Source organism: Nilaparvata lugens, chromosome 5 (assembly GCF_014356525.2).
Source record: "Nilaparvata lugens isolate BPH chromosome 5, ASM1435652v1, whole genome shotgun sequence".
Lineage (NCBI taxonomy): Eukaryota > Metazoa > Arthropoda > Insecta > Hemiptera > Delphacidae > Nilaparvata > Nilaparvata lugens.
This window is the reverse complement of record NC_052508.1, coordinates 5,199,218-5,315,401: the sequence shown is the minus strand read 5'-3', so window position 1 is coordinate 5,315,401 and position 116,184 is coordinate 5,199,218. Positions and strand designations below refer to the sequence as shown.

Below are 116,184 nucleotides of genomic sequence, written 5' to 3'. Positions count from 1 at the left end.
AGAGAATAATCCACATAAAGTATTGGATAATTACTCATTTATTCATTTAAACAATAAGTACATTATCAAAATGATAGGAAGAGGAAAAATAAGGTAACCTTGTGCTATTCCTCTCCCAAATTTAGATAAGACATAGCCCGAAATAGGTCAAGTCTTTTGTAGTTATTCAATTCACAAAATTTTCAGTCTCCAAGTATTTTCACAAAGTAGATTTTCAAATATGGACTTTAAATAATTTTTAATGTTTATTTTTTAAATTTGTTAAGTGGTAGTGGTATAATTATTGGTTCTACATTGTTTGACATACATTATCAGTACGGTACATAAAATCACATCATCACTTGTATGGGCTGCTAATTTATTAAAATTATTTAAAACCATTTTTGAAATAAAAATTCGACTGCGTCATTGTCTGTGAAGAATTTGACAACATATGTGTGTTTCTATTTAATTTAATAATGTTTGAAATGTTTTAAATAAAAGCGTACTTTGTTTTTGTATTGCTTCTAATAATTATCAGTACCATACCTATAACATTGTTAATGTTATATATTTTTCAAGATAAGATTGTAAGTGGTTAGATAATCGTATGATAAATAGAATAAATAAATAAAAGATTGGTTCTATATAGTATAAAATCAACATGAAGACTACAATACTAGAACCGTGTGAAATTTAATTCGAGTAAAAATGTTGGGTATGAGATTGGTTTGGATTATTGCATTTTTCAGAGGGTCGGTTTTAATTATTTTATAATTTCAGTTCAGACCAATGTAACTAGAATACAGGTACCTTGGTTCAGACTATCAGACTATATATATATATATATATATATATATATATATATATATATATATTATATATATATATATATATATATATATTGAAAAGTTTGATTAATTATGCATGATTTTATGTAGCCTACCTTGAGAATATTCAATTGGAGGCAATATTTTTTTATATTTTAGTTAATCGATTACAGAACTTCCGAATTAAAATACGAATCATAAAATACCTATTTTCATATTTATTAATGCTATCCATCGAATTCCAGTGAAAACTGGATGAACCATTTTTCTCAATTTACAAAAATGTTAGATCTTTTAAAGTAGAATGAGTAAGAAATGTGAATGGTCGAGTATTATCAGAAAATTTCCATCCTGAATTCCACTGTCATTAGATATGTGCTGTAGCCTAGATGAAAACACTATTGATTGAGAATAATAATAATCAATGGGATAGAGGATGAAAATTATCATTCTCTATTGCAAAAATGTTGAGACATATTATTCTAAAAATTACTGGCATGAATAATATTCTTTATTCTTTATTGATTCATACAACAAGTACATCATCAAAATGATAGGGAGAGAAAATATAAGGTAACCTTGTGCTATTCCTCTCCCAAATTTAGATAAGATTACACATACTCCGAATATGGTTGATTTCTATAAGGAAAAAAGAACATGGTTTTTGAAAGGTATGTTGATAAAGCTTCCAATCAATTCAATTCTATAATAATATTCTACATTCAGGCTATACCATAATAAATTCTACAGAGTGTATATACTAAAACTCTTCATTATTCTATCAAAGAACAAGATTCAAGATAAAATTAAATCATGAATTGAAAATAAAAATGACTTTTTGTGTAGTTGAGAAGTTGATATTGTGGTAATTATTCATCTATATATATATAAAAGCGAAATGGCACTCACTGACTGACTGACTGACTGACTGACTCACTCACTCACTCGCAGAACTAAAGATCTACCGGACCAAAAACGTTCAAATTTGGTTGGTATCTTCAGTTGGCCCTTTAGAGGCGCACTAAGGAATCTTTTGGCAATATTTCAACTCTAAGGGTGGTTTTTTAAGGGTTTAAAGTTCGTCTTTTAGCATGTATATTCTTCTTATTCTCTTAATTATAATTGAAAAATGTCCATACCATATGTTAATATAGAACTATAATCTAGAGAGAGTACCTCTTCGAAACAGTTGTTAACTGGTAACTAAATGAATAATTTTGTCAGTTTGGCATTAAGTTGAGATGGCTTTGTTAGGTTGGCACCAAGTTTAAGATTGAAATGCATTTATCGCGGAAAAATTGATTGGGCACTGCTATACTTCAATCAGAGCTATCCCTGAGAATATTATATTACTAGCCGTCCGGCTCGCTTCACTCGCCATATCCGTTTAGCCAGACGTTTAGTCTGGACCCCCGACTGGATCGTCCTAACATGATAAAAATGCTCAAATGAAAAATGCAGGTGAGCGAAGTGAGCCTTCTGATCTCAATCTTAGACGATCCAGTCGGGGGTCCAGACTAAAAGTCTGGCTAAACGGATATAGCGAGCGAAGCGAGCCTGACGGCTAGTATTAAATAAAAAGACCAAGAAATTGTCAAAAACTACGGATTTTATTAATAAAAATGACAGTCTTATCTGAACTCCCCCTACACACAGACAAATAGTATTGTAGGGGTTTCCTAACACATCAATTTTAATTATTATTTAACGAAAATCCTAAATAAATGCTGTAAATCACCCCGAAGACTTCTGCAACTGCAGACATTGACAACAGGGTTAACAGCTAGATGGAAATTCAATGTCTGCAGTAGCAGAAGTCTTCGGGGTGATTTACAGCATTTATTTAGGATTTTCGTTAAATAATAATTATTATAGCCTATATTAATTAGCATTTGAATAAATGCATTCTCTATTCAATTACATCAAATTTATTGTGAATCATGTAATATTTTTGTAATTATTTTGGGAAATTAAAGTTTTTTTATTTGATTTTATCTGAAATCACACTTTCTTATTTATAAATACATTTTCTCTCTCGCAAAATTTCTCGCATTTTTTCGTTTCAACTTTTTTAGCTGTGATAGGCCTATTATTGTACAAGAGTGCTGGATGAAAAGACAAGAAATGCCTACCTTGGATTACATTTTGCGTTAAAGCAAATTTAACAGTTTTGTCGCTTGTTTTTCTGGGTTTAGAATCGGTACTATTTGTTGAACTTTTCTGAAAAAGAGAAAACTAATTAAATAATTTTTGAAGGCATAGAGTTTTCTTAAAAATAATTTGCTCATTATCTAAGGAAAATTTCACTGTACTACTTTAAAACACAAAAAAATCAATAAATAGTCACAAATATAATAGGCTAGAACACAGTAATAATAGCATGTTCTATCATCAGTGCTATATAATATAATCAAAGTAGGCAATTATTCAGCCTCTATATACGTTCCAGTCCTCGGTATATACGGTACATTCATCCTGAAATGTATGAATGAGGGCTACTTATTTTTATTTATAAGAAATATATAGTACCGCCCTTTTTTGAAATTAATAGAATGATATATTACTAGATTTATTTTTTCTTTAACCTGTGGATGGTGTTGGATCACTGAAACAATCTATATAGGTATAGGCCTATAAAAGCGAAATGGCACTCGCTCATTTACTGACTCACTCACTCACTCGCAGAACTAAAAATCTACCGGACCAAAAACGTTCAAATTTGGTAGGTATATGTTCAGTTGGCCCTTTAGAGGCGCACTAAGAACGGATTTGGTAAAATTTCCAAAGATACGGTACGCCCAAAATCTGTTTTTTACTTTCCTTGCCCTAATACCATAGGTAAGGAAAGTATTGCTTTCCAAAAAAATCTGGTGTGGTACACTCACACAACTTTCCTTGCTCATATTCGAAACCACGATCAGACTTTTGTATATGTGTATATATAATTGTTTTCAGAGTACTTTTTCCTTTGTGTAAATTGTGAAATTCAATGATTTTTTTAGTCGTCATTTTTTTGAAGTCGTCAAAACAGCTGTTCTACAGATGAAATATCTCGACTATGTGTTCTTTTTATGAACTGCTCTACCTACCTACCTACAAAGTCCATTTCTCAAGGATGGGGTGGACCCCCCATCAGTTTCCCAGAAAGGAGACTCATGCCAGTTAATAGAGCTGATAATAACTATACAGAGTATGAATTTGAAAAAAATCGGTCAAGTTATTTTGAAAAAATCGTGAAAAACATGGTTTTTTAGTAATTATTCGCCATTTTTCTCAAGAATATTACGGAGCTCCTGAAATTTTCCCAGAAATGAAACTTATGCCAGTTGATAGGGCTTAAAAATAGCTATCCATGGTATAAATTTGAAGAAAAATGTTGGAGCCGTTTTCGAGAAAACCGTGAAAAACATGGTTTTTTAGTCATTTTCCGCCATTTTTCTCAAGAATATTACAGAGCTCCTGAAATTTTCCCAGAAATGAAACTTATGCTAGTTGATAGGGCTTATAGATAGCTATCCATGATATAAATTTGAAGAAAATCGTTAGAGCCATTTTCGAGAAAAACGTGAAAAACATGGTTTTTTAGTAATTATCCGCCATTTTTTCCGCCATCTTGAATTAAATTTTATTGAATTTCTTATTGTCGGGTCCTCATGGTATAGGGACCTTAAGTTTGAAATTTCAAGTCGATCGGTTAATTAGGAATGGAGTTATCGTGTTCACAGACATACACACACACACACATACACACATACACACACAGACCAATACCCAAAAATCATGTTTTTGGACTCAGGGGACCTTGAAACGTATAGAAAACTTGAAATTGGGGTACCTTAATTTTTTTTGGAAAGCAATACTTTCCTTACCTATGGTAGTAGGGCAAGGAAAGTAAAAAATTAAGGTACCCCAATTTCAAATTTTCTATACGTTTCAAGGTCCCCTGAGTCCAAAAACATGATTTTTGGGTGTTGGTCTGTGTGTGTGTATGTGTGTATGTGTGTGTGTGTGTATGTCTGTGAACACGATAACTCCATTCCTAATTAACCGATCGACTTGAAATTTTAAACTTAAGGTCCCTATACCATGAGGACCCGACAATAAGAAATTCAATAAAATTCAATTCAAGATGGCGGAAAAAATGGCGGATAATTACTAAAAAACCATGTTTTTCACGTTTTTCTCGAAAATGGCTCTAACGATTTTCTTCAAATTTATATCATGGATAGCTATTTATAAGCCCTATCAACTGGCATAAGTCTCATTCCTGTGAAAATTTCAGGAGCTCCGTAATATTCTTGAGAAAAATGGCGGATAATGACTAAAAATCCATGTTTTTCACCGTTTTCTCGAAAACGGCTCCAACGATTTTCTTCAAATTTATACCATGGATAGCTATTTATAAGCCCTATCATCTGGCATAAGTCTCATTTCTGGAAAAATTTCAGGAGCTCCGTAATATTCTTGAGAAAAATGGCGGATAATGACTAAAAATCCATATTTTTCACCGTTTTCTCGAAAACGGCTCCAACGATTTTCTTCAAATTTATACCATGGATAGATATTTATAAGCACTATCAACTGGCATGAGTCTCATTTCTGGGAAAATTCCATGAGCTCTGTAATATTCTTGAGAAAAATGGCGGATAATGACCAAAAAACCAGGGTTTTCACGGTTTTCTCGAAAATGGCTTTAACGATTTTCTTCAAATTTAAACCATGTATAGCTATTCATAAGCCCTATCAAATGACATGAGTTCTTTCCTTGGAAAATTGCAGGAGCTCCGTGATATTCTTGAGAAAAATGGCGGATAATTACTGAAAAACCATGTTTTTCACGATTTCTCAAAAATAACTTGACCGATTTTTTTCAAAATCATACCCTGTATAGTTATTTATCAGCTCTATCAACTGGCATTAGTTTCCTTTCTGGGAAACCAATGGGGGGTCCACCCCATCCTTGGGAAATGGACTTAGTAACCTCCTTCTCGTGCATGAGGTAGGTAGGTAGCGCAGTTCATAAAAAGAACACATAGTCGAGATATTTCATCTGTAGAACAGCTGTTTTGACGACTTTAAAAAAATGACGACTAAAAAAATCATCGAATTTCACATTCACACAAAGAAAAAGTACTTTGAAAACAATTATATATACACCATATACAGAAGTCTGATCGTAGTTTCAAATATGAGCAAGGAAAGTTGTGTGAGTGTACCACACCAGATTTTTTCCAGCGTTTTCTCAGCTTTATCGAGAAAAAATGAACAAAAAATGTTCAAATTTAGTACAGAAGCTAAGCTAGGGTGTAATAATAATGTTGTGTTAGAAGGAATTTGAAATAACGCCAAATATACGCCCAAAATCTGCGTTTTTCCAGCGTTTTCTCAGCTTTATCGAGAAAAAATGAACAGAAAATGTTCAAATTTAGTACAGAAGCTAAGCTAGGGTGTAATAATAATGTTGTGTTAGAAGGAAATTTGAAATAACGCCAAAGATACGCCCAAAATTAGCGTTTTTTTGCGTTTTCTCAGTTCTTTCATCAAGTAATAGACAGAAAATGTTCAAATTTGGTACAGAGGTTTAGCTAGGGTCTAGAAATTTTGTGATGAGGTGACTTTGATATTTCATCAGAGTACTTTGACTTCTGATGGAATGAAGCATGCTCAAATGAAAAATGCAGGCGAGCGAAGCGAGCCCGCTGATCTCATTTTTGGACGATTCAGTCGGGGGTCCAGGGGGCGGAGCCCACTGGCTAGACGGATATGGCGAGCGAAGCGAGCCTGACGGCTAGTTTGTTATATGGTTTGAATTCTTAATTTATATTAATTTGAAAAAAGGATAGTATTTTATATACGGTACATTCAGTATCCTAAATGAGTGAATAATATAGCCTATGCATAATATTATCCTTTATATTTTATGTATGATAATATCCCTCATATTTTATGCATGAAACGATCTTATCATTCATGAACTCCCTGTTCGCTGAAGAAAAGGCCAAGCAGTGTCTTGGAACGCTTCAGGAATTCACAAAAAAACCTGAAAGATCTTGTAAAAGTAATAGACGAATTCTTGTATAAGAATTAGAAGAGATACAACACCGCCTATCTCAGCTATTTCTAATCCTGATTTGAAAAAAATAGTTACAAAGATGTATATTGTTTCAAAAGTATAATCCAGACAAGGGTAACACTATTTGACACGAAATACCAAGTATTTCTTTCACAAGAAATGAAAGTTATTTAGAGCATTTTCATCATTATAAAACTAGAGCACAGTCGTGGAAATATATAGAATTAGAACTGCAATATAGTTGGGAAAAACATTTAAAACCAAATAAGTAGCCTCGATATAGAACCAAATTAATCATATTAGTTGCGAAAAACTTTCAAAAGCACACAAACTGAAAATATATATTCTCGTCGATAGAATCAAATCACTTTACACTTTGTTCTGAACCCACAACTTGTGAATTTGTAACGGAGACAAATATTAATAAATTCATTCCAAATTGATGTAGTATTTTATTTTTATCTTATTCAAGAATGTAAACTTTAAAGAAATAAACTCTTCTCTTCCTCTAAAACTAAAGAAAACTCGAAACATAATTTCTAAGGGAGTTTGAAACCACGTTTTTGAAACCACACAATCTAACACAATTTTTCAGGCACCAAAAATAAACTGGAAGTTGAACAACGTTTTTGGAAAACACAAATCCAAAACCAAAAGATTAGACTGAAAAATTAAACCACGGTTTTTGAAACTCACAGATGGTTTGTAAACCATGGTTTGACAACCCGGCACGCCGTGGGTACTTTGTCACATCATGAAACCCGAAAAGTGAATGGCTGATAATCTCAATTTAGATGTCAGAATCTAGATGCTTGCCAAATATCACAAATTCTTTTGGCAGCAATTATCGATTGACAATTAACCTGCTCGCAGCCAGAATCTAATGTCAATGTTATTGTCATTCCCACTGTGTACTATAACCACTAAATATTATTAGCCTACAATTTATTACAAATATATTATTACTTCAAGCTATTCAATGAATTCCACACATATGGAGAATTATTAAAAAATATCTTGCATATAAATAGCTTAACGATACTCTTTGTCAATGAAATTTGTTCAATAAGAATTGATGTTGTTCAATTTTCCATAATCGAAAAAACACAGTTTTATTCTTGTCACATCTACATTCATTTTTCCTGTTTACGGTTCAATCTAATAAATATGTAGATTTGACAAAAATGAACTGTGAATTTTCACTTAAATGAAGTTGAAAATGAAAATTATAGGCTATAAAACTGTGTAGGATGTAGTCTATATCTGAATCAAAAAAGTTTGAACATTATAAACGACAATAATTCTTTATTGATTCATACAATAAGTATACATCATCAAAATGTATACCTAAAATTGTCATTATTAATAAGCTCTATCAACTGCCAAAAGTCCCTTATCTGTAAAATTTCAGGAGCTCCACCCCATCTATACAAAGTTTGATTTTAGATTCCTAATTATCAGGCTTCAGATACAATTCAAACAAAAAATTTCAAGTGAAAAAGATTGAGCATAATAATCTCTACAATTAATGTCCAGTAACATTTTCACCCAAAATTGAAAATAAGCTCGAAATTCGAGAAAATGTGATTATCCAATTGCAAACTGTTGGCAATTGTTGATTCTATTTAATGATTCACTATAAAGAGATAGCGGACCTCGTATGTCTCCAGCGTTATTGTCCTGTCACCAGCTGCCTCAGATCTTAGAATAGTAGACTTGAGATTCGCGTGAACACTAGCGTCAGTTGATCAATTTTCATAACGGCAAGAAAAGTTGTGTGAGTGCGCCAAACCAGATTTTTTCAATGGAGGAGCAATTTTTGGGATTTTTCCTTGTAATCTCATACTGTTGTAAAAATAAATAGATAGTGCAGTAGGATAAATATAGGAAGTGTCGAGAGGAGGAGAAAAAGAGGAGGAAACGAAGAAGAAAAGACAAGCGAAGAAGAAATGAAGAATAATTGATGATTGAGGAGCAGGAGACTAGCCGATAAATAAACAAATGAACGACTAGCAACAATAAAATGAATCAGCGGTGTTATTGATGTCACGTGACGTGTTTATTTCAGTCTGCTTCCCCTCCTCTTCTCAACCTACCCCTCTACTTTCCACCCTCTGACTATAGTCACTACCGTACATCAGTCAGTAGACTATATAGAGAACTGTTCACCAAATCAAGAAACATCAAATGCGTCGATTTCCTCTATAGCGAGGTCCACGTTATAATGGCAGTAGAGAAAGGTAGGAGAACAATGTTGCCGATCCTCTGTCTAGTCATGCCTTCTATGGAGGGAAACTGATACCGGAGAAAGACAGGAGAGGCCGATCCTCTGTCTTGTCAATGCTTTCTATAGACGGTAGCTGATACACATTTATCGATGTAATATTAATTGTTCATCCTCATTTAAAGTAATCAATTATATTTTATCAAGCAAGAAATTATATTTTTCAATGATTTCATAATGAATTTTCATAATCAAGATTATATATATTTAAATATTAATTATATTTCCACATTGTTAAACAACGATCTGGCAACAGAGCAAAGCGAGAAAGAGATAGCGCTATCCGCTTTGTTGAATGATAGACAAGGACTGCAATACAATTGCTAATCAAACACTGCAATTATAACGTGGACCTGACTATAGTCTCTTAGATCATTGATTTTCTCCATATATCTTCCTTCTTCTCTCACTGAACATGAACTCGAGTTCACCAAATCAAGATATAATTATTATGAAATGCGCCCGTTCCCTGTACAGTCTCTTACCTCATTATATAATGTCATATAATAAAAAAAGGATTACCGATGTGTAACCTTATCTAAATTTGGGAGAGGAATAGCACAAGGTTACCTTATTTTTCTCTCCCTATCATTTTGATGATGTACTAAGTGGATCAATCAATAAAGAATGAAGAATACTTTTCTCCCTCATAAGCCTTTTTCTTCCTCACACTCCGAACATGAATTTGGTAGAAAGCCAAAAAATTGAATTGATCGAGACAGTAACAGCTATTAATTGTCCAATCCTCTTCATATTAGAATACTTTTTAATATACATTAAGCTGGCAACAACTAACGCCCTGATATTGGATCAATCTAAATCATTTTAAGGACTGCCTTTGTAATTTTATCTATCAATATTTTCACATCAGTATTGTTACATAAATGAGGTAGATAAATTTATGTATTACTAAATACTTACAAAATTAAAAAAACAATATAAAGACTTTTAGCGTACTCTTTATTAAAAACTTTAAAATATTTTAATGACTAGTTTCGACTATATAGTTGATTTTTAAGATGAATATTTTAAAGTTTTTAATAAAGGGCACTATAAGTTTTTATATTGTTTTCATTAATTTGAACAAAAGTAGCCAATAATTGATTTTACAAATTTAAATTATGTACTGTACTATATATACCTATTACTATCTATTATATTTTTAATATAAGTACAGATTGTAAATTGTTAATTATTGTGTTAGTATATTGTAGGCTACAAAACAAAAATCAGTTGCATGTAGTTTGCACCAGTATGAAAATTGACGGCCCAATAATTTTTATTTTTTTTGATGGGGTGATGTCCACATATGAGCTCTAGGCTTGTGCGTGCGGATGATAATGGGAGATGAGTGTTTTTTCCTTGATCACTCGAGAATGATTTTTATTTCTTGTGTAGGCCTATACATAATTACAACACAAGAGATAAAAATAATTTTACAATAAAGAAACACAACAAGGAAAAATATAAACAAAGTACAATGTACATGGGAATAGAATTTATTGGTTGCCTCCCAGGTTACATAAAATAAGGCATGAACGTGATAGATCAAAATTCAAGAGAGCATATTTTATAGATTTGGCATGCTACAGTATAAACGAGTTTACTGTAAAAAAATGAATTTTTAAATGTCACTTTTTCTCTTTAGCTCTAAGTTAGTTTTAGTTTTGACTTTTTCATGTACATTTCCATGTATGTTTTGGAAAAAATAAATGATTGATTGAGTGTGGTAAGCGATTTTTCAACTCATGAATCATATTCCGAAAACTTGGCTTAAGTGGTCACCCTTCCAACGGGAGTTTTTTTATTATTATTTTACAAAGGCGACTTTCTAGAAGTATTTTAAGCCTAGGTTATGATGATGATGATGGGATGAATGATGATACAATGAAGGTAGAGTTATGAATGAATAAAAATTATAGGTTATGCTATCCACTTGAATTGATTTGAGTCCACTTTTCAGTCTAGAAATAAATGAACTACAATAAATACAGTAAGTACTGTATACAAAAAATACAGTTGCTACAGTAAGTAGCAAGCGCATGATCCTCAACTTATATGCAGGTATTATCGGATTTTCAAAACAATGGATAGGTACCTAGTTTATCGGGTCAAAAAGAAGTACCGTTGGTATTATAATAGAGAAAAGATAGCTTAAGAAGATACTCCATGGTATTTAGCGGATATTTAAGCGGGTATTAAAAAAATGTATTGTTTTCTTAGTGCTTGTACACTGTTAATGATTATTTTGAGTTTGAATGGAGTTAAGTGTTACACGGTACTGCGTACATCCTATCAATAAGTATATTTTACTAATAGTTTTTTTTAATTTATGAACCTTTTATTGTCTTATGATTGCCTGACATGTGGTCCATGTATTCTTGAAATATTTATGACCAATAACATATTTATTTATAGGTTTAGGCGTTTATGTCCCAAATTTCACTGTTAACTGAAGCCGATAGTGCTAGTAGTTGTTTTTCGTGAAGCTATGTGACGCTGTTATCTCCCATACTATGCCGTCCTTACACTCTCACCCCAACAACACAGTATAGGCTAATAATAGACTATAGTCGACAGTAATCGGCTTGAAATTTGGAACATTAACGACCTATATACCATGGAATATGATGGAATCATATGCTATCATTTCTCTATGTATCAAACTTGCACAATAATAACATTTCCACTCCATCCATAGAATATCTGGCGTGGTACACTCACACAACTTTCCTTGCCGTTTTGAAAATTGATAATCACCTGACGCTAGTGTTCACGCGCATCTCAAGTCTACTATTCAAAGATCTAAGCCAGCTGGTGACAGGACAATATAACGCTGGATACACACGAGGTCTGCTATCTCTTCATAGTGAGTGATTAAAATTTAATCTATTTAATAGAATCAACAGTTGCCAACAGTTTGCAATTGAATAATCACATTTTCTCGAATTTCAAGCTTATTTTCAATTTTAGGTAAAATGTTACTCAACATAAATCGTGGAGATTTTTATGCTCAATCTTTTCCACTTGAATGTTCTTGTTTGAATTGTATCTAAAGCCTGATAATTGAGAATCTAAAATCAAACTTTGCATAGATGGTGTGGAGCTCCTGAAATTTTCAAAGATATGGGACTTGTGGCAGTTGATAGAGCTTATCAATGACAATTTTAGATATTAATTTGATCAACATCGTTGGAGCCGTTTTCGAGAAAATCGCGAAAAACCCTGTTTTTGACAACATTTTCGCCATTTTAGCCGCCATCTTGAATTGCATTTGATCGAAATTCTTCGTGTCGGATCCTTATTTTGTAAGGACCTTATTCAAGTTCCAAATTTCAAGTCATTCTGTTAATTGGGAGATGACATATCGTGTACACAGACACACACACACACACTCATACACACATACAGACCAATATACCCAAAACCCACTTTTTTGGACTCAGGGGACCTTGAAACGTATCGAAATTTATAAATTGGGATACTTCAATTTTTTCGGAATACAATACTTTCCTTACCTATGGTAATAGGACAAGGAAAGTAAAAACAGACAGATTATCATAATGTTGAAATGGAATCTACTGATGGCTTGCACTTTGTTGAAAGGTGTAAGATTTATAATGGTTCAAATCGATGACAGATTAATGTTTCAAACAAGAAAGTGAAACCAGTAATACTAATAGCAAGTAAAATTTACACTAAACTGTCAGAATTGCACATGAATAACATCAATGCTAATCACTCAGCCATTTCTGACAGATTAGAGTGAATCCCTGATTTGTTGGCAATGTTTGGGTTGAGGTATTGAGTGGGTTCGCCAAACAAAAGGTTCTTGGCATTGATTTATCAAGTGTGCATGGCAGAATGACAGTGCAATCAGTTTTTCATAGGACAAGTGTTATTTTATTGATGAAGATATTGATCGTGAAAAATACATTGGTAAAACCACCAGTAGAAATCGTCGTGGAAATGAATTATTGTTTGTTATTTGAATAGGGCTACTTGAATTTTTTTATAATTCAAATCGAATCAATTTATTTTCCACATTGCATTACAAAAATATGTAAAATATTAATGTCTCGACATTGACGAACATAATCATTAATTAAAAAATAACTATAGGTCAGATAAAAATGATCCAGACACCAATAGAAAGGAGACATTCTCCCCGTTAATTTGATATAAAATTATCACGCATATTACGACGCTCCATGATTCTGAAAGAAGTGATATTCAAAAGAAAAACAAATCTTCGCGATGCTTCCAATTTTATTATAAAAGTTGAATTTTCTTTTAATTCTTTAACCCTGAAACATTTTTAGCACTACTATAGGATATCGGGAATGATATTCTACATCCAATTCTGACCTTGAATTGGAAATTTGAGAAAGTTGCAATTTTACACAAATTGGCAACCTTGTAATTTCTTCGGATGGAGGGCCAAGTCTCAACTTATTTTACACAGACTAGAGTACCATTTTTAAAAATATTCCACATAACACAACTATAGTGAGGTCCACGTTATGATGGCAGAGTGTTTGATTATAGCGATTGTGTTGCTATCCTTGTCTATCATTCAACAAAGCGGATAGCGCTATCTCTTTTGCAATAGAAGGCATATCAAGAGTCTATTGAAGGCATTGACAAGATAGAGGATCGGCAACGTTGTTCTCCATTATAACGTGGACCTCACTATAGTTTCGAGCACTCATTCAAAGTGGAAATATGTTTTGTTTTTGTCACATTTCGGTGATGTATACACGCGTTTTAAAGAGAACCATATTGTTCATCACCTCATAGTTCTTTGCTTTGTATAACTACAGAGAAATAGAAAAGTAATAGCTCAGAAAATTGTATTTCACTAAGATATAACTATTGTGTGTTTTATACAATTAATGCTCATAAACATTTATAAGTTATCCAATTCTTCAGATTGTGTTGTTGTGATATCTATCCATATTGAAAACAGTGGGATATTGTTAGAAATATCACAATTTTTTTGCAAATTTACATATATGCTTCAACACCAATAGTGTCATATTCAAACATCAAGTATTTTCAAACTATGAATGCAAAGTTTTGACTTCTCACACTGAAGATGAAACCGTAAAGCTGCGTTTACACCAAAGTTATTAACAAAATGTTGATAGCTTAATCCTTATAGATTCAAATCAAATAAAATTTCATTTATTCAAGTAGTTGCATATAAAAGACAAGCTTCGCAACATTGAATCGTCACAATCAATAATAAACACAGAAAATAAAATAGTGCAAGGAGACGTCAAAGAAAAAACATTGTCTCTAGAGCACCCCCTGGAAGAAATCGATTAATTTCAGTTGATTTAAAGGAAATTTTTATTTTGTAATAATTCTATGATATGTAATTTTCTTCCCTCAAGACATCCACACATTCATCCACTGTGTATGGCGCTCTTTTTAACAGAACTTTCCCTATCCTTCCGGTCATCTTTGAAAAGTTGGAAAAATCTTTAAAATGATGGGGAAGTCTATTTATAATTTTTATTGTGCAATAGTGTGGGCCTTTCTCCAGAAGGGTTAGTCTATGTGCCGGGTAACCGAGGATCGAGCCACCACTCCTCGTATTGTAGGAATGATCAAGTGCAACGGATGAGAATGCCCTCCAATTTTCACTACCGTAACGTACATGATGATCTCCAGAAAGTACATGGCTGGCAAAGTTGATATACTCTCTCTCTCTCTCTCACACACAAAATAAGGCCTACAGGATGTTCGGGCACTCAGGTTGAAGATTATTCTCAGAGCTCTTTTCTACATCCTGAGAATTACCCCAAGGTGTGTGTCATAGCCACCCCAGAATATCAAACTGTAACGAATGACAGACATGAGATAGCCATGATAGATCGCAAGCAGGGAATTATACCCTACTGCTCTCCTCACACACCTCAGCGAGAACAGAATAGCAGATATCCTATGCAAGAGACGCTCCACCTGATCACTCCATTTCAAGTCATCCTGCAGCTCGACCCCGAGAAACCTCGTCACTTTTGACTGATTGTATCTCAATTCTATTAGATTGAACGGAACTTGACAAACACATATGTTCATCATGTGTATGATAAGTTATGTTCAATCTAATAGAATCTCTATAAGGATTGAGCTATCAACATTTTGTTAATAACTTTGGTGTAAACGCAGCTTTAGTGTTGAAACATGTATGTAATTTTGCAATAAATTAGATATTTGTGACATTCCAGTGTTTTCATCACCATTCAATCCTATTTTTGAGACTTTTTCCAATAAGTTTCAATTTCAATATTCTTCTAATGAATACCGGTACATAGTATGTACTGTTTTCAGCTAATAGATTCGATTTTGAGTGATAGAGAGGACATAAAAGTCCTAACTCAGCATAATAAAGATTATTTTCGTTTCATAGTACGAAGAATATAATTATAGTTCCTTTACAATAACAGAATAGCATAAACAAAGTATTCTATTTTGAAAATATGTTTTGTTTTATTTATTCAAGTAAAACAAGAAACTGGTCTACCGTACTGATTATCATTTCATGTTATTTTTTATAGTATTGCATGTTTCCATGTTTCAAAAATTTAAGTTGGTATTTTATTTGTGTATTTCTTTAGTGATGTAATTTGAATATTCCATGTATCATGAATCTCACCAATGGAAATACAGGGTGACACAGAATAACGGGAACTTTTTAAAACGCCATAAAACATTAGTGGGAAGGGCAAAAATGATTTTATTCAGACTAATTTGAAGTTCAAGACTTGCCATTTGAGAATTATTAATAACATCTATCACTTTTCGACAATTACTTCTTCAAGATGGCTTCCTGCTGCACGAATACACTCTTGAAATCTGTGTGGAGATTCCTGAACGATTGCTGCAACATTTCAGCTGGGATATTGTTAATTTCATTTTGAATTGTCTGTTATGATTCAATCACAGTTATTGGTCAAGTTGTGAGAACGTTTGATTTGAGATAGCTCCACAAACAGAAAATCGCAGGTGGACAGATCATGGGACCAGGAAACGCAGATGTTGCAGCGATCAATGAGGAATCGTCAACACAGATTTCAAGAGTGTATTCGTTCAAAAGGAAGCCATCTTGAAGAAGTAATTGTCAAAAAAGTGTTAGATGTTATTAATAATTCTCAAATGGCAAGTCTTGAACTTTACATTATTTTGAATAAAATCATTTTTGCCCTTCCCACTAATGTTTTATGGCGTTTTTTAAAAGTTCCCGTTATTCTGTGTCACGCTGTAAATATATAATTTAAAATTAGACTCAATTGCTTACTATTTGCAAGTGAAATTGAATCCAATTTTAATTTATCCAGATTACATGACATCGAAGTTAATGTACTGGGGAAGATTTTGAGAGGGTTTGAAAGTTCCTAGGTATAAAAAAATGAAATTAATGTTTAAATAATATTTATTTAACAATGGTTTTTTAGAAACAATTATATTACTTCAACTAGCTTCAAGAAATATCAAGATTTTTAAACAAATTTACACGGTCGATCAGCATAAGCCACTTGACCGGTACGGATAGCCTTCTCTCTAGCATCCTGTAAAAAAGAAAATTCAAATAGAGAAAAACATTTTTGAAACATATCAATTCACACAATTCAAACTTTTAAATATGACCTGAAAAGTATTTTAAAAGGGCTACTTGCATGTTTAATTATAGGAGATCATTATAGTGAGGTCCACGTTATAATGGCAGTATTTGATTAACATTGGCATTGCTTCGCTCTGGAGTACAAAAGCATAAAACAATTATTACGAAAGAAGAAATTATAATAACATTCATACAGAAATGTTCTATCTAATCACAGTGAATTGAGATTAATTCCCAGAGGAATGCAAATATTTCCCTCACAAAGGCCCATTTGCACAAAAGCCGGTTAAATTTTAATCCTGATTAACTTCACGTGAACCAAATCAGAGAAGACCATTTCAAAAAGATGGATCCACTGGAACTAATCAGGATTGAAACTAACCCGGCTTTTTTGCAACCGGCACTAAGTACCTGATTGAATGATTACAAAAGTTTAACAGCTGAGTCATAATTTTGACACAGTCCCACCCACACACATGAACTCGCTCACTCACTTCCAATTATCATATGTTTTTCCAAGGATGAATAATAATTATCCTTTGAATGTCCTTCAGCGATTTTCCCCAGGGATGAGACCTAGTGCAATCGAATCTTTATTATTATGAAACTACTATGTTCTGAATTTCGTGAGAATCGTTAGAGCAGTTTCGAGATCCGGTGAAATACAAACATCTAAACATTTATAAACAGAAGTTGCTCGTTTAATAGTATGGGATAATTGACTATTTTAAACGAGAATGGACAGTTAATATTACATTAATAAACCTGTATCAGCTACCGTCTATAGAAGGCATTGACAAGACAGAGGATCGGCAACGTTTTTCTCCTATCTTTCTCCACTGCCATTATAACGTGGACCTCACTATAGGAGATCATTAGAGTGAGGTCCACGTTATAATGGTAGTATTTGATTAACATTGGTATCACTATCCTTGTCTATCATTTGACAAAGCAGATAGCGCTATTCTTTTCTAGCTCTGCAGCGCTGTCCTTTCTGTTTCTAACAATGTATAAATATAAATAATTAACAAAATATTTAATATTGATTATGTAAATGTATGACAGGGCTCTTTCCTGCGGCCTCAGCTATTTCTGATTTCAGTTAATGACTTAGCTCAGGTGGATGGCTGATGTGTTGCCTGTTAGGCCGGCCATACACGTTGCGGTATACCGGAGAGGTATTACCTGTACAGGTATACCGGAGCGTTGGGGGCCACTTCAGGCAAACCTACACAGGTACACCGACCCGCGCAGGTGACCGGAGAAGAATCGAATTTAATTTCTTTTTACCTGCACAGGTGTGCTCACCTGAGCCTGTGTGTGAGCCGGGACGGTATAAATGCACAGGTTTGAGCAATCATGTAATCTTGTTCGCTCGCCATCAACATCACCTTGAGGGTTAAGAGTAAGAGAGGGCCGACTGCGCCCTAACTTCGCCCTCCTAGGTAAAAAAGGCAGTCATTCTATTCATTCAAACATCACCCTCTGAACTAGCTCCGACAGTACTATATGTTGGAGAGCAGTGTGGTGAGTGCTTATTTTCTTATTTGATTTCTGCCTTGGAGTAGGCCTAGCTGTTTTCCTCACATATTCTTGACGTGTTCCAGTGGGCTTCACTTTAGTGATCCATTTTATGGACCTAGTTAATTAAATACTTTGAGCCAGTTGCACGTACGTCTGTTAAATATGGACATTAACGCTGATTAACAAATCATTGTTAGTTTTACGTATTCATTTCTGTTTCACAAAGATCGGTTAGTTTTTAATCCCGATTAAGTTTTTCGGTTAACTAACCAAGATTTTAACGGTTTCACAATCCGGCAACACTGTAGTTTAACCGACAGATGTTATTATTCTGAACAAATGGCACAAAATTGAGGTTATGTTATTTAAGCGGTGACCATTCATTAGGCATGCGCCATAAAAATGTTCTGTCTGTCGCCAGTGTCTAGTGCTATCTGCAGGCAAACCAGATCAAAAACTAACCTCAAAAATCAGAATTTAATTTTGAATGCTAATAATCCGCTAAACACACTTCTCTATTTTATTAACGGGTAGAATTCATCCATATATTTAGCTTATACTTTGAACTTTGTAGTTTTTTTACCAAAAATTAATTGGAAAAGAGCTATCAGTGGGTACCTAATTGGCGTTAGTTGGATTTAATTCCCCGTGAATGACCTGTTAAAAATCTTTTACGTCGAAAAGTCTAAGTCGAAAGAAATAAAAATCTTTTATTAGTTTAACCGGCGTTATTTTCCGATTATTATCTTAGTTCAAGCAAATGTTCTTCATTTCAACTAATCGCTGTTAAAATGGTTCCATCTAATCAGAATTAAAATTTTTTACGTTTGAAATGTCTGTTTTGTAAAACCAAATTGCATCGGCTGGCGCTAATCTCGATTAAAGTATAGAATTTAATCGTGATTGAACGTTGACCGACGTACGTGCAACTGTGGGTAAATCTATTCAACAAATTGAACCTACCCTTGATGTTTTGAAATACCACATGGTGCCAGCAAATGGAATCACCATTACACAGATGTACATCACGCCCGAGTAAAGTGTTGGTTTGAAGTATTGGTACCTGGTTGGTTGAACAGCAGTGTAACGTTGTAAACCAGGGTCCATCTGTAAACAAAAAATAAGGGTTTGAATATTAGTTCACTGAAAACATTGAAATAAGAAATTGTAGAAAGTAGAAATGAACTGTAGAAAATAGAAATTGTAGAAGTAGGAGAAAAAAATGTAGGCTATACAGTTTTTAAATTATGAGAATTTTGGTCAGTGAACCAATTTTCAGTTTTGTTGCAGTTTTAATTTGGAAAATAGGAAACAAATTCAGATTTCTAATATAAAAAAGAGCATTGTAACAAATTAGATTATATATTCACACTGTTGGTGTCAAAACACAGTGGATCAGTGGAAGTAGAGGGTGTGATGTAGCCGATAATTTGACATGAATTTTCACAATCCGAGAGCATCCATTGTTTAGAAATACATTGTTAAGTACCATACTTAAGCCCTTACTATGGGCAAAGGTAGGACAAAAGAAAGAAGCAAAGACATTTAGAAACTTGCATTATTCTGAGTGTAATAAGACACTCTTATTCTAAGTATCTATGGATTACTAACACAACTTTAGTGTTGTTAACCTGTCATATAAACTCCAATCCTGTAAAATATATATTACACAAGAAGTGTGTGAAAGGGTTAAAATATAGTGGAGCACCACTATATTATAGAACAACAAAATAGAAAGTTCAGAAGAAGCTAGCTGAGAGTGATGAACTTTAATGCATTTATTCAAATGTTTCAGAACATTTATGAGAGACATTCAGGCATATAGTGAGGTCCACGTTATAATGACAGTAGTTGTTCAACTTTGGAATTGCTATCCTTGTCTATCATTCTACAAAGCCGGTGGTACTATCCTTTTCTAGCTACCTTTTCATAAAACTATGCCAATTATGTTGTTGACAGTTTAGAAATATAATTAATTAATGCAGAGAATTGGCATCGCTATTCTCCTATATTTATCCACTGCTATTATAACGTGGACCTCACTATAGGTATGGTAGAATGTAGAAGGAAGCAAATACATTTATTTTTCTAAACACTGAGCTACCTTATTCTCTGATACCCTGATATCAAATAATAGGCTAGATATTTTAATTTTTAGTAAACTTAAACATTAATTCAGTGAAAAAATAAAGGATACGGTACCAAATAGGCTAGCTTACACAATTTTTGATTTTTTTAGGTCTTCTATGACCATAGACCTACATAAAAGTAGTTGATGATATGGGACGACGCATACAGGAACGCTACTGCTGACTTGTCTAGAATTAAGGCCTGGTTTGACCACAACTCTTTGACTGTCAATATCAGCAAGACCAAGTACATGCCTATAGTAACCCGTAATCAGCAAGATCCAGGACACAAAGACCTGAAACTTCACTCATGTGGGGACTCTACTTCAATTTCCTGCAAATGTCAAAACTTAGAAAGAGTTAATCAATATAAGTACCTTGGGATAACAATTGATAACACCTTAAGTTGGAGTCCGCACATCCAGTTGGTGAAGCAGCGACTTAGAAGGCTACTGTATGCTTTTTCCCAGTTGAGTCAAGTTTTGACTAAGAAGCAGTGTAAGACAGACAGTGTATTACGCATACGTCCAGTCTATTATACAGTATGGCATACTGGTTTGGGGAGGCCTTCCTGCTACCCTCCTTGAACCGCTTGCGGTGTCGCAGAGACAAATTATCAAAACTGTTTTAAATAAGGAATGCCGATATCCAACAGCACAACTTTTTACAGAATTTACAGTTTTAAATGTAAGGCAATTGTACATTAAATCTTTATTGATCTACCTAAAAACTAATAAACTTAAAATTTTATCAGATATTTTACATACCTATCCTACACGGTATAGAGCTAACTTCGGTTTTGCGACGCCGCAGGTGGTTCATGGAGTGGAGCTGAGGACACCTTTTTATTTGGCTCAAATGGTCTATCGTAATTTGCCCGATGAGATAAGAACTGATATGGATGAATGCAGTGGGGCTGCATTCAAGCGTAAGGTGGAGGGGTGGCTATACCACCTGGGCTGGGAGTCGTCAGAAAGCCTGCTTCAGTCTGTTTATTGGCACTAAGATCATCTCTATTAATTTGATAGCTTTTCTTATACATACATAGATTTTTTTTTTCATTTTTGAGATTATAAATTTTCATAACTTACCTTTCTTCTCTTTATATTTACCACACACTTTATTTAATCGTTTATAGATTTACATATCTTCATTACTATATTCTTTTTGATGGTTACTGGGGAATCGGCTGGTTTCTGTTCCTCGGTAATTTTTTTTTTATATGAGAAGCTACCATTATTTTTTACAATAAGTACCTATAGGCTATACAAAATATATTTCACTCGTGCAATCTCAAGAATTTATTCATATTTCAATTCTCGAATCTGTATATGTTACTCTTATCAATCTTTTTCTGTTTATGAAATTTCGTCAATGAACAATGTAATAGGTAATATTTAATTTCATAATTATAATACAAACTATCTTATATTCACCTTCTTGTTAACAAAGCCGGACATTCTATTGCCTATATAATATTATGAATAGACTATTGGCTACCCACTGTAACAAGAACCAACCCCCTACACTCAGACGAATAGTTTTGTAGGGGTATTCCAGTAAAACATGCTCTGTAATACAATGTAATCTGTATTTTGTATGGAATAAAGAATATTTAAATTTGAATTTGATGGTTATCATGTAAAAAAATCAAACTTAGTAAATACGTAAATATAATAATTATAATTCACTAATGAATTCATAGAAAAGCAAGTTGATTGTAAGATTTTTATAAAAGCTAACCTAAAATATATCTTACCAGATAAGCTCCAGGATGCCTATCAATTGGTTCAGTGATCTTTTTCCAATATTCCTGTCGAAGTGCATTTTTCAAATCTTGTTTTCTCTGCAGGAATGTCCTATCAGGGGTTTCAGACATTCTAAATTACCAAAAAGTTACTATTTTTTATTGAAAGATTAGGAAGGTTAAATTCGGTCAATTGCAGATTTGCAGAGTAGGCCTATTGAAGTTTTTCTGAAGTCGAATGGTCAAATATCGATTGTTGAACGATATACGCTTATCGATGTTTACAAATATATCGATGCTTTCCGCTGCGTATCCTAGCAACGAACCAATCAAAACAAAATAGGGTAGGCTACACGTTGGATGTATACTATGAAGTGATTTCTAGTAGTGAAGGGTTTTTTAATATTATTTATTATGTTTATTGATTTTCTCTTGATTTTTTGAGACTTGAGAATCTATATAAATTGTTTTTGCTGCAGAGGAGACTTGTGAGTACTATACAAAATCTACTACTTCTCAAAAAAGACAGGGATGACCACTTCCCCCCAAACCAATGAACGCAACACCCCTTAATTTAGAAAAATCAACTTTTACAAAAAAAAAATCCGTCAGTATCTTAGTTTTAAACACTGCTGTCCTTTTTTGGAACCCCCAGGATTTGATTTTGAGCTGCCCCTGGAAATACAAACCGGTTTCCCCTGTGGGCACCCCTGAAAAAGGTTTGACGTTTGAAGAAGTATGAATAGCCTTTTATTTCATTGTATACTTACATGTTCAGTACTTTGTGTATCATAAATAAATAGAAAGGTGTGTCCACATGAAGGAAAATTGTTTGTAAGCAGATTTCGTTCTTTTCTTGCGGAGGGAGGAAATAAGGGCTAAAAATCAGAGACACTCTATTTTCTATGGGATGTAGTGGTAGAGGCTGAATTCTTTTACAATTTAAGTGTGAACGTCCAGAATCTTGGGGCTAGTTACCCCTGAAATAGACATCATTATTTAAAATAAAACAAAATATGTTTTATCATAACTGCTTCTGAGGTCTTCAGAAGCATTACCTTTGTCACAAAAATATACAATAAATGTCATACATATACAATAATTAAAAAGATAATACCTATTCAAAAATAAGATCATAGAAGATTATAAAATTATATATTTACCTTATTTATTTTATCTCTTCAACATGCACAGTTTATAACTTTATTAGTATTATATTAACTTTATAATATACAGAATTATTGAAAAAATAATAGACCCCATTGATGAAGTTGAAAATAATGAGAAATATACCGTTATAACATTTTAAGATTGTGGGTATATATTTATTTATTAATTTATAAATTTATTATTGTTTACTTTACTCCAATTAATAAATAAAAATAAAATATAACGAATAATTTTGTAGGTATCAACTAAAAATCCAATGATTCCATCTCTTTCCACGATCTTTCAATCCATATATTTTTTGGTTAGATAAATTTAATATCGAACTGAAAACTACTGTCTCCAAACACAAAACGTCTTTCATTCCCTTGGGTATTTTTTCTACTATTGTGCATATATTTTGTCTTATTTATTAATTTTGAGACCTGTTTGCTCAGATCCAGTCTTAAGTTGGTCAAATCCTTCCAGTAGGGCTCTTTTATTTCTTGCTAGTAGGACCACATCATCTGCGTATGCCATGTATTGTAGAGTCCTATCCATGATGGTTCCATTTGGGTTAACTATAAAACTCCGCATAACCTTTTCCAAACTAATATTGAATAGCATGGCCGATAATACATCTCCTTGTCTAAGTCCATTACTTGCCAAGAAACTGTTGGACAGGCTTCCCTGGATCTTCACTCTGTACTTTGTACCTTTCAAAGTCATTCTCACTAATCTTGTAAGTTTGCCAGGTATACCGAATTCAATCATACTTGCTAACAGACTATTCCTTTTCACACCATCAAATTCTTGCTTATAATCTATGTATAATTGGTGCAAATCAATATTATACTCATAGCATTTTTCCAAAATTGTACGGATAGTGAATATATGGTCTGTGCATGATCGGTTTGGTCTAAATCCAGCTTGGTAGTCCCCTAAAATTTCTTCCACATAAGTCATCAATCTTCTACCTATTATCTTGGTTAGGACTTTATAAGCAATATTCAATAAGGAGATAGGTACCTCTATAGTTTGAGCAGTCAGTCTTGCTTCCTTTCTTATGGATAGGGCAGATTACCGCCATCCGCCAATCTTCAGGCATTTCTTCTTCTCTCCAAATTTGAACAATTAAACTATATGTAAAGCTTTGAGAAGGTGTGGACCACCAGCCTTTATCATTTCTGCAGTTATTGTATCTTCCCCTGAAGCCTTATTATTGTTCAGTGATTCAACGGCTTCCTCTACTTCACGTATCTGAGGGTCTTCAATGAATGGTTCTGGACCTATTTGATTGCATTCCAGTTGTAGATCCTCCTCAGCTATTCCTCCAAGCAATTCATTGAAATATTCTCTCCACCGCTCAATGACTTGTTCTTCCCCTCCTACAAGATTGCCATCACTATCTGTACAAAAATGTGTTTTTGGTTGGAATCCAGCCTTTCCTTCTCGTATTCTCATATACATTTTTCTCACATTCTTTGCCTCAGCAAACGCCATTATCTCTTCAACTTACTTCTTTCAAAATCTCTTTTCTTTTTTCGGCAGAGCTGTCTGGCATACGCTCTTTTCTCTTGGAATAGGTTTGTTGTTGCTCTTGTTTTTCTGTTCAGCATGTTCATTCTTGCTCGGTTTCTGTCTTCTAGGGCTTGCAAGCATTCCTCATCCATCCATGCGTTTCTGGTTTCTCTATTCTTATATCTAATGGTCTCCTGGGCGGTCTTCACAATATTTTCTCTAATGCCTCTCCAAATTTCTTCCACTGATGCGTTTTCTGTATTCAGAGGTTCCCTCAGTCGTTCTTCTAGATTTTGCTGATAACTTTTCTTTATATTCTGGTCTTTCATCAGCTTCTCACAGTCAAACCTCAGTTGTTTTTTACCCTTGGACAATCCAGCATTATTAATTCTTTGCCTATATCTTAATCTGATGATGAAGTTATCTGTGTCACAGTCAGCCCCACGAACACTTCTCACATCCAGGATATCAGAGCCATGACGCCTGTCTATCATAACATGATCTATCTGGTTCTTTGTTGTACCACCTGGTGATGCCCAAGTCATTTTGTGGATGTCTTTATGTTTAAAATATGTACTACTGATAGTCATGCTATTACCGCCTGCAAAGTCGATCATTCTTAGGCCATTTTCATTGCTCTCATCGTGTAGGCTGTAAGGACCAATAGTTGGTCTGTGGCAAGCTTCTTTCCCAAGTTTGGCATTGAAATCGCCCAGTATCAGTTTCACGTCATGCTCAGGAGTCTGTAGTTGAGAATAGTGAATTTTATTCGAGAAGAGTATCATTTCAATTTGAGAACATACGATTTGAAATCGAGAAGTTGTCAGTTGTAATTGGGAAATGATTAAAAAAAACAGTACTTCCAGTACTTATATTTTTCATAACTGTACTCATATAAAATAATTAGATAATATATTTAATATTGCAATAAAACGTTTAGTTTTTGAATAAAACATTATTTTCAAGCTCCAAAATCCATTGAAGAATTGTTTGATCAAGAGATTCAATTGATTGTTGATGAAGTTCAATTGCATCGTAAACAGAGAATTTGATCTTCATCAATAATTGTAATGTTTCACAAAATATTTGGAGACAAAAGTCGCGTTGCCAATACGCATACATAGAAATAATAATTATTCATCATTCGTAAACAGTAAAGGGGAAATACTTTCACCATTTCACATTAAAATATTAATTTCCACCCATGCAAAGCCTATATGATAGTAATAATTGGAATACTGTGTACCTACGTAGTACAGTATCCTTTCCTGCTCAAATCAAACCTGTACTGTAGGCTACGCAGTAGAGTCATGAAATGTCAATTGGAAAATGATCTCATTTTCAATTGATATCTTCTCATTTACATTTGACGATTTCTCAAATACAATTCACTATTCTGTATTCTCAATTACATGTGATGACTTCCCAAATACAATAGACTATTCTAATCTACATCTGACATCCTCTCAATTACAAGTGACTATTCTCAAATACAATATGATACTTTATCAAATAAAATTGGAAAAGGTGTAGTATTACAGTAAAACCTAGGTACTTTTAATTAGTGGAAAGTGTTTAGGCCTACTTAGAGAGTAGCCTATTTAGTTCTGAAAGTAAAATTTTCTCTTGTAGATTTTCGTGAGCAAATGCAACTGGATTCTCCTTCGACCAGCATGCTTCGTGAACAGATGTCTTCCAGGGGTAGTACGGTGGATGAGACGCCTGAGCAACTATTCCAATCCTCCTTTCAAGTGATGGAGGAACTCATCGATAAACTCAAGGTGCTCAACTATGACGAGGAATTTCTGAAGGAGCTGAAAATGCGGCCGATACACAAGTGAGTCAACAAATTGTTTTCATCAGAAAAGTTGCTACCATATTCATGTGGGAATGCATAATAGAGGCTATCAGAAGCAGGGTAAGAGGAGAAGAAGAAGAGGAAGAAGAAGAAGAAGAAGAAGAAGAAGAAGAAGAAGAAGAAGAAGAAGAGTAAGAAGAAAAAGGAGTGGAGGAAGAAGAAGGAAAAGAAGAAGAAGAGAAAGAAGAAGAAGAAAGAGAGGAAGATGAAGAATAAGAATAAGAAGAGTGAGAAGAAGAAGGATAGAAAGAAGGAGAAGGGGTGAAGGAGGAAAGAGAGAAGAAGAAGACGAAGAAGAAAAAGAGGAAGAAGTAGAAGAAGAAGAGAAGGGAGAAGAAGGAGAGGAAAAAGTAGAAGAAGAAGAGAAGAGTTTTTGATCAACAATATCTTCCGATTGTTATCATTTAGATGTATACTTCAAAATCCCTCTAGCGTATTTTTGTGCTCTACAATCTGAGATCAGGTAGAGCGCTCTATCTCATATAGATTTCCAGGTACACCTGACAACAATGCTCCTTGTATTGTGAAAAACACCTAATTTTCAGCTTCAACCATCATCACCAACTACATTGTCCTCACATTGATATTTCGCACAATGATATAAGTTCATGATATTATGCTCTGAGAATCACCCGTTGGATGCACTTCATTTCAGTATTTCCTAGTGGAGAGGCGCGCTTAAGGACACCTCAAGGATCAAAATTTCAAACAGTATAACTCAGAACTAGAATGTAAATTGCAAGCACACCCCCTTTTTATGTCTATATTGACTGGACTACATTAAAACAGACAAATAATAATAAATTATGTCTGTATACACCGTGTTTCTCGAATCAATTTATTTCCTAGAATGTTACATACAAAATGAGGCTACATTTACAACATTTTCTTGTTTTCAAAGAAGAAAACCGTGAGTTCTGTTGTAAAAGTGCAAGATCAATATTAATTATTTTAATTAATAATTATTCACACGATATTTACAAATAAGGTATATAAAGAAGCCCCCTACAAGTCTACAAGTCTGTGTGAAGGAGGTAACTTATAAAGCATTTTGTAGAAAATTTGATAGTCCACGGAAACGTGAAAGTGGAAAATTTAGTCATGAACAGGAAGTTGAGAATTTGGAAACAAAAATATTGATAATGGTAAATTGTAAAAATATGTGCAAAAAAGTTTTTCGAAAAATAATTTTGTTATTTAATAATATTTTACTGTTGTAAAATAGTCTAGTATATTATTGAAGTACTTAATCTACAGAATATAGCTCCTGTTATATATAAAGCTATTTCATAGTGGTTATTAAAGTGATGTCCACGTTATAATGGCAGTGGAGAAAGATAGGGAACAACGTTGCCGATCCTCACTGTCTTGTCAATGCCTTCTTGACAGTAGCTGATACAGGTTTATTTATGTAATATTAATTTTATCACCAACTTATTTAATAAAACTTTTAAGTGAAAAAACACTCACATTCTTTAATGTGGCAAATATTAATTATATTGTTCATTCTAGTTTAAAACAATCAATTATATTCCATTAAGCAAGGAGTTATATTTTTCAATAATTTCATGATGAATTTTCACAATTGAGATGGAATGTTCTGTTAATCGATTATTAATTCTACATTGTTAAAAGATGAACTGGCAACAGAGCAAAGCAAGAGAGAGATAGCGCTATATCCTCTTAGTTAAATGATAGACAAGGATAGCAATACGGTACCATTGCTAAAATCAAACACTGACATTTAATGTGGACCTCACTATAGACTGGAAGTAACGAATAAATATCAAACTAATATTAAACTCAGGTAATCTATTTTTAATAGAACTTAAAAAATTTCTATTTAAAATATTTCTAAAATTCCTATTTCTATTTTTAATAGAACTTCAAAATACGTTATGGGGATGAAAATTCGAATTTATTGTAAATTTTTCAGACACTACTTTGCACTGCAGACAAATGCTGGAGAGCAATTTTTTCTTTTCACCGTTTTGTCTGCCTGGCTGCTAAGAAAATTGGGTCTAAAATTTGAACAGCCTCAAGAGTATGATGATCCCAACTCGACTATTGCCAGCATATTGGATGCTACCAGGGAGCTTGTAAGTCTTTGCCAATCTAATAGAATTAGAAGTACCGTAGGCCTATCTGAAAGTATAGAAGTATTGGGTTATTCTGTTTTCAAAATGAAGATGAAATGTGTGGTGGAAAATCCATTCAGCAATAATTAAATTCCTATTTAATGGTTATGATATTAAATTAAATTTATTGATTGGATTCATCTAAAAAAGAATAGAATTTGGACTTTAACAATGATGAGACTTTAATAATCTTGTAGTTGAATTTTTATCGTGAGAAATTTATTTATATGTTGAAACATAATTTTCTCACATTAATATTTTGCTAACTTGCGTCCGGGAAGTCTTAAATTCTATGCCGTGTTGAAGTATTCTCACGGAACTGTATTTCCATTAGCGATTGAAAATACAAGAGTATTTGGGAATATTTCAAACTTGCATTTTCCTTTCCCACGGAATTGAGCTCTGTCTCCACGTGGACCGTCGTCTCTTTGGTGGAAGGGGAACATAATTTCGTGGAAAAGTTCAGCCTCAATCAAGCCGCGAATCGAAACAGATAAAATCTAGAGGTGGCCTCGGGCCTCGAGGACCCAAAATTAACGTGTTTGTTTCATGTGTAAATTTGTTAAAATGTATTATTTTTAACCGTGCATTATGTTGAAATGGTTTATTAATAATTAGGGAAGTTAATGTGTGAATGTTTTTTGAAAATTCTAGTGAATCGACAATAGTGTAGTGAAGATTCTAATAGATATATAATTCAAACGATGTTGAGTGACATTACGTTTTCTAGCTCATGTTTAAAACCCTAATTGACGGAGTCTCCAATTATTTATTGTAATAATAAAATGAATCAAGGTTCACGCTACCATTGTAAACAGTTAAAATTCCATACGAGCAGTTAGCAAATCTTACAGGCATTTTCAATAGAATTTGCAATGAAATGATATAGATTATTTGTTGTCCAAATTTAAATTAGATTGATCAATTTAATAAAATTTGGGAGTTTAATAGGAAGTAAAAGTTGTGAAATTCTGAATGATTAAATAAATAGAATAGAATAGATAAATAAATAAAAGTTTGTTGTTTAATAAAGTCCCATGACTCGCCCATTGGTATTTAGAGATTTCTCTTCTAACCCCATCTGGGGGCGGTTACACCTAAAATACTTATTGGACAAATAAATTATCTAACATTTTTTTATATTTTTTCTATCGGTAGACATTCAATAAAAATACGGTAACACATCAATTCACATTTTTATAAAATTTATTCATGGTCTATCTCCTCCGACTGGCTGAGCCAAAATCTAATCAATTTATTTTAAATATATTATCTTGCATTCATTAACGTTCTATTCATATATTTCTGGTTGAATAATAAATTGTTTTCTAACAGGGCATTGTTGTTGACTTTCCACCAAATAAACTGAAACAAGGATCTGGAAAATATGCCATCTACATACTAAATGCACTAGCCGATAAAGCTTTGAGCCACCTGAAGTTTGTATGGAAAAAGTAAGTACCGTAGTTTATCATTGTGACTTTTTGGGCATATTCATTGAATAATTCAAAATTCAATTAATGTGTAGTGTTTACTAAACCACAACGAATATATTTAATTCAAAACTGGCTAGATTTATATAGGTAGTAATATTTTTTATTAAATTAAGTTTGTAGCAATTTTGTATGTATAATATAACAATTATGTATATGTTTTGTCAATAGACTCCTCTGGTTGCAATTCATTGTAATCAGAGAAACTATTATTATTATTATGAGAAGATCATAATAATATTCAGAGTCTTATTTTATGAAGTCGATAAACAGTTTTTGGTTCATCACTTCTAATAACACTGTACTGTACCAGAATAATAAATATAGGCCTATAGACTACTGCGGTATATACTAGCTCGATACTGTGCAGCTATAGTGAGGTCCACGTTATAATGGAAGTGTTTGATTAGCGATTGTATTGCTATCCTTGTCTTTCATTCAACAAATCAGATAGAGCCGTCTCTTTCTCGCTTTGTTCCGTTCGCCAGATCGTCTTCCAACAATGTAGAATTAATAATTGATCAACAAAATATTTCATCTTAATTATGAAAATTCATTATGAAATTATTTAAAAATATAAATTTTCGCTTAATAAAATTAATTGATCATTTTAAACTAGAATGAACAGTTAATATTACACTAATAAACCTGTATCAGCTACCGTTTATAATCGTTGATATCCTATCTTTCTCCACTGACATTATAACGTGGACCTCACGATAAAATATGGATATATTTGGAAGAATATAAATATTTTGAGATGTAATAATTTGTTTCAGACCTCGACCTCCAGCTGAGGTAGAAGATGAGGACAGTAATGGTGAGGATGATTATGAACTTCTGCTGGAAAGAGTTGAGGAAGAGATGGCCGGTGAGGATTCTGAGGAAGATGAGGATAATCTGCTACACATTGATGATCTGCATAATATTGCCAGTGCTCACAAGGTACCGTATAGCCACGGAGCAAATAAATCAAATAATCTTCGTCTCTTTTTAGGGCTGCTTTTGATATAAATAAAAATATAAAACTCAGTACCCTTTTAAATTATTAAGTTATTTGTCACAAAATGTTTCGGACATTAATGTAATTTTCAAGTCTACCTGCTTACCTGCTACCTGGGTTGATGCCGGCTAGTTTTATCCTATACTATTAAACGAGCAATTTCTGTTTATATGTTTAGATGTTTGGATGTTTAGATGTTTTTATCTTTGTATACCTATGTATATCTGTATGTGACCGGATCTCGAAAACGGCTCCAACGATTCTCACGAAATTTGGAACAAAGTAGGTTTATGATATGAAAATTCGATCGCACTAGGTCTCAACCCTGGGATAACTCGCTGAAGGACATTAAAAGGATAAATATGTCCTTGGAAAAACAGCTGGATATTTTGTTGTCTGTTGATACGGTAATGGAAGTGAGTGAACGAGTGCATGTGTGGGATCATTCAGCTGATCTCACGAGAAGAAAAATTCAGCAAGATAAACGGAACTTATTTTCGTTTATTTCTCTTTTTTTTAGAAAACATCTTTACTTCAGAAAGTCTAAAATATTAACTAAAATCGGCGCTGTTAGTGTAGAATAGTACATAGTATATTAACAAATATTGTAGCAAACATAGTATATCATTCTAAATAGAATTCATAGTATATCTGTTTGTAATTGATGATGTGTTTGTTTTTTGAAGTTTGAATGAATCATTATTTTGATGAGTGATAGTAGCTTAACCTAGATTTTGATTTGGACTGTGGTATAAATTTGAAAAGGGACAGTTTTGGGCATAAGCCTGTTGTGCCTCCTCATATAACTGTAAAAATAATAAATAGTACGACTGAGGAAATGAATAAATAAATATAAACTATAAATTCAATCTTTCGTTACAAATTTTCTATGCTTTTTCACTCCAGAGCAAAGGTCGGTCCCCCGATATTATAAATGAAACTAGTGTCGAACACTCATACCATTTTGTTGAAATTGTTGAAATATGTAGACAGTTATGGAAGTGTCATTAATGTCGGAAACATGTTGTGACAAAATAATTTAAAAGGGTGTACTGAGATTTATATTTTTATTCAAATAATCTTTTTTTACAAAATAAGTAAATACAGCAGCAGAGACAAAATATACATAGTGAATATTCCCCACAAAGACAACAAGTCTGGGTGTTGTGAGAAAATATAATATGCGTTGAATTTGAAAACACATTTGATGTGGAATAAGCCATTACATATTATAGCAGTGACGATAGTTTCTTTAGAACTTTGGAGAAACGATTTTATAATTACTGTAAATAAAAATATAAAACTCAGTACTATTTCAAATTATTTTATCACAACATTTTTAGGACATTCTAAAATAGTGAAAAAATAATTTTAAAGGGTACTGAGGTTTTTATTTTTATTCATATTGGAAGTAGCCCTGAAGAAAAACAAATTACTGTAGCCTACTATACTGTTTGTATGATTAGAAATGATAGTGGTTCAAATATGTACGGTAGAATATTAGAAATAATGCCACGTGTGAAACTCAAGAGGTTTACCTTCAAAAATAAACCTCAAAATAAGTTATTATAGAAGTTATTATCACTGGCCCCTTTTTTCACTTTTTCATAAGAACACAAAAATGGTGAGGTCCACGTTATAATGGCAGTGGAGAAAGATCGAACAACGTGGAACAACGTTGCCGATCCTCTCTGTCTTGTCAATGAATTTTATAGACTTTAGCTGATGCAGGTGTATTATATTGATGTATGTTAACTGTTCATTCTTGTTTAAAATAATCAATTATATTTTATCAGACAAGAAATTATATTTTTCAATAATTTCATAATCAAGATGAAATATTTTGTTAATTAATGATTAATTCCACATTGTTAAAAGACGATCTGGCAACAGAGCAAAGCGAGAAAGAGATAGCGCTATCCGCTTTGTCAAATGATAGACAATGATAGCAATACCATTGCTAATCAAACACTGCCCGTATAACGTGGACCTCACTATAGTTTCAAGCTTTGATGTCATTTTCATTAGTGTTAAAATTTTAACACTTGGTAAACAATTTTAACAAAATTATATGAGTATTTGATACTAGTTTTATTTATATATAAAAATGAGAAGAGACTACAAGTAATTTCTATAATGATAAAACAACTCAAGTATCCGGCCTAATCAATTTTATTTGTTTCATTCTATCTTTAGATTATGGACCTTCAAAAGCCTGAAGAGATTCTCGAATCGAATACCAATCTGGAAGAGTGGCACCTGGAATTAGAGCGTGTCTTGCCCCATCTCAAAGTCACAATTAAAAGTGGTGAGTTTACCATAATGAAACCAAAATTTGTATCAACTGTTGTATTGAAAAATATTTGACCGAACGTAGTGAGGTCTATATGTTTCAACTCGGATTTGCTTTTGTCTGTCTGTATGTAACGAAATTACGGCCAAACGCGTTGTTAGAATTCGATGAGATTTGGCAGGAATATTCCTCTTTCAACTGCGCGTCGATGTATACACAAGGTTTTTTGAATTTTTGCATTTTAAGGATAATAATATGGAAAGAAAAGAATTCCTTCACACTCTGATATCACTATATATCAACTACTTTGAAGATAGGATCAATCAGAGTATAGAATTATCCATAATCAAACAGCTGACAAGTGGATTATTCATTGCATGCAAATCAGGAATTTCATTAATATCACAAATAGATAGATATCTTTTTGATCCATTAGCATTTATAGATGCATAAGATCATACCGTATTTAGCACAAATATTTTCAACAGAAAATTTTCAAAATATTTCTGTATATTCTCTTTTGTTTTTAAGACTCCAGAGATTGGCGCTCGCATTTGGAACAGATGAAACAGCACAGAGCTGGAATGGAGGAGACTTTGGGCTCTGCCAAATTCCAGCTGGAGCGGCTGGAGAAGGAGATCACAGGCACGCTGGAGAAAGTTAAGAGCCGCGAGAAGTTCCTCAACTCTCAGCTGGAGAATCTGCTCAGTCAGTACCGGACGGCACAGGTTGGTGTATTTTATTTATTTATTTGTGGATACAATTATTACAAATCATACAAATATGATCGGAAACAAACAACAGGCTTGGATCATCATCATCATCATCGTCATTCAAGGATTAGGCTCTGTTGGCCTGTTCCGGCATCCATTTCTTCATCGGTCGTCCGACGCCTCTTCTCCCATCGGGTTTGTAGTGCCAAGCTTGAATTGGAAGTCTATTTGCTGGCATACGAAGTAGATGGCTGGACCAGTCTTCCCTACTTTTCTTCAATATTTGCAATAAAGACTCTACATTCAGTTCGGTTCTTATTACTTCGTTTCTTATGTAATCCAACTTAGTGTAACCTTTGACTGCTCGAAGGAACCTCATTTCGGCTGCTTGAATACGTGACTCAGTTCTTTTCATTGACACCCAAGCTTCGCTTCCATAAGTTATTATTGGTACAGCCATTAGTCTGTAGAACTTCATCTGAGTGGCTTGTCTTGTTTTCTTCACAAGATGATGTAAGTGAGAAATTGACAAAATTCAGTGCTGTGTGTGGTGCAATACGTAGAACAATAGGCTTGGATTAAAACTATATTCTATTCCCAAATTTAGATAATGAATAACATGCCCAAAAAATAGGTTATGCTTGGAAGTTCAAATTCAATTTTTGTTAACCTTCCGGCAGTCGCGCTGTTGTTAAAAGTACAACAGTGTCAGTTTTTTTGCTGCACAAAACTATTGAATGGGGTGGTGTCAGTGAATGAGTTACCTATGCATTTCAGAACTTTCTCCCCATCACTCCACTGAGTAGCAGTATCAACCGAGCAATGGTTCAGTCTTTAGGTGCCATTTAGTCGCGACAGTACATAAGATAGGGAAAGACTGTATACGGGGACTGTAAACGAACCAATAACACAGAATTGATGGCTTTGCTTGATATGTACCTTATTGGGCTATGAAATGGTAATCATCCAAATGTTCATAGGCGTAAAATAATCCAAGAAGATGAAAAAAATAATTATTAAAGTAATTAATATGTTTTGGCAGTAAACAGAGTACATAACACTTGGAAAATTTGATGTTGTGCAAATTACAACACGCGACTGCTCGTGTGATTGAGTAGGACGCGACTACCGGAAAGTCAAAAAAGTAAATATGAGCTAAAAATTTTGAGTTTAGTAAGATCAAAACACCAAATTATAGTCGAATATTACACTATAATTATCACCGCACATTAAATAAATTACGTAAGTTATTTCAGTAAATTTTGAGGCAAAAAATACACACAAATATAGTGTAGTAGTCTACTTATAGTGAGGTCCACGTTATAATGGCAGTAGTAGGTATTTGATTATCAATGGTATTGCTATCCTTGTCTATCATTTGACAAAGCAGATAGCGCTATCTCTTCCTCGCTCTGCTCTGTTGCCAAATCGTCTTTTAATAATGTAGAATTAATAATTAATTAAGGAGATATTTCATCGTAATTATAAAAATTCATTATTGAATTATTGAAAAATATAAGTTCTTGCTTGATAAATTATAATAGATTATTTTAAACTAGAATGAACCGTTGATATTACTTACATCAATCATAATCAACCTGTATCATCTACCGTCTATAGAAGGCATTGACAAGACAGAGAATCGCAATGGTTTTTTTCCATCTTTCTAGTAGGCCTACTTATAGTGAGGTCCACGTTATAATGGCAGTATTTGATTAGCATTGGTGTTGCTATCCTTGTTTATCACTTGACAAAGCAGATAGCGTTATCCTTTTCCAGCTCCGAAGATCATTTATTAGGTAACAATGCACAAAAACAGAATATTTTATCTCAATTATTATTAAAATCTATTATTTGATCATTGAAAAGTATATTTTTTGACGAATGGGATATAATTTATTACTCTAAACAAGAGTGAACAGTTAGTTAATAGTCACATCAAATATACACCGGTCTAATTATATTTTTTTGTATCAGCTATCTTCTAAAGAAGGCAGTTGAAAGGCAGAGAATCGGCAACGCTGTTCCATTATCTTCCTATTCTGCCATTATAACGTGGACCTCATGTAGAGCCAAGTTGACGGTCAAAACAGTGGAGGACTAGAGGCTACTTGGGTATAAATTATTCATAAGCAAAAGTCATAACCTGAAGTTTAAAGGTTTAATACGTTACTCACTATACTGAGGCCAACATTATAATGCCAATGGAGAAAGATAGGAGAAAAACGTTGCCGAACCTCTGTCTTGTCTAGTATGTCTTCTGTGGATGATAGCTGATACAGGTTTATTGATGTGATATTAACGGTTCATTCTAGTTTAAAATAATCAATTATAATTTATTAAGCAAAAATTTATTTTCCTACAGTTACGTTGAAAAGTGGCCATTGCTGCACTGATTACAGAACGCAAAGAATCACTTTTCCGCTCTAGTGCGGGAAAAATTTTTCTGCACTCCAGATTTGCAACATGGCAACGCAAAATACTTAGTAGGTTATATGGAGCAACAGTGCAGCAAAATCAAAATGAAGTTGGTAACAGTGACTGCTGTGGCTGCTATAGTGAGCAGAGGTGCAACGAAGCACAACGAGCAAATTATTAAGTAGATATTATAACCAAGGACAACGAGGACTTTAGGATTTTAGGATTAAGGTTTTTATCAATAATAAAATTACACAGAAAAACATTTGATGCATTTCAGGCAATTTTACCCATAATTACCCACTTTTCATATTCAATGGTAACTGTAGGAAAAAACTTAATGTGAAATACGTGCGCAAAGTTCCTCTGCTGCACTCAAGAAACCATTCTGCCCTCACCTACGGCTCGGGCGTAAACGTTTCTTTCGGTGCAGCAAACTGTCACTTTGCGCACTAGTTGCACAAATAACTAAATTCTTTAATAATTCAATAATGAATCGTTCGTGATTGTCAGGTGATAGATAATAATTAATTATTAAATCACTTAATTAGAATTAAAATCTACTTTTTTTAACAGCTTCGTCATTGAATAAAAGAGGTCTTGTCGAGTGCATGCTGATGCAAGACTGCATCGAAGAAGGTGATCATCTGACTGGATATCGCCACAGTCACAGAACGAGTCCTAAATCAAGGTTTGGTGAATGATAGACAAGGATAGCAATACCATTGCTAATCAAACACTGCCATTATAACGTGGACCTCACTATATAGTACCTAGTGTTCCAATAAAATAAAGGGTACTTGATAGTTTTTTATTGTATTGTAATAATCAGTAGCTCTAAACAGAAGAGTAAATATTTAGAAATGTGATTTTTGTTTAATTTTTCAGGACGAATTGGCCAGAGTGACAGAGCAATACAGAGAAGTGAGCGGTGGAGTGAACGATAGACAGAGACAGTTGACAAGGCTCACTGATGAGTTGGACCTTATCAAGCAGGAGATGGAAGAGCGCGGATCCACCATGACTGATGGATGTCAGTACAATCTCTAAATACTAGTAGTTCTGTGAACAGTAGACCTCGCGCAGTTATAAACCACAGCCTCCTCTTATACTGTCCATCAGAGTAAATCCTGTCTGTATGTCATGTCGGGACATATCGGTGTGAAAACGGCTAATGGCTGTTGGGGTTGGTGTATCAAAAATGCTAACATCAAAGGCTAATCTCCTTCAAGACATACTGGCAACAGGTTCAAAGCAGAGAAAGGTCGAGAGACAATTATTCTATGTTGTTTTAGTTATTGATTGCATGCAATCAATAATTCATTTATTAATGCATAAAAATTGCGTTCAATGTGGCATGCAATTAATAGTTCGCACAGCAGTTGATTTTTCACCAAGTTACATTGAGATATTAATCGCATGCGCTATTGGATGCAATTAATAATCCACTCGACAGCTGATTTATGATGAATAATTCTATAGTCTGATTAATCCTTTCTTCAGAGTAGATGATATATATAGTGATATCGGAGTATGGAGGGAATTCCTTTTCCTTTCATATTATCCTTAAAATGCAATATTTCAAAAAACCTTGTTTATAAATCGACGCGCGGTTAAAAAAGGAATATTCGTGCCAAATCTCATAGAATTCTATCAACGCGTTTGGCCGTAAATGCGTTACATACATACAGACAGACAGACGAAAGAAAATCCGAGTTAAAACATAGACCTCACTGAGTTCGGTCAATTATCTATAGTATAATAAAGCGAAGAACTGGATCATACACTATGGGATAGGAAATTCACAAATGTCGCTTCATCAGGCTTGAACTATTGGACTGATAAACTAGAATTTTTGCATATATATTCTTAATTTACCGAGGCTGGTTCTAGGATGCCTTTCCCAAAATTTTTCAGTTTATCAAGTTTTAAATTAGATCCATGCGAAGCACGGGTTACCTGCAAGTATTTGATGAAATTGTTCAAACTATAATCAGAATATTGAATATCTTATAATTTGTTAGAAAAGGTTTGAAAATAGAATATGGATGGGATTGATCAAATAATAATAAATTTTGAAAAGGGTTACAATATTTTCTCAAAATGTATGAATTCAGTGCTACGGTACTTTTTTATTTATAATATAGAATTATAGTTCCCTTTGAAATAATTAATAAAATAATAGATTAAGAATATAAATTATGATAACTAGTTTTAGTGTTCACACCATCGTCAGGTTTTAAAAATAATTTTCAAATATTATTACTAGCTGAATACTATTTTAGGGAGAAGATAGCATAAGGAGATATCCCATGGTATAGGGCGTTTATGTTCCAAATTTCACTATTAACTCAAGCCAATAGTCCTAGTAGTTGTTTTTGGTGAAGCTATAAAATGTGACGATGGTAGTCTCTCATTTATATTGTACCGTTCTCAGACTCATACACTCCCAACAAGACACTAATAATAGACAGTACCTAATTGGCTTGAGTTAACAAAAATAAATTGTATAAATTAGAATTGGAACCGTTTTGGGCGTGAGCCTGTGGCAATTTTCTGTAAGTTGTCTTGTAATTCTGAATGATTGAATAAATAAATAATAACTTGGAAAACTTATGCTATCTTTTCAACACTACCCTCTTCAAGAGCCATTTCCAAGTAGGCTAATATACCCACAACTCTTCATCAATTTGAATCACCCGCAAGGAACACGCAGAAGGAACATGGACTTGGCAATTCCCAGGATGACTACATCAGCTGCTTAGAGGTCAGCCACATATTTAGGACCAAACATTTTCAATAAACTGCCAATAGCTATTAAAGAAAAAGTTCCAATCAATTCATTCAAATCGAAAACAAAAAAGTGGCTCCTGTCCAATAGAATCAATCATGGAGAACAATTAGTTCTATGAAACATTTTCCATACTGTTTCATTCTTATTTTCTCCATTTTAATTATTTTTTCCCATTAGTATTATAAATGTTTTTTTATGTTAAATTTTTATAAAATTTCTACATCTTAGGTTATCAATTTTCTTTTTTAAATTTGTGTATATAAATGTAGTTTTCATGAACTTCTAATGACTCGCAAGATGTATCTTTATTAGAATTGTTTACTTTTGGCATAAAATCTTAAACAATAGCAAAATTAGTGGCAACTCGACACATATCCATATATAGTGGGGGCCACATTTTCTTAGATCAGCAAATAATCAACCAATTGTATTAATACTTTGTAAATAATTGTAGCTTATATGCTTTTTGTGATCATGTCTATAATTTGAATAAACTTCTCTGGTCGTGTTATAAAGAGTACCGGTACTTGATAGATAATATTAATCAGTTGCCCCGAAAAAAGAGTGAATAGCGAATGATAAAGGTATTCATACTATTTTTTCCTTTTACCTAAATTTAGTAACGATTAAAATAGTATATTTTGTGTTGCAGCACCCCTGATCAATATAAAGAAGGCAATTGCCAGAATAAAGGCAGACATTGTTGAAATGGATGTGAGGATTGGAGTTCTCGACCACGCTGTGTTGGAAGCCAAGCTCAGAGACAAGACTCTGCTCAATGCTCAGATTGCTGCTTAGAAATAAGTTTCAATATTTTGGCTTGATTGGTTTTTATTAATCCGTTCAACTGTTATCATAGGGAAAACAAAACATAATAAGATATTCCGTGCTATAAATAAATAAATTATCTATTCAACCAATTCAAATAAATCAATTATTGTCTTTCTTCTCGCCATTCAAATCCTGAGCAGTATTATTATCGAAACTGACTGGATGCCCGGCTTCCATGCCAAAACTCTTCGAACTGAGATTTGAAACAGACGAATAGGATATCTGTTGCATTATTTCTTGATTCACCTCCGGTATGTCCAGCAGATACTGTTCGGAAAACTTCCTGTGAATGATGTCATACTCATCTCTCTCGAAGTCTAGAAAATGGTTGATTTCCAAAACTGCGTTTCTAGCTCGTTCTATTTCTTCTCTGGAAAAGAAATTTAGGAAATTGTCAAAGTTGAAAGTACTAAAGGAATGACAACACTGGTGCAGTATACCTATACATTTCTAACTAAATCATTATTCAAAATTTGGAACATTCCGTATTATTATTCTCTATTCATTCATTGATACGTTATAATGGCAGTGAAGAAAGACAGAACAACGTCGCTGATCCTCTGTTTTGTCAATGCCTTGTATAGACGGTAGCTGATACAGGTTTATTGATGTTATATTAACTGTTCATTCTCGTTTAAAATGATCAATCATATTTTATCGAGCAATAAATTATATTTTTCAATAATTTCATAATTAAGATGAAATATTTTGTTAATAATTATTAATTCTACATTGTTAAAAGACGATATGGCAACAGAGCAAAGCGAGAAAGAGATAGCGCTATCAGCTTTGTTGAATGATAGACAAGGAAAGCAATACCATTTCTAATTAAAAGACTGCCATTATAACGTGGATCTCACTATAGTGGGTTATACTATATCTACAATAGTGTTCAGAAAATTTGATTCCAGATTGATTGTTGATAGATGATAATAATAACTCAATTTGTCTTGAATTCTTTGTAGTAATCGTTATCTTCATTGATTAATTGATTGATACAATAAGTACATCATCAAAATCATGGGAAGAGAAAAAATAAAGTAACCTTGTGCTATTCCTCTCCTAAATTTAGATAGGGTTAGACATAGTCCGAAATAGGTTGAGTCTTGTAGTTGTTCACTTCACAAAAATTTCAGTTCTCAAATATTTTCACTAAATAGATTTTCAAATTCATCTGGTAAGGTATTGTAAGTATTGTTGAATCACTTCACAGTTCAAATTTCTAGCTTTCAGCTCCTTGGATTATTCTGCAATTTTCCAATTACAGATTTATAAGAAACTGAGAGTGTATGTTCCAAAATAATTAGCCTCTCATAAACCTACTACCACCTATGTACAGTGAATATTCGTATACGGTGTACCAGGGGCCTGTTTCATAAAAGTTACAAGTCCTGTAATACAGGAGAATCACTATTCCAATTACATGCTCATTATAGCCGATACAATCAGCTGTTCCTGTATTACAGGACTTCTAAATTTTTATAAAACAGGCCCCAGAAATAGATAACTTTTGTGTAGTTGAGAAGTTGATTTTGTGGTAATATTCATATTAAATAGAAATACTAAGAAATTGTCAAGAACCACAGATTTTATTGACAGCTTGAAAGACCGGTTTCGGTTGTTACACCATCCATTGACAATTTCTGATACACCAGTATAAAATGAATAATTTTTTTATTGTGAGAACATCAAAATGCATTACAAGTCAAATGGTAACAACAAAAGTGAACACATAACAGATAAATACAACTATTAGGTACTATAACTCACAATTGTACATGGATGAGTACCGTAATTATAACTAATTCTACACCCATAAATTGCTCTCTGATCTCAATTTAATAATCATGTAATAAGGCTATTACACTTCAAGATTTATCTGGAAAAATTCATTGATTGTATAAATACAATTCTTTGACAAAATTACCTTCAATTTATTTTCAAATTTTGTAATTTTTTATCCAGGTTTCTGATAGGAGGAGGAGGTAGGAAATTGAATAATTTTATCGCTGTATAGATAAAAGTTTTTTGAGTCCTGGTGTAATTGAATCAGATCAGACCTATAAATCAGATAAGCCTCTGAGTTTATCAGAGATATTGACAATGGTGTAACAACCGAAACCGGTCTTTCAAACTTTTGATAAAATCTGTGGTTTTTGACAATTTCATATTTTATTTAGTTAGTATTTTCATTTAACACTTTAACCGAAACACCGGTCTGTGAGACCAGTAGCAGAATTGTGAACCAAAAATTGCTGCCCGCTCTAATACCTTCTCCCCCACTATTCCTCAACATTCTCCAACAATGACAAAACGTCAGTCCCCAAATCACGGTTATCAAGTAAACATCAATCTATTAAAAACGTACCGGTCTCAGCTACCGGATCTTTCGGATAACGTTTATTTTTTACCGGTCTGGAATACCGGATGTTTCGACTAACAGATATTTTGAGCATTCAATTTTTTTTTCCTAATGCTTTTGTCTTCATTATTTTGGTATTTTATAGACATGTTTTATTTGAAAAACAAATTTTTGTAATTCAGAAAACGTTTTGGTTTAGGAAATTGATGACAAAGGATGAGTTATCAACCATACAAGCCCCAGCCTTTGGAACTTGTATCAATACGATGCTTCACAATGAAGTGCCACAAAATAAACATTCACTTGACGAAATAGATGATTCCGACCACTATAGTTATTTATGAACTTTTCTTGCTAATAAAATAACTGGAGGCTGAAAACGTTTGCACAAACAAGTTTCTTGATAACAATGAAAAACATTATTATTTTCAATGATTACCTTTCAGTTTTGCTATAAATCCTATATTGATGAAATATTCCTCCATGAATATTGTTCTGAGTAGTAACTGATAGTATCTTACACGGATTTTTGTATTGTGTGTTTTCTTACATCCAACATCATACATTTATTACATTTTTGTATTGTGTGTTTTCTTACATCCAACATCATACATTTATTACTTATCAATGTTTCCAATTTTTTTTTCCATTCTTCCATCACTTAATTTTCAACTAAAATCTATATTATACTTTACTATTATTGGAATTTACCATTGTAGAATATTTAAATTCATATTTAGTAGAAAATATATCAAATATAACACTTTAAGCAAGACCCGGTCTGTGAGACCGGATGTTTCGGTTTAGGTCAGTTCGGACCATGTTTCGGTTAGAGTGTTTTAATAAGAAATAGATCACTTTAAAAGGCTGATAATTGTGAATCCATGGTTTCATTTTATACTGCTGTAACTGAACGCAGCAACCAGCGAGTGCAAGCGTTCAGTGTGAGTGTTCCTATTGATTTTCCCAGATTTTGTTTCTTATCTGCATGAGTTAAGTAAGCATAACCAAGCTTCCACTTGCATTCAATATCAAATCAAATCGAAGTTTATTCATCAAAACCAATTACAAGACAAATTTGAATACCTACTATAACATTTGAAACAATTGAACAAATAAGTTTTATGCTTTGAATAATTTCTAAATGGGCAAAGATAATTCAATAAATAAATATATACACCCCACTAAAAAATATAAGTGTTGGAGTAAAAATATGATCACACCCTTAATCTCCATCATTTCATTTCTTTCAGCCCTATAATAAGATCTCCCAATCAATTGACAAGTAGCTTATCTACCTATCTAAAACCTTAATAGAATGGAAATTACTGAGATATTGCAATTATTCAAAAGCTAATGAATTATTATTAAACGAAACCCCAAATTAAATGCTGTAAATCACCCCGAAGACTTCTGCTACTGCAAATATAGACAACAGGGTAAACAGCTAGATGGAAATTCGATGAGCGCTACGACTATTCAAAAATAGTTCCCGGGCTGACAAATACTTTTTGAATAGTAGCGCTCATCGAATTTTCATCTAGCTGTAAACCCTGTTGTCAATATTTGTAGTAGCAGAAATCTTCGGGGTGATTTACAGCATTTAATTTTATTTTTCGCCTAAAAGAATATCTGTTTCTCATGAAAAGATCAAAACAATTTTATTAGGAATTTAAAATGAGAAAAACTTGAATAAATATTCTTACTTCTCTATTTTGGAACAGAGATCGCTGTACCAGTCCCTTATTCGATTGATCAGCTGATCCTCTCTGGTATCGATCACCAAAAAGTGTAGATCGTGAGAAGTCTGCAGGGCTGATATAACTGATTCCTTGTCTGTCATTATCTGTCCACAAAATTGGAGAATAATTAGAGAAAAGCCCAAAAAATATATGAATGAAGACTTGAAAACAATTATAGGAAGTATATTAACTACTGTACTCAATTATTCAACAATACATTTTTATATTTTTGAGCTTGAATATTCTGTTGAATTATTGTATTCCTACTTTGTTGAAAAACGATATGGCAATATAGCAAAGCTAGAAAAGGATAGCTCAATCTGCTTTGTTGAATGATAGACAAGGATAGCAATACCATTGCTAATCAAACACTGCTATTATAAAGTAGACCTCACTATAGTGGAGTAATTTTTGATAAATAAATCAACATGATTGTGATAAACAAAATATTTCACAAAATATTTCAACATAAAATGAACGAAATAAAAACTGGCAATTGAATTGAAAATTATTATATAATTATTACCGCGAATGGATTTATAGTGAGGTCCACATTATAATGGCAGTGTTCGATTAGCAATGGTATTGCTATCCTTGTATATCATTTAACAAGTCGGACAACATCAGAATCCTGAAGGACAAACAGACCAGACTGCAGATCAAAGTCAGACACAGAATGGGAAGAGTGATTCCGGACGAGGAAAGGAAATTAATTTCTGAACGAATGAAGAAATACTGGGCTGAGAGAGGACGGAGTAAAGGTGGAAGATACTGACTACAGTGGTCCAATGAAGGCCATAAAATTATAATAATAATAATAATATCATTTAACAAAGCGGATAGCGCTATCTCTTTCTCGCTTTTCTCTGTTGCCAAATCGTCTTTTAACAATGTAGAATTGATAATTAATTAACAAAATATTTCATCCTCAATTATGAAATTATTGGAAAATAAAATTTTTCGCTCAATCAAATATAATTGATCATTTTAAACGAGAAAAGTTAATATTACATCAATATTCCTGTATCAGCTACCATCTATAGGAGGCATTGACAAGACAGAGGTTTTTGGCAACGTTGTTCTGCTATCTTCCTTCACTGCCATTATAACGTGGACCTCACTATAGGATTTGCTGAACTAGGTTATTAAGTCAATAATCACACTTAACATTTTGAGTAGATTATTTACTTTATTAACTCACTAATATGGAATACAAATACAGTGCGATCTACTACAGTGTACAAAACATCACACGACATTGCGACCGGTTACACACAGACATTCCAGTTTAGATGGCCAACGCCCTAAGGCCGGTTTCACATTGCAGTCAATGATACCACATTAACTATAAAATAAAGTTACAATTATTATACTCAACAGGATTAATTATCATAAATAATGACTTACAGTTTTCAATAAAGGTGGCAGAGTTGACAAATCCTCATTTCGAATTGTGAGATGAGTCTGGTAGCGTACGACATGATCTTTTATCAGCTCACTGTAGATGTTTTCCTGCTCACGAATCTGCGTGAAGTAGCCCTGCGCCGATTCAATAAAATTGTTCACCATATCACGCAGGTTTCTCTCAAATGTTGAATTCAGTTCCTGAAAGAAAAACATTAACTTGTTTACCTTATTAGCTTGTTCAAATTTAATGAGACAAATTAATCATCAACGGAGGTATCAGATGTGATAAGAAACTATATTTAAAGAGCAACTCTTTCGATCTACCGGTAAACCGGGGTGACTTTGTCCCAATTTTGCGGAGTTGAGATTTTAAACCTCTTGCAATCAATACTTGAGTTTCAACAAACCTCTTGCAATAGTTTTTATTGTATTCTGCAATGTTTGAAGAGTATTTTCCAGAAAAAGTTAATATTTCTCTCTACTTTAACAAAGATCTATTTTTGGAAATTGTGAGACAATGACAACCAGGGGTTGGGGTTACTTTGTCTCACTTTGAAAAATGTATGGAAAAAGGTTCATTTTCAAGAGATAGACAAAGTGACACCAACACTGTTAACCTTTGAAATGAATAATGAAATTGAAAACAAATGAAATTAATGACTGGATTGTCTTGTCAGTACAATGTTTTGGATTCAATTTGCAGCCCACCAAAGATTCTTAGCATACCGTTACTTCAAAAATTCACAAATCATTTTTTTGAAAAATATTTCAATTTCTGCTGCCTAGAGATCTATATTAGAGTGAAGCATGTTGGCTCCAGCTGCAGAATCAGCTAAAAATGAATATTATTAACATCGTATCAATCTCAAGAAAGGTGATTATTTTGTTTTATTGGGTAGAATACATTATCTTTATCAGATTTTGAATTGTATTTTCATAATATCACAATTTTTATAGGTCTATATAATATAAAGTTCAAAAACTGGAAGTTAGAAACGAACTTCAACAACCTCAGCTAATTTATGTATTAGAGCTGGCTCTATTTGTATTAAGAAACAGGGACCGTTTTATGGAGGGACAGGTCGCACATGGATATAACACAGGGGGATCAGCTATCCAGAGCATAGACTAACTCTATTGGAGAAAGACCCTTATTACATGGGCATACTAGTTTTCAACGCTCTACCACAGATTATCAAAGAGAGTGCTACTACTGGTATATATAAGAATAAATTGAAAGCTATTCTTGTAGGCATATCTGTATATAAATAAAAATCGAGCCTCAAATTTTGACATTCAATAACTTTTTATGTGTGCACCGAACCTTTGATGATTTTTTTAGTTGTATTCGTCATGTTCAGGACCAGGTTTATGGCCTATCAAATTTATAATCCGACTTCAGGACTCTTTCCTAAGGTCCTTCAAAGTTTACATGTAATCCTCATGGGAGAAGATTTGTGAGCTGGCCACACACAGAAATAAAAATCAGCTGTTATAATCATTGTGTCATCCAACAGCCGTCGGTAGTCTGTTTTTCTTTTTTCTTTCCACTGATTCACAAAATTCTAATTCTAATAATAATGCCGCGGTACGAACGACGACCAAACTTGGGTCGTAGAACTCGAAATGCTGTAAATTTAGAATATGTACGGGAAAATCAACAGAAAGGAAATATACCATTCAATTTCCCAGCAAACTGCATTCAACTATATCTAAAATACAAACTGCTGAACAACTAACTAAGCACATAGGACGTACATATCGAGATATAAAAAATGTAAACACTGATTGTTGGATAATTTTCATAAAAATATAGTGCATCAGTTTAAGCTAAGTTTAAGCACACCTGAAGAGGCGCAGCATGGTGATACAAATTGTTGATCTTACGGAGATTGCCTTATCACACAGTTCCACACCATGCCCGATTTAGTGTGTGTGAGTTCTTCCATCCAAACCAATAAGCAAGAAGCACCTGAATGCAAAATGCCGCATCGCGCCTCCTCAGGTGTGTATCAAGCTAAAGTTTGTCATGGGATGCATTAACTATTTGGCGGTACGAAGTTCGCCGGGCCAGCTAGTGTTCCTATAAAGTTGATGAGTTTTTCGAGGAAATTTCCTCCATAGCTTGCTTATATCAGTATGTTTACTGTTTATACTCTATTTATTTCATAGGGTATTTATCATTCATTACCGAACTCATGTTTTGTTAGCAAGGTATCATTGTTTTCATTTAGAAAAGTTGTGACATTTCATACATCACTGGAGCTCTGCTCCGCTATGAGGTTTTATGTGAAATTATTATGAAAAAGTATAATTGAATTAATCTCACCTCAAGCTGCTCGGAAAGTACCATTTCGTTTCTCATCAGATGAGTCCACAGATCCTGGCTGATGTCCTGGAATTTGAATTCGAGCATTTTCATGCTGGAAGCGTATTCGGAAAGCTGTTCTTCCCCCACCAAAGCCGGTGATTCGACAATGTCCAGCAGTGCTTTTGTGTCGGCCGAGATTGAATCTTTTTCCAGCAAAAAGTGTTCCACTTGTCTACAATAAAAACAAAGAAAGCATAATATTATATTGAGAGAGTAAAAGAAATATTGAGACAGTTATTAATTGAACATGAAATTGTTATCTATTAATTCATATTTCATTCAATCACTATTATATTTCTATAATAAATAATTATTTATTGATTAAGTGGAAACTGGATTTTTGAAATGAAAAGTGAAATCTTAACCTCATGACTTTTTCTGACCATTTATTATATGTTAACTAAATCCAAAAAAACGTGTAACCTATGTGTATATATTTGTACTCATGACGACTGTGATATACAGACATTTCTTGTTATTGTATTTATGCAGAAAATAAAGAATTTTGAATTCTTTTTGAAACTTATATTTGTAAAAATTTGGGAGAAGACAGTTTTGGGCTATGCCTGTTGTCTTCTCCCAATCATATTATTTATATTATAATTATGATTTGTTATTGTCAATGAATAATAAATAATAATAATAATAAATGTTTATTTCCCAAAAAACTAAAACTACAACATCAATTACAAAAATATTAGATAAATTACAATATTACATACAATAGTTAGTTACAAAAGATTCTTAATGTGTTCTCTACTTGTTTAGTTTTTCAGAATAAATAATATATTATATTATATTTAACAATTATTATATTTTTATAATCAATTTCATATTTCAAGTTATGTGTGCTATTTTTGAAGAATGTGAAATGGGACAAAATGTTTCTGAAAGATGAGAAACTTGAATTAGGTAATATCCCCAAAAATGAATGAATAAATTTGGAATGAAATAAAAAAATATGTGTACTATTTTTGAAGAATGGGAAATGGGACAGAATGTTTCTGAAAGATGAGAAACTTTTGAATAAGGTAATATCCCCAAAAATGAATGAATAAATTTGAAATGTGATCAGAAAATATGTGAGCTATTCTTGAAGAATGGAAAACGGGACAAAATGTTTCTAAAATATGAAAACTTGAATTATAGGTAAAAGTACATTCGTATGGGGTTTGTTGGTGGGGAGTCCCTTGCGGGAAGATTCCACTTAGCCTGAATATATCATTTAAGCCGTCAATGGGCCTTACGACTGTCATACTTCAGCCGGGACCGACAGTTTAACGTGGCCATCTGATAACACGGGAGTGATCTGGTTGAAAAACTTTTGGTAATGAGAGGGTTCGAGAACCCGGGATCTCTATGCTGCTACGCAGGCACTCTATACACTAGACCACGGATCACTACATTAGGTATTAATATCCCCAAAAATGAATGAAAAAATTTGGAATGAAATCAAAAAATATGTGTACTATTTTTGAAGAATTGAGAATGGGACAGAATGTTTCTGAAAGAGGAGAAACTTTTGAATAAGGTAATATCCCCAAAGATGAATGGATAAATTTTGAATGAATTTAAAAATGTGTGTGCTATTTTTGAAGGTTGGAATATGGGACAGAATGTTTTTGAAAGATGAGAAACTTTAATTAGGTAATATCCCCGAAAATGAATGGATAAATGTTGCATGAATTTAAAAATATGTGAGCTATTTTTGAAGAATGGAAAATGGGACAGAATGTTTCTGAAAGATGAGAAACTTTTGAATAAGGTAATATCCCCAAAAATGAATGAATAAATTTGAAATGTGATCAGAAAATATGTGAGCTATTCTTGAAGAATGGAAAACGGGACAAAATGTTTCTAAAATATGAAAACTTGAATTATAGGTAAAAGTACATTCGTATGGGGTTTGTTGGTGGGGAGTCCCTTGCGGGAAGATTCCACTTAGCCTGAATATATCATTTAAGCCGTCAATGGGCCTTACGACTGTCATACTTCAGCCGGGACCGACAGTTTAACGTGGCCATCTGATAACACGGGAGTGATCTGGTTGAAAAACTTTTGGTAATGAGAGGGTTCGAGAACCCGGGATCTCTATGCTGCTACGCAGGCACTCTATACACTAGACCACGGATCACTACATTAGGTATTAATATCCCCAAAAATGAATGAAAAAATTTGGAATGAAATCAAAAAATATGTGTACTATTTTTGAAGAATTGAGAATGGACAGAATGTTTCTGAAAGAGGAGAAACTTTTGAATAAGGTAATATCCCCAAAAATGAATGAAAAATTTGGAATGAAATCAAAAAATATGTGTGCTATTTTTGAAGAATGGAAAATGGGAAAGAATGTTTCTAAAAGATGAGAAACTTTAATTAGGTAATATCCCCGAAAATGAATGGATAAATGTTGCATGAATTTAAAAATATGTGAGCTATTTTTGAAGAATGGAAAACGGGACTGAATGTTTCTAAAAGATGGCAATACCTGTATTCCTAAAGATGAATGGTGAGAAATTTGTTATTATTAAATAAATTTTTATAATATTGAGATTAAATATTTTTGATTAATTATATTACTTGTATTATTTGCTTACAAGGATAGCAACAGATCAAATACTGCCATTCTAATGTGGACCTCTTCAATAAAGGTTTCCTCTCAAATACCGTACTATTCTAATTCTTTTCACAAGTGTTACAAAATTTGTGTTATCAATATTAAAGAATAATGAAACTGATGCAGTTTTCTATGACGAAATACTATATAATAATTTTTTTGTAGCTTGGACACTGTAAATTAATATAAACAATATAAAAACTTGTAGTACTTTATTATTAAAAACTTTAAAATAGTTTTTAATAAAGGGTAGTAAAGATTTTTATATTATTTTTATTAATTTGAACAAAAGTAGCCCATATAAAGTGAAGTGATTTTAGACACTGTGTGTATGTTTGTAAATATATTAAAAAACATTACTTTCTATGATGAGATGAGGTATGCATTTCATTACAAAGTGTTTTTATAAAGATACACATACAGTGTCTTAACTACAACAAAGTTAATAATGAAACCTTGTATACCATTCAAGAAGAATATATTTCTTCATTCTTTATTGATTCATAAAATAAGTACATAATCAAAATGATAGGGAGAGATAAAATAAGGTAACTTTTGTGTACGGTACCGGTAGTAGTTGAGAAGTTGATATTCATTCAAAATAAGGTAACCTTGTGCTATTCCTCTCCCACATTTAGATAACTTAACACATAGAATACAAAGTTGGTATTTTAAAACAGAATTTCCTTGAATTGAATTTGATCGAATCACTCACTTCCTCGATTCTTGGTAGCTATTTGCCTTGGTGATATTGACCGTGCTGGTGTACTGCCTAATCTCCTCGTCTCTCAACGCTAATTGTTCCTGGCCCAATTGAAACAGCCCCTGAGTGATTTCATGAGTCTGTACTTTAAATCTGAAACACAACGATCATTCCAATCAATAATATAATTCTTATCAATAATATTCAGCAATAAATGTAATGAGTAATGATTTTTATTTAACCTTCCGGCAGTCGCGCTGTTGTAAAAAGTACAACAGTGCCAGATTTTTGCTGCACAAAACTATTGAATGGGGTGGTGTCAGTGAATGAGTCACCTATGCATTCCAAAACATTCCCTCCTTCACTCCACTGAGTCGCAGTATCAACCGAGCAATGATTCAGTCTTTAGGTGCTATTTAGTCGCGACAGTGCATAAGTATGATAGGGAAAGACTGTATACGGGGACTGTAAACGAACCAATAACACAGAGTTGAAGGCTTTGCTTGATGTACCTTATGGGCTATGAAATGGTAATCATCCAAATGTTCATAGGCGTAAAATAATCCAAGAAGATAGAAAAAGTAATTATACAATCAATTAATATGTTTTGACAGTAAACAGAATACATGACACTTGGAAAATTGGATGTTGTACAAAATACAACAAGCGACTGCTCGTGTGACTGAGTGAATAGGGCGCGACTACCGGAAGGTTAAGACATTTCAATCATTTAGCACCAAAATTATATATATGATTTACTTCCTGCAAACTTTAAACAGATTAATCATTCTAGAAATTCAAAACAATAGTACACAATTGGTTGATGAGCAAAGGAAGACAGAACATAGAAAACATTATTTCAACAACTCATATATTTCCAACTAAACACCTAATGACTTAATAAACACTTACTAATTTCTAATCCGCAAAAAAAAACAAACAAACAAAACCTACTCCAGAATATGGTACGAGATATAGTGGAGTGGGTCAATTTCCACACAGAATACACTAAACATGTAGAAGACACATTATAAGAAATTTCTGAAACTAACTATTGTATGTAATTGTAAACAATCTAATATTTTCTGTAATAAATTAATGATGTAGTAGTTAAAGTTTTTTTTTGGAAATTAACATTTATTTATTCATTTGTGAGTCCTCATTTCATTTCATATTATTTGAATATAGATCTGGATCTTGAATCTCTGATCTATTCAACGATAAAATTCATTGAATAATAAATTAGCATTAGTGTATAGGCCAGTAAATATTGTAACAAACATGACCAAAAACCTATAATCTATGTCTGGGGGCATTATGTATATTGAACTGTAAATATTAAATAAAAATACTAAGAAGTTGTCAAAAAACAAAAGATTTATTGATAGTTAGAAAGACCGGTTCCGGTTATTACACCATTGTCAATCTTTGATGAACTGAGAGTTTGACAATGGTGTAATAACTGAAACCGGTCTTTCTAACTATCAATAAATCTGTGGTTTTTTGACAACTTCGTAGTATTTTTATTTAATATGAATAATTACCACAATATCAATTTCTCAGCTACACAAAAAGTGAACTGTAAATTTTTGTGATCTTCATATAAGTGTTTCCATAGCCTCATTTGGACTGCCTATTTTTTTCAAAATTAGAAAGAAAAACAGTTTTGGGTTTATCCTGTTGAGTCTTTTCCCAATTATGAATTTGATATTGTAATTGTTATTAATAATGTAATAAATTGTATTACCCTTTCAAGTCAAACCATAAAGAAAAGCTTGCATAAGAAGATATCCCATGGTATAGGACGTTTATGTTTCAAATTCCACTGTTAACTCAAGCCGATAGTCCTAGTAGCTACTTTTGGTGGAGCTACGTGGCACTGGTAGTCTTTCATACTGTGCCGTTCTTACGCCGCTCTCACCCCAACAAAACAGTAATAATCGACAGTGATCGGCTTGAGTTGATGTCTGTAGCAAGAAATCAGCTTGGAATTTGGAACATAAACGACGGGATATCTTCCCAAGCTATATTTTCTCTATGGTGAAACTGTGAGTGAAATTTAAGAAATGAATGAAATTTATTGCCAAATGGAAGAAATATTTTACAAATAAAAATAATCATTAAAATATAATCGTTTTGGCGTGACTGAAGACAGAAGCCTTGAGCTCCAGCCACGAGTTCTAAAAATAAGCAATAGATTTTTTTAAATCTAATAAAAGCAGTACAAATGATACAATTCTGTTGATGGATGATAATCTATGGATGTTGGATTTTATCAATAATCCAAGTACTCGAAAAACAAAATATAAATGCACAGAAAAATAATATAGGTAATAATTGTCGAGTTTTATATTTTTTACACAATTATAAATAATAGTTAATATCGCCAAAATTGGTGATTCAGCCAACTAAGTTCTCAATTTTAAAATAATAGTTTTGTTTTACCCACGATTTTATTAGTCTCAATTTGGTTTTTGTTATTTTATCCTTAATGAAGTCTTCTGGAATTTTATTTATTAGTTTATCCTATCATATTAAGCGAGCAATTATTTATGTATTTTTATATCTGGTTATTATGTTCAACAGATCTCGAAAACGGCTCTAACAATTTTCACGAAATTTGGAACATAGTAGGTTCATGATATAAAAATTCGATTGCACTAGGTCTCATCCTTGGGAAAACTTGCTGAATAACATTAAAAGAATAATTCATCCTTGGCTGAAACAGCTGAGAATTTCGTCGTCTGTGGAGAGTGAAAAGTGAGCGAGTGATTCTGTGAAAATCAAAATAACGCATCCCTGAAATTCATAAGCTGACGTAAAGCCAGCTGTAAAATATAAACACGATCGTTTTAGAGAATTGTGTTCTGTTCATCAATAAATAAAAATGACTAGCGAAGCTCGGTGCCCCGATATTTACTGTGATATTCAATTTGGTGTTTACTAGATGTTAATGAATTAGAATAAATTTTGAAAGCTTTTACTATAGTTGAATGTATATTATAAGGGATTGTGCGACGGGTATATTTATGAGTATTTTTATTAATAAAAAGAATTGAATTTGTCACATAAGTTTGACGTAACGTTGGTAGATCTACAGAGCTAAAGGACAAGTCTGTTCACCTACCCTTCGTTAATTTCTTCAGCCTCCTGACCTGTCAGAAGAACAGCCTGACCCTCGGGATCTCTCTCGAAAAGGTACTCAAATAATTGGTGACCATTGAGCTTTTCCACGTACGCTTTGGCATGTTGTGCTTCCTCCCTTTTCAAGCGCTCCTCTTGCTCTTCGACGTGCTGCAGATTTCTCTCATCTTGCTCCAGTTTCTCCAGCTCTTTCCTAGAATATGCAGAAAAAATCAACTGAAATTTCTTCAAAAATAGATTATAGATGGAAGATTCTATCAGAGATTGTAGTTAACCAACTGCTGGAATATTATTGCTGTATAAATAAAAATAATAAATAAATGATTATTTCCAAAAAAAAACTAAAAACTACTACATCAATTACAGAAAAATATCGGGGACCGAGCTTCGCTCTGGAGTACAAAAGCATAAAAAATTTATCAAGAAAGAAGGAATTATAATAACATTCATAGTTCATACAGAAATGTTCTATCTAATCACAGTAAATTGAGATTAATTCCCAGAGGAATGCAAAAATTTCCCTCACCAAGGTCCAGTTGCACAAAAGCCGGTTAAATTTTAATCCTGATTAACTCCACGTGAATCAAATCAGAGAAGACCATTTAAAAAAGATGGATATATTGAAATTAATCAGGATTGAAAATAACCCGGCTTTTTTGCAACCGGCACTAAGTACCTGATTGAATGATTACAAAAGTTCAACAGCTGAGTCATAATTTTGACACAGTCCCACACACATGAACTCGCTCACACACTTCCATCACCAACAGACGACAAAATAATTATTATCAGCTGTTTTTCTAAGGATGAATAATAATTATCCTTTTAATGTCCTTCAGCGAGTTTTTATTTCCAGGGATGAGACCTAGTGCAATCGAATCTTTATATTATATAAACCTACCATTTTCTAAATTTCGCGGGAATCGTTAGAGCCGCTTTCGAGATCCGGTGAAATACAAACATATAAACATCCAAACATCTAAACTTCCAAACATCTAAACATCCAAACATATAAACAGAAGTTGCTCGTTTGATAGTATAGGATAAATGTTTATCTACAAAAAACTACTACATCAATTACAGAAAATATTGGCTAAATTACATTTACATACAATAAAAATTTCTTATATTGTGTCCCCTACATGTTTAGTGTTTTCTGTGTGGAAATTGACCTACTCCACTATGGCCTACCATGTTCTAGAGTGGGTTTTTTTTTGTTTTTTCTTGCGGATTATTAATTAGTTATAAGTAGTGTTTAGTAAGTCATTAGGTGGTTAGTTGTTGTATGAAATAATGTTTTCGCCACACTTGGATGTAATGAGCTGGTTTACGTGCGTCATATGGAGGCCGAAAGTGATTGTTTTCCGACCAGGCCGGTAAAACTTTACGGCCCGATCTCACAAAAATCATAGAGATAATCTCATAACGACTGTAATAATCTATATAATTGTGTATCGTGAATCGCGGTATCATGTCTATAATATATTTTATAAATTACTGTTTCATAATTTAATATTTATCATTGTGTTTTTGATATAAAACAATAGAATACGATGATATCTCCATAGCCTCAACAATATAATGTTGGCTGCATTGTCCATTGTCAGAAAGGAACATATCGCAAGTATTTAAAAGTGAAGAATCGAATTTGAAATCAAAGTACAATAATTGTATCAATATTTAAAAGTGAGGTAGAGTCATAATTGTTTCTTTTTTATTATCGAACTCCACTTCTTAATGATTTATCAAGTTTAATATTAATTTATTATTCAGTATTCCATGCTTCAAAATTCAAAATTTCCAGTTTCTTAATTTTGGACATAAGCTGCATTCAAATTCTTGAAAGTGGAAATATAACCTATGGAAAGTTTACTATTTATGAAACTTGGGAGTATAAAGTCAACGTCTGTTGGCTTTACGCAATGGAACCAAACGAAGCAATAACTTTTGCATGTCTCGACGTGCGTTGTAGCATTTCTGCGCAGTTCAAAAATCACCGTCCGTTACGACTTCCGTTACTTGGTACGCACGTACCTCGTTTGTTGTCACCAATTCACTTCTATGTATTTCTACAACGGACGTCAAAAAGTAAGTTGCAGCGGACGCACTTTGTGCGCTCGTGTGGCCCTAGCCTAAAGCAGTTTAGGCTAGGCCTGTGCTGAACTACAGTAGGTACTATAGTTTTGAACTTTCTAGGATGATTCTGTTTAAAGTTTGCAGGAAGTAGATTATATAATTTTGGTGCTAAATGATTGAAATGTCTCTTGTATAGTGTCTTCCTTGCAACATTGGTGATGAGAAGATTCCTGTATCTGGTGTTGTGGTTGTGGTTTCTGGCTTGAAATGTTGTTGGGTTCTTGTGCATAATCTGCATAGTATGATATATATTATCGGCATGGTATAGCCTGATAATTATTTCAATCTAGCAGGAACCTCGTTCTTCACATTGGTCTATTCTAAAACTTGACAAACTGAAAACTTTATGAAATTTTGAAGAATTGAGAATAGGCCTTTGACCATCCTCGCTTAAAGAATCTGTATGCAAAATTCCAAGTTAATAAGTCCAGTAGTTCAGGCATGATGATGCGTCAAACATAATTTTCCTATCCCGTACGTGTATAAGCCAGTTCTTTACTTTATTATTGTATAGATGTCCAATGACAGATTCAATAATTGAATAATACCATGGAGAAACCATGTCCCATGGTATAGGGCGTTTATGTCGCAACTTTTACTGTTATCTCAAGCAGATTACTGTCGATTATTTTCAATTTTTACTGTTTTGTTAGGGTGAGAGTGTATGAACGGCACAGTATGAGAGACTACCAGCAGAGACAAGAAATATAGCTCCTTTATCTATGCTACCAGTGCCACATATAGCTCCACCAAAAATAGCTACTAGGACTATCGGCTTGAGTTAACATTGGAATTTGAAGCATAAACGCCCTATACCATGGGATATCTACTTATGCTGTCGTTTCTCTATAATAATACATTGTTATAATTGAGATGAAATATTTTTCAAAATATGATATTTATACATTGTTAAAAACGTTCTGAAAAGGATAGCGCTATCTGCTTTGTCTAATAATAGACATAGATAGCAACACCAATGCTAATAGAATCTGCCATTATAACGTGGACCTCACTTCAGTTAGAAAGTACACCGTATGTAAGAAGGAGAAGTTTGAAAACTGAGGTGATTTATTATATACGTTATTAAATATTATAGAGTGATAGAAATGCAATAATATTGTTTTAAAAATGAGTATGAAGAATTAAAAAAGGATAGTATGAATTTTAGAATGTTGGGTTTTTGAAACAGTCATCTCAACTGTTATAGTTATAGATCAATGAGTATTAAATTATTATCATTAGAATGAATTTCATTGTATAATTGTAATCATTGTATAAAGAGTGTTTACGAACTCCCTAGCAATACTCTAGGGCATTGCTCCTGAGTAAAAACCATATCTAAATATCATATTTGAATTGTCCGGAAGTATTCAGTTACTCACACAGCGGTCATTTTGCTTTTTTCACTTATTTTTTTTTTTTTAAATAATGGTTAAACTTACGAAATTGAAACTTTTGTACGATCATTTATAACAACTAGACAAAGCTACGAAAAAATTATAATGATTTTTCACATTCATAAAACAAAATGGCGGCCATTTAAAATGTTGTTTCTTAATTAACTTAGAAACCGTTGGTATTACAGAAACTTTACAAGAATAACTTTTTTTAGTTCATCAGAGATTGGCAATTGTGTAATAACCGAAACCGGTCTTTCTAAGTACCGTATCAATAAATCTGTGGTTTTTGACAATTTCTTAGTAAATTTAATTGCCTATCGATTGGTACCATGCTTTTTAAGATTGGACCAATATTAACTGAGATATGGCAGCTTTAGTGGTTCGTGACCCACCTTAGAAGGGTGATGTAACGTTATTTTATTGTTTGAAATCACCTAAAATCGTTTACTATTAAAATGCAATGCAAATAGAGATTGTTGCATCATTGAGAGGCGACTCTATCAGCATGCCTTGGTTTGCACTGCAACAAACTTTCAGTGGTCACCTATCACTAAGGCTGCCATATCTCAGTTGTTATTATTAGTCCAATCTCAAAATTTCTGTTACCAATCGATAGGCAATTTAATTTACTAAATAAGGCTATTCCTGCAAAGTTTTTGTGAAACCAAAGGTTTCTGAGTTATTTAAAAAAACAAAATTTCAAATTGCCGCCATTTTGTTTTATGAATTTGAAAAATTATCATAATTTTTTTCTAGATTTTTCTAGTTGTTATAAATGATCGTGCAAAGTTTCAATTTCGTATGTACAACCATTATTTAAAAAAACAAAATGGCCGCTATGTGAGTAATTGAAGACTTCCGGACAATTTAAATATGATATTTAGATATGTTTTTTACCCAGGAACAATGCCCTAGAGTATTTGGTAGGGAGTTGGTAAACACTCTGTATATGAATAAGTATTTATTCTAAATTCATTGAGTATAGGTCTGCTTGTTTTTTTATCATAACTTACTGGTGAACATGTCTTGCATTCTCCTTCTCCTCGTTGCTGATAAGCCTGTAAGTATAATAAACCAGTTGCGGAATGTAAGCTACCAAAAACTTTCGAAATTTCTCGCCGTTAAAAAGTTTTTGGGTAACTGGATTGTCAATCATGTTAAGAGACTTGAGTTTCTTGAATTTTCTCAAGTATAACACCTGAAACAAAATATATTAGAATAGGGGATTGATTATACTTATTATATTATGAATTAAACATTTTGGTAAGTGTTTACCACTGAATGGAGAGTCTATAAAAACTCGTCTCAAGAATTTCCCCACAGAAAGATTCTCCATCAAGTTTTTGACATGATTAAAGGATAAATTAATGCGGTAGGATTTAATTCTTATTGCTTTTTATCAGGCTAATTTTTTAGATGATGATTGAATAAAGTATGGAAGATATATCATGTTGTGGACTATTATTTTATGAATGCATTCTATCAACTTTTTTTGAGAATTAGGCTCAACTCACACGACTCAGGTCGAGAAGAGACTCGACTCTAGTCGAGAGCATGTGTGTTTCCAAATTGTGACACTCAGACCAGTTGACTAGTCTCCGCGAGACTGATACCATTTGGAAATATATGCTCTCGACTATAGTGAAGTCCACGTTATAATGACAGTATTTGATCAACTTTGGTTTTGCTATCCTTGTCTATCATTCGACAAAGCCGGTGTTACTATCCTTTTCTAGGTTCAGAACGATGCCAATTATGTAGAAATAATTAATTAATGCAGAGAATCGGCATCGCTATTCTTTTATCTTTATTCACTGCCATTATAACATGGACCTTACTATAGAGTCGAGTCTCTTCTCGACCTGAGTCGCGTAAGTGTTAGTTGAGCCTAAGTATTTTAAATATGTTCATGAAAACCGTTATTTTTTGGCGAATTATGAAGAATCATTTCGGAGATGAATCCTTTATTTGTTGATATTTCTGTTATTAGTAGATTCATTTGGACTATAATCATCATATATTGTAAATATTCTACTATAGAGATTTACGAATTTATTCATACTTACACAATCTCCCCTATCATCAATAGAGTTTCGTCCAATACTGAATATTTCCAGTTTCCTCAAAGCATCCATATTTTCGACTACCTCTATGTGGTTTTGATAAAGAGAAAATATTTCCAAGTTCACCAGGCTCTGAGAATGAATAAAAATTGTTTTTCATGATTACTTAATAATTATTATTATTTTAATAGTAATTTTTAAATGATTCATTTATACTGTATGAATGTGTTATAGATATGCAGAGCAACTGTGCAAGAATACAAGTTTATATAAACATTTTTTGTGTGTTTCTTCTCCTTATTACTCCATGATGAGTTTGTAAGTATAATAAGTACAATTTAGAGTATAGCAAGTAGTATAATATTCATACTATATTATATGTGTTTTGAACTCAATCTATTTTTTCCATACTGTACTCACATCAAGGTTTTGGATCTTATGTATGTGGTTGAATGATAAGTCAAGTTCAACTAGGTTCACAAGCTCATCTAGGTTTTCAATGACTTCAATCATATTGTTTGATAGTTTCAAGCAAGTCAATTGTCTCATCATCCATAGGTGATCGATCCTTAGAATATCTGCAAATGTATAAAAAATGTAAGATACTATTTTTCTATGGTAGAATATGATTAATATTATAAAGTATTGACGATTCTAGACTTTTAATTTACAACTATTAATTTTATCAAACAAGGTAATAAGATTAGTAGTTCTATCTTATTACATTGACTTTTTATCAACAAAATTGAAGGTATTTTTTTAAAAAGAGTACCGATACCTAGCTTGGTATCGTGCGGTACCGTATTAAATTATAAAGAAATCTAATATCACGTTTATATAAAATAATTTATAGATGATTTATGAAATGAAACAATAATTGTGTAGAATTATGATGTCTTGCACATAATTGACAAAACTACAAATTTTCAAGTTTTTTCAACAAACATTTTGGACATTATTTTGGTACCATACGAGTATTTCAGTTTGAATCACCCGCGACTTCTCAATTCAGAACGACAACCTGATCATACTAACCTGTAAACTTTTAATAGGGTTTCAATGTTCTATTCTTTATTAATGATTTAGAATTTTGACATTCTTTAGATTGCTTTTTGATATGTAAAACCTCTAAAATTATTAAATTGATGAAGAAAAGTATTCTACCAAAATTGTACTCTAGAAAAGTGGTGTCAGGTGTCCGCTACATATGTTTGCTGTACATACAGAATAAAATGTCGTCTACTTACTCAGAAACTCAAGTCTCAAACTTTTGCTAGGATAATTCTGGATTTCATAATTTTCAGCTTCTATTAAACGACCAGCTTCACCCTTCGGGCCTTGCTCCCTCAAAGCTTCTTTTATCAAGTCGCGAGTGATAACTCCGGGCTCTATATCGGCGTGAATAATTTGATGATTTTCACACATTATAAACTGGAGCGTGTCAATTTCCAGTGATAATCAAACTACTTTGACAGCCCCTCAAAAAAATACAAAGTAGTTTTTGACAGCATCATTATGTAACCATAGCAACACAATTCTTGCCTTGATATTATAGTTTGAGTTTGACACAGTAGACGGCACTATCATATGATCAAACGTGAATCAGCTATCAAACCACAAATATGTCGTCGTTTTTTGGTGTTGGTGTAAATCCGTTTACTACACAAGTTGGACAACGAATAGGTATGTAAAATTGTCTTGAAACAAGACAAAAAGCCGTCATCACTTATTATTTTGTATTTGTCACCGAATTCAATATTATGTAATAGGTTGACATATCTCCAGATGGGCTGCTAACCTCCCACAAACAAAATGTTATTGATCTTATTATGCTTCAAACATAATTTTTATTCATATTCATTTCAAAAATTTATTCTAGAAATGGTTAACGTTTCTAGCAACAACCGACCCAAAAGGTTTCATCAACAATTTCTTTTATAATATTGTTGTTAGCAAACACCCACTACTGCGCCGTTAGCAACTTGTAAAATCTCCTTATAAATACATAATTTGGGTTATTGATTCTCTTGAAAACACTGGAATTGCACCCACAATACCTATTAATTGTCAAATGTATGCTTTTTCCCAATATTTTTATGACACCTTGCTTTGTGTTTATTTTGCTCAATCTCTGTGATACAGTTCTGTTTAGAAAGGTAGCGAAATTTAACAGATAACTTTTCTCTCCTAACTCATGTTTTAAACCTATACACTCTATCAAAACCTAAATTTGTATTGCTATAGTCTGGCTAGTCTAGGACTATTTGAAAGCTGAATATTTATTAGGTAAATTTGAAATTGAATTATTGTTGACATTTTAATCAAACCTAACCTAAATAAAATTAAAGATTAGTTGTGGTTTAAGATTATAAAAAGTGGCAGCCTTTATTCTGGTAGTTAATGCTAAACAGTTATCTTCTTACTCCTATTAAGGTCTAATAAGTATTAAATTACACCTAGACTGTAAAATAATAAATTAACCCTTGAGTAATAATAATAGAATTTTATTGTCATTCAACATGACAGTTATAGAAAACGTCAAAAAATCTAGTCACAGTCAACATAAATAACTTAGTCATACACATACAGACATAACTTATAACGTATTGTTTGATATTGTTACATAACCCATAGTCGTATGCCTAACAAGCCTTTCACTTGGTGATGTTACCCCTTTTTCAAAACCCAAGACCTTTAACGGTTAGCCCATTTAGAACTATAAAAATGACACGATAGACCAATTTTGGGTAAGATAGTAAGTTAGTGTACCGTACCTGAAAATCACATTATATAGGTAGTCTAGACTAAAATATTTATCTTCAGCTTTTCTTATCAAACTTTCATATTTTAAACTTGAATTAAAAAAAAAAAAAACAACAAAACAATTATGAGTGAAAATGCACTTACATTGGTAGCTACGATCGTTTCGACCTGTTGTTGATCATCATCAAACTGTCTATTTTTCATATTTTTTAATCAAGGATGCTATCTACGAATTAGTCATTAATTTATATTACCAGAGCTCCTATTAGGACACCATATTAAATCGCCAGTAGGACACCAAACGTCTATCTGAGGACTTGTGGTGTCCGTCTTTAATGCAAGCTAGGAAACCAATGCTGGTGTCCGTGTGTAAAGCTAGCTGGGACACCAACGCTGGTGTCCATGTGTAAAGCTACCTGGGACACCAATGCTGGTGTCCTTGTGTAAAGCTAGCTGGGACACCAATGTTTGTGTCTATGTGTAAAGCTAGCTGGGACACCAACGCTGGTGTCCATGTGTAGAGCTACCTGGAACACCAATGCTGGTGTCCTTGTGTAAAGCTAGCTGGGACACCAATGTTTGTGTCCATGTGTAAAGCTAGCTGGGACACCAACGCTGGTGTCCATGTGTAGAGCTAGCTGGGACACCAACGCTGGTGTCCATGTGTAGAGCTAGCTGGGACACCAATGCTGGTGTCCTTGTGTAAAGCTAGCTGGGACACCAATGTTTGTGTCCATGTGTAAAGCTAGCTGGGACACCAACGCTGGTGTCCATGTGTAGAGCTAGCTGGGACACCAATGCTGTTGTCCATGTGTACGGTAAAGCTAGCGGGGACACCAATACTGGTGTGCATGTGTAAAGCTACCTGGGACACCAATGCTGGTGTCCATGTGTATAGCTAGCTGGGACACCTCGTGGCTGGACTGGTGACGCGAGTGAGACACTACCAGGTCGCCAAAATGTGATGTCCCGGGGCTGGAGTCCCCAGTGTAATAAGCACAGTAATAACTAATGCCCCGCGACTCGCGCGGACACTTGGTCCCAGGGGCGACTCAGACTGATGACGTCATAAGGCCTCCTATACTTTTTCTTTCTTCTTATCCTGGCGCTACAGCCCGATGTAGGCTTTGACCTCTTCCACAATTATCCTCCAACTATCTCTAAAATTAATAATAAATTATAATAATTTTAATACTTATTCTATGAAAATTATGAAGATTGTTAGTGATCTACAGTGTGTTTATATTGTGACATTGTTGTTAGTACGGAAGAAACTCACAAATGAGCCTGGATTATTAGCTAGAAGTTTAGATAATATCACAGACAGGAATATTCTGTTATCTTTTTTCAATTACATACCTACCTTAATTATTCACCTACTGACTTACTACTCAATTACTGTATGCTATGGTGGAGTGCACATTACTTTCACTTACCTAGTGGGAATAATTACAGTGTAAGTAAGCAAGATTTCATTCCTGTTTGTTCTGCTTTATTAACCTTTCTAATATTATACCAAAATGGAAATAAAGATGAAAATACCCCTTTTTAAAATTGTTTTCTTACAACATGTCTCGGTTATGAAAAAAAGACAATTTTAGAAAAGGGTACTTAAGCTGCGTTCACACCAAAGTTATAAACAATGTTAATAACTTAATCCTGATACATTCTATTAGATTGAACATATCTTATCATACACATGATGAACATATGTGTTTGTCAAGTTCCGTTCAATCTAATAGAATCTATAAGGATTAAGTTATCAACATTTTGTTAATAACTTTGGTGTAAACGCAGCTGTAGATTTTTAGTTTTATTTCTATTCAAGAGTAGCCCTAACGAGAAAGATAATTTTATACCCAAATTACTCAAATATTTCCAATTTTTAGAGATTTGAATGAAATATTTTTGTTTTAAAATATCAAAATTTTTAATTTTTAATTTAGTCATTAGTTTTGAAGTGAAAATTGGACTTTTTGAAGTGAAAAGTGAAATCATTACTTCTTTCTTTTTTGAAACTTATTTGTAAAAATTTGGGAGAAGACAGTTTTGGGCCTGTTGTCTTCTCCCAATCGTATTATATATTATAATTATGATTTGTGATTGTCTATGAAATAAATAACATTTTATTTTCCTGTATTTCAAGATAAAGTAGTTTGATTTTTTTTAAATATTGAAGAAATGGAAGATTGAAACTCTCGGATTCTACGACTGTACTATTGATTAATTTGTATTTCATATAGGATCCTATATATCAAAAGAATAGGATTTTTTAATATGCATTCAGCAATTTTAAATCTGCTCCAATATTGAGAAGCGAGTTAAGCGATTCTAATAGGTTAATCAGAAGTTAGTAGACTCTCGTTTTTAAATTGGCTCTAAACTCTATTTCAGAAGGGCAGTGTCACAAAATACATTTATCCTACTCGTTTTAAAGTGTTCAGTAAATGAGACTGAACTATTATTGAGTACTTATACTTCAATCGAGTCATAGATAATAACTAGCTGCACTGTGCTAACTCATGCTTTCGCCTATGGTACATCTGTACATAGAGGGCGATCTGCGCATACTACACTCTGCTGTATTTTCTTGTTATTATAGTTGATTGTATTGCATTAAGAAGTGGAATTCGATAATAAAAAAGAAACAATTATTACTCTACCTCACTTTTAAATATTGATACAATTATTGTACTTTGATTTCAAATTCGATTCTTCACTTTTAAATACTTGCGATACATACCTTTCTGACAATGGACAATGCAGCCATTGTATTCATTGTTTGATATCAAAAACACAATAATAAATATTAAATTATTAAACAGTAATTTATAAAATATATTATAGACATAATACCGCGATTCACGATACATAATTATATAGATTATTACAGTCGTTATGAGATTATCTCTCTATGATTTTTGTGAGATCGGACACGATCAGCTGTTATTCAAGGTCATTTTACAGCCCTAGGGCCGTAAAGTTTTACCGGCCTGGTCGGAAAACAATCACTTTCGGCCTCCATATGACGCACGTAAACCAGCTCATTACATCCAAGTGTGGCGAAAAAGTGATTCTTTGCGTTCTGTAATCAGTGCAGCAATGGCCACTTTTCAACGTAACTGTAGGAAAAATAAAATTAATAATACATGCCACGTGTAGGCTTATACATTGCATCAGGAAAACGAAGCTCAAAACTATGGTTTTCCTAAACATATGTTTTTGAGATAATTTCTTTGATGCAGCTGTTTCACATTCACCATTATAAATTATACAGGGTTTGTGAAAATAAAAATATTCATTTATTACCAAAACAATACTATTATTATATTAATGATAATAATTAATTATTGAAACAATTCTTTAAATATATCAATAATAATAATATTATTAAACATAATTATTCATCAATTATCAGAACAATATTATTGAGGTTGATTTGAATCAGGTAAAAAGCAATAATAGAACAGATGTTCTTTTTTGAATTTCTATCATATTATTTTGTTATTTCAAATGATTACAACATATGTTAGAATATCACATGTCAATAAATAAATTATCTCATTTCCATATGGCACTCACCTTACCATGTTCATAACCTTACTTAATAGGATCCTTTTTCATCCTTTGGAACCCTTAGAGGCAAAATATCTCGAAATCCGTTCTTAGTGCGCGTCTAGCATGTTTGAAGAATATTTGTGCAAAGTTTCAAGTCTGTAGGACAATTAGTTTGAGCTGTAGTGTGATTTTACATGAAAATTTTCGAAAAATGCCCTCTCCTAGACCCCCCTGTGCTCCTGATCGAGATTTTTCTACATAGATCTAATTTTTTTTCGTAGCTAAACAAAAAAGTTCCTCATGACTTTGCTGTGCAATGAGCGGTTAAAAAGTACAAAATTTTGGAGGGGCCCCAGCTCCCTCAGGGGGGCAAATTTCTGAAAATCCTTTCTTAGTGGATGTTTTCAGTCTACCATAAACAATCGTGCAAAATTCCAAGTTTTTAGGCTCAGTAGTTTGGACTGTGGTGTGATTTCAGTCTGTCGGGGCTTAGCCTTTTATAAGTATAGAGATATCATAGTTTTTAAATTACTATATATTACTGTATAACATGAATATAGGTTGCCGTATTATCCTTCTGCTGAAGGAGAGATCAAAATAGGTTTTTTAAGTAGTTTTCTGTAAGTGTGAAGTTTTTAGCTCAAAAATGTCTACTTTCATTCAAAATTTAGACTTATTGATTAATTACTAAGCTACTGTTCTAGATTTTTTTATTTTAGACTCATGAGCCTGTTATGCCTTTCCTCATGTTAAGTATTTGTACACAATGTGATAAATAAATAAATAAATGCTCCAGTAATATACATAATCAAGCATTTTATATGTCCACTTAAATCGTGTCAATACGCACATTTATTATAATTATTTAGTTATCATCTCACAGTCTGGCCCATGTTGGCTAAAATATTTATCAGGCATGGTGGACATATTGCAAGTCTCCTCACAAACAAAAATCTTGCGAACAATATATTTATCGTATCTTAAAAAAAACTAGAATCTCTTCTCACACTGTAATTAGAAGAGAAGCTATAAATATAATTCAGATGATAAAAACTCATTATACTGGCTTGTTGAACATTCCTGATTAATATATTATGATTATCACTCTTATCTAGTATTCACACAACAATGTTTTGTATTCTATTTATAGATATTCTATTGTTTTCCAACTGTATTGTATAGATAAAACATTTTTCCTTTTCTTGACAATTTTATGATTAGATTAGGATTCTATATGTAGGCCTATTCCTTTTCAAATATTGTATTTTGTTGCCGAACTGTTGTGCCCTAAGCATTGGTTTCACCACTGAAATGAAAAATAAAATTCTTTATTGAATCATACAATAGGTACATCATCAAAATGATAGGGAGAGAGAAAATAATGCAACCTTGTGCTATTCCTCTCCCAAATTTAGATAAGGTTACACATAGTCCGAAATAGGTTAAGTCTTGTAGTTTTTCACTTCACAAAATTTTCAGTCCTTAATTCATTCTTTATTCATTTATACAATAAGTACATAATCAAAATGATAGGGAGAGAAATAAGGTAACCTTATGCTATTTCTCTCCCAAATTTAGATAACACATAGTCCGGAATAGGTTGAGTCTTGTAGTTGTTCACTTTACAGAATTTTCAGTACTTAATTATTTTCACAAGGTAGATTTTCAAATTTAGATGCTTCAAAACTAAACATAGAAGAAATATTTCACATTATCATAACTAAAATAGAAAATATTCACACAACGATAATTATTTTCACAATGTAGATTTTTTGATTTATCTGGTAAGGTATTAAGAGTATTGTTGAATAAAGAGGTCTCAGATTTAAGTGAGATATAACCATAGAGAAACAATAGCGTAAGTAGATATCCCATGTTATAGGGAATTTATGTCGCAACTTTTACTGTTATCTCAAGCCGATTACTGTCGATTATTGTCAATTTTTACTGTTTTGTTGGGGTGATAGTGTATGAACGGCACAATTTGAGAGACTACCAACGTCATAATTATAGCTTCACCAAAAACAACTGCTAGGACTATCGGCTTGAGTTAACATTGAAAATTGGAACATAAACACCCTATACCATGGGATATCTTCTTACGCTATCTTTTATCTATGATATTATACTATCTAGATGAATAACATTTTTTCCAAATTGTATATAATTTAAGTCATTATTGTATATAACTGTATATTTTTATAATTGTATATAAAGATCAAATCTTTATTCTTCATTGATTCAGGCAATAAGTACATCATCAAAATGATAGGGAGAGAAAAAATAAGGTAACCTTGTGCTATTCCTCTCCCAAATTTAGATAATACATAGTCCGAAATAGGTTAAGTCTTGTTGTTGATCACTTCACAAAATTTTCAGTCCTTAATTCATTCTTTATTCTTTATTGATTCAGACAATAATTACATCATCAAAATGATAGGGAGAGAAAAAATAAGGTAACCTTGTGCTATTCCTCTCCCGAATCTAGAAGGGTTGGAGCAGTCTTCAATTTATGCTCTCAAAAGCTTAAATATTTCTGACATTTTATGAAGTGAAATTTTATAATTTTGCGTACTTTGAAGTACAGTAGCTTAATTTATAAAATCATAAATTCTCAATCATTGCTTACAGTTTGTATTGAATCTCACTTTAAATGCTTATAAATCCTTCGCTGTATTTATTTATACATTGATAAATTCAATATCATTCTCAACTATGAATGATTGGGAATGTAAATAAATTATTTCTAAACTTGTAAGACTTCTCCACTGAAATCAAAGTCGATACAAATAAATAATGTATTGGGTGAAGACTTTGATCAACTCTTGTAAGATGAGTAGAGTAGTTCGGTATTGTATTCCATGCACTACATAATATCAAGTACCTAGCATCACTGTTAATTCAAAGGTCGTTCACCTCAGCTCTCATGACGTTACATTGTTTTTTCTATTGAACAAGAATGTGTACATGAATACGAGTTATCTATTTGTTAGTTCAAATTTTGCAATCAATATATAGATTTTTAAGTCTGTGAGGTATCGGAATTTATTCGGTGGCTGAGATATTGTTGTATGAAAATGTGTTAGCTCTTATAAAACTGTTGTACTAAAATAAAATCTCTATTTTCAAAATATAAATGTGTAATGAAATACAATAAAGAGTATAATAATAGATAAAATTGTTCTCAGACTAGTGCAAATATTACTTATTTATTTAATAATTCAAAATTACTCAACTTACAGAAACGTACCACAGGCTTAGGCCCGCCGCAAAATAGACCCACGCCACTACAATCCACGCCGTGGGATGTTTTGTAAACCATTGCTATAGAATTATTCATAATCAATCAGCTGACAAGTGGATTATTCATTGCATGCATTACACAGATGTATTGAGAAGCCTAGCAATGGTTTACAAAACATCTCACGGTGTGGATTGTAGCGGCGTGGGTCTACTTTGCGGCGGGCCTTACCCCCAAAACGGTTCCAATTCCAATTTATACAACAGTCCAAATGTAGCTAGAGGTTATGTGTGTCACTTCATAATATTGTTCTATTACCTACACACTCAATTTACAATTCAAAACTCACAAAAATCATTTTTAAATTAAAACCATACTTCTAAATTGAATTGCAAATAGTTGGAAAATTAAAAACTTTGAAAAAACTATAAAATTTAGAATAAGAAGAGATTCCATGGTGTATAGGCCTTTTTAGTTCCAAAATTTTAGCATGGGTTACCTGCTAGTTATTGATATTAATATAATAGATTATCCAAATAATCTTATACATTGTAAAGTAGGGCACTAAAATTCTCTTGTATATGAATATATAAACAGTCAAAATAAATATAATATACAGGGTCTGTATAATAAGTAACCGGACTGACCTCAGGAAATTTTTTATTGGCAAAATATGTACAATTTTTCTTCAGAAATCTTCAAAGTAGTCCCCATTGGAGTCGATAACACGCTCATACCGGATTTTTCAATCCCTGAACGCTCCCTGGAAGTCGGCAATCTCTATGCTGTCTAGAGCCCTAGTCGTAGCACGTTCCCGTAGCACGTAGAGCTCCCGGACGGACTCGATGAACCCGGGCGGTTAGTCGACGGAGCACCTCTCTGTAGTACTGGCCGTTCACAAAGAGTTTGTGCCACCCGACCAAACTGTAAACGGCCAGTACTACAGAGAGGTGCTCCGTCGACTAACCGCCCGGGTTTATCGAGTCCGTCCGGAGATTGCCCATTCGTGGATCCTACATCACGACAATGCTCCGTCGCACACCTGCCTGCTCGTCACCGAGCAGTTGGCCAAACAGTCGACGGTAACGTTGCCACATCCTCCTTACAGCCCGGATATGGCACCACCGGACTTCTTTTTGTTCCCCAAGATCAAGAGACAACTTAAGGGGACGCGGTTTTGGACCCTGGAAAACGTTCAACGTGCTACGACGAGGGCTCTAGACAGCATAGAGGTTGCCGACTTCCAGGGAGCGTTCAGGGATTGAAAAATCCGGTATCAGCGTGTTATCGACTCCAATGGGGACTACTTTCAGGATTTTTTTAAAGAAAAATTGTACATATTTTGGCCATAAAAAATTTCCTGAGGTCAGTCCGGTTACTTATTATACAGACACTGTATGTTGAAATTATCGAAAGTCTTTCAAAATCATGAAATTTACAATGTTTGCAATTTATTTGTTGTAGAACAAGCAACAGACGGCAGCCTAGCGTCCGAGAATTGGGCTCTGAACATTGAGATCTGCGACATCATAAACGAGACAGAAGATGGACATAAGGATGCCGTTAAGGCGCTTAGGAAGAGACTTCAGCAGAATGTCGGCAAAAATCACACTGTCGTTATGTACACGTTGACTGTAAGTACTCTATTTATTTATTCATCGATGATAAAAATACATATAATCATTGAATTATTAGAAATAAAAAAAAAAACCGGCTAATGCCTATTCATTATCTATTTATTTATTATTTTACAAAGGCAACTTTCTTTATTTCAAGCCTAGGTGATGATGATGATGGGATGAATGATAATGTAGAGTTATGAATGAATAAAAATTATAGGTTATGCTATCCACTTGAATCGATTAGTCCAGAAATGAATAAACTAGAAATTTTGAATTTGATTTGATTAAAAACTGAATATAATAAAATTATTACATTCAATAAACTCTCAGAACTTGAAAATATACACACGTTGGCCCAGTGGCTTGCCAATTCGGCGATGTTAAACTTGGCAATTATTACTTTAAATTATTTAATTTTATTATTATTATTTGCGCCGGCAAAGCAGTCATCCACACTCTGGCGCTCGTCGTCATTTGTACGTATTGGGCGAGAGTGTGGATGAGGCATAAAGGTCATCACACACCCAAATAGAAATATGTCTATAACGTATTTCTTTCGTATTCAATTGTACGCATTGGGAGAGTGTGTGTGTTTAAATATCTTAATAAATTCTTAGCCATTTGAAGCAACCGTCTTTATTTACGTAGATAACAAACTAAACTCAGTAAACAACTTATTATATTATCAAACAGTTATCATGTGATTAAGTAACATCACATGATATACAAACATCTTCCCCTTTTACTCTCTCAAACATTTTCTTTTTCAACCTTTCCTTTGATTTCATCTTCTTCTTAAAAACCTCTCATTTCTTCTTAATATTCTTCCACTATTGGACTTCACCACATAGGACCGTGGGGCATCAGCTTCATTAATAACTACTCCAGGCTCCCATAATTTTGTTCTCCAATATTGGATATAAATGGGCTGATTTTCTTTGAAATAAGAAACATGTTTCCGTGACTGCTTATCGTATGTTTCTTTCTGTTGAAATTTATGGTTCTTCATTTGCACTGCTATCTCTTCCCGAGGAAGTTTATGAAGTTTCAAACTATCTTGAGGATAAGGGAACTTTGTTCTTATCATTCGACCAAACATTAACTGAGCAGGAGAATAATTGAAACCCGCAACACAACTATTCCGATAGTCAAGCAAACTCAAGTTTAAATCGGTTTGCTTTCAGCACACTTTCTTATCATAGTCTTTGCTATGTCCACCCCCTTTTCAGCTAAGCAGTTAGACTGAGAATAACGAGGACTTATTGTAATAATTTTAAAATCCCACTCCTTTGCGAACTGTATCATTTCTTGGGAGCCAAACGGATTATTATCAGCTATTATAATCTGCGGAATTCCAAACCTGCCAAATAACTGGGATAAAATAGATTTAACAGCCGAACTTGTCTTACTGTTCATTTTTGTTATTTCAAGCCACCTTGAATAATAATCCACAACTATGAGAAAAGCTATTCCTTTTACTTCAGCTATATCCACTCCAATTTTTAAAAATGGAAAATCGGGTATTTCATGAGAAAGCATTGGCATTCTTACATTGGACCTTCTATATTTTTGGCAAAGCGTGCAGGATTCAGCCAGATTTTTTATGTTTGCTCTTATTCCTGGCCAATAATAAAATTTTGAGGCAATGCTGTTCATTTTTGTTTCTCCTAAGTGCGTTTCATGGAGCCTATTCAAAATAAAATCTCTCAAATTCTTGGGTATAATAATCCTTGAATTATAATACAATAGACCCTTGCTAAATTGTATTTCATTTTTTATTTTGAAAAAATGCCTTAGTTCTCCTCCATCAGCAATATTATTATTTTCACAATAAACTATAACTTTCCGAAGAACATCATCATTCTGTGTTTCTGTTACAAATTCATTCAAGCGTTTCTCTGAAAATTCAACTTCGCCATTCTCAGTAACACAATGAACCATATCCATCCGCCATGCTCAAATCAACTTTTTCTTTAGTTCTTACACCGCACCTTGACAAATAATCAGCAATATACATGTTTTTCCCAGGTAAGTACTGGAGGCTAAAGCGGTAAGGCATTAGTTTTAGTCTCAATCGACGAATTCTGTTATTCTGTATGTTGTTTAATGGTTTCTTCATTATTGAAACTAATGGCATATGATAGTATATATAGTCAATTCATCATGACCGTAGAGATAGGTGTGAAATTTATCACAAGCAAATACAATAGCAAGGAGTTCCTTCTCAATTTGGGCATATTCACATTCAGAAGAGTTCATAGATCGTGATGAGAAATAAATTGGCTTGTTGTTCTGTAGTAAACAGCATCCTAAAGCGTCTTGTGATGCATCACATTGGATTTAAACTGGAATCTTATAATCAAAGGGAGCAATGACCTTGTCACTTGTAAGAACCTTTTTAATGTTATTGATTGCATTTACATGAATCTCTGTCCAACACCAAGGGACGTCTTTCTTCAATAATTCTCTCAATGGTGACACTATTTGTGACATATTTGGGATGAACATTCTCAAATAGTTGACCATCCCCAACAGATTTGTTGGGTCGGGGAGATCATTAATAACCTTTATTTTTCCGGGATCAGGAAGCATTCCTGATTTATTAAACAGCATTCCTAAATACTTCACTTCAGGTACGCGATATTGAAATTTTTTGAAATTAAATTTGATGTTTAATTTCCTCGCTCGTTCCAAGACCTGTTTCACTGTCTCGTCATGTTTTTCTTTGCTGTTTGAAGCAATGCAAATATCATCGAAATAAACCACTACTCCTGGAATATCTTCAAAATACTTTGAAACACATTTGTGAAACAATTCTGGTAAATTACATAAGCCAAAAGGAGAACGTAAAAATCTATAAGTTCTAAATATAGTGCTAAAATTGCAATATTTAGCAGATTGTTCATCAAGGAGTATGTGATAAAATCCATCTTTTATGTCAAGAACGCTGTAGTACTCTTTATTTGCTAGACGAGGATGAATATCCTGTATTGTTGGGATTGTAACTCTTTCTCTACGTTCTCTACTATCACAGCATTTGAAACCCATTCAACGGGCTCCTCAACCTTTTCAATAATTTTCATGGTTATCAAATCATCAAGTTTTTCTTTAAATTTGTCTTGAATCTTCATTGGTATACGTCTCGCTGAACTGGCATGTGGCATTGCGAACCCTGACCTTGAATGTGAACCCTCGGGGCGTGGAATTTGATGCTGACAATGCAGAAACGCCGCCACTATCTCTGAACGCTGTCCTGGTCGGCTGTGTGTTCCCGGATCCCGAGTTTGAGCCGAAACATCGAGATTGGGACCAAAGCAAGATGGCGGCAGTGGAAACGGCTCATCTACTTGTGAAAATAAACGTGGATAAACCCAAGCTGGTTCTGCTGTATGATGAGAATGAAAGCATGCTACAGTTCTTTGTGAGAGGCGAAGACCTGTGGAATTCGAAAACTTACAAACAGACGAGGCAATTCATGTGGCAAAACCAGAGCACTGTTTCAACGAATGTTTCAATTGAGACTGAAGAGCCTTTCAAGATTGAGCTTCGTCAGAATGGAGTGAAGTTAAATAGCCTAGATCGCCGAATCAAATTGATCAGTGGAGAAACACTAGAGATGGTCTTAACTTTGCAAATAACAAATGGAATCGGAGAAATTGAGAATTTATTGGAGGATATACCTGTTTCCCCACCATCAACTCTGGCTGAGGAGCTGAGTGGACCCAGACTTAGCAGAGAAAGGAAGGAAGTTGGAAAAATTTCTGTTATCTTGATGGACATCTTGATCAGGTTTATGATTTGGAGTTGTTCATAACTCTGCCGAGATTAAAACTGTCAGTCAGAAAAATAATGTTTAACCCAGTATACAATGGAACATCTAAATGTGAAACCTTTAATATAGAGAGCGAAGATTGCTGTCCCATCAATTTCGAAATTGTGCCTCTCCAACCCATTCCAGAAGAAGAGAATGTATTCAGTTTCTATCCTTCTAAAGGGGTTGTTGCAAGCAGGAAGGTTCCTGCTACTATAAGTGTATATTTTACACCAAAACTCTCAGTTTTTTATATGAAAAAGTACCTGGTGAAGACTTCAATTCCTTCCCATCATCTCCAATTCTGTGTTTCTGGATATGGAACATACAACAGCAAACGTATCGGCAACGAATATCCACCTAAAGAAACAAAATCTTATTGCAAATAGAATAAAAAAACAACATTTCATCATTTATAGAATAGAAGAATAAATGAAATGGAATGGAATGAAAAAAAATCTTTACTAGGCGGAGTTAGGAATTTTAATTCCTCTCTACTACTACTCAACTTCAAATACATATCACAGGATAAATAACTATTATGAATAATTACAACAGATAACAAACTAAACTCAGTAAACAACTTATTATATTATCAAACAGTTATCATGGGATTAAGTAACATCACATGATATACAAACAGTGTGGATGCGGCATAAAGGTCATCACACACCCAGATATGTCTATAACATATTTCTTTCGTATTTATAAGGCCGTGAAGCTAGAAATACGTTTTTAAAAGACGTAGCTGTCCCATCTTCCAGTGTTGAAATTTAAGCTACGCTGGTGTGAACAGGACAGATTGCGTAGCGTGGTTTTAATATTGGGAGATAGGACGGCCAGGTCCTCACCTGATTAACATTGATTTGCTATCATTCAAACATATTTGACTGTGCGTAGCCAACTCTATATTTTATTCATCAGAAAATCGAATTATAAAGTATACAAAAATTAGTCCTATAATGAGATTCATGTTATAAAGTTAGTACCTGATTTTAGTGTCAATCTATAGTCGATCATAGCCATCTTTGCCTGTCACTTAATTATTTAACATGGATGTACCTCAGAATCACCTCTACCAATACACAGAAAAAAAAGTTATATTACAAAATATATATTACCTCCATTATGTATTTTTTAATGTTCTTGTTTCTAGGTTCTGGAAACGTGCGTGAAAAACTGTGGAAAGCGATTTCACGTACTCGTTTGTAATAAAGAGTTCATTCAAGAACTTGTTAAGCTGATTGGTGAGTGTATTTTCCAATCTTCAAAAAATGTAAAGTTTTTTCACTGCATGGAAATTATGCAATGCTAATCAATGTTTTTGCATGGAATGGCATCATGAATTCACAAATATTTTGGCGGAAAGTTTCTGAATATTTCCAAATTGTAGGAACGGGTTGGTTTCTGTTGGGATAGTGCCATAAATTTCCGAAAAAGTGAAGATCTGACTTTGATAGAATCATTGTATGACTTACTTGTAGTCATAATAATTTAAATTTATATGATATTCTGTAAAATACAGGGTGACACATAATAACGGGAACTTTTAAAAACGCCATAAAACATTAGTGGGAAGGGCAAAAATGATTTTATTCAAACTAATGTAAAGTTCAAGACTTGCCATTTGAGAATTATTAATAACATCTATCACTTTTTGACAATTACTTCTTTAAGATGGCTTCCCCCTGAACTAATACACTCTTGAAATCTGTGTTGACGATTCCTCATTGATCGCTGCAACATCTGCGTTTCCTGGTCCCATGATCTGTCCACCTGCGATTTTCTGATTTTGGAGCTATCTCAAATCAAACGTTTTCACAACTTGAAATTTGAATCATATAACAGACAATTCAAAATTAAATTAACAATATCCCAGCTGAAATGTTGCAGCAATCGTTCAGGAATCTCAACACAGATTTCAAGAGTGTATTCGTGCAGGAGGAAGACATCTTGAAGAAGTAATCGTCAAAAAGTGATAGATGTTATTAATAATTCTCAAATGGCAAGTCTTGAACTTTACATTAGCTTGAATAAAATAATCTTTCCCCTTCCCACTAATGGTTTATGGCGCTTTCATAAGTTCCCGTTATTCTGTGTCACCCTAAACAACACTGAAGCTCTGTAAAAATGCTTTTATAGTTCGGTTTATGAGTCTTGGATGTATTGATAGGTTTTCTTCAATGTTTCTACTCATTCAATTTTGTCAAACGTTTTGAAATCGTATGGAGGATGATGAAATTGAAAGTTAGTACTAAATCCAATTTTATTCATTGAAAAACAATTGACAACTAGGCCTACACTCATTGATAGACTATTTCGTTTTGTCAGTATCCTTTTCCTCACAGATCATGTTAATATGGCATTTTTTCAAAACAACCAAGCTTTTCCATGAAAGATATCACTTTCATCCAAGTTTATAACTTGATATCTATGAACTACGAACTACCTATGACTCTCGTTCGTTTGTGATTTTTTTTGTCAAACATTACATTTTGCCTAAGAATTAATATGAGATTGTGCTCCGGTTGCACAAAAGCCTGTTACATTTTAATCATGATTGAATGCTACGAGAACCAATCAGAGAAGACTTTTTTGAAAAGAAGGCTTCTCTGATTGGTTCTTGTAGCATCTGATCATGATTAATTAACAAATGATGTTTAAAAATTGAAGATTGACATTATAGTTGGTCCACTTTTACTCATAATTCTTACAATACTTGATAATCAATAATGATTAATTAATTAGATTTTTATAATGGAATAATTCAGAGATTGATTAAAATTCTACAGGCTTTTGTGCAACATGTCCCATGTCTCTAATTATTCCAATTAATTAACACTGATAATTACAAAATTTGTTGAACTTTTGTACATTATAGTAGCATGCAGATTCTGTACTGGTTATTGTAAAAAGTGCACCATATTAATGCAATTAGAGTTGAAGAATACTAGCTATTATCAATAAATTATGTGAATTTATCACAACAGAAAAATCAATGAGAATGAAAAGAGATACTGTACTACGTTAGACTATAGTGATTTTTCCAACAGCAAATGGCAAATCGTATGGCTTCACCCACCCTATAAATATTCTTTTGCTCGATGTTTAAGCTTTCAGTTTACTATAGTGAGGTCCTCGTTATAATGGCAGTGTTTGTTTAATAATGATATTGCTATCCTTGTCTATCATTCTACAAAGCGGTATCTCTTTCTTGCTTTGGTCTGTTGCCAGATCATCTTTTAACAATGTAGAATATTAAATTAACAAAATATTTAATCTAAATTATGAAATTATTGAAAAATATAATTTCTCGCTTAATAAAATATAATTGATCATTTTAAACGGGAATGAACAGTTAATATTACATCAATAAACCTGTATCAGCTACCGTCTATAGATGGCATTGACAAGACAGGGGATCGGCAACGTTGTTCCCAAGAGGTATCTTTAAGGTCTTTGGGGTTTTCCCCTATCTTTCTCCACTGCCATTATAACGTGGACAACATCTAGACGGTAGCAAAATTTATCCCAGACTGTCCGCAAGATGTCTGTCTTCTCGGACTGTAGCTACTGCAGTAGTTATCCTGGTTTTTAGCACCTCAATATCAAGTGCTAAGGGAGGAAAAACGTTAAAGGTCGTGTTTATGTTCCACTTGATATTGAGGAGCTAAAAACCAGGATAACTAATGCAGTAGCTACAGTCCGAGGAGACAGACATCTTGCGAACAGTCTAGGATGAATTTCGCTACCGTTCAGATGTTGTCCGAGCCTCAAAAGGAGGGCACATAGAACACTCATAATACATCATCATTATCTCGATACTTCTGTGAGTAATTTGATGTAGAATAATTGGTTTGTGTGCACCATTTTTTAAAATAAATATAACTGTTCAAAATTGGGTCATTCTTTTTGAAACACCCGGTATTTTAGCTTTACCAAGCTCTATACTGAGATTCATTGCTTGAAATAGAGAAACATTGATAGGAATACTAACAGTTTGAATAGATAATAAACCACATGTATTGATAAAATCATCTCATTTCAATATTTATTCTTCATTCATTAATACATCATCGAAATGATAGGGAGAGGAAAAATAAGGTAACCTTGTGCTATTCCTCTCCCGAATTTAGATAAGGTTTCACGTAGACCGAAAGGTATAATTTTGTTTCATGCAGACTATAACAAATTTTGTTTTCAGTTTGTAGTTTTTTCTTTTCTCTTTCTTTGTTTTTGATAGATTGTTTTTTGTTCGCAGAGCCCTCTTCACCGTCTTGGCTCGAATCTCTTCCCTCCCCCTTGCAATCCTTCTCTAATTCAATATCTGCCCGTTTGCCTGTCGAAAAGGGTAGGCTATCACTCTATTCAAACCTTCAATTGAACATTTTTTTGTACTCTGAATCCTTGATTTGTGAATTTTGAACCATTTGCTAGTATCCTTGACGTTGAAATTCTAAAACATTTCTATCCTTGATCTATGAATCTTGTTAAATTCTGAATTATTTGCTAGAATCCTTGACATGGAAATTCGTTGACATTCTAAAACACTTCTAGTATCCTTGATTTATGAATCTTGTTAAATTCTGAATTATTTGCTAGAATCCTTGACATGGAAATTTGGTAAAGTTCTTGAAAATTTGCTAGAATTTATCAACTTTTTCGTTTTGTTGTTGGCCATTTAAAATCTTGTGTGTAAGAAATTTGGTCTCGATTATTTTTTGTAGTTGTTTTGGGTAAATCTTGTTATACCTCACCTCGCGTTCTCTAATTGATAATTTCCTTGACTGCTTATTATTTTCCTCAATCTGCTTATATTTATCCTTATTTCAAAATATTTTTGATTTCTCATCCTGATTCCATTTTTATTTACTTTTAATAGAGGCTGATTTCATCCTTAAACCTTTGCCGATATCCTTTCGCATGTCCTACTTGACTAGTTTACTAAATATCCAGTTGAAAATTGTAGTTGACGTTTCTGTAGAACTTCAAACAGATTAAGACTTTAAACTTGACTAGTTTACTGAATATCCAGTTGAAAATTGTAGTTGACGTTTCTGTAGAACTCTAAACGGATTTATAATAATGATAATCTAATCTATTCTGATCTTGAGTAATTCATGATTATTGTAAAAAATGAGTGGGGTGTTTACCTTATAACTGAATGTATTTGAAGTCTTAGAATTACATTTTCAGTTATTTGTTATTGATTTATACTCGAATATCGTCTTCAATTTAGACTAAGAGCCGGTTTTCGAGCTCGGGACTTGGCTACATTCTAGACTTTGAATAGCTGGAGAAAATTGGCTTTCCGAAACAGAGCGTAGTCGCAGTCCACGTTTAAATTAAATTTTGAAAATCTAGAAAATTGAACACTAAATAAAATAAAGAGAAAATTGTGTAAAATTTCAACTATTTGGGATTATTTAGGAATGTTTCATTTCGTCAAGGAAAAACTTTTCAGATTATAGAAATGAGAAAATAAGGTTATCATAAAAACTGCGACTACGCCCCGTTTCGGAAAGCCAATTTTCCGACTCCAGCTGTTTGAAGTCTAGAACTTAGCTAAATCTCGAGCATGGAAACCGGCCCTAATTCAATTTATAATCGTCTTTAATTTAGGAGAGATTGTATTATTTATGAAGAAGAAAAGATTTGTATTTTAGGAATAATAAGGTCTAAGAAAAGACGAGGTGGAATTTTGGAGAAGATTTGAGTTTTAAGAATTCATTTAGTTTTAATTCTGATCTTTTTTCAGTTCCGATGTTTTTTTAAACTGTCGGTTGATCATTTATTTATCTATTCTTGAGCTATACAAACATTTTATTTATATACATATACAATTCAGGTAAATTTTATGACAGACATGGCATTAACTAGGAAAAAACGGATTATCGTAAGGATAAACTTACTAAAACAGAGTATAATTCAGTATAATAACTCATATATTATTATTCTTGTTTATTCCTACTTTATACAACAATGGCGAATTGAGGATTCCACTCCAGGTTTGGGCTAAAGTTACATTTTCAATTACCAACATCAAGAATTATTCACAATGCACCAAGTTAAAATATCTATTGACAGATAACTTATGTCCAAAATTAATTACAGTGAAAAATTAATTTGTTAACTCGGTTTCTAGGTTGGTTATAGACTGCATTATTCAAATCACATTATTTAAAGTATTTTCTCTCAAATTTTATTACAAAAGTACAGAAATAGTACAGCTAGCAGTATCACTATAATGAGGTCCACGTTATAATGGCAGTGGAGAAAGGTAGGAGAACAACGTTGCCGACCCTCTGTCTTGTCAATGCCTTCTATAGACGGTAGCTGATACAGGTTTATCGATGTTCGACTGTTCATTCTTGTATAAAACAATAAATTATTTTTTATTAAGCAAGAAATTATATTTTTCAATAATTTCATAATGAATTTTCATAAATAAGATGAGATATCTTGTTAATTAATTATTAATCCTACATTGTTAAAAGACGATCTAGCAACAGAGCAGAGTTGGAAAGAGATAGCGCTATCAGCTTTGTTGAATGATAGACAAGGATGGCAATACCATTGCTAATCAAACACTGCCCCATTATAACGTGTACCTCACTGTAGTAGCAAGGCCTAGTAGCATTAGTATATTATGTGCCTACTATTTGCAGGTAATATAAGAATCCGATCTTCTTCTAAACGTGTTTCCATTATACTATTCTATTAATAATTGTAGAGATTTTCTACAGAAGTGAAAACTATCTCCAAAATTATGTTTTTTGAGGTTTAAATCCAGCTCTATAGAATTTTTGACGGCGAATCCGAATTTGCTATTAGTTTCTCACAAAACTGACGATTTCCCTAAGAAAAGTCATGTTGAAAATGGCGATTTTTTACAAAAATGACTATTTCCTTCTAGAAAAACTGAATGATTCTCAACAAAACGTACTTTTTCCGTGTTCGATTCAGTATATGACAAACATGACTATTTCCATTATCAAGTTGATCTCGGATAGCTTGATTTCTGACAAAACGTCTGGGATGTCATAATCATTTTTTGCATCTCCTGAGAAATTACGTTTTTGGAGATAGTCACTTTTGTAGAGAAACTCTACAATTATGTATACTCCTCCATTCATAATAGGCTATATATTTTGCTCGACGAATTAGAGTTCAATTGAAACAGTTTACTTTCAACCAAACTACTAACGTATCTATTTTTGTAAATAGAGTAGATTGTACAAATTAATAAAAACAATATAAAAAACTTGTAATACCCTTTATTATTAAAAACTTGAAAATGTTTCGACCATAACTTGTCTTTTTGATTTCAACTTGAAAATAACCCAATTCATGGTCGAAACTAGTTGAAATATTTCAAAGTTTTTAATAATAAAGGGTACTACAAGTTTTTTATATTGTTTTTATTAATTTGTACAAAAGTAGCCCATAGAAGTGAAGTGTTCTTAGAGTAGATTGTGTATTTATGTACACTGTGAACCCAATCCCACGAGTGCATGTGTTTGATTCATGTAAATACATATTACATATTTATGGTTGGATTATAAGTAGCTAAGATTGTAAATGGTTAATCAATAGAAACCAGTTTTCCCCATATTTAGTTTTTCAATGAGTTAGTGTGTTACACTACTTTCTGGTTTTTCATGACCATCCGCTTGAATTTAACCAAGTTTTAAAAAAGCTCACCACTTAACCCTAAGGGCCGGTTTCCGAGCACGGGATTCAGCTAAGTTTTGGACTTTAAACAGCTGGAGTCAGAAAATTGGCTTTTCGAAACGGGGCGCAGTTTTTATTATTGAAGGTATGCTTCAATACTTAAGAGCCATAAACACAAAACTGAACTTTATTTGTCTTGGATAAAAACATATTTAACATGTGTCAAACTAAATTAACAGCTGTCACAACAATTATAAACTTTACTTTCTCATTTCTATAATTGGAAACGTTTTTCCTTGACGAAATGAAACATTCCTAAATAATTTAAAATAGATGAAACTTTACACTATTTTCTCTTTATTTTGTGTTTAATTTTCTAGTTTTTCGAAATCTAATTTAAACGTGGACTGCGACCACGCCCCGTTTCGGAAAGCAAATTTTCTGACTACAGCTGTTCAAAGTGTAGAACTCAGCTAAATGCCAAGCTCGGAAACCGGCTCTTAATCAAGTGTGCCTGTACCAATAAACAAATAATACACTAGGCTTTCTGAAATAAGATTGTATCATTCTGATAGAAAACCTGTCTATTCAGTTTAGTGCTTGCACATACTACTGTCGGTTATTTATTAATTTCATTTCATAATTACAATATCAAAATTTTTCGAAATTTAATTTAAATGTGGACTACGACCACGCCCCGTTTCGGAAAGCAAATTTTCTGACTCCAGCTGTTCAAAGTCTAGAACTTTGCTAAATCCCGAGCTCGGAAACCGGCCCTAAATGTATCATATTTTGGGTTGATAGAATTGGCTTACTCGGAACTCGCTGACTCCATGTTAAACTAAACATATGAATCAATACTACACCGATCAGAGCAGTTTTGATTCATACGGCAGTTTAACATGGAGTCAGCGAGTTCTGAGTTAGCCAATTCTATGAACGCCATATTTTTTATGATTATGATGTTAATATGTAACACTATTTTTTAGATCTCCGAGACAATTTCAAATAGCTTAGATAGCAATCTTATCCATACTCTATTCTATATTCTGTAGATACCCTATTTTAGCGACTAGTTTGAATGCTACCAAGATTTTAAATGGCTTGCCACAGAACACTGCCGTTTTTATGTGTAAAAACACTCTTATTTTTCATTCAGTTGCGCAAAGTTGCACTATTTTTATGCTTGTATATTGTAAATTTGAATTATGTTTACTCCTTGCATGTATCAGTTATTGTGTTGAATGACAGACAAGTGAGATAACTCTTTAAAGTTTCACACGGTAAAGCTGCGTTTACACCAGAGTTATCAACATAATGTTTTTTTCCGTCCTTATAGGTTGTATTAGATTGAATATAACTTTTCGCCACACTGCACAGAAAGCAGCTGTTTTCCAGTCGCTACGTAGATCTGAAAGACCTTGTTTGCAGACGACTCTCGTCTGACGTAAGAAACAGGTTTCTTTTCCGGCCTAGGCCAGAAAGAGTACTCTTTCCAGCCGCTGCTAACATGGAAGTACGTAGATAGGGCCGCTAGTTCGGGCGAGTGTCAACTTTCTTCATCTGAAGTCGTCATGATTTCAGTTCGAGTTTCGAATCAAACTAATTCAGCATTCGCTTCGCAACCATTTTTATTCAATTATTTATTGTTGATTAGCGCATTCCGAATTTACAAAAATGCTTGAAGATGACGACGCCCGTGATATTCCAAGTGATTTTTAAAAGAACCTGAAATCCTGACTGCAAATCTTCTACCACTAAAATCAAGAGATAGGTACGATAACGAGTATTCTTTATTTTGTATTCTTTATTTATTTTGTCAGCAATACCTGTAGTGTGGCGAAAAATATCGTTCTCACCACGGGCAAAAATGTTTTTCCGCCTCTCAATCTTTTCTAGTCCTCGGCCTACGGCCTCGGACTTGAAACCCGATTTCGAGCCGGGAAAATCCCATTTTCTGCTCTAGGTGCGAAATATACTATATCATACACATGATGCGCATATTTGTTTGTCAAGCTCAGTTTAATCTAATAGAATCTTTAAGGATGGAAAAATAAACATTTTGTTAATAACTTTGGTGTAAACGCAGCTTAAGAGACCATAGAACTGTTGATCAATGTTGATTTTAAAATTCAATAGTGCTTCAATTCAGACAATTTATTATTATTTATCACTATATGTTTGCAATTGGATAAGGAAGGATAACATTATTGATCAAGAAAACTAGGTCTTCATCCTAGGAATGTCTTAGATACTCCTGGGAAGAATAATTATTATTAATAATCAATAACCAATTATTAATAATCAACATTATTATTAATAATTATTATTATTATACATGTGTGGTTGTCTTATCCTCTATTATAATTATTATGTAATCTACCATGGTGACACATTTTGTTATATTCATCTTTTTATCACGTTCTTAGGCGGATTTCACACCAAATCTGGGCCGGGCCGGGCCGAGCCGATTCGCTTTTCAAGACATTTTTCAAGTTAAAAATACATAATACTGCGCAACTCACTACGTGGGAAGATCGAACTAAACTGAAAGAAGGCAGAATCCGCTTGGCCGTCAAGCTGACTGCACAAATCCGCTCGGCTCGGCCCGTCGTTGATTTGAATGCTCCCGACTAAATCCTAACCCAAATTCAAGATGTGAATTTCTTGGAATAAGAGACTCAGACTGGCTGTGAAAAAATATACTGAAGCTATTTTTGAAACAACAAATATTAATAATGAATCATGCTCTTTGTAGTTGCCAAACAATTGTAATTTTTTCGACAACAATTACTGTTCTTGAAGAACGGTAAGCTATTTAATATATAATTTTTACTATTAACTATCCTGCATAGTTAGCACGCAAGCGGATTCCGCTCGGCGCGGCACGGCCCGGCCCAGCTTTGGTGTGAAACCCCACTTAGATTCATTCTCTCAATGTTTATCTTCTGATTCAATTACAACGTCTTCATAATCTCTCTATAATTATTTTCAAAGATATAATAGTAGTGTATGTCTGTGTCTAGGTAGGGTTTCAATATTTTCTATTGTGCGTGCCCATCAGTATCAATATTCTCACATTTGAAAAACAAATTTAATAGGTGATTGAAAATAAAATAAAAAATGATTAAATGAACTAAATAATGCTGAAGAAATTATAATATTCTTGATTGAAAAAAGAATAATTTTAAAATAGTTGAGAAATATTTTTTATGAGATGGAAAGATTATCACGGAACTGGATAAATTATCATATGGGATAAAAATTCAAACGTGAACTGAGTTTATTAACATAAGTGAGTTCTTGATCTTGGAGAAAACAAATGACAGTTTTTAAGAGTAATTTATGATTCAACTGTGAATTGTGATTCAACTGAATCAACTAGAACAAGTGACATAAAATACTTGTGGATGAGAAAACTGCGTGAGGTCTACTGTTCACAGAACTACTAGTATTGGCAGTGTTAGATCAGCAATGGTATTACAATCCTTGTTTATCATTCAACAAATCGGATAGCGCTATCTCTTTCTCGCTTTGCTCTGTTGCCAAATCGTCTTTTAACAATGTAGAATTAATAATCAACTATCAAAATATTTCATATTAATTATGAAATTATTGAAAAATATAATTTATTGCTTAATAAAATATAATTGATTATTTTAAACGAGAATGAACAGATAATATTACATCAATAAACCTGTATCAGCTACAGTCTAGAAGGAATTGACAAGACAGAGGATCGGCGGCGCTGTTCTGCTATCTTTCTCCACTGCCATTATAACGTAGGCCTCACTATAGGAACTGGGCCTTGGTTTCGACGTTGACATATTGTTTCATTGCATCATCAGCTGTTGTAGATTGGATGCTTTAAAAACTTGTTAATTTGAACTGTCTTTGAGACAACACCGATTGCAGCTGTACGAGAAAATGCCCTCTCATATTGGAGCTAAGTTGTTCAACAATTTACCTACCGAGCTGCAGTCCGTGTCAGATATCAAAATTTTCAAGAGTAAAGTGTACTAGTAGTTCTGTGAACAGTAGACCTCGCGCTCAGTGAGTTAGATTGACCTGTTGTTATGTTTTCTCAAAAAATAATAAATAATTTATCAATTAAAAATGTCTAGAAAAAATCCTAAATAAACATAGAGCTTTCTGTCCTATATCGTACCGTGACTTGTCGTCCCGGAATGTGAGTGTGAGCGCTGTTATCAGGTCTGGCTGCAACTGTCTACAACGTTGATGGAAAGATACAATTTTTAAGATGTTCGATGTTTTTGAACGGGTAGTATTATAGTCCACTAGACAGCTGATTTATGATAAATATTTCTATAGTCTGATTTTTACGGTAATATTGGCGTATGAAGGAGGCTCCTTTTTCCTTTTATGTTATCCTTGAAATGCAAAATTTCCAAAAAACCTTGTATATACGTCGATGCGCAATTTAAAAAGGAACATACCTGTCAAATTTCATGAAAATCTATTACCGCGTTTCGCCGTAAATGCGCAACATAAAGACATATAAACATATAAACATCTAAACATTTAAACATAGAGAAATGCCAAACCGTCGACTTGAATCTTAGACCTCACTTCGCTCGGTCAATAAATTCCTGGTTTTACAAGCCTACTATAGTGTGAAGGATTTTGGTGGTAGAAGGTAGCGTAGTTTTTAATTACTCTAGTCTTCATAACTGTCTGCCATATGTGTTTTTTATTGTGAACTTATTAAGACTTATTATTGTTACTTATTAAAACCTGACGTTATTCAACTGTAAATTGTAAAGTGTAGTGTGTTGAATAAAAATATTATCTCATCTTATCTTATCATAATGTAATATTAAACTTGTGCTGAATGTTGTGTTAAGGACCCAAATACGACCCACCCACATCGGTGCAGGAGAAGGTGTTGAGTCTGATACAGAGCTGGGCGGATGCGTTCAAGAATCAGCCGGAGATGAATGGAGTGGTGCAGGTCTATCAGGATCTTAAGAATAAGGGCATCGAGTTCCCGCCAACTGATTTGGACGCTATGGCGCCAATACACACGCCTCAGAGGGTGAGTCTCATTCAGAAAATCGAATAAGTTGTCTATTGTTAGGTCCACGTTATTTTGCCAACCTGACAAAATCGGACTGGTTATTAATCTAGTTGTGAATTTTAACCATCTGTTTCAAAGAGTTTCTATAGATTATATTTATATATTAACATATGGTATGTATTCATGTCCCATGAATGAAATTTGAAAATTAATTCTGAATATTCTAGAAGGAAAATTGAAATTTGGGCTTCGAGGTGCACGAGATTGATAATTTTAGAATCTATGTGCAAAATTCTAAAAGTTAAAATTAATTAGTGTTCTGTCACTAACATGGAGAGACTTGGAGCGACAGAAAGAGATGCTGAGGAGCGAACTACGTGGAGACAGTTTGTTGGTGCGGCCACATGTCAACTTAGATATAGATGGCCCTGGGAGTAAGTAAATACTGTATGTGCAAAATTTGGACATCTAAATCATTGCTGTTTTCCGGTATGCAATCCACAAGTTGACATGTTTTGACGAACAAACACAACCCTACTCTCTCTTATTAGATGTAATGTTTTTGAAGGGACGAATTCAAGGATCCAACGGTTCAAAGAACCTCACACGTTAACCGAAGCTCATTATAGATGAATATTATTCATTTTCATTTAAAACTATTGTTAATTGGTGAATAAAATTTGATTTGATTTCAATTGAATATGTTGTTTGGTTATTGCAGAGCATACCAGATGGCTCCGACATACCGGTGGGGGTGCCGGCGCTAGTCGCCCAGCAGGAGGGCACCCTAGGCGTGAGTGCTCCACCTCACATGACACATCAGCAGCAGCCCAATGCAGTGCCTGTGCCTAGGGCGGCAGCCCAACAGTTGGCGCCCGATCAGATGGCCAAACTTCGCAAAGAGTTGGATGTCGTCACTGGCAACATGAACGTTCTCAATGAAATGCTCACCGAACTCACGCCTGGCAAGGAGCATCCCAGTGATATACAGTTGCTCAAGGTCAGTGCAAAGTCAATAAATCAATTAAAAAGTAAATAAAGCCTGGTTTTCACTAGTAGAGTTAGTGGTCGAGTAACTGGCATACTAACTCTACCGATCTAACTCTACTCTACTTACTTGATCGAGTAAACTGTTTTCACTACAATTGAGAATAGTAGGTAAAGTGTGTTGTCTAATGAACAGAACTAACCTTAAAATGTAATACTTTTTAATAAATTAACACTTAAACACTTATTAACAATTTAATTGTTTTTAGTTTCACTTCCTTCGTTTTAGTTTGCCTGATTTGGTTTATTTTATTTTATTTATAATAATACCTCTCTCCAGATTGAGTTTTGTTTTATTTGTTACTCTAGTCTATTCTTTTTTAAATAATTTTTTTTATTTTATTTAGTCATATTTTCCATAGCTTTAAATAGTTTAATTTAAGATTATGTATATTGATGCTACTAGACAACTCGCTCCTCTGTCACAGGCATGTGCTTATAAGAGGAGCCTCCAATGAAATGTATTTTTATTTTGTACATGCAAATATAATATTGTATTGGCAATACTTTTAGGAGAATGAAGAATTTCAATTTCAACTAACAAATAAATTTATACTTTTCTGTAAAAATAATTAAGGACTGAAAATTAAGTGAAGTGAATAAGACAACCTATTTCGGACTATGTGTAACCTTTTCTAAATTTGGGAGAGGAATAGCACAAGGTTACCATATTTATCTCCCTATAATTTTGATGATGTACTTATTGTATGAATTATTTTTTATGAATAACAATACTTCTTGGACTTGATAGCCTACGGCACGACTCTACTCTACTAGCTCGAGACTGTTTCCATTAGCATAGTAGTGGTAGAGTAGAGTGAGAAGCGGTGGTGGGGGAAGGCAAGTGGTAGAGTACTATCCCACGGTGCTATCCCACTAAAAACTAGTACTCTACCAACACTCTACTCTACCATAAACGTTTTTATTGGGAGAGTTCACAAGATAGTTGATACTTGACCAGGGAACTCTACCACTAAGGCTGAACTCACACTACCTCGACTCAAAACGACTCCAGTCGAGGATACTTCAGTCACAGTATACATACAGTATGGAAACTCGGCTAGTACCCTGGCGCTAAAATCGCCATCTTGTTAGGAAGTTCCGCATTGTAATAGTATTGATGGGAGGTTCGGATCACTTTACTGATCCGGATCAATTGATCTCGTTCACTGCCGCGAGCCAATCAGAGGACTAGGTTTGGAACTTCCTCAGGGCACGTGATGTGTCTAGTATTCGTGCCATGTAAAAAGCATTGGTTAGATAGGCGTTTGATTGACAGTTTCCATTCTGTATCTATTCTGTGATTCAGTCACTCGACCATACGACTTCTTTGCTCATTGTCACTACTTCAGTTCCATGCTACTCCATTTTCTAACCTTACTTTATCAAGAATATAAGATCTAATTCGTCACTTCTTAGCATGTAACAAATATTATGAATCTATTGTCTCATCTAAAATGATAAATCATCACTTTCGTCAAACATAACCTCACTTTCATTGAAAATGCACGGTACTATGCAACTCAAGTCGAGGTTCGACCAACATGTCGAGTCGACGCCCGACTCAGTCTCATAGTCGTGAGGTCGCGGAGACTATAGTGAGGTCCACGTTATAATGGCAGTGTACGATTGACAATAACACATAAACTCTTAAATAACACATAAACCTTTAAATTAAAAATAAATACGGTTGCTGTCCTTTTCTATCATACAACAAAACAGATAGCGCTTTCTCTCTCTAGCTTTGCAATGTTGTCAGTTTGCCAGAATATTTTATTTTTACTTTTGACAGTGTCTGTACAAAAGTAACTCAGCCGCCATTTTTTTTTTCTTCATTCTATCACAATACTTTGGTACACAAGTCGTATAATTGATTTAAAATGTATTTTTGAAACAATGAAATAACTTTTAGACATTACCGTATGAGAAACACAAATTAAAATACCTCAAATGAAATTTTAAAAGTTGATAACTAACTATCCTAGACTTCATACATGCTTCAGTTAGCCTTCACGTTTAGATTAGACCTACTCGTACCGGTATAAATAATATTGAAAGGTTTTTTAGGATTATTTCCATTGAAATTACTTATTTTAAAAAGGATTTCTATTTTTCTATAATTTTTAAAAGAAATTGGAATAGAATACCTATCAAATAACGTAATTTCTGTTGTTTTGAAATTCAGATTGGTGTATCACAGCTTTCTGAATTAGCCGCCATTTCAGGCTTGTATAAGAATAGAAATCTGATCTTAGTTATAAAAGCAAATTTTTGAATCAAATTATGAAAAAAATATTTTCTTGATTAATTTGACATTAAATTGATTATTTTATCAAGGAAATGATAATTATTATTAGATCAAATTTAATGGGATGAATTGAGTAACTGCTGTGTACAATCAGTGGCAAAATTGAGAGACTTGGCAACGTTTTTCTTCTATCTTTCTTCACTGCCATTATAACGTGGACCTCACTATAGAGTCGACTGGTCTGAGTGTCACCATTTGAAAACACATGCTGCGTCGAGAAGAGACTAGAGTCGCAGTCTCCTCTCGACTTGAGTCGTGTAAGTGTGAGTTGAGCCTAACTCTATTAATGAAAACCAGGCTTTATAGTGGACAAGCCGTCAGGCTCGCTTCGCTCGCCATATCCGACTAGCCAGGACCCCCGACTGGATCGTCCAGAAATTAGATCAGCGGGCTCGCTTCGCTCGCCTGCATTTTTCATTTGAGCATGCTTCATTCCATCAGAAAGTCAAAGTACTGAGAAAACGCAGAAAAGCTGAGAAAAACGCTGATTTTGGGCGTATCTTTGATGAAATATTAAAGTCACCTTATCACAACATTTTTAGACCCTACCTAAACCTCTGTCTAAAATTTGGACATTTTCTGTCTATTACTTGATGAAAGAACTGAGGAAACGCAAAAAACGCTAATTTTGGGCATGTCTATGACGTTATTTTAAATTCCTTCTAACAAAACATTATTACACCCTAGCTTAGCTTCTGTACTAAATTTGAACAATTTGTGTTCATTTGTTCTCGATAAATCTGAGAAAGCGCTAAAAACGCTGGAAAAACGCTAATTTTGGGCGTATCTTTGACGTTATTGCAAATTCCTTCCAACACAACATTATTACACCCTAGCTGAGCTTCTGTACTAAATTTGAACATTTTCTGTTCATTTGTTCTCGATAAAGCTGAGAAAGCGCTAAAAACGCTGGAAAAATGCAGATTTTGGGCGTATCTTTGGAAATTTTTCGAAATCCGTTCTTAGTGCGCCTCTAAAGGGCCAACTGAACATACCTACCAAATTTGAACGTTCTTGGTCCGGTAGATTTTTAGCTCTGCGAGTGCGTGAGTGGGTGAGTGAGTGCCATTTCGCTTTTATATATATATATATATATATATATATATAATATATATATATATATATATATATATATATAGATGAATTACAATAAATTGAATTGTCGATTAGATTTGCATTACGTGGTGTTTTGCTACTGTTTGATAGGAGCTGTATTCGACGTGCAAAGTGATGCAGCAAAGACTGGTTGAGTTGATTAGCAAGTTGGCCAATGATGAGGTCACAGCCGAACTGCTGCGCATCAATGATCTGCTCAACAATCTTTTCTTGAGGTAATTATCATCCATTCTCTCTTATCTTCCCTATAATAAAGCTTTAGAGTTATCTGAAAAATAATGCTTTAATATCTGGGGCCCGTTTCACAAAGGTACAAGTAGGTTACAAGTCTTGTTGCCAACCATGGTTTTGGAGAATAGCTGATTACTAGCGTTTCACCAAAGCAGAATTGTAAACTTGTAGTTAAAATGAATTTCTACAAGTTTACAAGTGATTTGCTTGTTACGAACAAGTGTTTCACAAAGATTTTCATTGTAGCCAACAATTTTTGTCGAAATCACTTGTTCTTAACTATGAAATTTCTACCAAAGTGGAAAGCTATGTAAAGGATTTACAAGTGATCATTAAAATGATTTTAAATATTCAATAAATATTTCTAATAATCAAAAATGCCCTATATTCCTCTATAATTCATTATTTTGGAAATATATGCATCAGGAAATTGAATTTAATAAATTTCCAAAATAGTTATTAATGTGTTACCTCATAGGTTATGTGTACTATAGTATATATACACAGTATATATAGTACATTCACTATACATATACAGAGTACATATACTGTGTAGGTTACAAATTCAGAAATAAATGAAGTAGACTGAACAAAAAACAGTATATTGCTTTCAAATATTTTCAAAGTAATTATTGAAAAGTACAAGTAATCTTTATAAAGGATGAAAAAAGAAAATCATCATGAAAATAGGTTATGTTTACTATTGAAGTACTTGTAGACTTGTAAAATTGTTAACTTGTGAACTTGTAGATCATACATTTTTGTTAAACGTGAGTACTTGTAAACTTGTAACTACAAGTACTTGTTCGTAACCATGGTTGGTAACAATACTTGTACCTTTGTGAAATAGGCCCCTGAATACCTAACTAGAAAAATATGCTTTATCATGTATGATTTTTTATCCAATTGTGTGTAGCTTTAAAATTATGACTCACCTATTGATCTTATTGTAGCCTGATGGTTAATACAATAAAATTAATCTTGAATCTAGACCCGGTTGGTCTAAGAAAATTCTCGAATACTACTAAGGGCTAAAAATAAACATTTTGTTGACAACTTTGGTGTAAACGCAGCTTAGATTCACTCTCTCAAGTTTATCTTCTATCCAATATTACAACGTCTTCATAATCTCTCTATAATATTATTTTCAAAGATATAATAGTAATGTATCTACCATTATTTTGTAATGATGTTTAGGATCTAGAGTGCATATTGGATTCAGAGAGTTTTTGCTACAAACATTCTAGTTTCTATTCTTTTTTATTTTTACTTTTCATAACTTGTATATTAAATATTAAGGGCCCGGCCACACAGAGAGCATTCTGCAATGTATCTGCCTCAGAGAGTGATCTAAGATTATAGGATGTGGGATTGGATCCCTCTCTTAGGGCCGGTTTCCGAGCTCGGGATTCAGCCAAGTTCTAGACTTTAAACAGCTGGAGTCAGAAAATTGGCTTTCCGAAACGGGGCGTAGTCGTAGTTTTTATGGCAATCTTTATTTTCTCATTTCTATAATTAGAAACGTTTTTCCTTGACAAAATGAAACTTTCCTAAATAATTCAAAATAGCTTAACCTTTACACCATTTCCTCTTTATTCTATTTTGTGTTCAATTTTCTAGTTTTTTGCAATTTAATTTAAACGTGGACTACGGCTACGCCACGTTTCGGAAAGCCAATTTTCTGACTCCAGCTGTTTAAAGTCTAGAACTTGGCTGAATCCCGAGCTCGGAAACCGGCCCTCAATTTTCAGTAAGTGGAAATGTTCACTTTCGGCCCTAGGGCGTTAAAGATTGGAAAAATTGTTGGGCTTCCAGCTGATCTTGTCGGAAACTGTTCTCTTTCGACCTCCATATATGAGGTCCGAAAATAGCTTATCACGTTCTAGTGTGGCGAAAAATGTGTTGCTTCTTCATTTTGTCCGCTCAAAGATATTGTAATAATATATTAGACCTCGATTCTACTATACTAACATCTTAAGAGTATTTTGTAAGCAACTTCCTGGTTGTTAATATTTTGTGTTCAATTTTCCAGATACAGTAGATTCGAGAAGAACTGTGGCATGGGAAGTCGTGAGTCGGTGCCAACGACCAATGGCGTGGCAGATGGTGAGAAGGGAGCGGAGTCACTCATTGATCTCAGCGATGAGGGACTCAATTCACAACTGTCAGCCCTTTGTGAGTTGCCAATTAAATCTGGTTAATTATTATTAAACTAAAATTAAAAACAAGGGTCTAATTAAAAACTTGACCTACTGACTATAGGCTATAGGCCTATAACAATCCTCGGCTAATTAAGAATGTATATGCAAAATGTCAAGTAAATCAGTCTAGTAGTTCAGACATGATGATGCGTCAACATAATTTTCCTATCCCGTACGTGTATGAGCCAGTTGTTTCCTTTACTGTAGTATTAATTATAGACTAGCAGCATAGCCACCTCTAATTCAAGGCCGCGGCCTACGATATTGCAACGTCGCAGTGTAGGCCTAGAATCTAATACATGATTGGTGATAAAGATTTTAAAAATACCAGCTGATCTTCTTCACCAATCATGTATTAGATTGTAGGCCTACACTGTGACGTTGCAACATCGCAGGCCGCGGTCTTGTATTAGAGGTGGCTATGCTAGCAGGTAACCCATACTCCGCAAGGGCCTAGTAAAAACCTTGACAAACTAAAAACTTGACTTAATGAAATTTTGAAGAATTGAAAATAGGCCTATAACCATCCTCGTTTATTTAAAAATCTATATGCAAAATTTCAAGTTAATCAGTAAAATAGTTGAGACGTGATGATGCGTTACTCGTAAATTTCCTATCCCGTACGTGTATAAGCCAGTTCTTTCCTTTATTATAGTATTGAATAATTATGCTGTTTGTTTTCAGCAATGGGAGCTACAGCCTCCTCGCAGCTGGCTTCGATGAGTTCGGTTTCTGCCCAGCAGGGGGCAGCAGCTGTCAACAGTCGCCTGCGCAAAGACGACACAGAATTCGACATGTTTGCGCAGTCCAGAAACGCCACCTATGAGTCCTCCAAAGCCGGGTGAGTATACATCAAATGAATGTCCTTAGTATAGTAATGCGGATGATACATCATGCATCATAGCAGCACAGACTACCATCATCAGACAGGAAAAATCCTTCAAGCAGATATAAATATCCTGACTAACTACCTGCAGTACTGGGGGTTGAAGCCAAATCCTAGCAAGACGAACATGACATCCTTCCACCTCAACAACCAGCAGGCAAATGAAGTACCAGTTGTAAAATTTTGTCAAAAGCAGGCTCCAATGAACCACCATCTCACCTACCTTGGAATCACACTGGACAGGTCACTGACTTGATGATCCTCCATCACGACAATGCTCCGTCGCACACCTGCCTGCTCGTCACCGAGCAGTTGTCAAAACAGTCGAGGGTAATGTTGCCACATCCTCCTTACAGCCCGGATATGGCACCACCGGACTTCTTTTTGTTCCCCAAGATCAAGAGACAACTTAATGGGTCGCGGTTCGGGACTCTGGAGAACGTTCAACGTTCTACAACGAGGGCTCTAGACAGCATAGAGGTTGCCGACTTCCAGGGAGCGTTCAGGGATTTGAAAATCCGGTATCAGCGTGTTATCGACTCCAATAGGGACTACTTTGAAGTTATCTAATGGAAAATTGTACATATTTTGCCCATAAAAAATTTCCTGAGGTCAGTCCGGTTACTTATTATACAGACCCTGTATATAATGTCCTTATGTGTTATGTTATATTATTGTATAATAATTAAGATTTGCGACTGTTAGAGTAGCCAACACTTGAAACACTTTTCCTATCGTTAGTGGCCACCCTTTACGAATAAATATTGATTAAAATTGGAGTTTTTCGTGATAGCTTGATTTACTTATCAATATTTCATATATTCTTATTTGTTTTTCACAACGGAACTTGAGTATGTTTTTTCAGTACTAGCAGAGGGTTTGATTTAAAATTTGTCTCTCGTTGATATCTATCAATTCTCACAGAGAATCGGCAACGTTGTTTTCCGATCTTTCTCCACTGCTATTATAACGCAGACCTCACTATAGTTGTTCGAACTCACTGCCGGCGCACAAGTTGTTCTTTGCCATTATGTAATTGAGAATATTTATTTGATTAATTTGTATATTATTTTATGGCAAATAATTGAATATGAATGGAAAACCGATGAGTACTATTCTCGATACTTTCAATCTTATTTCATCATTCTTCGTTATGTATTGTTCTTTTGTTAGGGTACAACCACACTAAAAGCGGAGCGGAGCGTGGCGTGGCATTGAGGAGCGTCGTGAACAATATAATGTTAAGTAATGAGCTAAAACACACTGGAAGCGTCTACTCGCGGAGCGGAGCGGAGCGTGGCGTCAAACTTTGGAATAAGCTGGTTTGTTTTTTGGAGCGTCTACAAGCGGAGCGTCAAAGCGTCAACGTGCGAGTGCCCTACTAATGTACATACTAATGGTCTACTCTTGCACATTATAATTCACTTGTTCTACTACATTTTCCCACCATCTAGTACCCTAGTTTATTAATTTAATGATTCACCAAATTCCTTTGTAATGTGTATTATTTGATTATTCAAAAGAGAACATTCATCTATTGCACTTTGAAATCAATAGTAAGGCTATTCTAATTCATTTAATTCATATAATATGCCTCACAAGTCTTTCTTCAGCAGATATTGGATTCCTCCAATTAGTGACTTGTTTTTCCAAATCAGGCTTCACTCTTGTCAAAATATAATCAAAGATTGAAGTTGACATTCGCATGTAATAAAAAATCGGGACTCATGTTTTCTTAACACATTAAACAGTTAGTGATATTCAACAAATAGTCAACGTTTTAAGTTAATTTCATTACCCCGCTCTGTCCTAGCAGGCTTAGCTAATATCCAATACTTTAAGTAATTATTCTCACAAAGTAATGTCCGTGCAAACTTAGACAACGCCATTTTCTAGGCCCTTGGCTCTTGACGCTCAGACGCTTCCTGTGTGTATTATAAACGCTCTGACCACGCCACGCTCCGCTCCGCCTTCAGTTTGTTTGTACCCTTATTAATTATTGCAATTGTATGATTTCAGAGGAAGCACGTATGAAGCGAACCTAAAGCCAGACCAGATCAGTGGAGGTCTAGGGGCTGCCACGGCGGCACGTAACAGTATTCAAGCGACCCCCTCAACACAACAGGTGAGACCAATCATACAACAACATTGAAGTACTGAAATAGTATCTTACGTCACATGGACGGGAAGTGGCCTTTTGCAGGCGAGAATGATGTTTCTAGAATTTCATTCAAGCACTGCAAAAGACTTTCATGTCCAAGTAACTTACACTATTTTTTGTCATGGTCATTCAATCTCAGCTGTTTTCCATGCATGAAATCAATCCGGTAAACAGCTGTTTGCAGAACAAATAAACATATGATCCTCATTACAGCATACTCTACTGTAATGAAACCATATGTTTTCTTTACAGTGGAGTATGTTTCCTAGTTCCGAAATAGGAACAGCAAAGTGCTACAAAAAAACGTTAGACCAGTTATAGAATAGTCACGGCCCATTATATATTTATACTGAAAGTCGATGAAGCCAACATCTACTGCCATATCACCATATCGTGACGTCAGCATCGGATAGAAAACAATGCAAACAAACTCTGCAGAAAAGTTTTCTATCCGATGCTGACGTCACGATATGGTGATATGGCAGTAGATGTTGGCTTCAGAGGCTAGACTTCCCAGCGTGTCTATTCTATAACTGGTCTAAGAAAAAAACCTTTTAGTGCTTTATAGTCCTTTATTAGTCCTTTTAGTGCCTTTTAGTGCTCCAGGTGGAAGCTTTGTCAACTGCAATCAAGAAATTCCTGATTCGGAATTTGCAAACTAGGTTATGTTTATAGAATGCATGTAGTAACTTCAGCACAAGCAGGTAATGTTTTTTATCTCTCAATTATTCTTCTTGAGATTATTATGACAAAAAATAGTGTACGTTACTTGGACGTGAATGTCTTTTGCAGTGCTCGAATGTAATTCTAGTCTCGGCTAACGCCTCGACTAGAAACATCATTCTCGCCTGCAAAAGGCCCCTTCACGTCCTTGGGACGTAAGATACTATTTGTCATAATAATCTAAAGAAGAATAATTGAGAAATTGAAAACATTACCTGCTTGTGCTGAAGTTACTACAATATGCATTCTATGAACATAACCAAGTTTACAAATTCTGAATCAGGAATTTACTCCTAAACGCTGCAGCCCATCTGAGTACAGTATTTCGATCGGGCATTGCACCTCGACGCCCAACTCTAAAATATTGACGGAAAAGCGTTGCACTGTGTCTACAGACTCATTGATTCTAAAAAAAAACTGCTCAACAGTGAACACACGATGTTGTACGTTCCAACGCTCATAGCAACTGAAATGGCATAGTATGGGTCGTCTGCCAACATTCGTTCCAGGGCAATACCCTCTCCCGTTGACGAGTACTGGCTGTTCGAAAAACATGCATTTCCTCTGCACAACCCTGTACAAATCTAATAAATGTGGATGTGACAAAAATAGAACTGTGCTTTTTTCAATTATGGAGAAATGTTACAATATTAATTCGTATTAAAAAAATTCTCATTTTTGTTTTTCTTATCAAAGCGCCGAAAAAGAGCCGATCATTTGCCACCAGTCTGCTCAGAATTGAAGGTTTTTTAACAAATTTTGTTCTCATAGTAAATTATTGTAAAGTAGTAAAACCCTTTGCGTATTACAACCCTTTGGTACTTGAGTATACGACAAGTTAGAACCTTCTGTAGGTATCATTATCTAAAAAGCCAATCCACCCTGTTGTAATTTGAGTTATTAAACAATCGACAATTAGTGATTTCCAATCACCATTTGATAGTCGAAGTAATAACGTACCGTATTGCGATCTCTAGATCTCAAAACACTTTACATAGTTTTGTGGATTATCAAGCTACGTTTACACCAAGGTTATTAACAAAATGTTAATAACTTAATCTAGATTCTATAAGATTGAACGGAACTTGACAAACACATATGTTCATCATGTGTATGATAATTTGTGTTCAATATAAGTGTTTTGAGATCTAGAGATCGCAATACGGTTTAGCTTTAAAGTGAAGTATTAATATAGTTACCATGAGGATTATTCTAGTATAGGCCAATATGTTGAGACGATTAATATATTACCTTGAGGGAAAAAAGTTGTTTTAGAATTTAGACCCTCACATCAACAAAAGACTGAATTTGTGTTACAGAGCTAGTTATAGTTTTTAGATTCCAAATTCGTTAATCATTCTTGTACTGTATGACTAGATATATAATGAGGTTCACGTTATAATGGCAGTGTTTGATTAGCAATGGTATTGCTGTCCTTGTCTATCATTCAACAAAGCGGATAGCGCTATCTCTTTCGCGCTTTGCTCTGTTGCCAGATCGTCTTTCAACAATGTAGAATTAATAATTAATTAACAAAATATTTCATCTTGATTATGAAAATTCATTATTTCTTGTTTAATAAAATACTAGTAGTTCTGTGAACAGTAGACCTCACGCAGTATTTTTATCCACAAGTACCTGATTGAAACTATAGACCTTATGGAAATACTGTAATAGACTGGCTTCTCAACACATCTGTGTAATCACTTGTCAGCTGATTTATGATGAATAATTCTATAGTCTGATTTTTACTCTAATATTGGCGTATGAAGGAAGTTCCTTTTTCTTTTTATATTATCCTTGAAATACAAAATTTCCAAAAACCTTGTATATACGTCGACGCGCAATTAAAAAAGGAACATACCTGTGAAATTTCATGAAAATCATGCGCGTAAATGCGCAACATATAAACATTTAAAAATTAAGAGAAATGCCAAACCGTCGACTTGAATCTTAGACCTGACTTCGCTCGGTCAATAATTGATTATTCTAAATGAGAATGAACAGTTAATATTACACCAATAAACCTGTATCAGCTACCGTCTATAGAAGGCATTGACAAGACAGAGGATCGGCAACGGTTTTTTTTCTATCTTTCTCCACTGCCATTATAACGTGGACCTCACTATAGATAGTCAGAAAACATCAACCTTAATATTTAATTATTATTAATCGAAAATCCAAAGTTAAATGCTGTAATTAGCATTTGAGTAAATGCAATTTATCATCAATATTTATCCAAATATTTAATTAAATACGCAACAATTCTTTAAAGACTCTACTCAAAGCTAAAAACTGTACCAGTATGTTCGTATATATGGCCATCATACCTTAGTTCAATCAGTTTATATACAATCTGACTTTTTATAATATTTAGCTCAACTCTAAATAATCATGAAATATTATTTTAAATTATCTGGTAACCAGAGCTTCGCAAGGGTTCAATTAAAAACTTGACTAACTGAAAACTTGGCTCACTGAAATTTTGAAGAACTTAAAATAGGCCTATAACCCATCTCGGTAAATTAAGAATCTATGTGAAAAATTTCAAGTTATTCAGTAGAGTAGTTTAGGCGTGATGATGCGTCATTAGTGAATTTCCTATTCCGTACGTGTATAAGCCAATTCTTTCCTTTATTATAGTATATACACCGTTTCCCACGAAGAGGTTTACACGTTTGATTTTATATTACGTGCCCATTCATGCACCGAACTTTTTTTAATTTTACACAGTTTACAAAGTAGGTTCTGAAAATATTCTTGGAAAATTTCAGCTTCTAACCTTCGTAGAAAACAAATGGCGGCCTATTGAGATTTTTTACCAAATTCGCTTCCTATAAAAACTACTTCCATTAGTTATTATCTGATTTGTTTACTTCGTTGCGGTAGTCTTGGCTCATTTGATGGTACCAGAAATGGATCAAGCTGCCTTCCAACAAGATGGTGCTCCATCTCATTTCGCAAATCATGTCAAGCAATAAATGACAAACCTCATGGCCGTTGGATTGGTCGTGGAAGTAATTTTTTAGATTGGTCACCAGATTTAACTGTTTGTGACTTCTTTTTATGGGATTACTTGAAGGAAAAAAGTTTGTACCCATAGCTTCAATAATGATGAGGAACTAAAACGATCAATAGAAGAGGAACTTCTCCGGATACCTAGGAGTTTCATTTAAAATCATTTCTTACGCGCTGTTATCAGTGTGTTGCTGTGGATGGATTTAAATTTTAATAATTTTGGACTTTGAGATTTTTCATTAAGCTATGCTCTAGTTTTTTTATTTAGAACTCATATTGCCCCAAAGTGCAACAATAAAAATATCTTACAAAACCAAAAGCACCTTTTTATGTTCTTGAAGTATTGTCTTTCAATTTGCCGCCATTTTGTTTCTACGAAGGTTATGGAGTTGAAATTTTCCCAAAATATTTTTAGAACCTACTTTGTAAACTGTATAAATTTAAAAAAAGTTCTGTGCATGAATGGGCACGTAATATAAAATCAAATTTGTAAACCTCTTTGTGGGACACTGTGTATATTATAATGGTTCCACATTTTACAATTTTTTGCAGCTCTGTCAGTTCGTGTATTATCATGTATTATTTCTCTTTCTTATGTTACGTTGTGTGTCAATACAGCCGGATTCGCTGATAGCGGTAAGATGATAAAAAATAAAATGTCGAAAAAATTAATCATGAAATTAACAAAAATTGATCGCTTGCACAATGTGCTTGCATGTGCAACGTGCATGGCAAGTGTTATTATCATATATATGCGATGATGTTCACACATAGCACTTGTCACAAAAATTACTTGTTTAAAAATATTAATAAAAATAAAAGTATATTAATTGAAATATTAATCGACTTGACTCAATGTAGAATGCACTAATTGTTCCAAGTTTTCCAATCATCTCATCTACTATAGTGAATAGTGAGGTCCATGTTATAATGGCAGTGAAGAAAGATAGCAGAACAACGTTGCTGATCCTCTGTCTTGTCAATGCCTTCTATAGATGGTAGCTGATACAGGTTTATTGATGTAATATTAACTGTTCATCGTGGTTTAAAATAATCATATATATTTTATTAAGCAAGAAATTATATTTTTCAATTATTCCATAATTAAGATGAGATATTTTGTTAGTTAATTTGTTAATTCTATATTGTTAAAAGACGATCTGGCAACAGAGCAAAGTGAGAAAGAAATATACGCTTTGTTGAATGATAGACAAGGATAGCAATACCATTGCTAATTAAATCCTGTCATTATAACATGGACCTGACTAAAGGAAGTAGAAGTATTGATATTATAAGAAATATTTTTTCTCGTGTAACCTGTAGTTGGAGAATTTCTTTCATATTTCCAACTTTCTCTGCTTTGCTTATCAGTTGTGTTATACTTACAATATTAATCACATTAATTTCATTAATGTTCTTATAAAATAAACATTAATCAGTTATAATAAAAATACAAGTCTTTTTAAGTCAGAAGTAACCAGATTTATGAAGGAAAATAAATAACAAACTACTTCAAATTTTCAATATCAATTTTATTTTATTTATTAAATACTTTTTTTCTCAACTTCGTCAGCATTAATCAAATATAAAGAAAAATACACAACAAACTGTTTGGAATGTTCAATATTAGTTTTATGAATCCTCAACTTTCAACTGAAAAATTGTGTTTATGCAATAATTTTGATGTTGATTCTTAGGTCATTAAAATTGATAACTTTTATCTATTTATTAGTTATAAAACTGAAATCTCAGTCATATAATTGAAGTGAAGCATGATCAAATGTATTAGGCATGCTTGCTCTTGAAAAATTATATTTTTTCTCAGCCGAATTGATTGTTTATGTTCAAAACCGATTTATAAGATAAATTTATTATGCTTTCATCGTCTTGCATACTTGTCATGAATTACCATCAGTTTCTATAATCATTCCTCATTACTAAAATCATTTTCTAAACAATTCATTCATTCAGTCGTATGGTCCGACGCCAACACTAGCCTTGAAATTCTTTTCCGGAAATATAATAATAATCAGGTCTTAGACCCAAAACATAAAATATCAGTTTCAGTCTTAGCCTGAAAATAAAAATATTCAGTTCTTCTTCCAGAGTCACTCACAGATCTATTCTTAGCTGCTTCAACCAGTCTACAGCTCTGATAGTTCTAAAGCTATAAACAATGAACTTTATAAAGGGTTCCTGTTATTTCTGTGATTATTAAATAGTTTTTATAATATAGCAATGACAATTTAAAAGTTTCTCTGACCAATTTATTATATTTTTAGTCGAATAGAACCTAATTAGGATTTTAGTGCAAAAACAAGTTGCTTATTAGTCTCACGACTAGACAGCATATTGTTTTATCGTTGTTGAAATATCAAATTCAAAATATTTTCTTAAGCATCTATACTGAGATAATTTAATAAGCTAAATGCGTTAACACAATCTAAACACATTAATGAAATACATAATATTTAATTCAATGATTAATTCAACTAAACATGCAATTTAATAGATAATTTTCAACATACAATAATTATAATAAAATAGATAAGAATTATTATTAAAGTGAATTTGTTTGTTTGTTTTTTATTCTTTTCGGCGAATAACCTTGAGGCTCAACTCACACTTACGCGGCTCAGGTCGAGAAGAGACTCGACTCTAGTCGAGAGCATGTGTTTTCAAATGGTGACGTCGTGGAGACTAGAATCGACTGGTCTGAGTGTCACCATTTGGAAACACATGCTCTCGACTAGAATCGAGTCTCTTCTCGACCTGAGCCGCGTAAGTGTGAGTTGAGTGTGGGTTTCCGAGCTCGGGATTCAGCCAAGTTCTAGCTTCAAACAGCTGGAGTCAGAAAATTGGCTTTCCGAAACGGGGCGTTGTCGCAGTTTCTATGATAATATTTATTTTCTCATTTCTGTATTTGGAAACGTTTATCCTCGACGAAATGAAGCATTCCTAAATAATTCAAAATAACTAAAACGATACATTCTCTTAATTTTACTTTGTGTTCAATTTTCTAGATCTTCGAAATTCAATTTAAACCTAGGCTACGATGATGCCCCGTTTCGGAAAGCCAATTTTCTGACTCCAGCTGTTTGAAGCTAGAACTTAGCTAAATCTCGAGCTCGGAAACCGGCCCTAAATGTAGGAAATAATGAATCATTTTCTCTCAAATTAATTTTGGCTATGTTGAGAGAAAATTCCAGCAACTGTTTCATAAGACCTACCAATAGATTTCCTCATCATCTGTCATCTTTGGCACGTTATATTCACTTGAAAGATTTGTTGTTTGGCAATACAATCATCATGACTGTAGTTTCGCATCTAATTTTTTATAATCTTATTTGAAGATTTAATTGATTGCAAAGTATACTATGTTTGCTATAAAAATATTATAGTTTATGCACACTTCATATTCTTTTAGTAGTGTCATTGACATAGATTATATTACAATACATCATCTATAGTGAGGTCCACGTTATAATGGCAGTGTTTGATTAGCAATGATGATTAAGCCGACATGATGCTATAAATAAATTTACTGGAAAACTAATAACTTTTCTGTTATTTTTGAATAAATAAATCTAGATTTAATGGAGTATCATCATCAATTATGATAATAATGTTAGATGGAAACGTAAATTGCAACTGCTTTTGTAAAAAAAATAATGTTGAAACTTTTATATTATTTGAACTACAGTATGTTATAGCGTGTATTATCAATTGAGGATTCTTTGTTCTAGTCAAGATAATTGATTTATACAAAATCTCAAGTCTCATGAACTGTAATTATTATCCTTGAAATCGTAAATATTTCTATGTTGCGAATTATAGTACAAATTGTTTTTAAGTGATACATAGGTGTTTTTATGCAATCAATTCAAGGAACGGATTTATCATTTTATAAATTGTAGCTATTTTTTCAACAAAGCTGGTCTAAATTATCGTTTCCATTTTGCAGATGCATAAGGAAAGCGATTTCGATGAAATGGCAGCATGGCTAGGAGAAGAAGAAGTGAGTATATCATTGCAATGTGCTTTTAGAATTTATTCTGATTTCTTGGTCCTTCAAAATTATTCCTTCAATATGTGAATATTTCCTATGTTAGTGATAATAATGTGAAATATTTCTACCATGTTTGAAGAATCTGAATTTCAAAATCCACTTTGTGAAAATGATTAAGGACTGAAAATTTTGTGAAGTGAACAACTACAATACTTAACCTATTTCGCACTAAGTGTAACCGTATCTTAATTTGCGAGAGGAATAGCACAAGGTTACCTTATTTTTTCTCTCCTTATCATTTTAATGATGTACTTATTGTATGAATCAATAAAGAATAAATGTCTCTCGTTTGAAAAAAATGGTTTTAAAATTATTAAGTTATGCATCTTATTTCCTAAAATCTTCGTTGAAGATATGATTGCTCGCAAAGTATATTATGTTTTATGTATGTAGTACCAAAAATTAGTTTCTACAAAGCTGCGAGAAAACACTTATCTTAAAATGTTTAGATTAGGTATCTTTCAGTATGATTACTGTGATTTTTTCAATAATAATATTCATATTTCATTGAATATAGAACTGATCCAGTAATCTTAGCGCCGGTTTCCGAGCTCGGGATTTGGCTAAGTTCTAGACTTTAAACAGCTGGAGTCAGAAAAAATTGGCTTTCCGAAACGGGGCTTAGTCGTAGTCAACGTTTAAATTAAATTTTGAAAAATTAGAAAATTGAACTCAAAATAAAATAAAGAGAAAATAGTGTAAAGTTTCAGCTATTTTGATTTATTTAGGAGTGTTTCATTTCGTCAAAGAAACCCGTTTCGAACCATAGGAATGAGAAAATAAATATTGTCATAGAAACTGCGACTACGCCCCGTTTCGGAAAGCCAATTTTCTGACTCCAGCTCGGAAACCGGCCAAAATCTTCAACTTGTCTTCAGTGATTAAGGTTGAACTGAACGAATCATTTAAGGCCCGGTTTCTAGGACAGTTATTGAATGTAATGAACTATTCAATCTATAGATTTATTGGTCCATTAGGTTTTATAAGGGTTCTATTGACCGATCCTGAATAACATTTTCGAAATATTGTTGTGAATTTTCAAATTCAATACTAAGTTTTATTCAAGTGTTTACATAACGTCATTTGGACTATTTTCATCAAAATTATTGATTGATTGAGTCCTTTATTTATGTAGATTACAATATAAACTGGCTCATACATTTATACAATAGCTTACAATACAGCAAAGTTTTAGATGAATTTACATAACATTAACAGAAAAAATAATTGTTGAACTGTACAATGATATGAAAAAAATCAATTTGGAATAACTAAACAAGATAATATTGTAATCTACATAAATTAGCGGAGCTTTGGACATGTCAATGCCCATTCTTTGGAAAGAATATTCTTGCCAGTAACTCTCTACCAAATTAGGGAGAGAAACAGTTTTGGATTTATCCTGTTGATTCTCTCCCAATATTATTAATTTGATATTTTTTCATTCATTCATATTATTGTACAATATAACTTACTACAATCCTATTATAATAAATTATGACATTGGAGGAAAAACTAGGCGAGCCTGTGCTATTTCTCTCCAAAAATTTTGATAAAAAGTTAATGTTGTCCAAAGGTTGAGGTTATGATATCACACACTGCTTCGTCACTTGATTTTTAGTCCAGGAATAATTATGGGATGAAATAAATGGGAATTTTATCGTTGTATACAGAGTGCCCCGCAAGAATCGCTCACCAGCAGCGAGTTTGACCGTTTTCTGGCCGAGCGAGCCGCGGCTGCCGACGGGGGGGCTACCCCCTCCCGGACCCCTGCACCCCCCACCTCCACCTCCACCGCCAGCCCACGTCACAGAAAGTCGCAAAAGGAAGAGGAGGCCTCATTGTTCGCCATGTAATGTAGGTATGTTGCAATAAATTCAATATTATTTTAAGATATTATCTAAATTTGGGAGAGAAACAGTACAAGGGGTATCCCATTCAATACTTTCTTGTAAAAATCAGAATAATAATAAATATTTGTTTCTTCAGTGAGGTGTACGTTATAATAGAAGTGTTGAAGAATAGGAGAGCAGCGTTGCCGATTCTTTGCCTAGCCAATGCCTTAGCTATAGTCTGTGTAAAATAAGTTGAGACTTCGCCTACATCCTAAGAAATTACAAGGTTGCCAATTCGTGTAAAATTGCAACTCTCTCAAATTTCCAATTCAACATCAGAATTGAATGTAGAATATCATCCCCGATATCCTAGTAGTGCTAAAAAAGTTTCAGGTTTGAAGGATTAAAAGGAAATTCAACTTTTATGATAAAATTGGGAACATCGCGAAGATTTGTTTTTCTTTTGAATATCACTTCTCTCAGAATCATGGGGCGTCGTAATGCGTAATAATTTTATATCAAATTAACGGGGAGAATGTCTCCTTTCTATTGGTGTCTTGATCATTTTTATCCGATCTATAGCATAGAGAAACAATATCGTAAGTAGATATCCCATGGTACAGGGAATATATGTCGCAACTTTTACTGTTATCTCAAGCCGATTACTGTCGATTATTGTCAATTTTTACTGTTTTGTTGGGGTGATAGTGTATGAACGGCACAATTTGAGAGACTACCAGCGTCACACAGCTGCATAGGAAAGAACTACGTGAATTATCGGCTTGGGATAACAGTAAAAGTTGCGACATAAACGCCCTATACCATGGGATATCTACTTATGCTATTGTTTCTCTATGTCTATAGTTATTTGTCATTTAATGATTATAATCGTCAATGTCGAGACATTTCGAGCAGAAAACATGAAATTTTCGACATGCTGGAAACTTTTTTGAGATGAGAAAGATGAGTGGGTGGTGAAGGCGAGAAAGTTTCTCAGAAATAATTGAAATTATTTTTTCAACTGTCAAAAGTAGTCGGAAGATCGTATTTTGGTCTCCAAGGAATTTTAAAGTTAGGAGAGCGACTGCATCATATGCATTGTATACCAAATTGGCTGGCTATTTATAAGGTTTTGACTGAATTATTTCAAACGCAAGCAGCTGATTGCCTCTACAAAGGCTCGGGATTTAGCTAAGTTCTAGACTTTGAACAGCTGAAGTCAGAAAATTGGCTCCCCGTAGTCGCAGTCCACGTTTAAATTGAATTTCGAAAAACTAGAAAATTGAACACAAAATAAAATAAAGAGAAAATAGTGTAAAGCTCCAGCTATTTAGGGATGTTTAATTTTGTCAAGGAAAAACGTTTCCAGTTATAGAAATGAGAAAATAAAGATCATAAACTATGCCACGTTTCGGATAGCCAATTTTCTGACTCCAGCTGTTTAAAGTCTAGAACTTAGCTAAATCCCGAGCTCGGAAACCGGCTTTTAGGGCCGTTTGCACAGTCAAAGCTTAAACTCGATTTAATCAGCTGGTAGCTTAAACTCAAAATGAAACATATTATAACAAACTAGACTTGATACGGATTTAATCCAGTTTAAAATGAAATTTAGTTTAAACTGTCACTGTGCAAACGGCCCTTAGAGTGTCTCAAAACTCACTTTTGATCATATGAAGCTTTCGTTACATTCATAACCTCATGATATTAGTGTATTTTTGAATAAGTTATATTAGAATAACATTAGTTGTATCTATAATATTTCTGGATAATAATTTTATTTTATTTTATTATCAATTAAATTGTACACATTTATAAACTAAGCAAATACCTTGCACACAATTAAACATACAGTTAAATAGTTGTGAAGCGTTAACATTAAGGCTAGGCACACACCAGTTAGTCAAGAAAAGGCTAGTCACGTTTAGTCACAATACTTCACATTGTTTCTTATGACGCAACTCACACTGATTAGTCATTGCAATTAGACATGTCTTCATAAGCAACTATGTGAAGTATTGTGACTAAACGTGTCTTGTCTTGTCTAACTGGTGTGCGCCTAGCCTTATCCTATTATATTAATCATGTGAAGTATTGTGACTAAACGTGACTAGTCTTGCCTTGACTAACTAGTGTGTGCCTAGCCTTATATTGTGATGAATTCACTGTGTAACCACATATAGATTAATTTTATTTCTGTATTGCAGGTCGATAGGTCTAATCGTTGAAGGTGATTGGAGTCAGTCTTAGTACCAAATAATATAATGAGATTGATTAAGAGAGTATATATTATTATTATTTATGGTCATAAAATAATGTGAATGGTATTAATGTTTATAAAGACCTTGAAAGTGTTAACCCACAATGTATCTTTATTTATTTTATGCTCTTAGCTTTACTACTGAATATTTGGCATTTCAAAAACTATTTCTTGTAGAATTAATTTCAATTTCTTCTCAAATGAAGGGTTTATTGTTATGACAGAAACGTTAATCATTATTTAACTGGGGGTAAGTAAATTGAAATTCTAGGGCCGTATACATAATCTAAGTTCAAACGGGATCGGGGTGGTTTAAGGCTGTGCAAAAGCTAAAAATAAACTTTTTACTCGTGATATTTTTCAAAGTTTTTTGATTTGTATATCGTCAAGCTATCAAAATGAAAAAGGTTTCTCAGGAAAACATTTTTTTTCTGATCATTACTTTTTGAGATATGAGCGCCTAAAGTTTAAATTTTTGGGACAGAACATTTCAAATTCGGAAAGAGATAAATGCATGAGATTTAGAGGATAGATTCTTCATGGTATTGTTGATCTAGTAAAACAAATATCAATTTTTAAGATAGTTATTCAATTTACTAAAAATAACTTTTAGTTGAGTTATTTTTGGTAAATTGAATAACTATTCCAAAAATTGATATTTTCAGAACATTTTTGTTTTACTAGATCAACAATATCATGAAGAATCCATCCTCTAAATCTCATGGATTTATATCTTACCGAATTTGAAATGTTCTGTCACAAAAATTCAAACTTCAGTCGCTCATATCTCAAAAGTAATGATCGAAAAAAAATGTTTTTCTGAGATAACTTTTTCATTTTGATAGGTTGATGATATACAAATCGAAAAACTTTGAAAAATATCACGAGTAAAAAGTTTATTTTTAGCCTTTGCACAGCCTTAAACTGTAGATGCGACGCGTTATAATACATGCGACCATAAAACGTTGAACATGCTTCATTTTAAAAACATGACCATAAAACATGCTTCATTTAAACGTAGATTAGCGTTGAACTTGGGGCCATATGCACCATCTACGTTTAACGCTTAACCACGTTTACTTGTGGATATGGCTGCATTTATCATAATGTGTTTCATACGGGGTTTAAACGGCATTTTTCCGTTCAAACCTAGATTAGCGTTCAACGTAGACTGTGCATATGACCCTAAACAAATATAGATTTCTCATTTTAATGGTTTGTATAAGATTAATGAATAATTCTGTTTCCAACCATTTTAACATTACAAAAGAGATTGACTTGAGAGTGATCTGTTCCATATTTTGTTAGTTGAACCTGGTTTAAGCTACAGTAAGATTAACTTTAAACCGTAAGCATTGGTTTAATTGCTTGAATGGGAATCATTGATAGATTGCTTCCAGTTTAAAGTAAATCTCACTTCAGGCTTTTCAATATTCGAACATTTGACCAAGATTTTATATTTTTATGCCTAGCTCGGCTTAACTATTCCCAGTTGTGTGATAGTCATACTAGTTTTATTTTAAAATTGGTTGTATATTTTATAGTTTAATACAAGTCCAATTGTTTTCTAATCACATCACAAATAATGTATTATCCTGTGTATTTTGAATAAGTTCACTGAATACTCAACCTACATTTTCTCTAGGTTTATAATATTGTGACTTTTGGATGTAATATAATTTCAAATAATACAAAATTTGAAATATTTGTTGGTCTGAACCCAGCTTGTGGACATATTGAGACATTCTATTCAGATTTTTACTTTCCTTGCCCTGTTATCATAGGTAAGGAAAGTATTGCTTTCCAAAAAAAATTGAGGTACCCTAATTTCAAGTTTTTATACGTTTCAAGGTCCCCTGAGTCCAAAAACATGATTTTTCCTACTGGTTTAGGAATAAGAAAAATAAATGCTGGTTTTTGAATAATAAATGCATTCCCTGTAACTTTTTGACGCTAGTTGTTCTACTTAAAGCTGGAGATGTAACTTGGGTAATAAAATTTTTTTGTAGAAAATAGACAATTTTTATCTTAAATGTTTCAAAATACTCACCATTGTTTTGCTACTTCTACAACAAAATAGATGTTTTATTTGAAAATGACGTAGCCTAATTCTGGATAAGTAACAAATTCTAAAATATTCGAGTAGATACGTTCTGGACAATTTATTATGTCATGAATTATATTCATGTTGCCTCATGTCTAAATAATATACATAGTATGTACAGTACATAAATACATAATCATTATGTACAATATGATTGGTAAATTTTATTCAATGATTGAAAGTTTATAAACTTAGAGTGTGTGTCTATTTGTAATGTGATATAAAGATTAATTACTATTAATATAATATGCAAAGTGGAATAACATTATTATCATTGATTAGTGCTTATCGTGAATTTTATAATTATTATTCCAATCACTGTTGATATTTTCTACTTAGAAATATACATATAGCATTTACTTGAGATGGCACTTGGAAATTGTAAATTTAAAAAATTACTCCAAATTGTTTGATTGTAATTTTTGCTTTTGTTGTTAATGAAAAGATTAGCTACCTAACAGCTAAGTTCAGTTCAAAAATTATAAATGTCACAAATTTAATCTTTGACAAAGGTCATCATCCATAATATATTGAAAACTGTTGTTTTATATCCTTTAAATTCAATTTAGTGTAGAGCGAAAAAGGTTTCACAAATGAAAGATTGTATAGTATGATTTTGAGCGCTGTTTTCCAATGCATATCTTAATTGATTCATACAATAAGTACATCATCAAAATGATGGGGAGAGAAAAAATAAGGTAACTGCTCTTCTAGTTAGAAAAATAATATCATTGTTTCTTATAAGAGTTTATTCTACTAATGTGTGAAAACTCTCATCCGAACCAATAGTATTATTTTTATTCATTTAATAGCAGGAAACCCGTGTTCCGCAAGAGTCTATTTTAAAACTTGACGTAATGGAATCTTGAAGAATTGAAAAGAGGCCTATAACCATCCTCGGTAAATTAATAATCTATATGCAAATTTTCAAGTTAATCAGTTCAGTAGTTGAGACGTGATGATGCGTCAAACATAATTTTCCTATGCCGTACGTGTGTAAGCCAGTTCTTTCCTTTATTATAGTATAGATTAATATAAATTCAACTCATATGGCAATGAATGGCAGAGTCCAACATGCTTAGCCCAAAACTGATTACCCACCAAATTTTACTGTATAGTAGAGCTGGAGTTCATCGTAAATATAACTCCCAATTTATCATCTCATATCAATAAATTATTACCAAATGGCATCTGTCACAAACATCTTATAAAAACTCCCTAGGGAGGAAAAGTGACTCCATTTAAATAGCATGGGAAGAATCTCTATTTTAAAAACTTACATTGTAATAGGTAAGAAGGTCTAAGCTCAGATGAGGAAGCATATATAGTAGTCAGTCATTGAGCCAACTAAATTCAATACCTCAACCAGATTTGATGAACATATGAAATATATGTTAGTATGCTAAAATTATTACAAACTTCATATCACTATACTTGAAAAATGTATAATTTTTTTTTTTTTATTCCATGCTATTCAAAATACCAGCCAACGAATATTATAGCTGTAGTTGCGGCGGCCATTGTTGGTACAACTTTTACCGACAGATAGAGCTGTCGGCGGAGAACTGTGATCACAAGCCAGCTGTTTCTGTTCACTTTTTAGATTATGTTGTAACACATTTTTTGGTCACGTACGTTTTTAAACATTATTTCATTTGCAGTTTTTATAGAAATGTAGGTGGAGGAAAAATGTTTTTTCTCCCTCAGGGAGAAAAAACAGCACTTTTCACTCTAGATATACAAATAACTATTTATTCACGTTTTTGCTCCAATACAGTTTTTTAATAGAGTTCAGGATGATGACCTGGATATTTTTTCAATAGCGATTCCAGAATATTATTATTTAACACTATAATTTAGGGTATATTATACTGACATCCAACATCATGTCAGTATTCACTGTATCAATACAGTATAAGATTTCAATTAAAAAGTTACTTATATTACAATAAACATGATTCTTTGGTAAGAACTCTCAAACTTATGTACTATTATATTTTGTTGTTGATTTGCTTTATTATTTTAATAATGTTGGGATAAGTGTTTATTGTAACTGAATCTTGTCAAGTATTTTCACTTCTTGTAAATATGCAATTTTGATTTTAAATGGTTTATTAGAAGGCTAGAACTATTTCAAATATCACCATGTTGAAATGATATTATTGACATCAATCAGTTTGATATTATATTGTAGAATCTATTGCATTATACAGTTTGATATTGAAGTTAATTTAGTTTTTTCAAATTCAAATTTATTTGTTCTTCAAGTAAGATATATATTTAGTTTCATAGTAAGATTTGCATAACTTGGCAGGGAAAAACGTCTATTACATCTGGAAATTATTTGAACCTGCCTAGTTTTAGAAAACTAAAATCAACGAGGTTATGAAATTTCTTTATTGTACAACTTAACAGGTAATTTGTAGAGAGATTATTACTATAGTGAGGTCCACGTTATAATGGCAGTGTTTGTTTAGCAATGATATTGCTATTCTTGTTTATCATTCAACAAAGCGGATAGCGCTATCTCTTTCTCGCTTTTCTCTGTTGCCAGATCGCATTTTAACAATGTAGAATTAATATGTAATTAACAAAATATTTCATTTTTATAATGAAAATTCATTATAAAATATAATTGATCATTTCGAACGAGAATGAACCGTTAATATTACATCAATAAACCTGTATCAGCTAGCGTCTATAGAAGGCATTGACAAGACAGAGGTTCGGCAACGTTGTCCTCTTATCTTCCTCCACTGCCATTATAACGTGGACCTCACTATACTGTCAGCATTGCTTAAATAAGTAGCATTGATTATGAATATAATGAATTCTGACAGTTTATTGTGAACCTCATTGTAGATTTTTTCATATTAAAATAGTCATTGACGATTACAAACAGGTATGTTCTGCATTATGTATAAGTAAAATTTAAATTATACATATTCTATTGTATTCTCATATCTTGATATTATTATTATTATTATTGTATGTTCATGTTAATCTGTCTATTGTTTTGTTGTTTGTGAAGACAAGATTCAAGCATTAAATGCAATTTGTTTCAATTTGTTGAATTCTGTTTCGAGTAACCTACTTACCACCTAGTTGTTTACCTTTGAGTATCACACACAAATATTAAATTGCTTGAAAGCGTCTTCTATTCAAATGATTCGTAATAATTTGTAATTAATTTCTACGATAAGGTTACTACTTTTAGATATGATTTATTAATAAGATGAAGTTGAAGCAGAAGATGAAGAAGAAGAAGAAAAAACAAGAGGATAAAGAAAATGGTGATGAAGATGAAGAAGGAAAATAAATAGATGCCGATGAAGGTGAAGAATATGAAGATTATGAAGGAGAAGAAAAGATGATGAAAATAAAGAAGAAGAATAGAAATAAAGAGAAGAAAGAAGGAGGGGAAAGCAGATGAGTATGAGAAGAAATATACCATCTTGCGCAATAGTTTTAAATTCACGTCTTAATTTTTATTATACATTGAGTAAATCTATGTGATGTATGCCTGTTGCAGAGTGGTTACATAAAGTCAAACATAGCTATGTGGAACATAGTTTAAAATCACTGACATAAATGGTTGGTCGTTGCACAGTCGTTTGCCGAAGCCCATTTAGGTATATCTCGAATTAGCATCACACATAAGTCACACTGCAGCTCTATTCACTTTTTTCCGTACATGCTTCTATCCAACCAATGTCTTGGCATCGGGCAAAATGTTTCAATCGACATCACTGTGAACAGTCCTAAAAGACCTCACATAAAATTGATAAACAATATGGTGACTCTTGGTTTTTGGCGAGATTTCTCACCATATTTAGCGATTTGGAGGTTATAAACAACTTGAAAAAACATAGGGAGAGAAAAAATAATTACTTATATACAGATGGTGTTTCGTAAACATCTTTCAAAAAAAGCTATCACAACCTCTAAAATGCATTTGGCGGGAGTAGATATTGGATTTAACAGCACGACTTCGGGCTCATAACTTAACTGACCGTTTTTAGCTATTGGGGACATAAATAAGCTCTTTCTGACGACTGTGCAACGAAATCATGTGTCTAATTGGGCGTTTTTAGTTTTATGGGAGCTATAGTTTACTTTGACATCTGTGCAACGGAAAGTGAATTTATGGCTTCGTAAATGAGTTAACTGCC

The 116,184-nt window shown here is 33.4% G+C and overlaps 4 protein-coding genes across 11 annotated transcripts; 2 read left to right on the top strand and 2 right to left on the bottom strand.

Annotated features, from left to right (window-relative positions):
* Positions 1 to 9,072: 9,072 nt before the first annotated feature.
* Positions 9,073 to 40,514, top strand: LOC111050878 (intraflagellar transport protein 57 homolog). 4 transcript variants are annotated; one of them, XM_039429787.1, is made up of 9 exons: positions 9,073 to 9,122; positions 26,496 to 26,700; positions 28,658 to 28,820; positions 30,195 to 30,313; positions 31,132 to 31,297; positions 33,552 to 33,663; positions 34,180 to 34,376; positions 37,668 to 37,812; positions 40,226 to 40,514. In XM_039429787.1, the coding sequence occupies exons 1-9, from the start codon at positions 9,107 to 9,109 to the stop codon at positions 40,369 to 40,371; spliced, it is 1,269 nt and encodes a 422-aa protein (XP_039285721.1). In that variant the 5' UTR covers positions 9,073 to 9,106; the 3' UTR covers positions 40,372 to 40,514. The 4 variants fall into 4 exon arrangements, with proteins under 4 accessions (XP_039285721.1, XP_039285722.1, XP_039285725.1 ...); XM_039429788.1 differs by lacking the exon at positions 9,073 to 9,122 and adding an exon at positions 22,524 to 22,684; XM_039429791.1 differs by lacking the exon at positions 9,073 to 9,122 and adding an exon at positions 22,570 to 22,915.
* On the bottom strand, positions 16,590 to 22,447 carry LOC120351704. Of its 2 annotated transcripts, none has more exons than XM_039429792.1 (3): positions 22,209 to 22,447; positions 19,284 to 19,427; positions 16,590 to 16,743 (listed from the first exon to the last, which is right to left on the bottom strand). In XM_039429792.1, the coding sequence occupies exons 1-3, from the start codon at positions 22,326 to 22,328 to the stop codon at positions 16,675 to 16,677; spliced, it is 333 nt and encodes a 110-aa protein (XP_039285726.1). In that variant the 5' UTR covers positions 22,329 to 22,447; the 3' UTR covers positions 16,590 to 16,674. The 2 variants fall into 2 exon arrangements, with proteins under 2 accessions (XP_039285726.1, XP_039285727.1); XM_039429793.1 differs by having other exon boundaries at positions 22,193 to 22,402.
* Positions 40,384 to 61,889, bottom strand: LOC111050881 (dynein regulatory complex subunit 3). Its single transcript, XM_022337254.2, has 10 exons — positions 61,597 to 61,889; positions 60,770 to 60,927; positions 60,353 to 60,481; positions 59,300 to 59,484; positions 54,734 to 54,943; positions 51,619 to 51,759; positions 48,245 to 48,458; positions 45,916 to 46,113; positions 44,473 to 44,612; positions 40,384 to 40,774 (listed from the first exon to the last, which is right to left on the bottom strand). Exons 1-10 carry the CDS (start codon positions 61,772 to 61,774, stop codon positions 40,504 to 40,506), a joined length of 1,824 nt encoding a protein of 607 aa, XP_022192946.2. The 5' UTR covers positions 61,775 to 61,889; the 3' UTR covers positions 40,384 to 40,503.
* On the top strand, positions 61,568 to 110,345 carry LOC111050879 (TOM1-like protein 2). Of its 4 annotated transcripts, none has more exons than XM_039429784.1 (14): positions 61,889 to 62,032; positions 71,376 to 71,545; positions 76,501 to 76,591; positions 79,606 to 79,695; positions 87,884 to 88,074; positions 88,778 to 89,056; positions 92,618 to 92,742; positions 94,791 to 94,933; positions 95,644 to 95,800; positions 97,865 to 97,970; positions 102,366 to 102,383; positions 105,712 to 105,765; positions 107,490 to 107,673; positions 109,856 to 110,345. In XM_039429784.1, exons 1-13 carry the CDS (start codon positions 61,972 to 61,974, stop codon positions 107,670 to 107,672), a joined length of 1,668 nt encoding a protein of 555 aa, XP_039285718.1. In that variant the 5' UTR covers positions 61,889 to 61,971; the 3' UTR covers position 107,673; positions 109,856 to 110,345. The 4 variants fall into 4 exon arrangements, with proteins under 4 accessions (XP_039285719.1, XP_039285718.1, XP_039285717.1 ...); XM_039429783.1 differs by having other exon boundaries at positions 107,490 to 107,677; XM_039429785.1 differs by lacking the exon at positions 102,366 to 102,383 and having other exon boundaries at positions 61,568 to 62,032; positions 107,490 to 107,677.
* Positions 110,346 to 116,184: the final 5,839 nt, after the last annotated feature.

Bases quoted from the DNA above. Each gene is read 5' to 3' on its own strand.
- LOC120351704 (XM_039429792.1), bottom strand. From the start codon at position 22,328: ATGTCTGAAACCCCTGATAGGACATTCCTGCAGAGAAAACAAGATTTG. The intron at 19,428-22,208 runs GTAAGATATATT...TTTTGTTTACAG, and splicing joins GGCATCCTGGAGCTTATCTG to ATGGACCCTGGTTTACAACG. The intron at 16,744-19,283 runs GTAGGTTCAATT...TCTTTTTTACAG, and splicing joins GGTATTTCAAAACATCAAGG to GATGCTAGAGAGAAGGCTAT.
- LOC111050878 (XM_039429791.1), top strand. From the start codon at position 22,750: ATGAACGCAACACCCCTTAATTTAGAAAAATCAACTTTTACAAAAAAA. The intron at 22,916-26,495 runs GTTTGACGTTTG...TTTCTCTTGTAG, and splicing joins TGTGGGCACCCCTGAAAAAG to ATTTTCGTGAGCAAATGCAA. The intron at 31,298-33,551 runs GTACCGTATAGC...TTCTATCTTTAG, and splicing joins ATATTGCCAGTGCTCACAAG to ATTATGGACCTTCAAAAGCC.
- LOC111050881 (XM_022337254.2), bottom strand. From the start codon at position 61,774: ATGTGTGAAAATCATCAAATTATTCACGCCGATATAGAGCCCGGAGTT. The intron at 54,944-59,299 runs GTAAGTTATGAT...TGCATATTCTAG, and splicing joins AATGCAAGACATGTTCACCA to GAAAGAGCTGGAGAAACTGG. The intron at 48,459-51,618 runs GTGAGTGATTCG...TTTTTATTGTAG, and splicing joins AGCTACCAAGAATCGAGGAA to ACAAGTGGAACACTTTTTGC.
- LOC111050879 (XM_039429784.1), top strand. From the start codon at position 61,972: ATGTCGTCGTTTTTTGGTGTTGGTGTAAATCCGTTTACTACACAAGTT. The intron at 79,696-87,883 runs GTAGGCTATCAC...TGTTGTGTTAAG, and splicing joins CCGTTTGCCTGTCGAAAAGG to GACCCAAATACGACCCACCC. The intron at 95,801-97,864 runs GTGAGTATACAT...GTATGATTTCAG, and splicing joins TATGAGTCCTCCAAAGCCGG to AGGAAGCACGTATGAAGCGA.